This window comes from Nymphalis io, chromosome 28, assembly GCF_905147045.1.
Source record: "Nymphalis io chromosome 28, ilAglIoxx1.1, whole genome shotgun sequence".
In the NCBI taxonomy this organism is placed as follows: Eukaryota; Metazoa; Arthropoda; class Insecta; order Lepidoptera; family Nymphalidae; genus Nymphalis; species Nymphalis io.
In genome coordinates, this window is record NC_065915.1 from 6,880,208 (window position 1) to 6,984,476 (window position 104,269).

Consider the following 104,269-nt stretch of genomic DNA (forward strand, 5'->3'; position numbering starts at 1 on the left):
TAAAATAAAATAAGAGTCGTCAATAATTTTAACAAAGGTCTAATATATATAAAGAAAATAAACATAAAAAAAATTGAATCAAAGTTTTAAAAACCCAAATACAAATTAAGCAAATACTAAATTTTAATATTAAGTAGGTACATTTAAAACAAAATACTTTTAAAAGTTACTAATACATAAATTATCTTTCAGGTAAAATATAAGGTATTTGAGAGTTTTATTTGAAAATAAAAATGGCGACAATACTGTTTCGAAGTGTCTTGTTCGTGATTTTATCGATATATGTGTTTGGAGACGAAATCGAAATGGAAGTACAGAGCGGAGCGATCATGAAGATGTTAAGGGTGAGTTTTATTACTAGAATAAACCGCGGCCTCACCAGCGTGGAGTTCAATTCGTGACAAAAAATTTTTAAAATATTTAAATTAGGTTACAGCGGTAGTTTAAAATAAAATGGACGTTTTGATAACTCACAAATAGTCATATTAACTTAAATAGAGGTAGTTTTGAAATCAGATAAATACATCAATTTTATTTATTTGTGTTGATAAGCAGATACGATTTTTAGTGGTCAATTGAAAAGATAAAATTAAGTTTAAAACTATCAATTCGGAATGTAAATTTTACTCAGAAGAACCGGCAAGAAAATCATTATTTCCCGATTGTACCTATGAAATTAATAATATTTTTTTTATAAAGTGATGATGAATGGTTTCCCATCGCCTTTAGACTTTAACGCCGTAAGAAATAATAACCATCCCTTACATCACCAATACGCTACCAAACTTGGAATTGGGGGTTGGATATTATATCCCTCGTGTAGGTACACTGGCTCACTCACCCTTCAAGGACATATCACAAAGTAATATACTATTTATACTTTAACTTGTACGTTTTTGTTATGTTAATTTTGATGTAATAATAACTATACCGTTGGAACTTGAAAAACTCCTTTCGAAATAACAGCAGACACAACGGACAAACAGACAAATAAAAATAAGAGTACTTTTAGTTTTGGTAAATTGCAAAAACCCAAAATAACTTAAAACGAAGACAATTTTGAAATGTCACAGCCTGTAAATGTCACACTGCTGGGCTAAGGCCTCCTCTCTTTTTTTGAGGAGACGGCTTCTAAGCTTATTCTACCACGCTGCTCCAATGCGTCTTGGTGGAATACACATGTGGCAGAATTTCAGTGAAATTGGACACATGTAGGTTTCCTCACGATGTTTTCCTTCACAGTTAAGCACGAAATGAATTATAATTATAAATTAAGAACATGAAAATTTAGTGGTTTGAACACACGATCATCAGTAAGATTCACGCGTTCTAACCACTGGGCCAACTCAGCTCACTTTATTTATTTGTACTCTTGTAATATTATGGCAGTCAAAAGTGAATTATAAATTGATTTTATATCCGTAACTTAATTTATGTCTAATTACGTCTTACGAGAATATAAAATAGTGAGGATACCTGCCTGGAATAAATATCGTAATAGGAACGGAGCGTTGTAGTTGCGGTTTATTTTCCTATTCTTTAATGTCATTACATACCATTGATAGAAAAGTTTTCAAATAAGTATACTGGTGGTAGGGCTTTGTGCAGGCCCGTCTGGGTGAATCATCAGATATTCTGCCGCTAAGTAGCAATACTTAGTATTGTTGAGTTCCGGTTTGAAGGGGTGAGTGAGCCAGTATATCTACAGGCACAAGGGACATAACATCTCAGTTCCCAAGATTGACGCATTGACGATGTAAGGAATGTTTTATATTTCTTACATCGCCAATGTCCGCCTGCCTGCCCGTTTGTTTGTTTTTTATTTTAGTTTAAACATAAATTTGTTACCTATTTTCGTAATTGTGGTTGCGAATGGTGTGTTATCCTATAATTGGTAGTAAATATTTAATTGTAACTAAATGTAAAGCATGCGTTGGTTGTATGTTATGTACAACTGTTGGAGAATAAATAAATATTGGCTTCGTCTAAATAGAGACAATCAATCATTACATTGAATTGAGAAATTAAATATAGATTTCTTTCTAGGTTTTAATGTTTGAGTTTGTTACAGGAAATGGTTAACCAGACAGCTTCGGATTCATTAAATTTACCGGCGAACTCGACGTCTATCAGAGAAAATATTACTGACACATTTAGGTGATGTATTCAAATCTTTATTTAGTTTTATTATTTAAGGTTCCCTTGTTGTGTTCCGGCTTGAAGGGTGAAGTAACCATATTTGGGAACGGAATTTGGGCGCGTGGGTTGATATATTGCATCCAAGGACTTACCATTTGTAGTCCATTTGTCTATCCTATAATGATATATGTATAACAAACATTTCAATAAAAGTTTATATAGAGTTTCGTTGATAAAATAAATATGTTTGTCTTATTATTATAATTATATATGTATATGAACGAAGCATATATATAAATAATAATAGTAAATACAAGGGAGTACAGAGCGGTCACGGGGAGGCGACGTCATAAGAGTGTGTCATGTCGTCGCTCTTACTCCCGAAGTACGCCAATATTTATGATAGATTTTCCTTTACAGCTGCGAGAATCGAACCTACGGCTACTACGCTGATGTGGACAATGACTGTCAGATCTTCCACGTGTGTCTTCCGTCACAGACACCCTCTGGGCGCAACGTCACGTTTAAATGGAGTTTCATTTGTCCCAAGGAAACTGTTTTTAATCAGGTAAATATAATGTTTTAAAATAATGACGATGTTCTTTGCATCTACCAGCTGAAGGAAAATAGGAGTCTATTTTACCACGCTGTTCCGATGTAGATTGATATTAATGAGTGCGGGTTTCATCACAATTCTCTTCACCATCGAGCTTGATGATCATGTCATCCTGATTTCGGCCACGGTGGCAAGTCTCAAGAGAGATGACTGTGCAGGATATATATAGGGCACAAATGTGTGCAAAAACACAGATGTACTTTTTATTCCCTCACTCTCTCATTCCGTTGTCGGCTCAAGAGAGATTAGCCAACTGTGCAGGATATATATAGGACACAAATGTGTGCAAAAACACAGATGTACTTTTTATTCCCTCACTCTCTCATTCCGTTGGGGCGGCAATCCGACACGACTGGAAAGAGTTCACGCGCAGGATCAACGGCTTTACGTGCTTTCCGAGACACGGCAATGTACACACTTCCAACTTCCAGCCTCCGGTCTGCTATTGCGAATCTTCATCGAACATGGAAAAAATTATTATAACAAATTAAGAACTTAAATACCCAGTATTACAATTACGTGTTCTAACCACTAGGCTATTTCATTTAAAAATGAATTATATACAGCGAAAAGCTCAGCGGTTACTGACAACTGAGTTATATTTATGTATAAATAAAATATTTCCAAGATGTTCACGCAAAATAATGTTTTAAATTAAAATGCAACACATGTAACCAAGTTTATCTTTAAAGTATACAAGTTATGTGATTTAAATCAGATAAAAGACTATAAGAATGCTAAGAAAATATATCCATAGCTATTCTTTGAGAAAAAAATCACTCATCACGTGATCACGATTGTGAATTGTTGAAATGCGATATTGAATATAATAATAATTTTATCAAAAATTCCATATACAGCTAAGCAGTGTTTAGTATTGTTGTGTTTCGTTTTGCGAGTTAGTTCACAGGGTTGGTGGCGCCTATGCCTATAGGTGATTACTTACGATCAGGTAGCCCATTTGCTCGTCCACCTATAACATAAAACGAAACTTGAATATGATATAAATATAATCACATATTAAAAATTTGTGTCGCTAGTAATATATCCCTCGTGCTCGTAGGGGTAGGAACACAATAATACTGTGTATTACTATAGAATATCAGATGAGTGGGTGATACCTAACTAGATGGACGACCACAAAGCCCTACCACCAAGTTAAATATACCTACTAGGCATAAACATAACGAACCGCGTCTTAAATATAAAAACCTTGCATTAATTAATTATTTTCGCTTTAAGCCTTTCAATAATCCTGAACTAACAGTTGTCTCTCTTCTAATCTTTTCTAGGAAGTATTAGTTTGCACAAGAGAAAGAGATTCAATCCCATGTGAAGAATCACCAGATTTCTACGACCTGAACATGGAAATAGGTAAAATAGCTAATCCAGATATTATAAAAGAAGAAGAAGTTAAAAAGGAAACTGAAAACGTTCCAACAAAGAAAGAAAATCGACAACCGAGTCGTAAGAAGCAGAATATCATCATGCAAGCTTTATTAAAAGAAGCTGAACCAATCGAAGAGCTGATAGACGAAGTGCTAACTGATGAAACAACAGCTAAATCTGATATAGAACTGGATACAAACGAATCTAAGCCTCAGCTTGAAGAATTTAAGATTGAAATTGATGAGAACACAAGACTGGGGACTGAGAGAAGTCTGAAAAGAACGGGACGGAAAATTTCACGAGGAACAATGAAGTTCAGATCTGATATTTGAATTGATTTCATTAATTTCCATCATCATCATCATTTGACGTTATCCGCTGTCATGTAAATATACGATACATTTAGAGAAAATATAGAATGTAAAAGATAGATTTTATTATGGTGTTTTATTTATTAACAGCAACATCGGCTGCGCCTGCGCAACATCGGCTGTGGAATACTTTCAAAATCTGTGTTTAACGAACTTAATGCATGTTTGAATTTTATGATATAAATTAAAAAAAAAAATGTTTTGGTTTTGTTAACTTGCAAATATTAAATTAAAACGAGTCAGTTGTTTTGAAATTATACACTGACGTTTCAATTTAATTTTTTACTATATAAGCGTATAGTGGAGATCATAGATATGTACGTAAATTTTAAATTATTATAACTTTTGAGAGACTCAACCAATTTTGATGAAACAAGGACTTAATGGTCCCTAGGAATACTCTTTATAATATTGCTTGAAATTGGCATTTTTACTTTTAACCGTTTCGAAGGTTGCCTCGGACGAACAGACAAATAGATTAAAAAAATGATTGTTGTGTATTGTGATTATTTTAATATCACAGGCAGGCGATTCAATTTTATTTATTTGTATAGATATATAGATTATTTAAAATAAATAGATACTTATATACCAACTTACAGCGGATGTTTAATTTTGATTTTAAGTTTATGGCCTTTTGTAATAAACAGTTAACAGCCTGTGAATATCCCACTGCTGGGCTAAGGCCTCCTCTTCCTTTTTGAGAAGAAGGTTTGGAGCTTATTCCACCACGCTGCTCCAATGCGGGTTGGTCCAATACACACGTGGCAGAATTTCAGTGAAATTTAACATATGCAGGTTTCTTCACGATGTTTTCCTTCACCGTCAAACACGAGATGAATTATAATTACAAATTACGCACATGAAAATTCAGTGGCTTGAACCCACGGTCATTGGTTAAGATTAACGCGTTCTTACCACTTTTTGTAATAAACAAATGAATATAATACAATAACTTATGTAGCTGCAATAAATAAACAATAAGATTCCACAGGATACTTTATTATGTGAACAGATTTTGCAGTCAACAGCTTCAAAGTAGCAACTTTCATCACGAGATTAAATAGGACCTGGTTAAGAGATTTGGAATAATCATTTTTTAGTGCTCACCAAAATTTTTTTTCAAAATTTTTAATTCTATCAGATCTAACGTTTAAAGCTGTTTTTGATGTCAGTGAGTCATTTTAAAATTTTATTAAGTATATTATCCATCCTTTTTTGTTTAATATATATAAAAAACACAATGTACACAAACGAGAATAAATTAGTAATTTTTAAATATGTCGATACGACCACTATTAACATATTTAGGTTATTAGACCTTTAAATTTAATACTTTGATCAAATTATATTAATTGTGTAATGGCATGCATTAACATTAATTTTAAATTAATTTGAAAAAAATAGTAACAAGTCATTTTTTGAAATTAATTTTTGATTGATTTAATTAAATAGCTTTCAAACACATGCTAAGTAATACTTCTTATCAAAATGTGAAACAATTTTTTATTTTACGTTTGAAAATAAATTAAAAACTGAACGCTTGATTAACATTACAAATGGACTTTCAATCCATAAATTAGTTAGCTGAGTTATTTCAAAGCAGTAATATACTTAGAAATAATGACTTAGAATTAGCGAGCAAAAATGATGAGAATAATTTTAATCATATTCGTTTTCAAATGTGTATCCGGCGACGATGACAGTTACGAGAAATTTATCGATTCTTTACCAGAGGATGAAAAGCGGGAATTCCTGGATCGTATCGCGAGAAGGATTCTTGAAGATATAAATACTGATAATGTACCCGATAAGTCTCAAGTAGAAATCCCTGATGATCAACTTGAAGTACATGATGCGTACGTAAAGGATATACTTAAAGAAGAAACAGATCGCTTAAAAGATGAAAAGAAAACAGAAGATTCCGTGAGAATCGAGGAACCCAGTGATGATGGTGATAATGGTGACGGTAAAAGATATATAGATTTGACATTACGCAGTGGAAAGAGATCAAAGAGAAAAAATGTAGACCAAGATATACAATTGGAATCTACAAGTGTGCCTTTTAATGTTATTCCAGTTAAAACTAAATATAATAATGAAACACCCATTGAAGTTTCAAATGAAGAATTAAAAGACAATTCATCTATTACAAAACAAGATACAAATTTTACAAGCAACGATAATATAAATAATTCATCCCTTATTTCAGATCAAGATGATTTAATACAAACATCGTTAAATAAAAATCTACGAAAAATATTCCAAAACGATAACGTCCTGGAAACCATTTCATCAAATGATGCAAAATTCGATAACAATAGTTTAGAAAAAGAAGATTACAATATAAACAGTGAAACAATTACGCCATCATCTAAAGAACAAATGGTCAATACAACAAGTGAAGACATTAAAATTGATGAACTTAGTGCTAATGAAAAAGGTGATTTAGATGAAGATGTAAGAACAGATGTACCCACAATTGTTGTTAACAATATTTCAACTACAGTATCTACGATACATACTACTACTACTACAAATAATAGGACAAATGATCTTGATACTACAACAGTCCACCAAATGAAACCAGAAAATACTTCTGAAATCATCAATCATCCATTTCAAAGGAAAGGAGGCCTAAATATTAACAAAAACGTATCTAGTACCGTTGATACTAATACGACTGACATTAATGACCTGGAAATTGACAGTTTAATCCAATTAACTCCATCACCAATTGATATTTTGAAAGTAAATAATTCTGAGGATGGTACTAAATTTGTTGAAATTAAAAATGAAGATGAAAATCATGCTACAAATAGTATTTCAAATGCCACTGCAGTGAGAAAAAATGTTGATATTAAAAGTGTTGATATTGTAAATGAGAAGGATGATTCGAATGATAATAAGGAACCTAAGGCAAGTTTACGTTCAGTGTCAGATGATTTAGAATCAGAGGAGGACAATAAGGTATTGATCAAAACAGTACATAGTAAACCTGGACTAGAAAAAGAATATGAGGTATATGAAGTTGGTAAGTAGGCTTCATTTTAATAAATTTCTAAAAAGTTATAAAGTCATAAATAATATCGAATTAGTTTTGTATTAAAATGTTGTTACAGCTGCAGAAAAACCCCCATTTACATTGCAAAACAATATTAAGATAAATGAACAGCCACGCTATGTACCGATATATGATTACGCTCCTGAAAAAGCATATTTCAGACCGTATGATAGATTTGGACCGAATTTCGAAGAAGCTGAACCGGAATATTTACAAAATTATAATATTTTCGAAAATATAGAAGAAGATAATATGAATACAATCAATATACCAAATAAAAGAAGTAGATTTGGCAGTTATAAAAAGATTAATCAAGGAGAGTTTAAAATACAAAACAATAATTATCCAAATAATAAAGATACTTCGAAAATGTATGGTTTTATGAAACCTGTACATTTTGCGAATCAAAAAATGTATTATAATCCATACGATTACTTGGATATAGAATACAATAATCGTTATAATGATCGATCGTTTTTGAGACAGGGCAGCTATCGATCGAAATACAAACCATTTCCGAATTCAAATGAGCTGGATCATCCTTATAATGCAATACACAAAAGTAAAACACTAAAAGATCATGTCAGAGCTATCAGAAATATACTATATTTGCAGGAAGTTTTCGGTTACGTACCAGATATCGAGACTGAGAATCGAAAATTTGATCAAGAAACTAAGAAAAAGAAAGAAAATGTTTTAAAAAACCATCCAGAAGAGGATATTGGTATAGATTACTATTACGATCGAGTTAGTTCAAAAGAAGAATCAGAGAATCCAGTACGTGGAAATATATCTAAAGTGAAAAAACTACAAAATAAAGATGTAATTAGAAATTTGCCGCCAGGTTTAAATATAAGCAATCAAAAACAAACCTTGGGCTTAAGCAGTGATGAATTTTTAAACAAATTAAACGATATAATAGCTGATGATAAGAAATTCAGTTCATTTTTTGATGCAATGTTGAATGTAACAGCTGATAACATTAGGTTTAATAACGAGGCTTTAGAACATTATGATTGGTTAAAAACTTCAGTGAACATTCAGTCAGCTGTTAGGAAGTTGTTAACATTAGCGTAAGTAATAATACATATAAGTATAAGAACTTATTTTATGAAATAGGTAATCGGACTGGGGAACAATTCTAGTAACAAATTGTCACTTTATCGCAATCGAATCGACGCGTGATCGTTGCCGTTTTTCCGTTTTCCTATTGTTTGATTTAATTATCGACTATTGTTATAAGAGTTAAGAATTAAGTTTGGTTTTGACACAACGCTATATGTTAACACCATATTGGTTCGGTTCCGATTCGAATAAATACAGATGATTCAAAGTTGGATCGGAATTGAATCGGGAACGTGTCGTAATAAATTAGAAGAATTCGGCCCCTGGTGGGCCATAGACATGGTGATGTAAGAAATATTAACAATTTTTAGTCAGAACAATGACAGGACTATACATAATATAGATCTTATTGTAAAAATATTTATTTATTTACAAGAAATTTACATCGTATATACTTTTACTCGGCGGTAGGGCTCTGTGTCCATCTGTATGGGTATCATCCACTCAGCAGATATTCTACAGCCAAACAGCAATGCTTAGTATGGTTGGTTTCAAGGGAAAGTGAGCTGTGTGACTACAGGTATAAGAGACATAACATCTTAGTCCCAATGGTGGTGGCTCATTGGTTATGTACGCCAATTTCTATGGAAAGTATTGACCACTTACCATAAGGTGGCAATTTCCCGTCGGCTGCCTATAATTAAAAAAAAAATGTTGATGCCAGTCCAACAAGAAATACATTAAATATGATATGAACAGCAAAAGAAAAAATAATAAATGTCAGTTAAAAACTCTTTGATAATATTATCTTTCAGAGAAAGCCTACAAAATGGTGAAGACGTACATCCCAAAGATCTTGAACTGTTGAAATATAGCATCTACCAGTTTAAATCGTCACAAATGATGTTGAGAGATGGTCTTCGAGGTTTGAGTAGAAATGTTAAAATGAGAAAACAAAAGAAAGGTATCCTGCCTAAAAACAATAGAAATAGGAACAGAATCAAACAGCCATTGAAACTTTGGAAGGATTTCGCAAAGTATCTAAGAATTGTTAATTATGATGGTAGTGAACAAAAATTAACTCTATTGTATGACTTTGAAGATTTCTTACAAAATCTACTATTCTATTTGAACGAAGTAAGTTTTTTTTATATACATATACATATAAATAGCTCTCTTTCTCTATAAGTTATAGCTTTGACGGGTCGGTTAGCATGGTTGGTAGATACTTGCCTTTCACGACGAATGTTATGGGTTCGATTCCCACCCAGGACAGACATTTGTGTGCAAGAACATGTCTGTTTGTCCTGAGTCTGGGTGTAATTATCTATATAAGTAAGTATTTACAAAGAGAAAAGTAGTATATGTAGTATATCAGATGTCTGGTTTCCATAGTACAAGCTCTGCTTAGTTTGGGATCAGATGGCCGAGTGTGAATAATGTCCCAGGATATTATTTGATTCATCTCTCTCGTTTAACGAAATTTGATGTTCAAATTTTACTCTGAATTCTTGACCCACGAATATATTAACGAAAGCATGTCTATTTGTTATCTTATCCCTACTAAACCACTTACTAGTGACTTTTTAACAGAGTATCCTGAGTCCTAAATAAAAATATAGGCATATAGATTGCAGTATTTTTTATACAGACATTTACAATTGACTTGGTAAACTAACACAATAAATTGGGTTGTATAAATTTCGGTAACCAATCAGCACGGTTAAGCCACCACGATGTGATCGCTGTGCTTTTCCCCCTTTTTGCCCAGGGGTGGAATATTTCCAGATAATTGATAACCGTTTCAAATTTCAGTTCCATGATGCCGTAAAACACGTAGCGATGGTTACGAGATTTCGAGACCAAAAATGGTTCAATGACCTTAAGCAAATATTCTTTAGAAATGCTACGAAAAAGCAACTTGGACAAGTCGTTTTACATCTGTGTCTAGCTAATCTTCTCGATCGTGTCGAAGAAGACGCTATCAATGGGTCAGATGACAATTTTAGAGAATTCGTTGAGAATAATTCGGAAGCCGTCAAGAGCACTAAGAAGGAATTTGTATTCGTTTTGCGCATTTTAAATGAATTAAATAGATTATATGCTTAATATTAGCGGTGTGAGTTTGTATATATGTAGACCTCGCACATATTTACCATTTGAAAGGTACATTATTCCAGATGTAAATGATGGGTATATTGTGATGGCAACTAATCCGCAAAAATCGTGACATTGAAATCTTCCACCATGAGCGTTGCGTAAATAATTAATGTTGCATGAAAATAATGTATAGCTCAATTAATCCTTATGTAAATAAAAAAAGTCCAAGGTAGCATATAGCTATCATTTATATGTAGATAACTCGCTACACCCATTTTTATTATAAATAAAAGGATAGTAACATCACATACACTACCCGTCTCTCCCTTTTTTAAGAGAAGGTTTAGAGCTTATACCACCATGCTGCTCCAATGCGGGTTGGTGGAATACACATGTGGCATAATTTCAGTGAAATTAGATACATGCAGGTTTCCTCACAATGTTGTCTTTCACCGTCAAGCACGAGATGAATCATAAACACCAATTAAGTACATGAAAATTTAGTGGTGCTTGCGCGGATTTGAACCCACGATCATCGGTTAAGATACACGCGTTCCAACCACTGGGCCATCTCGGTCGTGGCCACATCACAACTGTAGTTTAGGTTAATTATCACGAATTGAAATCCTAATCGAAATAAATAACATGGTATTTTTAAACGATTCATGTTAATAAACATTGCTTTTCATAAAAAAATATAAAATTACTAAAACGATTTATTTAAATGAACGCATAAATAAATACGCAGGGCGTGTTGTACGATGTCTTAGCCCTTTAGCCGAATTCTATTAACTTATAATGATTGCGACACGTTCCCGATTCAATTCCGATCCAACTTTGAATCATCTGTATTTATTCGAATCGGAACCGAACCGATATGATGTTAACATATAGCGTTGTGTCAAAATCAAACGTAATTGTTAACTGTTATATCACCAGCCGAAAGACGTCCACTGCTGGACAAAGGCCTCCCCCAAGGATTTCCACGTTGGCCGATCTTGCGCTGCCCGCATCCAACGGCTTCCCGCGACTCGTTCTAAGTCGTCGGTCCACCTTGTAGGGGGCCTGCCCACGCTGCGTCTTCCGGTTCGTGGTCGCCACTCGAGAACCTTTCTGCCCCAGCGGCCGTCGGTTCTGCGAGCAATGTGCCCCGCCCACTGCCACTTCAATTTAGCAATTCTTCGGGCTATGTCGGTTACTTTGGTTCGCCTGCGGATTTCATCATTTCTGATTCGATCTCGCAGAGAAACTCCGAGCATAGCCCTCTCCATTGCCCTTTGAGTGACCTTGAGCCTTCTTATGAGGCCCATTGTGAGCGACCACGTCTCTGATCCATAAGTCATCACTGGCAACACACACTGGTCGAAGACTTTCGACTTGAGACACTGCGGTATTTGGGATGAGAAGATATCGTGTAGCTTCCCGAACGCTGCCCAGCCGAGTTGAATTCGACGATTGACCTCTTTCTCGAAGTTGGACCTACCTAGTTGGATGGTCTGACCTAGGTAGACATAGTTGTCTACAACTTCGAGTGCAGAATTTCCAACCTTGACTTGAGTGGGTGCAACATGGATGTTCGACATGATTTTCGTCTTGTCCATGTTCATTTTTAGACCCACTTGTTGGGAAACCCTGCTGAGGTCATCGAGCATAGTGCCGAGGTCTTCCAAGGTCTCAGCCATAATTACAATGTCATCGGCAAATCGAAGATGAGTGATGTACTCGCCGTTAATATTGATGCCAAGTCCGTTCCAGTCCAGAAGCTTGAAAACATCTTCCAATGCAGCGGTAAACAGTTTCGGAGATATCACGTCTCCCTGTCTTCGGTTAAGATTCACATTAAGACCCACGATCATCGGTTAAGATTCACATGTTCTTACCACTGGGCCATCTCAGCTCTTTAGTTTGTTTTAATAAAATATTAATGTTATTTTATTTATTATTACAGCACCACCTACCTCATATCCCATGAGTTATTTCTTACACCGTTGGTTGCCTGGAAGAGATCGCTATGTAGCGATAAGGTCGCCAAAATTGTTTTCTTATTTCAGAATGCTACCTGCCTAGTATTTAGAACACGTGGGTTCAAACTCGGGCAAGCACCACTGAATTTTCATGTGCTTAATTTGTATTTTTAATTCATCTCGTGCTTGGCGGTGAAGGAAATCGTCGTGAGGAAACCTGCATGTGTCTAATTTCCTTGAAATTATGCCACATGTGTATTCCACCAACCCGCATGGGCGCAGCGTGGTGGAATAAGCTCCAAACCTTATCCTCAAAAAGGGAGAGGAGGCCTTAGCCCAGCTTTGGAACATTTACAGGCTGTTACTGTACTCTTATTTAGGCTGTATCTATGTTTTGCATTTTTTTTCTTTTTGTGGTGTACAATAAAGTATAAAGTACACGCTTAGGTTGTTTCAGAAATTGAAATCTTGCACTTTTTTGGTGGTAAGGTTTATTGCAAGCCTGTCCATGTAGATACCATCCACCCGTCACATACAATACAAACCGTATGTATTCGGTACTCTGTATCGGGTGCGCCATCTAGTACCGAGTAACGAAACGTTACACACAAATACATTTCGTTACTCGCATTTTTCGTAGTATGGGTATCTGCATTGTTTCAGTTTACGCAAGTATGTTGATGTGTGTATAGAAACATTTGCTGATCGTATGTTTTACGCATGCGCGAGCATATTCGGTGAATTTAAAAACGTACGTTACAAAGAGCGATGTTTGTTTATGAAGTGAAGTGAATTTGGAAATACGTCGTCCAAGTTTTTTACTGTTTATTAAAGGTATTGTGTGTGTAGACAAAGTTTTAGATTAGAACAGAAACAAGGAAAGAAAGTATTTTTTACAAATTAGGAATATGTGCGTTTATGTTTTTTATTATCAGGTATTTTCACGGTTTTTTTGTTCTTATCCTAAAAGAGGTATTATAATAAAGCCGCTCTAATGAGATTAAATTAATTCTTGGTTAACAAAAGCTGTTAACTATCAAATATTGTTAGTTGTTTATTTTCGATTTATTATTATTTATACTTATAATTTTTTTCATTTTACAGTTCAATTTACTTGCTACAATGGACAAGAAAAGAAGTAAACTATGAGGTTTTTTTACGCAGACATAAGACAATAAGGCATAATGTGATCTTTGTCATTCGTTGTATTCAGTGAAAGGCGGCTCTACTACTAATTTGAAAAAGCATCTCATGAAAAAATACAGATCAACCTATGAAACCATCATTCCATGCTCCGTGTCAGATGCAGCATTTCTGGAAGCTCCTATACCATCAACTTCAGCAAGTACAGAATCTACTAATCCTGTAATTAAAACAAATGAAAAAAATTCGCAGCAGACTAAGTTGAGTGCAATTATTAAACGCTCAGTAGGTGTAGTAAGAGAAAAAAATAATAATGATTTAATTTTTAAAATGATAGTTAAAGACCTTCAGCCTTTTTCTGTAGTTGAAGACGCGGGTTTAAAAGATCTTATTAATTACTTAGAGGCAGGTTACAAAATGCCTTCATGGTACATATTAAGCAATACTTTATTGGATGCTCAATACTCAGAAGTTCAAAAAATAAAATAAAAGAAGAATTGGAGAGCGCAAAATATGTATCGATCACCACCGATGGCTGGACTTCGAGAGCAACAACTTCTTAACAAGCTGTAACAGCCTACTATTTATTAAATTGGGAGTTGAAGTCTGCTTTATAGCAGAAGCAGAATTACAGCGAACATGAAGGTGGCTGTACGATTAACAAATTATGAACATTTGCCGTGTATCGTTCACGCTGTTAATTTAGTCGTGCGTGCAGGACTCCAGGACTGTGGACTCGGGGAGCTGATAAAAAAAATAAAAGCCCTTGTGGAACATATCCGCAAAAGTCCAATAGCTACCAAAAAGTAATTGCAATGCAAGAGCAGCTGAGACTTAATCAAAAACCATTGAAGCTTAAAATGGACGCAGTGACCAGATGGAACAGTACCCTGGACAGGATTGAGAGGATTTGTTTACTTCAAGAACCTTTAGAAGCGTCTCTTGGGATCCTACATAATCCGGTAGAAAATCTTTCGGAAGGCGAATGGCAAACACTGCCAGAAATAATAAAAATTCTGAAGCCATTCAAGCAACTCACTGAAGAAAGTCTTCAGGAAAAAAGTGTCTGTTTCAATGGTCCTGGCTTCGACAGAAAGTATGATTAGAATTTTTCACAATTTAGATACAAATATTATATATTATGTAACAGATACCGGAAAGAAACTGGCAAATAAAATAATGACGGAATTTAAAAGTAGATTCAAGAATTTTTATAGGCACCCAGTGTTATCTAAAGCAGCACTGTTAGACCCGCGTTTTAACAAGCTGGCATTTAGGTTTGATGCATCAAGTTACGAGTCTGCCAAAGATGCATTGAAAACTGAGCTGCAAAATGAATTTAACTTTCATAAGCTGTCAATAGAACCTAACGAGAACGAATCGACGTTAGCTATATCTACTGGCGACGCCGACGCTGATAACGCCTTAATATGGAAATATTTTGACGCTTTGGCAATGTCAGCGTCGGCTTCGAACTCTATAGTTAGCAGCAGCATAATTACCATGAGGCAATATCTAGAAGAACGCATCATTCCTCGAAATGTCCTTTGAAATGGTGGCAGGCAATTCTATACCCTGAACTCTCAAACTCTCAAAAAATATTTATCAGTGATGGCTACCTCGGTACCATCTGAAAGGACTATTTCCAAATCGGAGCAAATTTTAAGTGAGAGGCGCAGCTCTATTCAATCAAAGCGAATAAAAAAGATTTTATTTTTGAATATGAACCAGAAATTCCTGCCATAAAATGTTTTTATTTAATAACCTAGAGTAGGTTCAATTTTATTCTAAAGAAAAAGGTTTTCTTTGTTGTGTTTGGTGTTTGGTTTTGTTTTAGTTTTGTTTAAAATATGTTTTTATTTTATTTTAAGAGCAAAAGATTTTTGTTGTTGTTCAAATTTTGCTTAAAACATGTTCTATTTCATTTTCATTCTAAGCAAATCAATTTTTATGTTCATTTATCGTGAGAATGCTATTTAAATATTACTATCAATAAATAATTTTCGACACCTATTTGTTGCTTTTTCATTATAATTGATGCACAATGGATTGCGATGTTACTCTGATATAACATAAGCTCACAGGTTAAATTTTCAAAATAGTAAATCCGAATTTTTCACGAGAAATAACGAGTAACGTAACGATACTATAGTAACGAAGTACTCGTTAAAAAGGGTAAGCTTTTTTTTCGTTACTTTTACACCTTTAACGAACAGTAATACTTAGTATGCAAGAAAACTATCTTGCAGCACCAATGTCTTCTTGACTTACTGTGTCGCCCTTTTGTCAGATCAACAACCTTTTAGATATAAAAATAATTTAAAAAAATATATAAATAAAATATTCTTTATTATTCTTAAAAACACTACTACTCAGATTATATACTTAAAAATGCAGTATTATAAATATATACATAATATTTTACAGGATTTTCTGTGTAAAACACTTTAAAATTATGTTTGAACGAAATCATTTGTGTATAAAATCGATTTTTGTATTGTATATAATTTCGTATATCTAAAGCAAAACTTATCTACTAGTTCCCTGGTTTGCAATGGGACTTTGATATTATATAAAAAAGTAACTCAATAAATACACACATATACATACGTTCATACATATGTATTTGATATAGACGCAAATAAAGTTAAAAACTAACGGCCTTAATTATAAAAGCTGGTTAGCGTGTGGTCAGTTAAGCCATGCTCTGTCTTCTTCTTTCTAATGTCAAATCAATAATGAAAGAAAGAGAGAAATCAGTGTGTAACTAAACGGTTAATCATGGTTAATACAAAGAAGGATTCTGGTATTCAATACGACATTATTTATACAAACAACATGATCTTTGGATTATATTTTACGGTGAAATTGTAAAGATCATTCGTTTTATAAAAAAAGATAGATTGTAAGCTCTCGAAAAATTGCGAATGGAGCATTCAATTTACAGTAAAAGAAAGAGAAAGAAAGATAGATAGAAAGAGAGGAATATATATTTTTTGGAGAATAATACTTATGTGTCTATTAATTCTTTAAATTAAAGCAGCACTGGTTATATATATGTCCTTAAAAGGGACAGGAAAGGTGTTTATAATTTGAATTAAATTATACAGTACAGTAACAGCATTTGAATGTCCTACTGCTGGGCTAAGGCCTCCTCTCCCTTATTTGAGGAGAAGGTATGGAGCTTATTCCACCACGCTGCTCCAATGCGGGTTGGTAGAATACACATGTGGCAGAATTTCAGTGAAATTAGACTCATGCAGGTTTCCTCACGATGTTTTCCTTCACCGCCAATCACGCAATGAACTATAATTACAAATTAAGCACATGAAAATTCAGTGGTGCTTGCCCGGGTTTAAACCCACGATCACCGATTAAGATTCACGCGTTCTTACCACTGGGCCATCTCGGCTACTTTATATAATTAAATACTCACAGCTCGACTTAGATTAGTGTGCTTTTAATTTAATTATATAAAATAGCCGAGATGGCCCAGTGGTAAGAACGCGTGAATCTTAGCCGATGATCGTGGGTTCAAACCCGGGCAAGTACCACTGAATTTTCATGTGCTTAATTTGTAATTATAATTCATCGCGTGCTTGAAGGTGAAGGAAAACATCGTGAGGAAACCTGCATGTGTCTAATTTCACTGAAATTCTGCCACATGTGTATTCCACCAACCCGCATTGGAGCAGCGTGGTGGAATGGTTTCATACCTTCTCAAATAAGGGAGAGGAGGCCTTAGCCCAGCAGTGGGACATTCACATGCTGTTACTGTACTGTATAATTTAATTCAAATTATAAACACGCTATATAAAAAACAACAAGGAGAGTTCATAATTGTTCGACAATTCACAATCTGGCTATTTATTATAAACTATCGATTCTTACAATTAACCATTGACATACGTATTAAACGGGGAGTCTTATAAAAATAATAAACAATAGTAAATAAGGCATTATAAATATTTACTTCTCTTAGATGGTTTCATTTTAAGCCTTTGGTTTTCTAGGATAGCGGTGACAATTTATATGTCTTATATATGAAAATGGACGAACTGCTCTATCTGTGTCTTTATGGTTACGCCATCTTGTTTCCATAGACAAAGCTAGAGTAACGGCATTCGATAGACGCTGTATAGCTATATTACTAAAACGCTATTCTTGACTATTTGAACTCTATGGGTATGCGTTTGTATTGAAAATAAATAATACGACAATTGTGTTAATAAGCAAAGATAATTCAGATTATTAAGTTTATAGTCCAAGCACCGATTGTAAAAATCCATACCACATGTACGATTTATCAATAATGCATTTGTACATAATCGCCGTTATATACACTTGTTTTGTAATGAAGTCATCAAAAGTTATCTAAAATATAGTTCTCTAATTTCTTATCTACATATTAAAATATTACCTTAAGCTTTTGAGTGATAAATGAAATTAAACTTATGTAAGGCAATTCTAATTCTAAGTCGAGATGGCCCAGTGGTAAGAACGCGTGAATCTTACCCGACGAATGTGGGTTCAAACACGGGCAAGCACCTCTGAATTTTCATGTGCTTAATTTCTGTTTATAACTCATCTCGTGCTTTTCGGTGAAGGAAAACATCGTGAGGAAACCTGCATGTGTCTAATTTCATCGAAATTCTGCCACATGTGTATTCCACCAAACCGCATTAGAGCAGCGTGGTGGAATAAGCTCCAAGCTTTTACTGGTGGTAGGGCTTTGTGCAAGCTCGTCTGGGTAGGTACCACCCACTCATCAGATATTCTACCGCAAAACAGCAATACTTGATATTGTTGTGTTCCGGTTTGAAGGGTGAGTGAGCCAGTGTAATTACAGGCACAAGGGACATAAAATCTTAGTTCCCAAGGTTGGTGGCGCATTGGCTATAAGCGATGGTTGACATTTCTTACAATGCCAATGTCTAAGAGCGTTTGGTGACCACTTACCATCAGGTGGTCCATATGCTCGTCCACCTTCCTATTCTATAAAAAAAAAAAAAACCTTCTCCCCAAAAAGGGAGAGGAGGACTTAGCCCAGCAGTGGGACATTAACAGGCTGTTACTGATACTGATACTGAAGGCAATTCTAAGCTGGCACGAGATGTCAGTAGAAATTTAATTGAATAGAAAATCTATATAATCTATGATGTCCTTTTTACAATATTTAAATAAATTATTGATTAAGTGATTATAAACTATAATTTGTTGTTAATTATTTGATTATCACTACAAGCATGATGTAAATCTTTAATAACTAATTTTGTACAATAATATTCATTTTCTATCCACACACTGTTTGTTTTTATCTGTATTTATAAATACAATAAATTAATCTTCAATTATTAAATAAATTAAAATTAAATAATACGTCTAAGTTACCACGATCACAATATTTTTTGTTTTGTGTTCTCTTGTTTTGTTTACGCTTCTGTTTCTAGATCGGCTTCTATTTCTTCCGGTGTTCTTAGGTCAATTGCAAAACGTTTCTTTAAGCTTGGAGGTCTTTCGTCTATTTCTGTAAATAAAGAAAAAACAAATATGTATCTTATTATATTAAATGATTTATTAATGCTATGGAAAAGTTTGACATGAGTAAATTGTAATACTATTACAGTTTTACCTATTTATCAACTAATCGCCTGCAGTTGTCTTCTTCTTTCGAATGTTATATCAATGATGACGGAAAGAGAGAAACCAGTGTTTAATGAAACACCCGATAAACAGCGTTTATGAGTTAGTTAGTGTTTTATGGATAGAAGGATCATTTCGAAATAAGCATTATCTTGAGTTTATTCTCTTTATTTATAATTATTTCGATTATTAAGACATTTTTACGTTAAATTTAATAAATTTCTTATTGTTTGTGCTATTTTGTGAATATGTTGATTATAGTTTATTATATAATATATTAAATTAATTGTGGTAGAATTTTTGTCCAGGTTTATTGAGGCAAGCGCTACACCAGTGAAATTACAGACACAAGACACTTAATGTATAGACAGTTTCGTCTGTTGACTGAAAATATACGTGAAAACAGAGTGTAATAAGACAAAACCTTGACTTGAAGGTTTTATTACACATAATAAGTAAATAAATGACATTAAAAAGAATAAAGACTAAATGAGGCTTAATATCACTACACAGAGATGGTACATATGATGTGAAATGATTATTATTTATATTCGAAATATATGGTAATATTTTTGAAGTATAATTTATGAAGAAATTATACTATTCTTTTATCCTGTCAAATGTTACGTATTGTCAGCTTATTATGTAAAATTCTTAAATTAATAAAAGCCAAGTTTTGTTTTGGTTTTGTCTTATATTATTGTATCAATTTTATTAACTTAAATTTTGTCGATACTACACATTCTTTTTCTTAAGCCACGATGTCTCGCAATCTTCGACCTGACAGATTTGATGTAGAACCGAGTTCTAAAAATTCTGATTTAAAATGGACGCATTGGTGGTATACGCTTACTAATTTTTTATCCAAAGAAATTACTATTAATACTCCTGATTTTATGAAGTTGATGCTATTGGTAAATCATTTAGCTCCAACTATTTTTTCATATATTTGAGATTGTAAATTTTACGAAGATGCAATAAAAATACTTGATAATATATACATAGAATCTAAAAATGAAATTCTAGCACGACACGTACTAATTTCTAGAAAACAGCGTCCGGAAGAATCTATTTCTGAATATTCAAGAGTATTGAAACTTTTGGCTTATGACTGTATCTTTCGAAATGTTACCGCCGAAGAACATGAACAGCAGACAATAAGAGGAGCATTTGTTGCTGGCATTACATCTCAGAAAATTCGAAAACGTCTTTTGGAGAACAATACAATTACTTTGAATGAGGCTTTAAATCAAGCTATATCACTGGAAACTGCAAAACGAAGCTCAGAAATAATACCTGGGAATACAAATTCATTACAACTAAATGCTTCCTTAAATAATGTGACTGATTTGAATCCAAATGTGGTTGTATCCACTTTACAGCGAAGACGCTGCTTATTTTGTGGTGGAAATATACACCAAAGAATAAAATGACCTGCCTTTAAAGTGACATGTCAAATGTGTTCTAAACAAGGTCATTCTGCTAAGGTCTGTCGAAGCAATAAACAACAAACTGCAAATGCTCTAACTACAGACCCGGAGATAAATTATACGCCATTCATCCCCTCTATCTTAAATGCATTGGGTTCGTATGAAAAATTTACCGTATTCGGTAAATGATATAAAGTCTGTTACACTGTCTTGCCCAATATGTGCCGAAGTCAAACCTCGGTTTGTGCAATCTAAAGGTCAACTAAAAACAAAAGCACCGTTTGAGCGATTAAACATTGACTTCAAAGGACGTATACCGTCGAATACTTCAAATTAGTACTTATTAACAATAATTAATTAATACAGTAGATTTCCTTTCGCATATGCCTGTAAGGAAATGACAATTTCAACTATTATAAGATGTTTAGAGATTTTTAAGTTCCTTGGGAATCGCTTGTAGCAGAACACCTTATAATCCACGTGGAAATGGTCAAATCGAGCGTCTCAATGCTACTTTGTGGAAAACTTTACAACTTGCTCTTCGCGCAAGAGAAATGCCAATTGAAAACTGGGAGCAAGGTTTGCCAATGTCATTACATGCAATTCGTTCACTTCTGTGTATACCAATCAATACAACTCCTCACGAACGGCTACTTAATCATCCTCGCAGATCATCTAATGGAGAATCGTTACCTTCTTGGTTAGTTCCTGGTACAATTCTTTAAGATAATAAAAGCCAAGTTTCCTTTTGGTTTTGTCTTTTATGTTAATAGTATTAATTTTATTTTAATAGTACATTCGTAGATGTTATTTTATATGATATTTTGTTTTAGGATAAATTTTGATTTAAATTTAAAGATATTGTGAAGTACAAACAATATAATTACAATGTTACCAAGGACGTTTTATATTTAAAAAAAAAACAATGATGAGAATTTATTTTTAAATAAAACCTTCTTGAAATATATTCTTCTTGTTGTAATTATTATTATTAAAAAAATGTTCAAATACGCGAATATATTATATTAAACAATTAATGTCATAAATGAAAAAAAAATTAAATATTTAACTCGGACAAATTTATATATACTACTATATTTACCTGCTGTTTGCATCTCTTTCACTCTTCTAGAATAATCTTGGAAAGCTGCTGCCAATGAATATGTCAGACGTCTAGCGGAATTTCTGTAAAGTAACACGATTTTTCTTTACTATTAAAATGCATTACAAGCTTATTGCTAAAGACTTATTAACAATATTTAAATTCAATATTCGTTTGCGTAATTAAAATACTATGTTTGATGAGAGTTACATCCAATGTCATTTGATATTTAAAAAAGATATATTAAAGAAACATAAGGTAAGCATTGTGAGACTTTGGAAAATTGAAACTGAAGTTTTGTTTTAGCATTATTTACTACCTAATTATTATAGAGAGTTAATTATTATATGGTTTTCCAATTAATGAATTTAACTTTAGGTTTTAAGCTTTTATCAGTAAGGTCATTTGTAAGAAATGTAAATTGTAATAAGTTAACATTTATTACATCACCAATGCGCCACCAACCTTGGGAACTAAGATGTTATGTCCCTTGTGCCTGTAATTACACTGTGAGCCAGTGACAGCCACTCACCCTTCAAACCGGAAACCAACAATAGTAAGTACTGCTGTTTTGCGGTAGAATATCTGATGAGTGAGTGGTACCCACCCAGACGAGCTTGCACAAAGCCCTACCACCAGTAAAACATATTACAGGTGAGTAATGAAGTGAGTTCTTACAGAATAACACGACAAATATGTAGATTTACGATCACCGCTCGGTCTATAATGACTATTCGTTTCAACGAAAATATATTATAAATCCGAATCAAAATGAACTAGGTTAAATAACAAAGCATTTTAATTTACCAAAAAAATATATATAACTCATTTCATCATATCAAAATAACAAGATAACAATCCGTGGGAAAATCGCGCAGATTTGGGTCAAGTGATAGTATATTTCGAAATATATATTTGATGCGAAAGATTTTTTATAATTCTTTGCCGACAGAAACTCAAATCTTAGAGATTTATTTACCGTACCGTTACAGTCTATGAATGTCCCACTGCTGGGCTAAAGGCCTCCTCTCCTCTTTTTGAGGAGAAGGTTTGGAGCTTATTCTACCACGCTGCTCCAATGCGGGTTGGAATACACATGTGGCAGAATTTCAGTGAAATTACACACATGCAGGTTTCCTCACGATGTTTATCTTCACCGTAAAGCACGAGATGAATTATAAACAGAAATTAAGCACAGGAAAATTCAGAGGTGCTTGCCCGGGCTTGAACCCACGTTCATCGGTTAAGATTCATGCGATCTTACCACTGGGCCATCTCGACTTTTCAGTTTAATTTAAATCATTTTAAATCGGTATTTTGTACTATTCTTATTAAACGACCAATCAAAGACATACAGACGACTTTAACATTGAAATGACGCGATATCATTGGTCGAGATTTTGAATATCTGTCAATATTCGCGCAAAAAAATCGTTTTGAATGTTTGTTTATGGCACTTTGGAAGAAAAATTAAAGGGAAATATAACCAGTTAATTGCAATAGTGTATTAAAATAAAGGTATATTAATTTTAACTGTTTGTAGTACATAATATAGCTGAGTTATTAGCAAATTGAATGGAATATGTAACTCCTCCAGACCGATTTCGGCCACGGCGGTCAATCTCAAGTAAGATTAGCCAACTGCGCAGAAGATATTATAGTGCAGGAGTGTGTGAGCAAACACAGGTGCACTTTCTATACCCTCATAATCCGATGGGACGGCAATCCGACACGACCGGAAAGAGTTCAGGCGCAGGACCAATGGCTTTACGTGCTTTTCGAGGCACGGGAGTGAACTCAATTCCAGACTCCGGGCTGCTACTGAGAATTTTTTGATAGAAAAATCCAATTACTTTTTATTGGCCCGACCTGAGAATCGAACCCATGACCTCCGGGTCTGCGGCCTTACATCAAGCCACTAGACCGACGAGGCAGTCGTTTTACTAAGGGAATGGCAAATGGGCCCCGTGATGGTAAGTGGTCACTATCTTACTTTAATATTGGCACTGTAATAATAACCATTCCTTACATCGCCAATGCGCCACCAACCTCAGGAACTAAGATGTTAAATTTGTCCAAAGCTACACGGGCTCTTTTCTCTTCAAACCGTAACACAACTATATTAAGTATTACAGTTCGGTATTAATATGATGATACCCAGATGTGCACAAAGCCAAGTTCTTACCTGGATTCACAGACAAATGCGTGACATTCAAACGGATTCAACCCCTTGACATCAGCGTTGTCCTTCACAATGATCATGGAGAACACCCTCGTGTAAACCAGGTCCTGGACGCCGTACGAAATGGACTCGATATTGAAGAACACCGCCATATGTTCGAATTCATTCTTGATATCCTGTTTTATTGTTTCCAAGTGTACTCCGTCCACTGTGATCGTCAATTTCACTAATGGTAACACTTGTCCTGTAAAAAATTACATTCTTATTTTAAATTTTAATTGATTTATAACATATTAATAACAGCTGTGTCATTACACTTATAATACTTTCTTATCTCTTTCTTCCTTTGCTCCTAATATAAACAGTAGGATTATTCTATAAGAACAAACTCGCTCACAGCAGGAAACGTTCAAACGTCAGAAAGTGACATGCGACATTGACCATAATAAGCATAAAATATCAAGACTACACGCATCAAAATAGTATATCAACATAAGTAGGTTGTCATTATTTCACGGGATGAAGTGAACTCTTATAGAGTCGCACAACTGGACTATATTCATAACCAAAAACTATTTCCGAAGAGAAAACTTTACTAGGCACGTTGCGCTGGTTTATCGTAGAGGATGCTTCACGGTAGCATGCGAAAGAGGTCCCGTGGCGCTCCTCGTTAAGACGGAAAGGGTACCGCTGGCTTTTTAGTGGGTATTCCGATGTTCGAGCCCACTCGGCGTCTTGGACACCGGCGAGCCGCACATACCCGCCCACTGTACCCGTGGGAGAAATGCGTAAGGCGTTCCTCCAGCGTTAAAAAAAATGGTTTATCGTAGAGGATAGACTTGTGGCTTCGCGTTACCGACATGCTTATGTTGAATTTTATATAAATACTAACAGTATATAAGTAATATAAGTTTATTTAACTAGTAATATAAGTTTATTTAACTAGTGTTTATTTAAATTAAGCTGTATTAATATTTTGTACCGAGTTAGCGCCATACGGCGTATTTTCTTGAATAAAAAGCTATATCATAACAATGGATAGAATTATTACTTGGAGTGCCAATAGATGTGGACATTGGACAAATATATTTAACAGTTTCAAGTTTTTACCTTCTATCGACAGTCCCTATGGCTGCCTGTTTTTATTTTTGTTTTATATTGTAAAAAAAACATACCTGGCGGTAAGGCTTTGGCTGCTGCTACCATCAAGTCCACGGGTTTCCTCGTGTGCTTGATACCCCATAAACCTCTTGCATCACTCTGACCTAAATATTTGACCTGAAAATGTATTATTTAAATACATTAAAATATAAAAAAATATATAAATGGCACCACAAAGTCGATACATATTTCGGCAATGTTTTCGATTACATAATATAATTACATAGAGACATGTCAAGTAGTACGTTTAAGGCCTAGATGCCTATGATATATTATAATAACCGAAGATATCCAGTTCTAACCCAAACGAGTAGTACTGAGTTTTCATGACCATAATTTGTAAAGCGTATTGAGAGTTTTAAATAAAATCTGACCTGTAATTGGTCGAATGCATCCGATGACGTAATCAGCAACCAATCAGCGTTAACTATTTATTAAGATTAGTTAATCAGACAATTATTTAAGAAAGTTGGGATTATATTTTGATTTTTATTCTTTATTCGGATATACATTTATTTATTATAAAACACCATATGAATATAATCTGGATCATTCCACCATGACTGTAATTGTATAAACGGAAGTGACGTCACGGAACCAATTAGTATGGTCCTCATTGTTACGTTCGTATTATGAATATATGAAGTGAAAGTTTGTTACCAAACAATACATATATACTACGGCGTCAAGTTTAAATAGAGAATGTACATATTTTATTTATATAACAACGAGATAATATCATAATTTTATTCTGAAAAAAAAAAGCATGAATTTACGTTACAAATAAAAACTTAACAATGTCTTAAAATAATCTACTGCCCACTCATCCGATATTCCACTGCTAAACAACAATATTTATTGTAATTATTGTTGTGTTCCGGTTTGAATGGTGATTGAACCAGTGTAACTACAGGCACAAGGCACATAACATCTTCGTTCCCAAGGTCGATGGCAATGTGTATGCGCTGCAGTGACTACCGTCAGGTGCCCCGTTTGCCCGTCCACCCTCCTTATTTCATAAAAAGAACATAACTAAGACAGTCATCATTTATAAATAGATAAAGAAACACCTCTTTCAACTTCATTTGGCAACTGATTGTCTTTTTTTTCTCATGTTGTTTTGTAACCATTAAGGAGATTTAGTATCAATAAAAAAAATTGGCAAATAAAAAAAATATCGAATATTTTTCAATAATGATTATTGGTCTTATTTCGACGTCTAAGCGAACACTAGATAACACTAATAAGGTACGCGAAAAACTCATTTAGCTGGATTCGAACTCGAGAACTTACGGTTACAATCCTTCTACGAAACATTCATTTGAATCGGCCATTGGAATTTAGTCAATATTTAAAAACGAAATAAAACACAAAACCTCTGTATAGTTTTTTGTATTCGAGTAAGCGTTTTAATGAATCGCATTAAGCACAAAGTCAAATGATTTGACCTCGCATTTGTAATTACGATCCGCTTGTTAACTTCTATTATTTAACCGACATCACAGAACTAGGGTATTGCTTTTAACGTATATTTTAATTAAAACAATGTTAATTAAGTTGAATCCGGTGAAGAGGGTGATAACTAATAATATACATGCGAAAGTAACTCAGTCTGTCTTTTATGCTTTCGCGCTAAAACACTGATTCAATTTTGATGAAGTACATAGGCAATTGTTTATATACCTAACACTTGACCCCCATGATACGCGGGCGAAAACTAGTGAAAATCAATTGTTTATTTATTAAGAAATGTTGTTATTTTTTATCAAATTCAGGTAAGTAATACTACTTTAACTTCGTAAGGAAACCTGCCTTGATTTCACTGAAGTTCTGCCACAAGTGTATCCCAATCCAATGGGAGTATAAGCTTCTAATAAGGTGAGGAGGCCTTGCCCATCCATGGGACATTCATGGGCTGTTATATTTTGTTTATATATAGTTTTTGTTCACACACAACTGTCTATGGACGCTTTATCTGTGACAGATTACATATAATTTATGTAAATATATATTCAAGTTTTGATATGATATGATTTTCTATTACCAAATAGCTATGCTTCTTTCGTAAGTTCCGCTACGCATGCGCAGACAACATTACAAAATATATCACTCGTTATTTACATATATACATTTCATAATCCATACAAATCGTAAATTACAAAGTTATCTATACTAATATATAAAGCTGAATTTGTCTGTATGACCGCGTTAATCTCAGAAACTACAAGTCCGATTTGAAAAAAAACTTTTTACGTTAGATAGTCCATTTATTGAGGAAGGTTTTATACTTATTAGCATCACGTTACCTTACATGGGGGGGAGCTGTAAGTGTGTATGTATGTGAAATAAATTTATCAAAAATCGAGTGTGGGCGATAAAGAAAGAATACCGTAACACGAAAATGTGAATTTTTTGTCCGTCTGTCTGTATGTACACGCTAATCTCCAAATAATGCTCAACGTTTATCTTGCGGTTTTAGCAAGTACATTAATCTCGGCTTGGAGCAACATTTGTTTCATTTAAATCGGATAACAGTGGAAAAAGTTATCCTTACTTGAAGATATCTTTAAATTCGTCTTCTATGAACATACAGAATCAAATAAAAGATTAGCAATTTTGCTTTATGCCCCATTTTAACGAATACGAAATACTGTCGAGTTTGTGATTTCGCTGTTACTAAATAAGTCAAAGCTGATAAAAAACGTATCCGATAAACCGGACCGCTGTATTTGTCGGATCGATATTTATTACTGGATTTAGAACACTGAGTTTGTGAATTTATTCGTACAAATTCATACACCAGCGAAAAAAAAAACCATTTACGATAAAAGGAACCACTGTATGTGCCTTAGTTTAGGTGTTCGGCCGTTATTGTTAGAAAAACAAATGCGTGTCAGGCAATTAATAATTTAATATTCCGTTACTAATTGAGTGGGACAAATATGCTATGCGATATAAATTTATGTTACAAATATTTTATAGTCACGAGAATTACAGATAAACTTATAACGCTTCAAATATATTGTTATACTTGGTAGACTTTGTGCCGTATTGAAATATTTGTATTGTTGTGTTCCGATTTGAAGGGTGTGTAAGTTAGTGTAAAAACAGGCACAAGAGACAATATCTTGGTTCCCAAGGTTGGTGGCGTATTGGCAATTTAAGGAATGGTTAATATTTCCTGTGAGCTGAGATGGCCCAGTGGTAAGAACGCGTGAATCTTAACCGATTATCGTGGGTTCAAACCCGGGCAAACACCATCGAATTTTCATGTGCCTAATTTATGATTATAATTCATCTCGTGCTAAACGGTGAAGGAAAACATCGTGAGGAAACCTACATGTGCCTAATTTCACTAAAATTCTGCCACATGTATATTCCAGCAATCCGCATTGGTGCAGCGTGGTGGAATAAGCTCCAAACCTTCTCCTCAAAAAGGGAGAGGAGGCCTTAGCCCAGCAGTGGGATATTCACAGGCTGTTACTTTAATATTTCTTACAGCGCCAATGTGTATGTGCGGTGGTGACCATTAACCATTAAGTGGCTTACTCGTCCGCCTATCTATTTTATATAAAAAAAATTATTATCAAGCTATTTTAAGATTAGAAAGATTTTCTTAACGTTCTAGAAAACATTTCATGTTATTTCAATTCCGTTAACGTTTCAACGAGTTATCTAAGTACTTAATGTCAGGAAACAAACAATAAAAAAACGTTATCGTTAGTAATGAATGCAATACAACAAAATAAAATATTGTTTAACAATCTTAACGTATGTGTAAAGTACCGTATATTACTACTCGGTAGCGATAGATGGCGTTGATTGAATCTGTCACTTTCCTGAATCGCGCTATCTAGATTCGCTACTGAATATATATAGTGTAGGAAGTGATTATCTTTAAATGATCAAATGCATATTTGATATGTGAACAGCTTTTCATTAGTTTAATTTACCGTTTTATCCCCGATATTACTTCGGAGTAAACAATGTTAAATTTGGTTATTGGAAAAAAAATTAATGTATTATGTTTGTTCACCGGAGTAGAATACCTTCTATGCTTTCTCCTCAAAAGACAGGTTATCATCGCCCAACGGTGGGACATTTAAAGGCTTTCCTTCACTTTTAATTACCTGGAATGTCATCGGGAGATCGTTGACCAATACTGGACCTTCGTTTTCCGCCATTTTGTTTTTAGAACTTCACATAATATTCACATAGACTGTTAAAATATTTTCTCTTGTCACTAAGAACTTAATTACCTGTAACAAGGAAATATACATTATTTATTATAATATTATATACTATATTAGAAATTGATACATCACAATAAGGCACACTAGAAATTAATTGATAAAAGTTGATACGCTGAGCAGTTCGTCTTGACCTCTTACAGTTAAATAAGATTTTTCTTTGTTAAAGAACTTTCCTGAAACCTGTTCACAGCGCATGTCCAATCTAAGCCATTCAGGAAGTACAGACGAAAAAAGAACATCAAAATCGGTCCACCCGTTTAGATGAGTTTAGTGACATACACGCGTACAGACGTATTACATACGTAAAGATAGTAAATTGAAATATTAAAAAAAACAGACGAGCATGAGATCATCTGTTTGTCCTTGCCATAGGCATAGACTGCAAAATAACAAGTCTCACAGCGTGAATGTACTTCCAAGTATTGGATCTAAAGTATTATGTCCCTTGGGTAATTATATTATCAAGGTATTTATTGACAATAGAATACGCGATATCCTCCTGACCTATTTCGACTGCGGCGTTCACCCTCAAGGTAGATAAGCCAACTGCGCAAGACATAATAATAATATCCTGGGACATTTTTCACACACGGCCATCTGATCCCAAATGAAGCTTGTACAAAGCATGTGCTATGGAAACCAGATAAATGATATACTACACATACTACTTTTCTTTTGTAAATACATACTTATATAGAAAATTACACCCAGACTCAGGACAAACAGACATGTTCATGCACACAAATGTCTGTCCTGAGTGAAAAGGCAAGTATCTACCAACCACGCCAACCGACTCGTCATAGTGTAGTCATATAATAGTGCATAAGTGTGTGCAAAAATACAGGTGCACTGTCCGTGCCTTACATAATCCTACAACTGGAAATAATTCAATACTAACAGCTTTAGGGTTTTTCTCGTTAGCAAAACCCATTATCTATTTATGAGCCCAATCTGGGTTTGAACCTACAGCCTCGATGTCAGCTGACTTATAAGATAGACAATGAGTCAGTTAGTAGAATACTTAATACAGGTAACACCCAAGAGTTTTACCACCAATGGTAAGATCAATCGTAATATAGTTTTCGCCTGCGGCTTTGCCTGCGTTTTAGGGGAGAGGGACAGGAGTTATGTATTAAAATGTAGCCTATAACCCTTCTTGAGGTTCAAGCTTGCTTCATATCAAATTACATCAAAATCGGTTAAGTAAAAGCCATGAAAGCATAACAGACAGCATTTTCGCGTTTATAATATTAATATAAATTGTCAACAATTTATAAAGTATATACATTGTTATATACTGTGTGTGATAAGGTGATAAGGAACAAATAATCGTGCAGTTTATTTTGTAGAGAGTTTCGTATTAATATTCACAATCTTAAAGTACTAAACTAAGAAGGCGTATTGCGAATTGAACTCTTTTTTTATAGTGTAACGTCACCAATCAAATGAAATCCAAATCTCTACTCAAGTAGGGTTTTATATGTTATTGTAATTGTGATTATTATGAGACTAGCTACCCGGCTTCACACTGGCGGAATAATGGTCTACATAAGATTTTTATATCGTATATATAACTAAAAGTTTACGCGACGCACGCCAGTAAAGCTTATAGCTAAGAATCGAAAGAAAAGTCTATTATTAACAAAGGAGTATTTAATGTCACGGAGATCACGCCATTGAGTTTAAGAAAAAAAAAATTGACACTTCTGCATCGCCGTCCGCTGTCAATGCAGACATTTTTAAAAATTTTTATTATTCCATATTTATTTTCTATATTGTTCGCGATTCAAGATTTAACTGTAATATTAAAATACATATAAGTTCGTTACGTCAAAAGAGTTTTACTTCTACGTACAAATTCGCGCAATCATCATCGAAATACATCAAGGCACATGTATGGAACATTGACGCCATAGTCTACAGTTGGCATTATTTTTTTCTAATATCTTCAATATTTATCGTCATATGTCTGTCAGTTTTCATTACACTTTAATTAATAATCGCTCTGTCCATTGGTGAAAGCCATTTGAAAATCCGATAGTTTTATTTATTACAGACAGACAAAATATTTTATATGTGTTAATTAAATTTAATGTTATTCGTTTCGCTATGTAAATCCGGAAAGAAAATTGATCTATAATTGAATTAAAAAATAATTAATTGATTTACATACTTGTAATATTTTAAATGTAGGTTAGAAGTTAGTTTTAATTATAAACGGACGTAAGTAATTTGATTTTAATAATTGACTGAAACGTATTGGAAATCAAATGATGCATTTCTAAGTGCTCGAGTGTGTGTCTATATATACGTCACTCTCTATTCCGTCACATACATAATACGATGGGAAGGCTTTCCAACGTGCTTTCCGAGGCACGGAACTGCAATAACTTCCAGACTTCGAACTGAGAATTTCCGACTTGCGGCTTGGAACAAGTTTTTTGGGGTCTGTAGCCTTATATCTAGTCACTAGACCTACGAAGCTGCATTAGTAATACACTAATAATACATAAGTATGATTATATTTCACGGTTGACATTTAAGGTTTCACCCTTATATTCAGTTCAATGATTTCGCAGTGAGAGGGTAGGTTGATTACTTTTTTTACCGACAGTGCACGCAAGCATGACTGGTATTACGTTATGGATCATCAATTTTTTATAGACTACTTAAGTGGACGGGTAAAAGTTAGCCACGTGATGGTAGGATGGTAGGATACACATTGGCGCTGTAAGAAATATTAACCATATCTTACATCGCTAATGCGCCACCAACCTTGGGAACTAAGCTGTTATGTATCTTATGCCTGTAATTACACTGGCATATTCACTCTTCAAATCGGAACACAACAATACTGAACATTGTTGCTTTGTGGCAGATTATGTGAGTTAGGTATCTAACCGAGATGGCCCAGTGGTAAGAACGCGTGATTCTTCACCGATGATCGTGGATTCAAATTCGGGCAAGCACCACTGAATTTTCATGTGCTTAATTTGTGATTATAATTCATCTCGTATTTGACGGCGAAGGAAAACATCGTAAGGAAACCCGCATGTGTCTAATTTCATTGAAATTCTGCCACATGTGTATTCCACCAAACCGCATTGGAGCAGCGTGGTAGAATAAGATCCATACCTTCGCCTCAAAAAGGGAGAGGAGGCCTTAGCCCAGCAGTGGGAAATTCACAGGCTGTTACTGCTAGGTACATAATCAATTGTATGTATATAATAAAATGTATTTAGTAACCATCATTTACACATACGTTAACATCTAATATTATAAATGCGGATGTAACTTTGTCTGTCCGTTACGCTTTCACGGGAACACTGAACCGATTTTGATGAAATTTTATGTAAAACTTGAACCACAAACACCAACATACATGCGGGTGAAGCCGCGGTCAAATAATAGTCCACTATATATATTTTGTCGTTACGTATAGCATTCATTAGGAGCCGTAGCCATTATTTAATATGGATTATATATTATCATCACACTCAACTATCGAATTGCTTGAAAATGTTAGCAAAGATTTCATACTAAACTCACACCTGTCCAAATATGTTTTGGGGTGGAACAGACAGACGGCAGAACCGTTAACAACAGGTGCTTAATGCAAAGCATATGTAAAAAACTTAGGCAAAGCGGGGTAACTTGAAGTAAACTTTAGGATACTTTTATATATATATCTATATAACAGGTAGGCGTATGGGTAAATGGTCCACCTAATTAAGTGGCCCCTACCGCCCATAGACATTGACATAGTAAGATATATTACCCATTCCTTATATTGCCAATGCGCTGCCAACATATATATAATAGGTAATTTCTTTATTTTGAAGGATTTTCATAAAAACTTTCATACCCTTATCACTTAGGGTTTACAGTAACAGCCTGTTAATGTCCCACTGCTGGGCTAAGGCTTTAGCTTATTCCACCACGCTGCTCCAATGCGGGTTGGTGGAATACACATGTGGCAGAATTTCAGTGAAATTAGACACATGCAGGTTTCCTCACGATATTTTCCTTCACCGTAAAGCACGAGATGAATTATAATCACAAATTAAGCACATGAAAATTCAGTGGTGCTTGCCTGGGTTTGAACCCACGATCATCGGTTAAGATTCACGCGTTCTTACCACTGGGCCATCTCGGCTTTTTGCTATTTATCGCTTATGGAATAGGCGAACAGGCAAATGTGCCATCTGATGCTAAGTGGTCACCACCGCTCATAGATATTGGAGCCGTGAGAAATACCAATCATTCCTTACATCGCCAATGTGACACCAACATTGGAGACTAAGTTACATCCCTTGTGCCTGAAGTTACACTGGCTCAATCACCCTTCTAACCGGAACAGAACAATACTAAGCAACGCTACTTTATATTACAATCATTGATCAGCTGTTGTAACCTGGGTAGGTAAAGCCACACAGCCCTACACAAATGTTTAATTAAACACAAACTTCTCTTTCTATCTTTAATGATTCGATATTCGAAAGCCGAAGGCAATATGTTTTTTACACATAATAGGCCAGCGTTTGTCCGTTGACTTGCCTGATGTTAAGCATGTATCTACCAATCACACAATACAACACATTAATAGGGCTAACCGTTAGTAATACGAGAAGAAGTCTGGTGCAAACATCAATTAACTCCTTCAACATGTAAATTATGTGATTAAAACTGTACCCATTTAATTAGCCCACAAACCCTTTATACTTTGGAGTGTCTATTTGCATATTGTTGTGTAGTGGACGTATTTATTTATTTGGATCTACAAACTTGTACATAACACACATTCAAAACATTTTTTACGTTAACTTAAAGCTATGCACAACCGATGACAGGAGAACACACCATTCCCAAACACAATTACAAAATATATAAATCAAAAATAAAATAAAAACAGAAAATAGAAATATTTAAATAAAGAACAAAAACAGAAATAAATGGTAGTAACTGATTAAATTTCTCGGATGTGTCTACTCGTGTATTGTTTACGTATTTTGTGTGTGTGTGTGCCTATATACACACCAATAACATACACACGTGTTATTGGTGTGTATATAGGTACGAATTTAACTTAGAAATATTATTTGTTCTAACTCAAATATCCAAAAGTCTGAGTCTGAAAGTTAGAAGTGACTTTTACGCCGTTTGACCGATCACTGACCGACACAGACTTTATTGTAACACTAGATAACTATAAATATATATTCTTTATTTCATTTCCTTTGTCTAGATTTGAACCTTTATCGTTTGGTTAGCTTAGATAACCACTGAGTCAATGCCATGCCATGCAATCTCGATATCATTGTTATCAATATAGTCAAGCTTATACAGTCATTATTTATGATTATATAAATAAATTTCGCAGAAAAATATGATAGACATTTTTACTTATATCGTTGAACAGATTATAAGAAGATTTGTGATATATGATCTATTGCAAACATTAAGAGTACTGTTAGATACTCGACTGCCTCGTTGGTCTAGTGGCTTGATGTAAGGCCGTAGACGCGGAGGTCCTAGGTTCAATTCCCAGGTCGGGCCAATAAAAAGTTATTGGGTTTTTCTGTCAGAAAATTCTCAGTAGCAACCCGGAGTCTGGAAGTTGGAAGTGTGGACATTCTCGTGCCTCGGAAAGCACGCAAAGCCGTTGGCCCTGCGCCTGAACTCTTTCCGGTCGTGTCGGATTGAGGTCCCATTGGATAATGAGAGTTAGGGAATAGAGAGTGCACCTGTGTTTGCGCACACACTTGTGCAATATAATATCTACTGCGTAGTTGGCTAATCTCTCTTGAGATTGGCCGCCGTGGCCGAAGTCGGTCTGGAGGACATTATTATTACTGTTAGATAAGTTTTTAATATTCATCCTAAGCGATAACTCCAAACTTCTTCCTGCCCTTATCTCGCTACGTGGGGTCGGCACAACATGTATTTTGCTTTTATTTTCCTTCCACTATTTTCTGTCACTCGTCATCTCAGCACTTACCCCTTTCAAACACATATCCTTTCTTACGCAATCCATCCACAATTTCTTCCAATTTATCCCTTCTCATCACATGTACCTAACAATAATATCAAAATAAAACGGACTCACGTATGAACGTTGCTTCGTGGCTGTTTAGTCAAACACTAATTACGCTCTTTTTTATTTGTAAGGCTTTACATGTAAATAATTATATACAGTTCATTATATATATATATATATAATGAACTGTATATATATATATATATATATATATATATATATACTGGTGGTAGGGCTTCTGGATACGATGGCTCACTCACCCTTCAAACCGGAACACAACAATACCAAATACTGCTGTTTTGCGGTAGAATATCTGATGAGTGGGTGGTACCTATCCAGACGAGCTTGCACAAAGCTCTACCACCAGTAGATTGGATTGGAGATATATATATATATATATATATATATAAGGTCTGGCTCGGCTCAAGCACCAGGTCGGGCCGATATATATGAATAAAGGGTTTTGTTACGATTAGATTATAACGCCAAATGACTATCATATAGATATATTAGATGTTACTTTAACATAAAAATAGTTGAGTTAACAAAACACCTTATCGTTATCATATGTTATCATAAGCCGCGTTCACTGATAAAACAATATCTCATGTGTAGAGGACTTATCATAGATAGCTTTGTTTAAATTTATTTACCAATTAATTAAAAAAAAAAACAATATTTTCTTTATACATATTACCTAACATTCATGGGATAATTATCATTACATGCGACGCGTCAACCAAAAACGGCAACTTTTGGAGACTTTCAAAAAGAAAAAAGTTGCATATCTCGGACACGTGCTTAGGCATGAAAGATACGAACTTTTGCAACTCATTATGATGGGAAAAGTTGCCGGAAGGAGAGCTGTTGGGCGCAGAAAAAAGTCTTGGCTGTGCAACATCCGAGAATGGACGGGAATCGCGTGTGCTGCCGAACTTTTTCGCTTCGCGAAGAACAAGGAGTATTCGAAGCTGACTGCCAACCTTCGCTAATCGGAGTGGCACTCAAAGAAGGAGAAGATCATTATATTATTATAATACAGTTAATAAACATAACTTATATTATAAATGCGAAAGTGAGTTTGTTAGTTCATTTGTTTGTTACGCTTTGATGTTATCTACTCAAGTTATTGTCATGAAATTTTGCATATATAGACGTTGTCAGAGGTGCAGAAATGGACATGAGGTAACCCACCCCTTTCATACTCGACTAAATCTGCGGGCGGATGCAAGTAGATAATATATTCAAAGAAATACACATACATAATTTAATTATAATGGTCATTTATAGCTTGGAAAATTTTCACTGCTGAGTAACAGCCTCGTCTGCTTGTTAGAAGCTTTGGATTTTATTCCACCATGTTGCTTTATTGCAGATTGGTGGATAAACATTTATTATGACAAATAATTAAATAAGCAACATCCGCTGAAGTTTACAAGTAAGGCTGTATGAGTTTAAACTTTTGCCACTACTGAATTTTCACTTACATATTTTTTTTAATACATCCCGTGATTATTTGAAAGAACTTGATCTCATCTTATAAATAAAATATCGATAAAAGTATCTCTTATATTATCGACAATCATAAAATATCTTTATAATATTTAACCTTAAAAGTGAATCAATTTCCCGCCATTAAGATCTGTCAATGTTCTTGTTGCCAGATCAAAAAAAAAAAAGTAGAATAAATAAAATTGCGGATAATCTTCAGTAATGTTTTATAATCATTCGTATTACATCTAATAATATGTATAATAATCAATTTGAGTGATAAAATGAATAAATCCAAGCTATAAATTCTATTGCGTTTTTATTCCACTTATAATACGATCAATTATAAATGTCACCGTGATAACATTAGTTGATGTTGTTTGTTTACCCATTACTCATGAGTCAGCCAGTGTAATTGCGATGAAGATATCGTTCTAATTCGAGTCACGATACACGTTACAAGGGATGCTTATTATATAATATAATTTAAAAAATTAACTCGAAGCTCCTTAAAATGTTCTATATACTATTTTATTATTATTATTTATTATTGTATATTGAAAATTATAACATATCAAGAATATACTCATCAAAATAGTATATCAGCATTAGTCGGTTAACATTTCACAAGCGAGTAATGAAGTGAGTTCTTACTGAATCGCAATTTTGCTTCTCAAACTTTTTGTTTTGTGTGCTAACGACGGACTTTAGTGTTCTTAATTAAAAACAATCGAAATATGAGTAGAAAAAAAAGTTAGTTGAAAATTCATGGACTAGTAAAATATAACAGTCCAATTAAAAACTCATAAATAAAACAGTTGTGCATACAATTATGCATGTTACGTCATTATTATGGCGCTTCTTATCAATTCAAATATGGAATACATCATACTTAAATGTTGATACGTTTTTAATTTAAACATATATTAAAGAAAACGTTTTTTGTCACCTCAAATTTAAGTACATTTCAATAAAATGTTAAAACACCAAGGGCGCGAGCAAAAAGATAGCTATTCATAAAATTTAAGATTGTTAACAAATAATCATAGTTAGTACTTACAAAATATTATCCAAAAAATCAAATTGCACAATGAAACCTCTTTGCACTAAAATAATAAAATTAAATATAAAAAAAATAAATAAAACACACGTCCACTATTCGCGCCAATTCAATTCGGAATACTCTGTTCCAAATACGAATATACTTAACCATATTATATTGATCCGTGTATAACAATATTGAAACCTTCTCTCCGTATTAATTTGTTTGATAGAGAAGGGTGAAGGAGTTCAAGTTATTATGGTCGTTGTTTATTACTTTACAATATTTTATTACGGATGTGCTGCTTAAAATGGCACTTATTTCTTATGTGTTAGGGTGCATTGTATGAGTAAAGATAAGGTTGTAGATTACGTACATGTTAAGGTAACCAAGTGATAAGGAATACAGCGTGCTTGGTACTAGTTTTACGTGCCAAAGTGTATTTGGCATTTGAAAATTTTTGTTCGATAAAATTTCTTCTCTTCTAGAAGACACGCTTTAGCTCAAAAATGGAATGTTTTACTGATACTTAATTAAAGGTTCTTAAAAATATGTCATATTCTGAAATATATTATTTTTAATTAAAGTTGTTAAGTTCAATGAAGTTTATTGTTAATTTGAATAATTGTTTATTTCAAATATATACATTTTGCATACTTTTTTCATATATAAAACCGAAACAATAAAAAAATTTAATATTAAATTAAGAAACATTTTGGAATCTTTTATAAGTAAAATAGTGATTTTCCTCTTAATGCACATTTGAAACAACCTGTATAGCCCATGCATGTGTGTGTGCTCACCTGTTGTGAATGTGCGTGGTGTGACGTATTTGTGAGGAATAAGTGATGCGTGACTGACGTGAAGTTTGCTCTACCAATGAGGTATTAGGAACCGAGTCTGTTTTTAAAATGCTAAATACAATTTTTTATAATATTTTTTTTAGCTACTTTCAGTATGGATACGCGTTAGGTAGTAAGAAAACAAGAATATTGTATACTTTTCTTGTTCAAAATTTCTAAAAAAATTAGTTTATAATAGAAAAAAAAACTGCTTTTTTGTTGAGATTTTTTCAGCATTCGTATTTTAATCACATTTAAATTTAAGAAAATAATGAACAGGTTTTATTTAGCCAAATGGCTTACATCTTACAATCTGTGCTCTCGATTAGTTTTTTTTTTTTATATTTCCTATTCCCTTGAGTCACATTTATTATTGTTTAAATATTTCGTCTACGGTTTGGACGGAGATGTAGTTTATATAACTATTAACTAAACAACAAAACTTCATATTATATTAATTGACGAAAAAAAAGCTACAATGCTGATGTTTTTTTTTTTTTATAGAATAGGAAGGCGGCGAGCTTATGGGCCACCTGTAAGTGGTCATCAACGCCCATAGACATTGGCATTGTAAGAAATGTTAACCATCGCTTACATCACCAATGCGCCACCAACCTTGGGGACTAAGATGTTATGTCCCTTGTGCCTGTAATTACACTGGCTCTCTCACTCTTCAAACCGAAACACAACAATAACAAGTACTGCTGTTTTGGGGTAGAATATCTGATGAGTAGGTGGTACATACCCAGACGAGCTTGCACAAAGCTCTACCACAACTACACAAGTAGCGCTACGCGTAATTACATTTAGGAATGTTGATTTTAAATTGCAATTAGCATTAATTAAATAAATAAATTCAAAATTTAAAAGAAAAACGAATAATAAATAACATGTAAAATAATATAGTTAAGACTAAAAATATATTTTTATAATGAGATAGAGCAACTTACCATTCGTGCGTCCCACACCGGTAGAGTCCACGGTTCAAGTAGCACGTGGTTCAGTGTTCGATCCCGGTCATGTAACATTATAATTGGGTGGTAGACGGTCGATGGGAATGTATTTTATGTTTTTGAACTTTATTTTAAACTATATTGTATATAATGTATTTCTTTTTAATCTTATATACATAAATATATAATTATGTATTTAGTCATAACGCTTGATCTTATACGAAAGTCACTCTGTATATTACGCTTTCACGACTAAGCTATTGAAGCGTTTTTGAGGATATTTTATATGAAGATAACAGCCAAGGGAAGCACATAGATTTTTATATCTAACCCCTAACCCCTAAAATTTGGGATAAAGCCGTGGCCGAAAGCTACTTACAATAACTATATATGTATAAGATCTTGGCGTTATTATATATTACCAGGTGGTGGGGCTTCGTTCGAGCCCATCTGGGTACCACCACTAATCAAATATTCTACTGCGAAAGAGCGAGCAGTAACTTTGTATTGTTGTGTTCCGGTTTCAAGAGTGAGTAAGCCAGTAACTACATGCAGAAGGGACATAAATGATCCTGATTTAAATATTTTATTGACTGAATAGTTTCGCCTTAGCTAGCAATGACAAAAGTATCATAATATATATAATATATGCCTGCCTCGTTCCTAGATATAAGCCTGCAGATCCTCAGTTCAAAGGTCGAGCCGTAGTAAATAAATTTGTAGGATATTCGGTCAAAAACATTTTCAATATGCATTCTTTTTACTATGGATCGAGCTGTGCTCGGAGTATCTTTGAAGGATAAGATCAGAAATGAGATTATCCGGAAAAGAACCGGAGTCAACGACGTAGCTTGCAAAATTAGCAGGCTGAAGTGGCAGTGGGCTGGTCACGTATGTCGTAGGACCGATGGCCGTTGGAGCAGACGAGTCCTGGAGTGGAGACCGCGAATCGGCAAGCGCAGCGTAGGGCGCCCTCCAGCCAGGTGGACCGACGACCTTAAGGTGGCGGGCACCAACTGGATGCGGAAGGCGGAGGACAGGGAGCTTTGGCGCACATTGGGAGAGGCCTATGTTCAGCAGTGGACAACGATTGGCTGTTGATTGATTTGATTGATTCTTTTTACGATTTTCGTCTAAAAGTTAAAAGTGCATCGGAAAGCTCGTAAAGCCGTTGGTCATGCACCTGAACTCTTTCCGGTCGTGTCGGATTGCCGTCCAAACGGATTCTGAGAGTGACTACAGCACCGATATCTTAAACAAAGAATATCCTACTTCCGCCGAGTAAATAGTTTTAATATACTATTCTGTACATAACAAATATATAGTATAATACAAGTATTATACATGTATTTTACTGTATATATATATATATATATATATATATATATATATATATATATATATATATATATATACATACAATAAATTAATAAAACATTAAGACATTAGTAAATTGCTTTAATTAAATCTGATAACGCCTGACTATAAAATATAGCAAAAATAATTTGCGTTGTTTTATTGCTATTTAAAGATATAAGATATTTGCTATTTTTGCAAATATTTTATAAGTTGCATATATTAGCTTAAGATAACTTCCCACTCACAAACTTCGAGTCGCTACTGAGGATTTAATGAAAAAAAAACTCAATACAATTTAACCCGACCTTAAACCTCTTAATCTACGACATAATGACCTAGCCATTATACGAACAAGATGGTTAGTTTTATGTCACTAAGCTGCAAAACCCTTAGATCTATTTTGATTACATTTTTTGGGTGTATTTAAGTGGCTCCCTGGATTAGATTGGACCCGGTAAAAGTTGCCGGCTAAAGCTGATTCTAATAAAGTGGTTGAGCGAGGCAGGGAATGCTTTAAAAATCGCACAGTTGTAAATTTCCAGACATAGAGATACCGCAACAGCCTGTGAATGTCCCACTGCTGGGCTAAAGGCCTCATCTCCTCTTTTTGAGGAGAAGGTTTGGATAGAGATAGTATGGATGGAATTTAGATTTCTACCGTTAAATTTAACTGTTGCAAACCAAGCGATTCCTCAGAGCATTCCCCATGATATACGCGATGGAAGATGCAGTCACCCAACATCTCACAGATCCAAAGGGCGAAAAGAACTCTTTTTGAAGATTAACTTACCAAACCATGTTAGGATGGGCAGCAAGTGTTTGAGTATATTTTGAAACAAATAAACGTTCCATAACAGCAATAATCATTAACTTAATAGCTGACTTGTGTCCTTTAATTATGATATTATTATATACAATTTACGATTATCTTTTGACATTTCACGATCAATTTACATCTCGATTTTTATTCCCACGGATGCTATTTGGACAGTTCTCACTTGGGACGTTTGCACTGGCAAGAAACTTACTAGTTACTCTTTTTAACCCGTATGAAATTTATCAATTAGTTTTATAATATCTGGACTTCAAAGATGGACATAGAAGAAGTAATGCTTCTAATAAAAAAAAATATTATTCTCATAGTTTATAAAGCAAAATTGTGTAATTTTTGATATATTTTTATATATATATATATAGACTTGGGATTTTAGAATAAAACACGCTTGGACTACATTTATCACGCATCGTTCATGATCGATGGCAACCATATAATCAATGGGATCCATTCAATGGCACACATCAATATATTATTGCTATCCAATATTGATGGAACCCTAGTAATCTTTAAGTTTGTGTATTACTAGTTTTCGCTTGCAGCTCCCCCCTCGTGATAAGGTAGGCGGTAGGTGTTAGGTAGAAAAAGCTTATGTCCATCCTTGGGGTTCAAGCTTACTTCATACAAAATTTCATCAAATTCGGTTCAGTGGTTTAGCCGTCAAAACGTAACATACAGACAGAGTTACTTTCGCATTTATAATATTAGTAAAGCTGTAAACGTGGGTTCAAATCCGGGCAAGCACCACTGAATTTTCATGTGCTAGATTTATGATTATAATACATCTCGTGCTTTACGGTGAAGGTAAACATCGTGAGGAAAGCATATGTCTAATTTCACTGAAATTCCGCCACATGTGTATTCCACCAAACCGCATTGGAGCAGCGCGGTGGAATAAGCTCCAAACCTTCTCCTCAAAAAGAGGAGAGGAGGCCTTTAGCCCAGCAGTGGGACATTCACAGGCTGTTACGGACGGATATATGTACATCTAAGTCGAAATAATCACAATATTATTACTGATAAATTGACTTTCCTTTTGCGATTCTTTTAATTAATAATTAATTTATATTATATATTATTTTTATTGATACGTTTGCTCGTAAAAAATAAGAAAAACGATGACTTTGTTTGTCGGCAAAAAAAATTTAACTTCCTAGTTCAAATCAACTTCTAATTAATGAATTATCTAGAACAGACCCTTCTATTTCAAAATAGATAAAAGATAAAGGTAGATACATAAGAGAAGTATCAAAATATCCCACGAAAGCTGGCAAGGTCACGCAATATCTAGTTCCCACAATAATTTGCTTGCAATCATTACGACGAGCGTGTAACGCGCGCGATTTTTCTTGATACTTTATAACATTTATGATATTTTTAAAGATAAAAGTGCTCCGTTTCTCATTTTTTATGCTACAGGTAGTTGGGCGGGCAAATGGTAAGTGGTCACTACCGTCCATAGACATTGGTGCCGTAAGACATATTAACAATTGTGTGCGCCACCTAACTCGGGAACTAAGATGTTACATCTCTTTGTTTTCAAGGTTCGTGGCGCGTTGATGATGCACGAAATGGTTAATGTCGTACATCGCCAATGTCTATAGGCGGTGGTGACCACTTACCAACAGGTGGCCCATTTGCCTGTCCAAATACCTAATAAAATAAGAAATCTTAATCGTGAAATGTTAAAAATGAGTTACCGTTATTGATGTTATCTGTTATATGTTAAAAAAAATACAAAACATGGATACAGCCTAAATAAAAGTAGCATCAATCTAATAAGTAAATGTAAATTAAACCTGCAGAAATTATACATCAATAAATAAATTATATTATCAATACATATATACTTATATATACTTTTAAGTATATACAATAAGAACGAATAAAAGCGGTAAGTCCTCAAATATAACAAAACAGAAAAAAAAAGAAAAATACAGAAAATAATAAAGATGTTAATATTTTAAACCTACGATTCAAATAGATATTATCTACCTACGTTAAAATTAGCAAATTTTGAAGGATGATAAACTGAATCCCACGCAGACGAAGCCGCAGGTTCTGCTAGTTATTATATAAAGATCATTATATATACAACTAGATCTCCTTTACAGAAATATATAGTAACTCTTAACGTAACGATATTGATGAAATTTGGTATGAAGCAAGCAAACCATAAGAAACGACATAGGCTTTTCATAGCTTAACAACAAGGCACACCCCAACAATCGAGCGAAGCCACAGGCGGAATCTAGCTTATCCTAAAAAATAAAAACAAATATAAAATATCAAAACCGTTTTTCAATAACATTGCACAACAATTCCATTACGTCACAGCTTATTAGACTTGCGACAGACTGACCGTCTTCATTTGATCGCCGTAGATAAATATAATATCGTATTCTAACATACAATTATTGTATAAATCCACACAAAGCTCTAGTTATTTGACTGGTGGTAGAGCTTTGTGCAAGCTCGTCTTGGTAGGTACCACCAACTCATCAGATATTCTACCGCAAAACAGCAGTACTTGGTATTGTTGTGTTCCGGTTTGAAGGGTGAATTAGCCAGTGTAATTACAGGCACAAGAGACATGACATCTTAGTTCCAAAGGTTGGTGGCGCATTGGTAATGCAAGCGATGATTAACATTTCTTACAATGCCAATGTCTATGGGCGTTGGTGACCACTTACCATCAGGTGGCCCATATGCTCCGCCTTCATATTCTATGTAAAAAATAGCTGCTTTTTCGTAAATGGATAGGCTTTCTACCTGTGTAAATGATTTAACTCTATTTATAAAAGAAAGAAGTATATAATCCAGTTCTTTGAAATCAAAATATACTTAATTCACCAACTTGTAGTATAGTCTACATATATAAAAGAATAACTGGCTGATTTACATAAGAACGCACAGCCCAAACTATTGGGGTTACCATCGTGAAAATTTGCATATTTTTACACTAAGTTAACACTAAGGAAGAATTTTTGAAAATTTAACCTCTGATGTAATGATAAAGGCGATAAAAGTTTTTATAAGAACCTTCATTTTTGAAGAAAGAACTATAGATTTTATATTTAGTTATTCTTGATTATGACGCAAGCGAAGCCGCGAGTGAAATGTCAAAGTTATTATTATATACTGCCACAAAGGCGATTGTCTATTTCCGGTGCTATCGATAGAATAATTACCAGTTCTAAAAATAATTTTTTATCTTTTTTTTCAAATTAAAACATGAATACTTATATTTTTCAGTTGTTTCAATTTACTTTGATATTCATTGAATAATTTATAACAATAATAATATGAATTAACAAGCATTTTAATTGATTGGAATCACTCGTCACATTATTAGACTTAAACAAATTACAAGAATTAAAAATCAATAATTTACAACTTATAATAGTTTCTCTTAATTTATTTAAAAAAAAAATACGTAAATAACTTTTGACAATCGCGTATTATAGAATTACGTGGCGATTGTTGACGTTTGCGTACGATTGCATTGTTTATGATGTCTAACTTGTATGCATCATGTATATCAACTTCGAGCTATGATAATAAGGATAATAATAAGGTCCTCCAGACCGAATTCGGCCACGGCGGCCATTCTCAAGAGAGATTAGCCAACTGCGCGTGAGATATTATAGTGCACAAGTGTGTGCGCAAACGCAGGTGCACTCTCTATTCCCTAGCTCTCATAATCCGATGGGACGGTATTACGTGCTTTCCGAGGCATCGGAGTGTATACACTTCCAACTTCCAGACTCTGGGCTGCTACTGAGAACTTTCTGACAGAAAAGCCCAATAGCTTTTTATCGGCCCGACCTAGGAATTGAACCCAGGGCCTACGGGTCAGCGGCCTTTTTCTAGTCACTAGACCAACGAGGCAGTCAAACTATGAAAAATGTATTATTTATTATTCCTAGATGAAAATCAACTGCATATTTTTTATATCATCTATTAATTATATTATGTTTATTTATTTATTACGGAAAAATACGATGAGATGACAATTATAGCAATAATATACAACCAGGAGACTCCTTGATCACTACAAAGGCGTTAAAAAAAAAAAAAACGCGCGCTAATATTAAACCGCCATTTTGTTGGTGGGCAGAAAGGTATTCATTATTTTCGCGATTTAAAATTTGTTGAATGTGTTCAATTTTTTTATTTGGATATTTATTCTATTGTTCTATTTTTTTAATCCAATTCGACGGTTATATAAACAGTTTCATATTATAGAATCAGTTTAAACTCAATCAGCTAAATATACAATAATACATCAGCTAGGTTTCCAATGACAATAAAATTTTAATTTGACAAAATCAATTAAACAATAGCGAAAGCTCGACTTGAAACTTATCGCAATGTTAAAGTCTATAAAAATCGATGCAATATTTGCGTAAAAATAAACACAAAACCCTGACCTACAAACACAAACAAGCCCTTCTTTTTTATTAGTAATTATTGATTAACTCGTACTTAAAAATAATATTAAATTTTTATTTGTTTTTATGTTCAGCGAAATTGAAAATATTTTATTTTATGAAATTCGACTTGATGGTAGGACTTATCCCGTCTGGGTAGGTACCAATCATTGGATAATGTAACAATAAAAAGCTATACGCATTTTAGCAAGAGACATATCTTAGTTCCCAAGGTTGGTGGTGGCGTATTGGTGATGTGAGGAATGGTTAATAGATCTTATGGCGCCAATGTCTGTGGCTGGTGGTATTTACCATCAGGTGGCATATCTGCCCGTCCTACCTATATTATAAACAAACCAATGGTTTTGTAACATTTTATATAATATTATAAGCAGAAGTTTTTCTAAGATTCAGCGTCACAGGCAAAAAAAAGACCGCACGTTGAATTTAAGGAAAATATTGTATTAAATTTTAAATTATAGTTAATTAAGAGTAGGTAGGTAATGAGTTTTAGAATTCTCGTGTGATGTTTATTAGTTAGCTTATTCAAGTTCCTTAAGTAAAGTCAAAACAAACGGATCCAAAAAATGGGTAATGATTATGATTATACTTCACACCTCGTTTGAAGGAACCCGGTAAGAGGAGGGGAACACGTGAGCTGGTAAGGAATTCCATTTTTTGGAAGTGCGATAAAGAAAGGAGTTGCCAAATTTCTTTGTTCGCGATGGAATTGATGTCACAGTTAGGCGGTGACATCGAGAACCAGCTCGCGTGGACTTAAGAAGGAAGGGGGAAGCAGGAATTAGAGAGAATAATTCCTCAGAGCACTCGCCGTGATACAGTCGATGGAAGCGCTCAGTGCTGCTATCTCACGACGCAATTATAAAGGTTCAAGGGTGTTTGTGACCTTTACGTCGCCAATAATGCGTACGGCACGTCGCTGCAACCGGTCCAAGGCCTCCAGTAGGTACTTAGCGGAGCCATCCCAAAGGTGCGAGCAATATTCCACGCAAGACCGTACCTGTGTTTTGTACAGCAGGCACAGTTGTTGTGGCGTGAAAAAACGCCGCACCTTGTTCAGAACTCCGAGTTTCCGTGAAGCTGTTTTTATAACAGCCTCGATGTAATCCCTTGGACTAAGGTCGCAGCGAACGTCAATCCCCAGCATGGCGATTTTGCTTCGCATCACCAACGGAGTACCACAGAGGGAGGGAAGAGGGGAAAATGTTGACTTTTTCGCCGTGAGAGCGCATACCTGTGTTTTCTTGGCATTAAACTCAACAAGATTATCAGAGCCCCATTTGGCGATGAGCTCTAACGTCCTATCGAGTTCAATGACAAGATCCTTCCGATGCCCCTGTGGAAATGGGATAAATACGTCCATTATTTACAAGTACATATATAATATTACCTTTTAAGCCTTAACTTACTAAGTATTGTTATTTGAGCTAGAATATATGACGTGGACGGTAGACGGTAGGTGGACAGCTAAAACTACAGAGTGGAGAGGCCCACAAGGGAAAAGAAGAGTAGGCAAACCGAGGAGAAGATGGGCTGATGACCTCGCAGAAATAGCAGAGAGCGACTGGCGGAAGGTAGCAGTTCACAAGGAAAGCCGAAAGAGACCTTCACCTGCCGCTTTTGGAGGGGCCCATACCACAAAGAAATACAAAAAAAAAAAAAACGTAACGTAGACGTAACATGACAGACGTTTGCAATCCCTCTTTATGTTTTCATACAAATAAACTTGTCTTAAATGTATTTTTTGTCCGTCTGCGAACGTGTCTCGGAAAATTTATTTTTACAATTAGTTGTTAATTAACTTTATCTAATCAAATCGAAATCATCTTTATTCAATGAGGGTTCTCATCCGATTCAAGATGAATTGCATTGCACTGAAAGGATACAAAAATATATGTATTTCGAGTATAAAATGTAGTGTTATACATACCATACATAGATATATACTTTTATAAGGCAATTCTTGAGGTCCTGGGTTCTAACCCCAGGTCGAGCCGATAAAAGGATATTGGGTTTAACTTAAAGAATCTCAGTAGCAGCCCGGAGTCTGGAAGTTAGAAGTGTGCACACTCCCGTGCCTCAGAAAGCACGTAAAGCCGTTGGTCCTGCGCCTGAACTATTTTCGGTCGTGTCGATTTGCCGTCCCATCGGAATATAAGAGTGAGGGAATGGAGATTGCACATGTGTTCGTGCACACACATGTGTACTATAATATGTTCCAGACAAAGATATGATAGTTCAGTATCTTTTTCTCGACCGTTTGTCAACCGATTTTCGTCTTTATTTTAAAGTAATTTGGCGTTGACGAGATTTATTGGTATCAATTAAAAAAATGAATAATAATATGGATGACACTAAACTCAATGCATTCAAAAGGAAAGCCTGACCTGATTCTTCACCCAGGATATCCTCCATATTAAGGAACCCCTCAATGGCCAACGATGCGTATTAAAACTCGTTGTCAACATTGTTTTTTCTAATTCATATTTTAATCAATGTTAAAATTTGAATTTATCTGATTTCTAGAACATTCCATTGTAATTTCAAGGTCTACCTAACACTGTTATTTTTTTATCAACTATCAAAACAATGCGATTGTCATACGAATTAGAATATTTGACCTGGTAAACGTCAGAGATAGACATCTAATGTTTTTAATCAAAAGCGTGAACCCCAAATATATATTTTATTGTATATAGGCTGTCCTTGTCTAAATCACATGTGAAAAGACCAATAATTCTACTAACATGTAACGGTTTTTTTATAGGTAGGTAGACGAGCATATAGGCCAACTGATGGCGGTCAACGGCCATAGACATTGGCATTGTAAGAAATGTTAGCCATCGCTTACATGGCCAATACGCCACCAACCTTGGGATCTAAGATGTTATGTCCCTTGTGCCTGTTACACTGGCTCACTTTAAAAGAATATAGATAGAGATAGACAAGATAAAAGAGCTTGGAGTTAGTATTAGTAGATGTTCATAAAGGATATATAAATATAAGTATATGATTAGTACATGTCAATTACTGATTGATAAAAAGACTATTTGAGTTTCTTCCAGTTCTTGATAGAATATACATTCCGAACCGGTAACTTTTTTTTTTCATTATCTTTATTATTAGATTCAAAAGTGCTTGTGATGTGATGAAACTATAATAATAATAATAAAAATATACTGGGAATGTCCCAGGATATTTTTATTATTATTATTATTGACACACGGCCATCTGATCCCAAACTAAGCAGAGCTTGTACTATGGAAACCAGACAACTGATATACTACATATACTACTTTTCTTTTGTAAATACATACTTATATAGATAATTACACCCAGACTTAGGATAAACAGACATGTTCAAGCACACAAATGTCTGTCCTGGGTGGGAATCGAACCCACAACCTTCGGCGTGAAAGGCGAGTATCTACCAGCCACGCCAACCGGCTCTTCAAAACTTTTACGATGTTACCATATACATAGAAATAACTAAACTTAATTGTAAACTGTTATGACATCAGTTAATTATATTCATTGGTTTATTTTATATTATAGTTAATATCGAAATTCAGTTATACATTTTGTTAACACACTGTTATACATATAAGTTTTTATGCCGAGATGGCCCAGTGGTTGGAAAGCGTGAATCTTAGCCGATTATTGTGGGTTCAAACCCGGGCAAGCACCACTGAGTTTTTCATGTGCTTTCTCACGATGTTTCCCTTCGGGAGGGAAACATCGTGAGAAAACCTGCATGTGTCTGTCTCAGTTTCAAATTTAAAATTCAATCTCAATTTCATTGAAATTCTGCCACATGTGTAGTCCACCAACCCGCATTGGAGCAGCGTGGTGGAATACGCTGCAAAACCTTCTCTTCAAAAGGGGAGAGGAGGTTTTAGCTCAGCAGTAAGACATTCACAGGCTGTTACTAAGTTAGCCTATTATTGGTGTATACTTTGTAACACTAATTATATATACATAGTTAGATAATAAATTTCTTAGTATAAAATTTTAATATCGATAAAGTGACAATTCAGTACTAGAATTTCTCACCTCAGTCCCGAAGTTCCGCAGTGAAATTTCGATGTCCCGTGACAGTTCACAATTGACATTCTCCCGTTTTTTTCGTTTTGTTTAATCGTTGATGACTGCTAGCCTTTACAGCGTCACCGAAGAGGAGAAGGGAGACAGCCACATCCGGACACTCGATACAATGTGTAAAACAACGCCTTATCACATGCATAATTGTTTACGTAAATTTCTAATTATTATATATTTAAAATCTAGATGTTGAAAACTGATTTTTGAAAAACTTGAAGTTGAAAACGAATTGGTCTCTATAAAAATAGAACACAAATCATACATATTGATGTAAATAGCTCACTCAATTACTCTTAAAAATCTAAATAAAACATTTGAACATATCACAAATCACAAGTCGCGCCAATAATGAATTAATCACTTTACCTTCCTATCCATTAACAAAATGGCGGCTTTAAATTAGCGCACGTCTTTTTTGATCAAGGTATCCTAATATAATTCCTAACTATACATTTCAAATAGCAATAACAGTTACATGTGTCTCTCTAGTTACTTTTTTAATATTTATATAATGAATTTGTACGTGCGTTTTTTTGATGTATCTTTAATTTAATTTGCCGCCATCTTTGTTACCAGATAGCATCACTATCTAAGTTTCAAGATTAAAAAATGAGAGAGACATCGATATATATACGACATTCACTTGCAATATAAATATTGGTTTGCATTAAACGTAGAGTTAGTTAAATATTAGTGAAGTATTTTAATTAGTAAAGTCTTAAAATCCTGGAGGGTATATGTATATGCACATCATTGTTAAACGAAAGAAATATTCATGTTTTTGATGAGTTTCATGCAGACTATATTACTAGACTATGATTTTGTTGTTATTGTTATAATAAATGAGTTATAGGAAAGTATATAAAGAAAAATTATATAAATCTAGCATTACATAATAAATTTAAAAAAAGTTTACATCTGCATGAAAGCGCTTCGGCTTATGACGTCAGAGTGGTGGCTCTTTGCGGATCGCGTGTTGTTGTTAATAATCAAGACTGCGCAAGCTCTCACTTACCAACCTCATGTACCAACAGAGCATTTGCTACCATTCAAGGTCGCTCAGCGTGCTTTTTTATAGAATAGGTAAGCGGACGAGAAAATAAGGCTATAGATATTGGCATTGAAAGAAATGTTAACCATCGCTTACATGATATTATGTCCCTTGTGCCTATAATTGCACTGGTTCACTCACCCTTCAAACTGGAACACAACAATACCAAGTACAGAGACGAGATCGCACAAAGCCCTACCACCTAACAGCTCTTTTTTGTCCGGATAATCTCAGATAAGATTATAAATAGTTGTTCATGACTATGAGGCATATATCTCCAGCGCAATTCAGCAAATCACATAACGCCATCTATGAATTACAAATCGAACTATTTGTTTTTACAATGAACAAATAAAACATTTCAATAGTAATAAATTACTGTTTATATGTATTTATGAACTTTGATAATAGCTTATATATCTGTTGACGTAACGCTTGGCCGTGGGAGACGAGTCGCCATTGTTTGAATTTACAAACCAGTGTTTAGTATTTTACAATCACGAAATGTTTAAGCTGTTACGGTGCTAGGGAAAAGCACCATCTGCAGATTCACTTGGTAATCTTTGAAGCTCGTCTCTATGGGTAGCAACCAGTAATACGACGTGTTGACTGCCTCGTTGGTCTTGTGGGGGAAGACACGTAAAGCCGTTGGTCCTGCGCCTGAACTCTTTCCGGTCGTGTCGGACTGCCGTCCCATCGGATTATGACAGTTAGGCAATAGAGAGTGCATCTGTGTTTGCACACACACTTGTGCACTATAATATTTCCTGCGTAGTTGGCTAATCTGTCTTGAGATTGGCCGCCGTGGCCGAAATCGGTCTGGAGGACATTATTATTACTACGTGTTTTGTTTTTGTTTGAAGAGTAAGTGAGATAGCGTAGGCAAGGGACTTAATATCTTAGTTCCCAAAGTTAGTGGTTGATAGTGTGCAGGATGTTTAATATTTCCTACATTGCAAACGTTTATGGATGGTGGTAACTTACCACCTACTTACTTGAAATGAAAAAAAAAAAACACAATTTGTGAATGTAGATTCTAAAAGCACATTAACTCAGTTATAAAAATTTCCTAACTTAAGTATGTTGTAAGTTAAACAAATGGTATGATAATAAAATATAATTACAATTTTATATTCTGCCTGGGAATCAAAAAATACTAGAACCGCGGTTTTTCATCCTTGTATGGGCAAAGTGAATCATTTTGGATGATTTATCTTATGCTAAAATTAAAATTATAGTTGGATTAACTACTCCAAAACTAACAAAAACAGGAAAAAAAGTGGTCTGTGGGATAGCCGTGGACAGAAGTAAATAGATTATTTGCTGGTGAGTTTTGTTTTGTCGTTTGAACACTTCCTGCTTCAAAATAAATTATACCTACGTGATATCTACTTAGATAGATAATAATTGTTCAACCCGGACGAAGTCGGGGTGGGCCGCTTGTAATATACTATAGAACATTACAAATTACATGACGGGTCGGTTGGCGTGGTTGGGAGATACTTGCCCTTCACGCAGAAGGTTGTGGGCTCGATTCCCACCCAGGACAGACATTTATGTGCATGAACATGTCTGTTTGTCCTGAGTCTTGGTGTAATTATCTATATAAGTATGTATTTACAAAAGAAAAGTAGTATATGTAGTATATCAGTTGTCTGGTTTCCATAGCACAAGCTTTGTACAAGCTTAATTTGGGATGAGATAGCCGTGTGTGAATAATGTCCCAGGAGATTATTAATTTCATAGAATTGGTTTTTGACGCGACTTCGCGTTTACGCTTCGAGGCGTTACCCGTTTGTGTCGGTTTTTACACCACAAAGGGAGTGAAGGTAACAGTTCGAGTGTATTGGGCCATATTATTAGGGTGTAGGCACCACGCGCGAATCTAAAGTTCGCGGCCGTGATTCTAGGACGAGTGTAGAGAGTGCTTTATAAAACAAAAGTTTTTAAAAATAAAATATTAATATTATTTAGATATTTTTTTTTTCAATATTAATAAATAAACTAATTTTTTATCTTTAAAATCTGTGTCCAAAAAACTTTTTTTTTAGTAATTTGTCGAAGTAAACATTACAAAAATTTTTTTTTTTTTTTGGAAACAATGTTACTATTTTAAATAGTATTAAACTAATACCGTGAGAAGCTACGGCGTGTAGCTAGTATGTTAAAAGCGTGTCCACACTATGTAATTGTAACGTATAAAATTCCTGACAAATAGCATTGTTGATTCAGTAGAGTGTGAATTTTCGTGGAGTGTGCGCGTTTTGTTCTTTAGCTAGGTATGTAAATTAATTTATTAAATACTAACATTTTAATTGTGATAATATAATTCATGGATCTTCGAGTATTTAAAAAAAAACAAAAATTAAAAAAAAAAATTTAAAAAAAACAAATCGAATGAAATTACTAAAATAATTCAAGTTACAGATATTTTTTTAATACTATTGTTTTAATTGTGAAAACATTCTAATTTTTTTTTTGCATCATCAGTACTATCTTGTTACACATTATTAAAAATCTAGAAAGTTTTTTTGTTTATGTATATAATATAGATACCGAATTCATTCAATTTATTTTTTAAATACTTTTTAGTACTGATTTTTTAATTGTGGCAGTATTTTTCATGGATATTGGGCTATATAAAATAAAATTCATATAAAAAAATTAAGGTCTTTGGAAACCCGATTTATTCTATTTACAGATTATTAATATTTTGTTTGTAATTTCTTTAATTTCAAATTTAATATCGATTCAATTAATTCAATTTCCGCTATATACCTATCGAATTATAATTTAAAAAATTACATAAGTGACATTATGCACAATTTAAATATAATTATATAAAATTTCGGACTTACATAATAACGAACAAATCATATTTTATATATTATAATATGATATTTTTAATATATTCAAATAATAGTATAAGTATTTGAACTTATATACAATATTATTTTTGTGGCGTTTTAAGCCTTAAACAGCTACCCTTATTCTACCCAAGATGGTAATTTCAATTTTTTTTTAGAAATGGCAATTCTAAAGTACTTCTGACAGATTACTTGATCATATTTGATTTTTTTATTTCAATTCTATTGGTTGAGTAAGCCAGTGTTATTACAGGCACATGGGACATAACATCTTAGTTTCCAAAGTTGGTGGCGCATTGGCGATGTAAGCGATGGTTAAGATTTCTTACAATACCAATGTTTATGGCATTGTCAGAAATGTTAACTATCGCCTACATCGCCAAATCGCAAATGCGTTGGTGACCACTTACCATTATGTATGTATATATTTAAACGATTTGACTGCTTACTCATCAATAATCGAATTAAAAAAATAATATAAATTAATTAATTATTTCCATGGTATATTAGTTAAGTTTGAAACTAAAAATTAACCTATTTTATATGAATACATTTAATAAGCAGACTTAATGCATGCATGCACAGTAAACGCGTGCGAATCCACCTTCCTGTATTGTTTCCTCGTTTTAACTACCAATCAACGTTATTAAGAACAATTGATCACTTTCATACAAATTAATTTCACGATAGTCCAGTGGCAAGAACACGTGAATAGAAGACCCTGGGTTCAAATCTGGATAAGGAATATTTCATTTTTAATCTTAATTTTTTTCATGTCGTGTTCGGCGTAGAATTAAAATATGTTGAAGCTTATTGGTCCCATGAGAATCTGCCACATGTAGTATAATAAGCTCCATACGAACTCGTTGAGAATAAGGGAAGGGAGGATTTTTTCAAGTAAAGGGACTGTTAATATATTATATATTAAATCATGAATTTATTAAAGTTGATGAAATTTTTATTGACCAATTATATTGTTAATAAACTGAACCGATTTTAATGAAAATTGGTATATATAGCTTGAACCCCAAGGAACGACATAGGGTACTTATACCTAACCCCTATCCCTTAAAACGTGAGCGAAACCACTTATGAAAACTAGTCATATATAAGCTCTAGTATCTTACAATAATTATAAAAAAATAGTTTTTTTATTTTGTGAATAAATGCATTTTTTCAGAAAATACATAGATATATACTTAAAAAAACCTTATCAAGATACATAATTTGAACCAAATCGTCCATCATTTGAGTCGTTTCCGGGATTAACGAAATTAATGAATGTATAAAGTATAAATTTACTTTTGTATTTATAGCTAATAATAAATCTAGGAAGTTAAATTTAATTAATTCTTTATTTCAAAGTAGGTTAAAATTAAGCAAACAACAAGTAAGTTAAGTTTTGTTTTAAATCAACTTGAAAAGAAGGTTAAGTATTCAAAACGTATATTTATGTATATACAATGTATATTTACATATTCTAAAACATGAATTGGCAGGAAATAACTCCGTTGTTATATATTGTAAGCAATATAACTTATCTGTACAGTACAGTAACAGCCTGTGAATGTCCCACTGCTGGGCTAAAGCGTCCTCTCCCGTTTTGAGGAGAAGGTTTGGAGCTTATTCCACGAAGCCTCAATGCGAGTGGGTGGAATACATATGTGGCAGATTTTCAGTGAAATTCGACACATGCAACCTGCACGATGTTTTCCTTCACCGTTAAGCACGAGAAAATAACAAATTAAGCACATGAAAATTCAGTGGTGCTTGACCGGGTTTGAGCCCACGATAATCGGTTAAGATTCACGCGTTCTTACCACGGGGCCATGTCGGCTAACTTATCTGTATTAGATAAATATTCCATCTTCCTCTGGTGAATTCTACTTACACTTGTTTACGTGGGGGAGAAGCGTAGACGCGTTTTTCCAGCGAGAAAAAAATCTGTTCACCACCACCCACAGCCATTGGCACTGTAAGAAATTCCATATAAATCAATGTTGGTAGGGCTTTGTGCAAGCTCGTCTGGGTAGGTACCACCCACTCATCAGATATTCTACCGCAAAACAGCAATACTTGATATTGTTGTGTTCCGGTTTGAAGGGTGAGTGAGCCAGTGTAATTACAGGCACAAGGGACATAAAATCTTAGTTCCCAAGGTTGCTGGCGCATTGGATATGTAAGCGATGGTTGACATTTCTTACAATGCCAATGTCTAAGAGCGTTGGTGACCACTTACCATCAGGTGGCCCATATGCTCGTCCGCCTTCCTTTACTACAAAAAAAAAAAAATGTGTCACCAACCTTTGGAACTAAGATGTTATTACCTCGTACCTGTAGTTACACTGGTTCACTCACCCTTCAAAGAAGACAAACTAAGTATTGCTCTTTATTAGACTTTATGATGAGTGTGTGATACCAGACGGGCTTGCACAAAGCCACCACCAAGTATAGAACGTTAGGGTACTAAGAAATATACCACTCTTTGAAAGGGTGGTGACTTGTTATTTGTCATAGAAAGCATCATTGGTTGAATTGAAGTTACACCAAAGTGTATGTATTAGTTAAGACAATAATTAAATATAATTACAGTCCATATATAACAAAAAAGTTACGTGCATGCGTAATTCGTTCCCAAACGACTTGACCTAGTTTGATGGATATTTTAATAATCATAAGGTTTTAAGCTACAGATGGCGGTACGGTCAAAATCCAGAATTAAACGCTCATAAACATTAGTCTTATTTCGTCGTGTACATTAGTTTTTATTTGCTCTTCTCAATATTTTTTATATCAATATATATTTTTTTTTATTTCGGTTATATATATTATGTTCAATGAAACGGTGGCATCTTTACTAATATTATATTTATAAAAGTAAGTTTGTTTATTTGTTACAATTTCACATCATCTCAACTAAACATCATGAAATTTTCCATACACGTTGTCAAAACAGATAAGTACATAAGGTGAAATACATCTCTCCCTCACACGCGGGTAAAGCCGCGAGCGTGAAATAGTAAAATATATATGCAAAATATATAGACATATAAACTAACATAAAAAAGCTTAAAACAATTACTTAACGTGGTTTTTTTTTTAAATTTATAATTACGACTGTCGAATCGCGATCTTATTGTTACGCGTGATATCTGAAACACACAGACCTACATTACACCGCAAATGTAAATTAATATGCTATTATTTAATTAAGGAAGTGAACACATGTTGTACAATTCAGGAAAATTGTGGTTTTTAGATTTCCTACATATAGCTAGGACATTAGGTCAAGCTTTAAATCTAGTTGTAACTTGAAGATAAAATTGTATTCGCATGAAGTTCTATCTAGACACTTAGGGGATAAAAGTTAGATGAGAGTTTCGTGTTTTGAAATCAGAAGATACTTTGAAGTGTTTTTACAAGCACTTTCAAAACATACTAGGTTGTAGGGCTTTGTAACAATTTGGGTAGGTAGCACCATAATTTATTCTACTAAACAGCAATAATTAGTATTGTTGTGTTCTAGTTTGAAAGATGAGTGAGCCAGTGTAAACATTCGTGTCCCAGAAGTGAGACAGTCACTTTACTTCCGGTATGGGTGTATTGCAGTATAGCCGTACGCCGTTCGCGTCCGCTGTATTCGTATTTTATAGTAATTAATAATAATAGATAAATGTGATAAATATTTTTATAATTTGAAGTTATTACTTTATTAAATTGAGTATATTATTTCAGACATGTTATTTATTTACAAATCAATTAAGTGTTCGTGTATTTCGTTCGGATGTATGTTTAAGACGTGTCAAGACAAACACGCCATTTTACTTTTTAAATGATAAATATGCGTGCGTGCCAAATGCACTCTAATAACAGCTGTCAAATATGTCAATATGGTTCTTTGTTGTGTAAGATATAATTATTATAAAAGTTTAATTTCAAACAGAAATCTAATATAATGTTTTTAAAGTGAATTATTTTTATATTTTGTTACGTTATGAGAGGGATTACACTTTTCCTTTTCTGTACTCTGTCTGACAAAGTGCATGGAAAGCTTCATAAGGATTGTTTGAGTTAAGCGTTATAAACAAACAAACTTAATTTCTCATTTATAATGTTAGTAAAGTTGTCATCATTACATTACATATCCGAAAAAAAAACGATTTAAATTTTTTTGAGAAGATTTGCGTATCTGCAAATAAAGACATATATTTGATAAAACGTGCTTTAAATACTGTATGCAACTGTAGCTAAAAACCATCCAGACTCTACAAAAAATTACATCAAAATCGGACAAGCCGTTTAGGAAATGAATTACGCACCCACACCGGACTTTTATATATTATATTTATAATATTAGCAACCTACATTGTTGTGACTCGTTACTTTATGGCGCTGCAATACAAAAACTTATAAACCGTTCAACCGATCGCTATGAAATTAAGTAGCAGTAAATAGGCATACTGGTTCACTCAACATCCAAAACGGAAATCGAGAGTATTAAGTATTGCTGTTTAGCGGTAGAATGTTTAATGAGTGAATGGTACCCAGACGGGTTTACACAAAGATAAAACAACGACACCACCGAAACCATTACATATTATCCCATCTAATGTGATCTGTTTTTTTTTAATATTATGCAATTAAGAAAAATTATACCTTACAGTACAGTAACAGCCTGTTAATGTCCCACTGCTGGGCTAAGGCCTCCTCTCCCTTTTGAGGAGAAGGTTTGGAGCTTATTCCACCACGCTGCTCCAATGCGGGTTGGTAGAATACACATGTGGCAGAATTTCAATGAAATTAGACACATGCAGGTTTTCACACGATGTTTTCCTTCACCGTTAAGCACGAGATGAATTATAAACACAAATTAAGCATATGAAAATTCAGTGTTGCTTGCCCGGGTTTGAACCCACGATCATCGGTTAAGATTCACGGGTTCTTACCACTAGGCCATCTCGGCTTTAATTATACCTAACACTTACTAATTAAAAAAGACGAGATGGCTCAATAGTTAGAACGCGTGAATTTTAATTGACGATCGTGGGTTCAAAGACACAAGCACGCACCACTGAATTTTCGTGTGCTTTATTTGTGTTTATAATTCATCTCATACTAGACGGTGAACGAAAACATCGTGAGGCAACCTGGATCTAATTTCACTGAACTTCTGCCACATGTGTATTCAACCAAGCCGCATTGAAGCAGCGTGGTATAAGACCCAAAACTTCTCCTCAAAAAAAAGAGAGGAGATCTTAGAACAGCTGTGGGGCATTCACAGCGTGATACTACACCTTAAACTCGTTTGAAACGATTGACTCATCCTTTAAAGTTTACGCCGAACACAAAACGAACATCTAATAATTGAGTGGTACCAGATTCGACTTACATCTCAACTGGCACTCATTATATTGTGACATTCAATATAATTAGGTAAATTACGTTCATTATTTCGTAAAGAGACAATTTTAAAACAAAATGTCCGTTTGCAGTTCGTGAGAAGTATTTGCGTAATATATTTTTATGGTTTTATTATAATTTAAGTTTATAATAATAATAATTAAACTAATTCGATATTTTTATAATGGGAAATAATTACGGACGAATTTTCCACCAGACTGTAAACGCCCATAGATGGCGTTGTAAAAAATATTTACTAATCATAGTATCACCAATGCGCCTAGGAATGTTATGTCCCTTGTGCCTGTTATACTGGACCTACACAACAATACTGAATATTGTTGTTCAGAGTATCAGATGAGTGGGTTCCCACCCAGTCAGGCACAAAGCTCTATCACAAAGTTAAATAATAATAAAAATAATAAAATAACTTTATTCACCAAAAAGAAACAAAGACAAAATTAAGGTACAAAACCATAAAAAAGAATTAACAATATTATATTTGATAATTTAGTGAAAAGTTCGTAGTATCAACTAGGCTGCTTTTCAGTCTACGCCTTGTACAAATAAATAGTACAAACAAGCTAGCAATTACAACACAAAAGACAAAAACAATTTTTAAAAAAACAGTGCAAACTGTTTTTTTTTAAATGGTATGTAAATTATACAGTTATACTAATTTTATCGGGTTATATTATATATAATAAAAAGACACGAGTTGCTAGTGAGTTAAAGTTCCTTTAATATTTTTAATGTGTTTACATCTAGTATATAAGTATAGTGTATAGTTCAAGCTTGACAAAGCGCCCCGCTATCACAGCTTACATGTTATATAAGATATTATGTCCCATGTGTTATGTAGTATGTAGTTACACTGGCTCACTGAGCCTTCAAACAGAACACAACCATATCAATTACTGCTGTTTTGCGGTAGAATGTCTGATGAGTGGGTGGTACCTACCCAGACGAGCTTGCAAAAAGCCCTGTTGTTTAGGTTGCCTATAAATTAATAAATTTAAATCTTATAAAAATACATTGATAGATAAGGTTAATACACATTCCAAGGATATTAAAAATGGATATAGTAAACTATATGGTAAAGCTCACCATCCGGAATGTCGAGTCTTGTGTACAAGAAATTCAGTAGTTGCTATTTTTATCAAATACTTAACTATATACATTCCAATTTATACATATTATAATAATAATGTCCTCCAGAACGATTTCGGCCACGGCGGCCAATCTCAAGAGAGATTAGCCAACTGCGCAGGAGATATTACAGTGCACAAGTGTGTGCGCAAACACAGGGGCACTCTCTATTCCCTAACTCTCATAATCCGATGGGACGGCAAACCGGAGTCTGGAAGTTGGAAGTGGCTACACTACCGGGCTGCTACTGAGAATTTTCTGACAGAAAAACCCAATAACTTTTATGAGCCCGACCTGAGAATTGAACCCAGGACCTCCGGGTCTGCGGCCTTATATATAGCCACTAGACCAACGAAGCAGTCGGTGGTTTATACATATTATACCCTGTATAGAAATCAATGAATACGAAGTCTACACTTTTTTATTATTAACTAGCAAAACCCGACAGCGTGGAATTCATTTTAATGAAATTCCTTCAACATCTACCATTTTAACGTACATAATATTTACCATAAAATATATTTATATTATTAGTAATAGCGGTTAAATAAAAATAAATATTATCTATAATTAGGTTTTGGCAGATAGCCATAATTTTTGTAGGAGAAGTTTTGGAGCAAATTCAATCTAGCTGCTACAAAGCACATTTGGAAAATATCTCCAAAAAAAAACACGATGCATTACAAGCCCAGATTTGAAACCGCATTCGGCAATTTCAGGATTTGTCCAGCCACTGGGCGATCAGCTCAATTATAAGTCATACATCCATTTTGTTCAACGGAAAATTTATAATGTTTACTAAATCACCATTTTGCGACATAATTGATTAGTATAATTATTACATTCACGACTCGAACAAATGATTTGCAATGACATACAAAAAGACAGACAAACGTGGAAGTATAACAGGCAATACAATTCGTGGGAACGCGTGTCAATAATGTGATCAAATCTTAATTATCCATAGATTATAGCATTGATTAGCTCGGTGGTCCAGTGGCTAGGTTAAAATTTTGCTAATCGCGATCCTAATTTTGGGTGTCGCTAATGAAAATTGGAGTTTTCTGACAAGAAATTCCTCGCTGCCCAGGTGTTCCAAAATCAGGACGTTGCCAATGTTTACTTATGTAAAGTTTATCTTGCACCTACACTCTTTCCGGTCGTGACAGATTCGCCGTTTCATTGGAATATGCGAGTGAGAGAATAGAGAGTAAACTTATTTGTGTACATTTTTTGTGCTATAATATGTGATGCACAGTTGGCTAGTTGAGTATGGCTGTTGTGGCCGGAATCGGTTAGGGGAACTTCCTAAGTTCCTATACAGATAAACTTTATCAGTTGTAGTTTTTTTCTGGTCATCATTTTCTATCACAAAAAGTATAGAATTTTGAGTGAAACAGTGTAATTAAACAAGAATTTAAATTCCTTTATTCAGTATATATGCTTTTTTTTATATATAATAGGAAGGCGGACGAGCATGTGGGCCACCTGATGGTAAGTGGTCACCCATAGACATTGGTATTGTAAAAAATGTTAACCATCGCTTACATCGCCAATGCGCCACCAACCTTGGGAACTATGATATTATGTTCCTTATGCCTGTAACTACACTGGCTCACTCACCCTTCAAACCGGAACACAACAATAACAAGTTTTGCTGTTTTGCGGTAGAATATCTGATGAGTGGGTGGTACCTACCCAGACGAGCTTGCACAAAGCGCTACCACCAGTAATTTTAAGATGAACAAAATAGTGTGAGCCACACTCACCGAAATAACAAAACTTACGCTTACTCGTCTGACGCTCGAAGTCTCAGTTAGGTACGTGTACCAAGCGCTAAGATGTTTACACGTCAGCAAAACCTTGCAACATCGTCGGACCTTATACGGGGTCCACGGGCGTCTTCTGGCTCTTGGTCGCCACTCGAGAACCGGGGCGGTTCAGCAACCGTCAGTTTTGCAAACGATGTGACCCCTTCGGGCTATGCCGGTTACTTCGGTTCGCCTGCACCGTCAACTCAATACTTACTACTTTTTAATCGACTTCAAATAAAAAAAAATTGGTGACGCCTTCTTCAGGCAGTTTTATAGTATAGAATAGAATATGCTTTATTTTACACCAAAAGTGTTAAAGAGTGTAAACCCAAATGATGATGAGATGATCAAGCAGTGTTCGTTATTCGTTTTTGAACCCGCAATATTTGGTTAAAGTTGACATATTTTAACCACCAGACTATCGCGGGTCTTGAATTTGTGAATGTATTGTTAACATATATAGACCTTCATGGTAATAAACAAATATTCATATGATTTCAAAGATGAGTACATATGTATGGATGTTGCAATAAAACCTTCATGTTTTTTTATTAACTTTGACCTAGATTATATAATACAAAAGTCAAACTATAAAGGAACGTAAAAATATTTTTGATATTTTTAAGTATTATAAGATCAGTTTGTTTTTTATATAGTATCAATTTCGATACTTTAATAATATATAAAACTTTATATTGTGTAATAATAAAAACCGGTGTTCGCTCAATGGTCCAAGACTGATGATAATCTTTATTGAATATGATTCTGTTCTTATTTAAAAAATGTCGACAAAAATAGAATTGTTGACAAACACATAAAAAAAGTTACTAAGCTGTTTTGTATTGATCTACCTATAAAAATATATACACTTTATTGTAGAGCGAGACAAAACATTTTCAAACAAATAAAAAAACTCGTCACAAATAATAATAATAATATTTTATTTACACCCAAAAGAATCATATACACAATTTGTTTGCAGTATTATCTAAATCTAGGGCATTTATAAATAGTGACTATCAATTAGGGATCTTTTGAAACCTTAGGGCTGAGGTGATGTTCTAGAATTCGCGTTCATATTCGTTGATTAGCATACAGGAAATATATTTAGTTGCAGTTAATTGAAAAAAAGAGCAACTCAATTTACTTTAATAAGCTTTGTGCAAGCCCGTCTAGGCAGGGACGTAACATCATCGTTCCCAAAGTTGGTGGTGCATTGGCGATATAAGTAATGGTTATGGTTAAAGAATTCTTACATCGCCAATGTCTATGGGTGGTGGTGACCACATCAGGTGGCCCATTTGCCTATCCTCCTACCATAATATAAAAAAACTTTCTTGACGGTTCTTCTCGTTGGAATCTAAAAAATATATAAAGAGTATTTTATATTGTTTAGATTTGCACAAAAAACAATGGACGAATTCCTAACATAATAGACAAAGACTGCTCTTATTTATGTACTTGTTAGGTTGTTACCCGTGTTAAGTTAGTAATGTTATAAGCTATCTCTGTTTCAAATTTCATCTAAATCGGTTTAGTAATTTTTGCGTGAAAGAGTAACAAAGATCCATCCTCACAAACTTTTTCGCTTATAATATAATTAGAATGAGACACATTTAATTAAATATTATTATTATAAACATTATATACGGCAAAGACTATTTCGTGATAAAAAAAACAAAGATCGCCTGCATGATTGATGATATTAATGAATGAAATTATTTTTTGACTGCCTCGTTGGTCTTGTGGCTAGATGGAAGGCCGCAGACCCGGAGGTCCTTGGTTCAAATCCCAGGTCAGGCCAATGAAAAGTATTGAGTTTTTCTGTCGAAAATTTTCAATAGCAGCCCGGAGTCTGGAAGTTGGGAACATACTCCCGTGCCTTGGAAAGCGCGTAAAGCTGTTGGTCCTGCGCCTGAATTCATGCCGGTCGTGTCGGATTGCCGTCCCATCGGACTATGAGAGTGAGGAAATAGAGAGTGCATCTGTATTTGCGCGCACACTATAACATGCCCTGCGCAGTTGGCTAATCTCTTTTGAGATTGGCCACCTTGGCCGGAATTGGTCTGAAGGAATATTATTACATTAATGAAATAAATAGTGTTTTTAATTTCCCAGATTATTCAGATATCGTTTGTAATTCGAAAAATATAACAATTCACAGATAAAGGCGGCGACCTCGAATTATAATATTCCTCTAGTATTCCAAAGCTATGAATAAACATAATTACATTACTAAACACGAGATAAAAATGATCGCGTGGAAAAAAAAACATGACTTTAAACAATTTTTCGCCTAATTATTATAAAAGCGGGTCAGTTGTAACACACTTAGATCGCATCAAAATCCCACGATGTGCACAAAACATTACAACATTCATTTCTTAGATCTATACTTGCATTATTAATGCGAAAGCAACTGTCCGTTTTTTACGCTCTGACGGCTGAACCACTGAACCGATTTTGATGAAATTTTGTATGAAGCAAACTTAAATCCTACTATATACTAGAATACTAGTTATTATATCCGTAATCCGTAACAGCCTGTGAATGTCCCACTGCTGGGCTAAAGGCCTCCTCTCCTCTTTTTGAGGAGAAGGTTTGGAGCTTATTCCACCACGCTGCTCCAATGCGGGTTGGTGGAATACACATGTGGCTGAATTTCAGTGAAATTAGACACATACAGGTTTCCTCACGATGTTTTCCTTCACCGTAAAGCACGAGATGAATTATAATCGCAAATTAAGCACATGAAAATTCAGTGGTGCTTGCCCGGGTTTGAACCCACGATCATCGGTTAGGATTCCCGCGTTCTTACCACTGGGCCATCTCGGCTATTTATAGTTATTATATATCATTTACTAATAAATTAATGTGTAAAAAAAGATAAATAAGACATATTAGTGTATACTCGATTATATAGATGATAAAAGAACTTTAAATTAGTATATGTAATTGTTTGTGATTATTTCATATTATGATTACTTAAATAAATTAACAAAAACATATTTAGAACATGTCTTCATAATAATATATAAACAGAAGTAAATAAAACCGAAAAAAATAGTAAATACAGCGATATATAACATCTTAGTTCCCAAGGTTGGTGGTGCATTGACGATGAAAGGTATTATTTATATTTCTCACAGGGCCAATGTCTATAGGCGATGGTGACCATCAGGTGGCCCATATGCACGTATCCCTTCGTATTTTATATTTAAACAAAAAAACTAAATCAGCAACGAAATAGGGCAGCCTAGGCGCCTTCACAATCCATACCCATAGGGCCTGTTGGCATGGTTGGTAGATACTTTCACACCGAAGGTTGTGGATTATATTCCCACCCGGAACAGAAATTTTTGTGCATGAACATGTCTGTTTGTCCTGAGTCTGGGTGTAATTATCTATATAAGTATGTATTTACAAAAGAAAAGTATTATGTATGTATTATATCAGTTGTCTGGTTTCCATTGTACGAGCTCTGCTTAGTTTGGGATCAGATGGCCGTGTGTGAATAATGTCCCAGGATATTTATTATTATTTTTTTTTATTATTATCTGCTACCTCTTAAATTGACTTTTCAAAAGAATGTGAAGGGCCAACTCAACACACAAGTACTATCAATGAATAATAATTATTAATATATATAATAATTAATAATTTAAAAAAGTATTTGTTATATTTAACAGGCCATTTGTTTGAGCCCGGGCCGCTAAATCTTAATATACTCTTCAATAGTCTTTATAACTACGCTGAATTGCAACATAGCTATATATAATGTATACATAGTATGATTAATACATAAATCTTGACAATGACATTTTTTATAGATTTTTAGTGTCATACAACTGATGAAAAAGCCCTTCATATAGAATCGTTTTCTTGTCCGCCTGTCTGTGTGTCACAGCCTATTTTCTCAGAATCTATTAGATGAAAAAGTTTAAAGGTTATACTTATATAACTGTGACCTTATCGAGTAATATATGATAAAGTTTTTTTTTTATGTATAATATGGCGTAACAACAATGTATATGTATATATATTCATATTCACACTTTGAAGTAGAACTCTTTTGTGTGTACAAAGTGACGCAACTACAAAACCCTATCACCGCGATTCAAACTCGCTCTTGACAAGATTTTTTGCCCTATTTCCGTTAGACAATGTCTGAATTAATTCATTGTTAATAAATTTACCACAATTCTGTTTAAACACTAACAACACGGAAAATTATTATAACGGTAATACATTACGATGATTATTATTGGTAATTTTACTTTTTTATAAAAAGTAGAGATTTAATTTTTATTTAATTTAACGAATTGCTTCCTCGTTTCTGATACGCGCCGCTAAGGTCTGGAATACCCTCCCGACCTCCGGTTTCCCCACCACCTACAATATGGGTATCTTCAAGTCAAGAGTGAATAGGCATCTTCTAGACAAGCGCGCTCCTGCATCTTGACTTTCCATCTGGTGTGATAACAGTCAAGCGCTAGCTTACATATTAAAAAAAATAAGAAAGACAGTAGAGTAAATAGGACACTTGATGGTAACTGGTCACCACCAAGACATAAATATACTGAAATTGTCAAATTATTTCTCAAAAATACGCCCACTCTCATATTAATGGGGAGAGTGAACAGCGCAAATGTTCAAATACTCCTTTGAAAATTCAACGCAAACGCAACTTAACCGTTAAATTATTTGTTCTTTAATGGTGTTTGAATAATTTCACCACTTGACTGTAAGTTTACACCGCAGCCCATAAACATTGGCACTACTTTACATTGCCAATGCGCCACCAACCTTTGGACCTAAGATTATGTCCCTTGTGCTTGTTAATAAAATTAATAATATATTGTTTCAGATTTGACTCCAAGTGACCGTAACAATGTCAGAGATAAGAATATGCGGGCTAAAGCTGGGCTCTGTGGGATTACTTGCTGTAATTCTTTACTTGATTGATACATCCATAGCTGTAAGTATTAATTCCACATCCTACATGCTTGCATATATATTTGGATGCTTGATACGCGATCACGCGAAAATTAAAATCTACTTTATATGTCCAGCCTTTTAAAGACGCCTTTAACATAAATGCCATCCATACGTTCGTCTTCTATCACTCATCAGATATTCTACCGCCAAACAGCAATTGGTATTGTGTTCCGGTTTGAGGGGTGAGTGCGCTAGTGTAACTAGAAGCGCAAGGGACATAACATAACCGAAGGTTGGAGCGTATTGGCGTTTCACTCCAAAGACTAATGGGCGGTGGTGACCTAAATGGTCACCTGGTAAACCATCAGCCGGCCCATTTACCCATCCGTTCTACAATATTATTATATGTCGAAGACTGTCTTTATGCAAATAGATTTTTATACTAACTGTCATCACAATAGCCGAGATGGCCTAGTTATCGATGATCGTGGGTTCAAACCCGGGCAAGCACCACTGAATTTTAATTTAAATTAAAATTTTAATTTGTGTTTATAATTCATCTCGTGCTTGATGGTGAAGGAAAACATCGCGAGGAAGCCTGCATTTGTCTAATTTCATTGAAATTCTGCCACATGTGTATTCTACCAACCCGCATTGGAGCAGCGTTGTGGAATAAGCTCCAAACCTCCTCAAAAGGGAGAGGAAGTCTTAGCCCAGCAGTGGGACATTAACAGGCTGTTACTAATGTCATCACAATTTAACTTTTTACAATATATAAAAAGATAAATAAAATACACATAAATCAGAAGATAAGACCTCACTTATCATAATTAAAGTAATTATTCGTACTTATATATAAGTAAGTACAATATAATGACTCAATAACAATAGACAGCAAAGACAAAAACAAATCAATCGAACACTTGCTGTCATCTCATTAAAAACGTGTCATCAAAAATGATTATCTTTTTAATTGATGAAGTTATATAACGTTTTGTTTTTTTTTTATAATTATTGAACCTTAAGTAATTGCAAAGAACAGCGTATACCATGAATTGGTTGCAATAACGCGTCACACGAAGTCTATACTAACCCGTGTCCTGAGTAAACTATTCTGACCGTGTCCTAAAAATTACGTCTTAGAATGCTAATTATCCCAGCGTCACGCCAAAGAAGAAGGAAAACTAATATTAAACCCGGAGCGGTGCCTCCGTTTAGGCGTAAGCCAGTCACCTGCGGCCAAACCAGCACCACACGTATTGACTCGTCATTCCTGCGGATCCTGCTGGGGAGGAGGAGAGGGTGGCATGGGTACTGGGCAAGCCCGTGTTGCCATAAAGTCGCCCGGCCCAGGCGTAGCAGCATCCACGGAGAGGACACTTCGCTCACCTGTCTTGCAGGTGGAAAACAACACGGAGAGTGGCAGTCACCGGTTATAAGTCAGCACGAATAGGCGTAAGTGCGGACGCCAGGGGCCACTCTTGACAGTAGGAGGATCCATCGTAGATCCATTGATCAGTTACCGCCTGCTTTAAGTCGGGCAGCCCCCGATCAATAAGGTACTGATCCGCCTCAGCGTTAACTTGTTCCGACTGGGTGAACGGAACACAAGCCTTACAGCTAGACGTTGACGCTGTGACATTAACCACCTGCTCAAAGAAACAAAAATCTCAAAACCCACACCAACGCTGCTTACATGCGCTTTGCGACATGGAATGTCCGAACGATGAGGACAGGCTTCCCAAACACCTACGGAAGCTCCAATTGCGCCCAAAAACTGCGCAAAACTTACAGTATCGACGTGGAGCTTAAAAGGCTCAATATCGATATTGTAGCCTTACAAGAGACCAGAACTGAAGACGAAGGGTCTTTGCGTGAAGCTAACTACACTTTTTACTGGAAGGGCAAGAGTTCCTTGGAAATACGAGAGCATGGTGTAGGTTTCGCGGTTCGAAACCATCTCATCAACGCCATAGATACACCTGTAGGCGTTTCCGAGCGGATTATGGTCTTGCGTCTAAACACAAAAAGCGGCTTTGTCACGCTAAATTCCGCTTACGCACCGACGCTTAGTTCAAAATCTGAGACCAAGGATCAATTCTACGGCCAGTTCGATGAGACAGTGCGCAGGGTGAATCCAACTGACAGACTGCATATTTTGGGTGACTTTAATGCCCGCGTCGGTCAGGGCACATCAGCCTGGCCTGAATGCCTCGGTGCACACGGCATAGGCAAGCTTAACGACAACGGACAACGACTGTTGGAGTTATGCTCAAGGCCACCAGCTGTGTGTTACCAGCACCTTTTTTAAAGGCAAAATGATGCGGAAAGTCTCGTGGATGCACCCTCGATCTAAACACTGGCACCAATTAGACCTTGCTCTTACAAGAAGGAGGGATCTACGGGAAACGCTCCACACGCGGGCGTTTCACAGTGCCGATTGCGACACCGATCACAGCCTCGTTGCTACTAAAGTCCGACTTGTCCCTAGAAGAGTCCATTCTTCCAAGCCACCCGGTCGAAAAAAGATAAATCTTTTCAAGACTCGTGACATGGAAGTAGTGGAGTCATTTGGGGAACTCGTCCGCGAAGAAGTTGCAACTTGGGATAGTACGGCATCAGCGCGAGTCGAATGGGAAAAGTCAAGTCTCTTCTCACTGACACTGCAGGCAAGATTTTTGGCTATCAAAAGGCAAAATCTTACGACTGGTTTCAAGAAAACGAGGTGCACTTACTTCCCTTGATTGACTCGAAATGCCAAGCCGCTTTAAATTTTCGCCTTAACCCTTGCGATGCGACGCGTAAAGATCTCACGAAGGCAAAAGCCTCACTCCAGCGTAGCTCGCGCTTCTTTGTAAATGGGTATTTGACAGAGCTTTGCCAAAGCATCCAAGCGTGCGCAAACGCGGGAGATATTGGCGGGGTGTACGCGGGCATCAAAAGAGCTCTTGGACCTACTCCAAAAAAGACGGCACCTCTCAAGGAAACCGACGGTTCTGTTATAACAGACAGCACCCGTCAGATGGCAAGATGGGTAGAATACTACAAGGGGCTCTACTCGTGCCCAGTGGATATTCAGCCAGAAGCAATGGAGCTTGTCCCGAATCTGGCAACTTGGCACGAGCCAGACCATGCACCCACAGTAGAGGAACTTTATCTGGCCGTCAAGAAGCTCAAATGCGGAAAGAGCCCCGGAAAAGACGATGTTGTCACCGAAGTCGTCAAGCTTGAGTACCTCTTGCCCATCCTTCATAACCACCTGGCTAAGTGCTGGGAAGAAAACTACGTCCCTCAGGATATGCGAGATGCTAACATCGTCACTCTTACTATAAAGGCAAAGACGATCGTGGCGACTGCAACTGTTACCGCGGAATATCTCTTCTTAGCATCGTCGGTAAAGCCTTTGCCAGGGCCATTTTAGGCAAACTACAAAGGCTCGCCGACCGCGTATACCCTGAGGCACAATGTGGTTTTAGGTCCCAACGGTCAACTGTCGACATGATATTTTCACTCAGACAGCTACAAGAAAAGTGTAGGGAGCAACATACCCCCCTAGTCATTGCATTTGTAGACCTAAATAAGGCTTTTGACTCCGTGAGCAGAGAGGGGTTGTACTCGGTTCTTGTCAGAATTGGATGCCCCCCAAAACTCCTAAGGATAGTGCAATCGTTCCACGAAGGTATGGAAGTCACCGTCCTGCACAATGGCAACGCACCCACGCAATTCGACGTACGCCGTGGTGTTCGTCAAGGTTGTGCACTAGCCCCCACCTTGTTCGGAATATTCTTCTTAGTGCTTCTGAAGGTTGCTTTTGGAGATGAACAGCAAGGCGTCCACTTACACACGCGAACCGATGGTAGGCTGTACAACATCTCAATGCTCAAGTCCAAACGCTACAGGGAGGACCTATTTGTAGATAGTCTCCTCTTCGCTGACGACGCTGCCTTCGTTGCTCATGACCAAGCTCAACTCCAGAGTCTAATGGACAAATTTGCCAGAGCGTGCGACCTCTTTTCAATGTCCATAAACTGCAAGAAGACCGTTATTTTAGCGCAAGGATGTTTAGAGCAACCAGTCATCTTGCTTAACGGCGCACCTTTACAGGTGGTTAACAAATTTTGCTACCTTGGTTCGCATTTGTCAAGCAATCTCTCGCTTGATGCAGAGATAGACTTCCGCATCGGCAAAGCAGCCTCTACGTTCGGGAGGCTCTGTTCAAGGGCTTGGGATAACAGACACCTTACGGTAAAAACGAAAATGCTTGTTTACCAATCATGTGTCCTAAGCACACTCTTGTATGGAGCAGAAACGTGAACAACGTACGCAAAACAAGAACGCCGACTAAACACATTTCACTTGCGCTGTCTTCGGAACATTCTGGGCATCACATGGCAGGATCGCGTGACAAACGAGTCTGTTCTAGGCGAGGCACAGCTGCCTAGCATCATGGCCTTTCTCAAAAAAAAAAACGGTTACGGTGGCTGGGACACGTGCATTGAATGGAGCAGACCCGTCTTCCAAGGCAAATACTAATGGGAGAGGTTGTGGATGCAAAGAGGTCTGTTGGGCGGCCTATGCTCCTTTACAAAGATTGCGCTAAGCGTGATATGGTTGCGTTTAACATCCCTAGCAATCGATGGGAGGAACTGGCAGAGGAACGTGCCAAGTGGCGACGCCTTATTTACGAAGGTCAATCAAAGCATGACAATGACTGGTTTAAACTACTAAAAGAAAAACGCACTAGGCGTCATGAGCGGGCTTCAAACCCCCGCCCATCTGGGGGCGCATACACTTGTCGGAAGTGCGGCCAGAGGATCCTCTCTCGCATTGGTCTTTTCATATGTATCATGGTCAGGCTGGAACATCTGGACCAGTCTAGGAATACAGATTCCTACTAAGACCAATTGACAACCCAAGAAATACATGACACACAAAGATAAACTAAATTTGTAATCTTAAAATGTTTGTGAATGATGACGGAAATGAAAGCACGCAAACGCCTGCGGCAAATCAAACTATCAAACAGAAAGATGCGCTTAAGGCACGAACAACACAAGCAGCGTATTTTAAGGTTTGTCACACTGGGCACAAAAAGTGTTCACTTCTTAAATTTAAGCAAAAAGAAGTATTACATTGTTTATTATTCATTAAATATTAATTATTGGTTAGTTAAAAGTAGGGAGTTTAGAAATACAAGACAAAATAAACTAATAATATAATAACAAAGACAGCTAAACCTAATTTTTTTAAATTTAGCAATACTTGGATGGTTTTAATTTGACACTAGCGGAATAAGTTTTGTTAACTGTTACAAGATGGCGCTGCCTGTTAATTTCCTGACTTTAAATATCAGTTTTTCATTATACGAGAGATGTAGATAATTTAATAACTTTCAATTCAAAGCATTTTTAATTTATTTAAACATTATAAAAACTTTCATTTTTCTATTTTTAACACCAATGGAGTTAAAATTAAACCAAAGCATTGCCTAACGTGACACTAGATGGCGCTGTACTATTTAATCGTAAAACTGAATCGCGCTGGCCAAATGTTCGCGCGAATAATGACACCGGCCCGTAACAGCAGTTCGAGTTAAGACCTTACTTCATAGGATCATTTCTATAGTAAGCTCTTCACGAGATCAACACACTACGTGTGATCGTACCAGTCGCGAAGATGAGATGTGGCGCGGCGTCCTGAGCGTGAGGCGGGCGACGGTCTCGGCCGTCAGCCCTCGATGATCGTTCACTCCTATCTCTTGGGATAAGAGCGTGGGGCGTTGTCGCTATCTGAGCGGCTGGATTTTTAAACCCTTTTATGTCTATATACTATTCTTTGAATTAATTCACTCTGCGCTTAAACGAGAGTCACATTACGAATTGGTACTCATTCAAAGCTATTTCTTAATATTTTTCAGGCTCTTGATGGTTACATCCCTGGCCAAGACTACCCGGATTTCGAGGAGGTGCCGAAGGGTTTGTCATTCTCATGCAATGATAAGATTCCTGGGTACTACGCTGATACGGAAACGATGTGTCAAGTAATATATACACTTTAGTAAAAATCATCAATGTATAATTAAATACAAAATTAACCACCATTTTGAATAACGCTTTTTGCAATCAAGATATTTTAATAAAGTTTTTAATTCGTAATTTTATAAGATTATTTAAACATAGCTACCACCACTTCTAAATGGTATGTACGCACTATGCGGATAGCCGGAATGCGGTCAACCGTCCGGTTAGTCGCAGGACGCGGTTGCAACTGCGGTTAACCGGGCGGCGGCTAGCCGTAACCGCAACCAGAAAGTGCGGATAGGATAACGGTGCGGTTTCATCGAACCATTTCGAAGATGGACGCTGAAGAAGTCGCAGCTATTTATTATATTTACTTGCGCTATATAAAGAAAAAGGTACTGGGTTCATCCTTATTTGCAAACTCTAACTTAAAAGAATAAACACAATACTCAGTAGTTACTCTTTAAAAACTGAGCAAATAAAAAATATAACGCCTGCTGCGTAAAATTAGCAAAGATGCCGAACTGAATATATACCAGTGTTGCTACTACTGATGGTCAAACCATGACCTGAAAACTGTCAGGAACTTGATAATACTAACCAAAGTATCGTGTTGTATCAATATTATCGGTGTTGTTGAAGTTTTATTAAATCGTTACTACCGAATGAATTCGTATCGTTAGTATTGCTATTATTAATAGTATTGCTCATGGTGAACTGTCGTTAATACCCATAGTATTCACACGTGACTAATTTAGATACTTTAACTATCGATAAACACTATCGATAAGCAACAATAATATATATTGTAATAGTTTATTTGTCTATTTTATTAGTAAGTCTACTGATAAAAAAAAACAAAAGCTCCGCTTATTCCTCAAAGAGATCTCTGAAGGACAGAATGGACTCGAATGAAATTAAAATTAACGATAAAAAAATGTATCATTATTGTAACATATGTGTCTCATCCCAAACAACGACGTATATTGTTTGCTTTGAGTAAATCGATTGCCCGAAGTTGAAGGAGCAATTGAAATTTTGCGGAATCTTTTCTAAGTGCGCCTCTGCATTAAAAAAACGAAATGTCATAAATATTTTAAGTCTCTCTAATAGTTTAAAATGTGCTTCAATATTATTCGATATAAATTTTAATATAATCTGTTAAACTGTTTAAAACTTTAATTAGTTACTACCTTTTGTTTCCGTTTTTGTGTTTGTTCTTTATTTAAATTTTACTGGTGGTAGAGCTTTGTGCAAGCTCGTCTGGGTAAGTACCATTCACGCATCAGACATTCTACCGCAAAACAGCGGTACTTGGTATTGTTGTGTTTCCGTATAAAGGGTGAGTGAGCCAGTATAATTACAGGTACAAGGGACATAACATCTAAGTTCCCAAGGTTGCGGGCGCATTGGTGATGTAAGCTATGATTAACATTTCTTACAATGGCAATGGGCGTTGGTGACTTACCATCAGGTAGCCTATATGCTCGTCCACCTACCTATACTATAAAAAAAGATAATATTCATTAATGAATTTGTAACCATGTAGTATTGTTTTGTTTCCAGGTCTGGCATTGGTGTGTTCCAAGTCTAGGAGGCAACATTATGTACTCATTCCTCTGCGCTCCAGGCACAGTGTTCAACCAGCAGTCCAGGGTCTGTGATTGGTTTTTCAAGGTACGTTGTTTGAAAGGCAATTTATTAATAAGGTTTTTTGAAGCATTGAAAATTATATTAGAAATAGATCATTTTATAAGGTATCTATAAACAAGGTCCGCTCTATTTGTTATGTTTAGAACTTTCTCTGAGAAATGTGCAATTCTTCACTTTAAATCTTCTATAGTTGAAATGTTATAAATTTAAATTATTTATATATTGATTTGAACATGATTTTTTTAAATATTTTAATAGATTAACTTAATAATTTATAACAAATTCTATAATTTCTATAAAATTTTATATCCTCAGGTCGATTGTCCCAATGCGCCAGCTTACTATGGTGTTAACGAGGATCTCTACAAAGATAATGCCGGAAATTATATTGCAGGAAAAAAGTAGAATAAATTTTAATTGTTCGTAGTATGTACCTATTATTAAGAACTTAAAAATACATACAATTTTAAAAAAGTTTTAGTCAAACTTTTCTGCGATCGAATGAATCGACTGTATAAAAAAATCGAATCACAAAATTAATTAATTTAGTAATTATACTATTTATTAATTGGTAACTTAAATGTAATTAATAATAATAAGTTATACATTCATCAAAAGGAACTTACATGAAAGTACCTGATCATAAAATATGGCAATGTTCGTTAAAAGTGTATATTGAAATAAAATAAGGCGTTCACGTCTTATAAGTAAATAAGATATATTTTTTTACAATTAGAATTCATGTCATAAATGAAAAATCGATCTATAATATATAATAAGAAAATGTCAATATAACGAAAATCATCATTTCATTACTTGATAAGAATAACGTACAAAACCAATTACCTTTCTCGTCTAGGTTTATTTATTTAATCTATCTTAAAGGGAAATGTTTTCTCTAAAATTATTCTACTGTAAAACACCCTACAAATGCATGCAAAACAAAAATATTGACAGACGAATGACAGTTAGGCAAGGACATTAAATAAATCAACTGAACGGACAAAGCGACAGATTGCAATGTACAATGACAATTAAAGAGGTACAATAATTATGAACAATATAACAATCACTGAAATTAGTGAAATATATATATGAGTAAGTTTTTATCGATTGTGACAATAAACGAAGCGTTTCCTCTGCTGTCACATACTGGTGTGTGATAAGTCTATCATCTAGTAGATATTTTGCATCTTCGTCTTTAGTTACAAATATATAAAAGAAAATAAGCATTATATTTTGTCTTTTAAGAGGTAATTTTTAGAAGGTAATTTCTTTGTATATTTAACATGTATAACTATTATTAATTCCAGTCGAGTAATGAGTATACTACACTATTCAACAGCAAGAGGAGTGCAATAAACAAAACATAGATTTATACTCTCCATGCGATTTGCTATATGATATTATGCACTACAAACAGTTGGTGATTAATATAAATTTATTTAGAATATAACACTATTCCACTTAACTGATTTTATCCTCTTTAATTTGTCTTCCAAAGTTCCGATAACAACTTCGTCGTCATTCAAACCGCGACTTATAATATTTTATATTTCGACCAATGATATCGCGTCAATACAAGGTCCAAGTTGCTTGTTTGTAAATGACACCTGTCATCGGAACCTTTAAGGGATATAAAGTCTGTTATCTGCTGCGTTCTTTGATAAATAACGTAAGTCACTACACTCCTCGACTCGTAACGTAATCAACGCCGGAATTGTTAGTAATGATAAAATTAAATTGTTAAATTAACGTTTCGTTCTGAAATCGATGCATAAAAAATCACTGTATTATTATCGCATTCTTATTTATTGTTTTGTAAAATATTCATCTGTTCATGGTCTTATACTATAATGTCAGATTTTTTTTTAACTGGTAACATCTCTGAATTTCTTCTTGTTAATTGGCATTTATTTGCCAAATTATTGGTCATCTTAATATAATATTTTTCCGTAGTTAAGACGAATTATTTGTTATTTTAAAACTGTAAATAAAAATCTTTTATATTTTTGTAATCGAGAAATAAATTAAATTAATATATTTTGTCTATTTATTCAACTTCTTTTGATTGTTTATAATCATCAATTGATTAAAAATATATAGGTATTTATGAAAACCTTACATCTCATTAAGAATACAATACATAACATGGGTAATCTTTAAAAATAATATTAAAAACGACAAACAAGTTAACGAAACATTAGCAAAGTACATAAGTAAACTGTAAAACATTCTTGGAAATAGCAAAGACTTCGTTATAGCGTAAATTTTTTATATAATAATGGAGCAATTTTTTTGAATGTTGTAATTAATTTTGATTCTTTGATATATCTTGGTAATTTATTATATAATTCTATGTTTTACATTTAAGTCTATCGTGAGCACTTTTAAGTCTTTTTATTAGATTGATTTGAAATAAAAGTGCCTTTGTTGTAGAATGTAGATTCTACCGAGAAAAAGAACGGAAATCAGTAATTACTCTTTCCCGACGATTACATTAATTGAGTTAAATACAATTGATAATAATAATAATGTCCGCCAGACCGATTTCAGCCACGGCGGCCAATCTCAAGAGAGATTAGCCAACTACGCAGGCGATATTATAGTGCACGAGTGTGTGCGCAAACACAGGTGCACTCTTTATACCCTAACTCTCATAATCCGATGGGACGGTAATCCGACACGATCAGAACGAGTTCAGGCGCAGGACAACAGCTTAACTGAGAATTTTCTGACAAAAAAACCTAACCACTGCTCATTGGCTCGAATTGGAATTGAACCTAAGAACTCCGGGTTTGCGACCTTACATCAAGCCACTTGATCAACGAGGCAGTCAATGTCAAAACAATTGATTATTGACTTATTAATAAACGAATAACTCTAACCCTTTTTCATAATTTATTGCATCGTAAAAAAGCCAAGATGGCCCTGTGGTAAGAACGCGTGAATCTTAACCGATGATCGTGGGTTCAAACCCGGGCAAGCACCACTGAATTTTTATGTGATTAATTTGTATTTATAATTCATCTCGTGCTTGACAGTGAAGGAAAACATCGTGAGGAAACCTGCATGCGTCTAATTTCATTGAAATTATGTCACATGTGTATTCTACCAACCCGCATTGGAGCAGCGTGGTGGAATAAGCTCTAAACCTTCTCCCCAAAAAGGGAGAGGAGGCCTTAGCCCAGCAGTGGGACATTAAGAGGCCGTTTCTGTCTGTTCTGAAAGTTTTTTCTGAATTTCATAATAGTATTGACAACGTCCCTTTTGCTATGAGAGTGAATGAGAGAGATAGAGGTACAGAAAGGGACAGATACAGAATTTACGTTTCCCCGCACTTGTGTACTATTATAACTGCGTGACTATTAAATCGCCATTGCCGAAATTCTGTCATCACAAAATAAATACTTATGTTAATATGTCTTAATGTTTTGAGGAAAACCACAATAATATTCACTGTTATATACCTACTGTTAATAAATACCATGTTGCGAGTAATACATGGAAAATATATATGAATAAATATATTTATATATTTGAAATGTCAAAGATAAGGATGACATTTAAAAATGTTTATTAATTTGTTACCAACGCGATCGTAGATAGACTTTTTTAATTCGCCATTTTGCTGATGTGAAGAGCCGATAGGGGTCACGCCTCTTCAATCAATTGCAAGAGTCATCTTCGTTTAAATGCCTTTTATTATTATTCAATCTTTAAGAAATACATTTACGAAATCTATACCAATATTATAAAGAGGTAAAGTTTGTGAGGCTGTGGGGGGTAATCTCTGGATCTACTGAAACGATTTTGAAATTATTTTACCAATAGAAGGCCACGCTATTTCTGAGTGTCATAGGCTATATATTATCACCAAAAATAAAGACTTGTTCGTGGTAGTCGTATGTCGTGGCCAACGCGACTTTTGTCAGGAGATAAATCATAGCACTCAGTGCTAAGCGATCCACAATCATAATTTCAGCACAAGTAAAAATGTTTACCGCCCAACGAAATGGGCACGGGTCAGCTAGTAAAAAATATGAATAAAAACTAAATATATATGATTTAAAAGGTTCGAGTTCTATAAGATTCGACATACGCATTCGACATGCTTATTGATCCTCTAAAGCCTACCGCCATTTTTGATAGAAATTCCACAGACCTTAGAAAAACCGGTGGAAGAAACTCAGCCTGTGTTACTGAAACAGTTTCCCCTCCACATTACCCTGGAACAAAAGCACTATTTGGTGGCAGTAGGTTTCAATAAGTGTCACCTATTGGGTTTCGATGTTAATGACTTTAAGAATGCAAGAATGGTAAGTGGTCACTTCAACCCAAGGTCATTGAGAGTAAAATTTGCCAAAAGGTTGCCAAACAAACGACCTAAAGTGTTGTAACATTACCTTGGGTCACTCGTTGTACTTTAACATACAAGACACTCGTTTGTCAAGTTTGGCGTTAGGAAACCAGACAAACAACATTGAAAGTTGGTTAACAGCTAGTTATACTTAAGGAACCGCAATGGTTCAATGGATAATAGTTTACTTGGTAGGGATTTGTGCACCCGTCTCGTTAGCTACCACCCATAAATACATATTCTGCCCCTAAACAGCAAAATTAAATCTTAGTTCTGACGGTTGGTGGCGCGTAAACGATGAAAGGCTGTCTTTTGGCGATGGTTACCATTTACCATCGGGTGGCCCATTCCAGTCTATCTATTTTTAATAAAAAAATAATTACGGTAAAACCCAAAAATGTGTTTTAAATTTTGTCACAATGTGTATTATCTGCTTTTGCCCAGCTTTGGGCAAATTACGGGCAGCATTAATAAATAAAAAAAAAATGACGGTGTTGGTCAATTAATTCAAAAGAAATTAGTAGACTTGTAATAAATACACCAGTAGTAAATTTTAATAATTTAAATAAAATTAAGTATTAATTTTATTATTTGTTAATTTTTAATATCTTTAATATAATAACTTATGAGATATTATAAATTTAATTAAAACAAAATATCATATATTTTTAATTTGATGACAATCGTTCAGTTCCCCTTTTTTATATATGCGCGGGAAAAACTATATTTGTAACTTTTTTACCAAACAACACCAATGACGTTCAGAAACCAATTATATTTTTATTAAATCAAATACAATACAGAAATATGTAATTATTAAATATATAAGTAATTAAAAGTTATAATATATAATATATTAAGCGCATAAATAAGTATTTCTGACTCTTGATAAAATGAATAAAAAACGTGACTTTTTTTTTAATTTATTACTTACTACGCTTATAGCAAGCGAGTTGTAAAAACAGCTGTCTTGTTACATAGCCGAGTCGCATCTCACTATTGTAAAGTCACGTTCATTCTGTAAATTTTGCACATAATACCGTGATCAGCCTGTGAATGTACGAGGAAAATATATAAAACTTATAACTTTAATAAAATTAGACACGTGCAGGTTCCTTATTGATATTTGGCCGCGCCAAGTACGAGATGAATTATAAACACGAATTAGGCACATGAAAATTGAGCACTGCTTGTTCCTATCATAGATCTCCCTATCATAGAGCCGAGATGGCCCAGCGGTAAGAACGCGTGAATCTTAACCGATGATCGTGAGTTCAAACCCGGGCAAGCACCACTAAATGTTTATGTGCTTAATTTGTGATTATAATTCATCTGGTGCTTTACGGTGAAGGAAAACATCGTGAGAAAACCCACCCACTAGTGGGACATTCACAGGCTGTTAGGGTTAGGGGGGTAGGTCATAGATCTCCATTTTTAAGTTTTTAAATATGATAAAAGCAACTGTCACTGTCCATGGTGGGATGCACCACCACTGCAACACTAGAAGGCTTGCAAGTGTGTTGCCGGCCTTTAGACGATTCACGCGTTCCACCATCTTACTTCATGTGTACTATATACCATGACAGTATTTACTAGATAATTACATTAAAATAAATAATATCGAAGATAAACATAACCTACACACTGAACACGCCTATTTTCAGGCAGGATGTATTTATATTTTATTTATATACTTATGTTATACCATGAAACGGAAGACGCAGCGTGAACAGGCCCCCTACAAGGTGGACTGACGACACAAAAAGAGTCGCGGAAAGCCGTTGGATGCGGGCAGCGCAAGACCGACCAACATGAAAATCCTTGATGATGATGATGATTACTTATGTTATTCACTCGGTAGAATCTATAGTATGATCCGAACTGGTATGTTTCTTTAATTTATCCTAGAAGAACTGTCAAAATTTTTTTTCTATACTAATAACCCAAAACGAAGAGAAATTCAAAATTATTATTAAACATAACAAAGGTCACATAAAATATTTACCAGCTTGAATACGACTTTACATCAACACTATCGCCCAGTACTGACAACTAGCAGTCAGTGAATCCACAGGCGCGGAGACGCTTGATCGCGTTACGTCACGCGTGTGAAATAAAAACTTTTTGCTATCAAATCTACCAGTGACATTTAGTGTCGTGTTGACATTTTAGTTTTTTTTTTTAATTTTACGGTAAATATATTATACAACCTAATTTTATTTCCGATAATATAATTATAGATTTATACATTAAATATAATTACATTAGAAATTTTATCGTTTATTATGTCTTTCTCTTAATTGCAAACGTTTTGCAGTTTTTTATTACAATTTCACTTATGAAATATAGATAAAAATGTGTTTTGAAGGATTTTTAAATATAAAATGGCTATTATAAAATACTTAAGCTATTATATTGTCAGTTTTAAAAGTATTATAGCTTTTGTATGTTGCATAATGCTTTTTTGTTTTTTTTTTGGTAGTGCAGTTATGAACCTGTTTTATTAACGGGGTCATTGGTTTTGCATTCATTTATGGATCTTATTGTTTGGAAGGGTCTTCGTTCGAATTTTAAATTATTTAAAAAGTTACTTGGAAATATAGTTTTTTATCGTTTGTGTTCTCGTTCGATATTTAAATTTAAGAACAGATTGTTGTCTGTTTTCTTTCGAATTGGAAGGTTGTCATTCGAATTTTAAATTACCTATTTAATTCCCGATAAGTGTGAATTTTTGTTTTTATTTTTTAATTCACTTAAACAGGCGGGTGTTCTCTATTCATCTGCACATACATATTATGTATTTTCAAGTTATAACTTGTAGTTTCAAGTTGGTACCTTTTTAATGTTATTAATATTGAACATTGTTGAGTTTTTATTTTAAGTGTATAATCAAGCGAATATTTGAAGTCGGTGATGTAATTTTTTTAATCTTATATTCTTAATGAAATTCTTTACTTCAATTCCGATGTATTTATTTTATTATGTAATAATAAAATATCTATTTACTTGGCTATTGAAAAGTACTTTTTTCTGTACCTGACAACGTGTATGGAAAATTTATGATGATCGATTATGTATTTAAGACGCGAAAGCACTGTCTGTAGATTTTATTATTGTGCTTTTTTTATATAAAATAAAACAGATAAAATGTTTTTTATTTAAAATTAATATACATTTTCTATCTTACATGACTGACATTCAAAGATACGCCGAAGGCATTTTCTCGTATAGGAATTGATATTTATCGGAAACTTTTTCTTAAATATATAATATACCAAAATGCAGACTTCCAGCACAAGAGAGAATTTCAATAGTCAAGTAGTACTTTACTATATATGTTATATTTACTTGGTGTTAAGGCTTTTTGCATTTGTCTGTATAAGTACCACCCACTCATCACGTATCCCCACCAAACACCAATAATAGTGTTGTTTTGTTCCGGTTTGAAGGGTGAACGAGTCAGTGTAACTAGCACAAGGGATGTATCATTAGTTCCCAAGGTTGGTGCATTGACGATGTAAGGAACAGTTAATATTAAAGAGCCAATGTATATGGGTGGCGACCATATACCATCAGATGGCCCATTTGCCCGTCCGCCTAATAAACATAATAATGTATTAAATGCAATGTTTTGGCTAACTGGCTAACCCACATTGCGTAAGAACTTGAAATTCGGGGGTGACCTTCTAATATTCACTTGAGTTTCCACGGAAACCTTCACGCGTTCATCAACAATTGGTCAGCGTCATTGGTGAACATATTCATTCCGAACCCGGAGTAGCTTTATGTATATACAAATAAATTAAATTGTAGTGTTTCTCTGTGATTTAAAAATAACTGCTTTCAAGTTAATACGACTGTTTGCGAGTTATAAAAACAAATTCTTTTGTCTGTTTATATTATGTCTGTTTGTCCGGGACAATCTTCAAAACGAGAAAATACAAATGCAAATAATCGAATTATTATATTAGAATTCTGGTATATTAATCGTTTTGTTATGTTTTTATGAAAAAACTCGGACATTTCTATATTTGTTTTATTCAAATGCTAATCATTGTTAAAATTATGGCGAAATTTTTAACTATTGCAGTATTTTATAACAACGCAGAATTATTACAAAACTTAATTATTAATTTTTGCAAGCATTTCGTTTCACAACAAATAATTTATTCATTTACTATTTACATAGTCTGAAATTGTTATATATATATACATTATGAAGCAGATTGTGTGCCTTATGCTTGTTCCAAAAAATATTTCACAATTTATATAAATATATTTGACATTTTTACAAACATACATTATCAAGTATATATTCAGAACCGATAATATTATCATTTATTTTATTGTTGTTAACGGGGTGATGTGTTAAGCAACGCTGTCTCTTTCATTCGAATGTTAAATCAATTATGACAGAAAGAGACGACCTGTTTTTTCTTTATATATGTTTTTTTCACTTTTAAGTGTTGTTAAGGAAGCGATGTGTTAAAAAATGCTGTCTTTTTCTTTCGACTGTCAAATCAATAATGAAAGAAAGAGAGAAATTATCCGCTTACGATTTCCTACTAGCTAGGAATGTTATCCTATTAATTATCATTATATATTACATATAATGATAATACTAATAATTTCTTTCTTTCTTTCATTAGTGATTTGACATTCGAAAGAAAAAGACAGACATATATACTTGTCAAATAAACTGTTAAATCATCTTTAAAGACGTTGATTTTGAATTTAATTGATTATATAATATATAAGGAGTGCCATGTTACATAAATCAACGTAATTATTCGCATTTTAATGCTACCATTTTAAAATGAATGATATATACAAACATTTATAACTATTTAAGAATCCAATAACATTGGACTGGTTGCGACCGGTATAAAATGAACCGTCGTTCGGTCGATTGTTGTTTCGCTGTAGGTCATGTTATTCTGGATATCATTTACTTTCACTATGGAAGGCCATTTGATATGTTTGCGGTAAAACAAATAGCTTCACGCTATGTTTTAAAATTGATAAAAAAATTAAACTTAAGTTTATTAATACTAAACATAATTCTAGATCTTTCGACATAATATCTTACTATGTAACTTTATATAAAGTGATTTTAATTAAAATTCTTGATTACGCCTCGTATCCGCCATATTGGGCTTATGGTGACGTAATGAATAGCTTTTGTTTATGTTTATACTTGACTTTAGAATAGACCAAGTCGAGATGGCCCAGTGGAAGAACGGGCAAGCACCACTGAATTTTCATGTTCTTAATTTGTGATTATAATTCATCTCGTGCTTTACGGTGAAGGAAAACATCGTGAGGAAACCTGCATGTGTATAATTTCACTGAAATTCTGCCACATGTGTATTCCTACCCGCACTGGAGCAGCGTGGTGGAATAAGCTGCAAACCTTCTCCTCAAAAAGGGAGCGGAGGCCATTAGCCCAGCAGTGGGACATTCATAGGTTGTTACGAATTAGAATAGACCGTCATAACTTCGTACCGGTCAAATAAAGATTTTATATATATTTGTTTAAGAATAATCTGGGAGCCGATCTTACCGGGTCCAAAATAAACCCACTCGAATACACAAAAATAAATCGAAATCGGTCTAGCCGTTTTTCAGTTCAGTAATATACACACGTAGAGATTTGAATATATAAAAATAATTAAAAGTGTATGTTTGTGATTTCAAAATATCTGTTGTATATCTTTAATATTTTTTTTAAGGCTAATTGTAAATAACTGAATTATTACCTATAAGGTGTATTCTGCTAAAATATTTAATAATTCATTTCAATATTTCAATAGTGATGTAATAAATAAACTATATAATATTTTTTTATACAGTATTCTTATATATATTTTTAGACAAAGAGTAGTAAGTTGTGCAGGAGTTTATTTATTTATTGAATAAGTACATGTTAAAGTGCCTATTTTATACAAACATATTACTTGATAACACACACATATAAACGATTTTCGATATATAGCACACTAACAATATACATATTACACGTACTCATAGAAATATAAACGATTTCTGTAATGATATATTACAATGCAAAGCATTTGCGCACAGGAGTGCTCTCTATAACTTAACTCTCATAATCCAACGGGCCAGCAATCCGACACAACCGGAAATAGTTCAGACGCAAGACCAACTGCATGACTCTCTCTGTGGTACGAGAGTGTAAACATTGCTAACATCGTAACAACTAGCGGCTACCAATAATTCCTTCGAACAAATGACGTAGGTATATAGTATGTGGTCAGACAGACAGTAACAGCCTGTGAATGTCCCACTGCTGGGCTATGGCCTCCTCTCCCTTTTGAGGAGAAGGTTTTAGATTGCACCACGCTGCTCCAATGCGGATTGGTGGAATACACATGTGGCAGAATTTCAGTGAAATAAGACACATGCAGGTTTCCTCACGATGTTTTCCTTCACCGTGAAGCACGAGATGTATTATAATCACAAATTAAGAACATGAAAATTCAGTGGTGCTTGCCCGGGCTTGAACCCACGATCATCGGTTAAGATTCACGCGTTCTTAACACTGGGTAAGCTATTTTTAGGTAGGTAGGTGATCATCAACCACCAACGCACATATGCTAGCGCTGTAAGAAATATTAACCATTTCTTATAATGCCAATTGCCACTACACCTTAGGAACTAAGATGTTATGTCTCTTGCGCCTAGTTTTTTTTTTTAATGTATAGGCTAGCGCTTGACTGTCATCACACCTGATGGAAAGTGAGATACAGTCTAAGATGGAGCGCGCTTGCCTAGAAGATGCCTAATCACTCTAGACTTGAAGGTACCAACATTAGGTGGTGGGGAAAACGGAGGTCGGGAGGGTATTCCAGACCTTGGCGGTGCGTATTAGAAACGAGTAAGCAAATCGTTTCGTACGTGTCTTAAATACGTCAACTGCGTACGACAACTATTATTTTATTATATTATTTTATTTTATTATTTTATTTTATTTTATTATTTTATTACTGGTCCACTCACTCTTCAAACCAACACAACAATACTAAGTATTACTGTTTGGTGGTAGAATATGTGATGAATGGGTGGCAACCACCCAAACGTGCTTGCACAATGTCCACAATGACCACAAAATTCTCTTAACACGAAAACCCCATAATTTGCTCCTAGGATATTGTATGATAGCACAAAAAATATACCGCGCTTTTTATACTGGACTAACCCAGGTTACTGAAATAGCCTAGCTAGGATAATCTCGATCAGTACGATTTTATATAAAACCTAGGTTAGTAATTAAGATTGTTTAATTTGTGAAATTATGAAACCATTAATATGGAAATGATTTTCACATTTCACTTGCTTTGACGCATTATGATTAGTTAATGCAATAACAAATTATATTTTTATATTATGTAAATAACTTCATATTTAAAATAGGTAATATATATTATATACTATTTAATGTATTTTACTTTAAATATATGTTAAAAGTATATTGTGTTTTTATAATTGTAAATATGTGTATTTCCACATAAATATCACAGTGCTGGGCAAATGCCTTCAAATCTCTCCTAGGAGAAAAGAGCTTATTCCACCATGCTCCAATACAGAATTTAACCTGACACATGCATGTTTTCACACGACGTCTTCACACACAAGGTGGGCTTTGTGCTCTCTGGATGGGTACCACCCATTCATCGGATATTCCGATGGGATGCGATGATTTTGTGTTCCGGTTTGAAGGATGAGTTAGCTAGTGTAGCTACAGGCACAAGGGACATAACATCTTCGTTCCCAAGATGGTGGCACATTGGTGATGTAAGGAGCGGTTGTTATTTCTTACATCGCCAACGGTTATGGGCGGTGGTGACCACTTAACATCAAGCGGTGAATTTGCCCGTCCACCACCGTCCAAATACAAACACAAGTTGAGCACATAAAAACTTAGTTGTGTGGCTTTGAATTCGCTGTCTTTCATTAAAATTCGGTTCTTTCACCACTGGGCCATCTCGACTTCAGATTCTCCGGCTTTTTAACGACTAAGGTCAACTAATTAACCCGAATAGTTATCAATATACTATAATATATGATTGCCTCGTAACTGACTGGTTTCGGAATTTCTATAACACCTACGATAGAGGTTTCTTAGTTATATTTACATAAGGATAATATTGTATAGTTATATATTATATTACATTTATGCAAGCTTATTTAATATACTTATATATATATTATACAAACAAGTAATAAGACTACAATTAGCTTAATAATAATAATTAAAACTATTTTTTTTTTCAGTTAGTCTGTCTATTTGTACTTGGTAATCTTTAAAACTGTATAACAATATACAATACATACAATAACTGATTTGAAAGATTTTGTTCATTAATTGAAATACACGCTGGCACAAAAAATTAGAATACACTAATTCAAATTAAAAGTTTTTTTTTTTAAATTAAATTAAGGGAATCGTTACGTTCGTTTACGTTAATAAATAACGTTATATATTATCTGTGCTTAGAATGAATGAAATGAACGAATGAATAATCATTTATTAATCACAACGCATACGATTCTTATACAGCAATGCTCTTGAGAGTATATGTCCTCTAATAGAGTGAAAACTTCGTTCAAATGCACACAGGTATAGGTTTAATCGAACGAAAGATCAGACAGATTCAGGATGTACTTCCGAAAAGCGTTTATATGCAATTGATTTTAGTTTTTTGATTGAACAAAAACAGAAAAATCACGGACGTCATAATTACAATATTTATCACTATTTAGAATCGTGACGTTATCGATATGAGGAAGGTATGTCAAAACGGCTTTTTTCATGTAATCATTTGAAAGAATTTTAATTTTGAAAATGTCGTCCTTCCGGTCCATGAAAGTAACAGCCTGTTAATGTCCCACTGCAGGGATAAGGCCTCCTATCCCTTTTGAGGAGAAGGCTTGGAGCTCATTCCACAACGCTGCTCAATGCTGGTTGATGCACATGTAGCAGAATTTCAGTAAAATTAGTCACATGTATGTTTCATCACGGTGCTTACCTTTACTGCGGAGCACGAGATGAATTATAAAAACAAATTAAGCACATGAAAATTCAGTGGCACCTAGGCAAGGTTTGAACCCACATTCATCGGTTGTTAACGCGTATTCACCGCTGATTTTGATTTATTTTCATAAAAGAATCGTTAAAGGACGTTTAACAGGGACATATGGCGAAGACTCGTAAGGCGAATAACATCTGCGCCATAACATAATACTTCATGGCGACCACGACCGCTCTGTCAAGTAATACTGTCACGACGAAGAAGAAGAAGAAGAAAGAACTGTGCTAAAGGATATTACAAAACTATTGACTTTAGATATTCGCAAACCTTAGAAATGAAACGATCGCCTCTAGGATAATTTCAAATAATATAATGAGATAAAAAATAAAAGATAAAAAGATAAAAAATCCTGTTGAGTTTCTAAAGCCTGTTCTTATCAGGTTGAATTCCGAACCGGTGATAGATTTTTGAAAATCAATTAGAAAGTGTAACGCTTCTATATTGAATAAAGATTATTAACATTTGATATTTACTTCTTAATTCATCTTGTGTGCATTGGAGCAGCATAATAGAAATAACTAAAATCAAATAAAAAATTTAAATAACACAGAGGTTAGTTGGTTAGTTGGTATATAACAAGTCTTGTCGTCAAAGGAATCGCAATTTCATTAATCGGACACGTTGGTTGGTTGGTTGGTGGTGAATCTTTAAGCGCCTCACAGATTTATAGCTTAGAATAATCATAATTTATAGCTAAGAATCATTTTGATTACATCAGGCTTGAAACAGGAAAAAACGGGGAGTATCGGCTTATTCGTTTGGGAGCTACGATGCCACAAACAGACGTCTCGATATAGATGCAGACGTTAAACATATCACCTCTTCTCTATAACGCAGGGGGTTAAAAACTGTAATACAAACTATCTCCTTAAGAGAAAAATTGGGTTTTTTATGGGATTTCGTTTTATTATAAATACTTACTTATAAATACTACTGTCTCGTCATATAGTATTTAATAACAATAAATATTTATAAAACTGATGTTACATAATTGATTTATTTTTATGTAATCAATTATAAAGATAAATACTTGATTATAAGTCGTTAGCAGCCCTTAATATAAACACAACCTGAATATCCCCCTACACATGCGCGCGCTACAAACCTGCTACCGATTTTCCATCTATTTACCTAGCTGTCAAAATGACATTAAGCATTTGACAGGCGCCATGATACAAGATTATTGGCATAGATTATCAAACCACAGATTATAAATAAGTTTTACACTTACGTAAGATACTTGTGTAATGAATTTTGAAATGCGTTCGTAACCGGTAACTCAAGGGCGTTACAATATCGTTTATTGGGTTAACCGGTATTGCCAAGCATTTAATACATTTTTATATAGGTAATTATTATCCGACAGAATGTGATAGTTTTTATTTCTTTGCTATTTTATATAAACTATACGTACCTTAATTTGATTCGGGTTAAATATCGTCCCCATAAAAACGATTACATGTTTTATGATTTAAATTATATTCAAAATTTTTTGAATATTTTTAATATTATTATTAGTGATTTATATTATTATTAGTCCTCCTGTAATCAAAGATCATAGGTTCAAACCCAGGAACCGCGATCGAATTTTCACTTTTTTTCGTACTGGCTCACTCAACCTTCAAACCGGACCACAACAATACTGTTTTAAGGATATCAGATATTCTAATATCTGGCGGGCGTGGTACCGAGCTCGCACAAAGCCCTAACACCAAGTGTGCTGTTACTTTACTTTTTATAGATAGCACTTAACGAAGGAAAAACTGTGAGGCACGTTAGTTTTCTTGATACAAAACACAAAAGTGTATAATTATTATAATTAATAAATTAAAACATTCATATGTGTTTATTCATATGTATTTATTCAAAATTCTCTTATTATTTTGTTGAATAGTTTTCCTTTAGTACTTGTAATCGATATAAATAAAAATGTATGTTTGTATGTATATGTTTGTACTCTATCCGTTGTAAAGCCATTCATCCGATTTTGATGAAACTTTGCCTCGTTTATAATAAAATTAAAATAAAACAGGATTCCGACTGAAAGAACTTTTATTTTTTATGCCCGTGCGAAGCCTGGACGGATAACTAGTATAAATATTAATAAAAACATCATATTGACTTTAATTACATAATTGAAAAATATTCCAAGAAATAAAACCTTGAAATGATCGTTTCTTACTGCAATATCTACGTCACAGAATTCACACATTACAAACGTGTAGCTTATCACGTTGCCTGTATAGGAAGGTAACCTGACGGGATGTTAGAAATATTTGTTGAGATACTTTTTTATAGTTTCCTCACGATGTTTTCCTTCACGAGATGAATTATAAACACAGATAAAATACATGTAAACTCACAGAAGCTTGGTGTGTGCAGAATCTAGAAACTTCGATTCGCGTAAGTCCATCGTTATTCAACAAGAACCAATTATTTTGTATTATTTTTTCAATTCGTTATCAATCAAACCATTTTATTCAATAAATCAAAGTTGATAGAGTTTCTTCATGCTTTGCTCGACTGATTATTTGTACCGGTATAAAATATCTTCCGTATTGAAATACGAATCTATTTTGATTTTGAAACGCCTCCGATATTTTGTAATTTAGACTTATTAATAGACTTTTGGTACCGGGGATTCGTCGCGTACCCTCTCCCTCTGTCGTAAGCGCTGTCGGGACTTTGTGGGTTTTATACCCCTAGAAATGGAGGCCAGCATAGTGGATCGCGGTAGATTGTGCAAGCGTCTCCGTGGCGCTTCCTAAATAGACGTAGGGCATTCCGATGCCCTAGGCGCACTTGGCCCTCACCGGCAATTATGGAGTGGAGAGTCCTCCTTACGTACTTACGTACTTTATGTGGGTGAAAAGTGTAATTGCGTTTTACGAGATGAAAAATCACAATGAGTTTCTTTCGCCGGTTCTTCTCAGGTCAGAACCGTACATTAAATATTTCATAACTTTTAATGGCATTGCATGTATGTGATTCTAATAAACGGTTACCTAACCTGCTTAAAAGTCATGGCCCAGTGGTTAGAACGCGTAAATCTTTACCGATGATCGCGGATTCAAACCTAGGCATCGCCACAAAATTTTCATGTACGTAATTTTTGTTCACACCTCGACACCTGGGAACCTGCGTGAGTCTAATTTCACTGAAATTCTGTCACACGTCCACCAAGCCGCATTGGAGTAGCGTTGTCGAAAAGGCTCTAAACTTCAAAAAGAGATGACTTACCCCACTATATTACAATTATTATCGCTCTTAGGTTTTCTCAATAATAATTTAATCACTTTTAAAATTAAGTCTCATAAATGTTATACTGCTTTCTCCTTTTTTTACTTTATAGTGTAATGGTAAAATAAAATTAAAACATTAATCTGTTCATTTCATGACATCTCGTGTTTTCTTTAGGATTATTTTATCTGTATCTCGCTTATTTATAATTTCTCGTCTGGTTTGACGTTAATTTGTAATGCCTTAAAGCGCCAAAGACTAACCAATCTTTACTAATGGTACACATTAAAGCGAAAGTGAGTTTGTTACACTTTTACATCCTAACCGATCATCATGAAATTTTGCATTAATATTGTCAGGATTACAGAAGGGGATAACTAACACCTAAAGAGTATATAACGCCCGTACCGTAATTATTATATACTTGTTATTTTAGTATGTATCTATAAAATAATTTGTTTGTTGATATATGTGTATTTTATATATAATAATTGCATGCAACTATCTCGTATCCTATGACTGGTTCCTTACACCGTTGGTTGCCTGGAAGAGATCGCTAAGTAGCGCCAAAGTTGTATGCCTTTTTTTATTGAAGGTAGGTGGACGAGCAAATGGACCAACTAATGATAAGTGGTCACCAACGCCCATAAACATTGGCTTTGTAAAAAATGTTCACCATCGCTTACACCGTCAATGCGCCACCAACTTTGGAAATCAAGATGTTGTTTTGCGGTAGAATTTATGATGAGTGAGTGTCACCTACCCAGACGAGCTTGTGCCCTACCACCAGTAAACTAAACTAATAATTACGTTGTATCCATGTGTTATGTATTTTTTTATACTTAGTGGTGTACAATAAAAGTATAAAGTAAGTGAAGTAACACCCATCACATGCGGACGAAACCGCGTGTAATAACAAGTATTATATATATTTATTATTTACAAATAAAAACACTTTAATTACGAATACTGCGAGTATTTGTATAGAAAATCAAATAATTACATAACCTTAACGACGTATGTGTATTTAAATCCATCATATAATACTCCAAACTGTAAATGACGTAATTACATTGCCAATAATAGACGCTTCAATATTTCACATATTTATTTAAAACCAGTTTCCCGTCCCGTCCAGTTTACGGGTAAATAAGGGTCTAAACTCTACATAAAACATTTTAATCGTAATATAACTCTATTTATTTACGCGGCGCACCTCGGTAAAGTTCCCAGTCGACAAGTTTCTTCCAACATCTTCACCAATGATCGTCATATTTCAACCAATTATTACAAACCATTAATGGTTGTATACTTCATCATGAATCAATCCGTCCATTGGTGAAAATTCGTTCGGTACTTTTTGAGTTTATATTTATCATTTAGTTTTTTTTGTGAAATAGTATATAGTTATGTTGCGATTAGAAGCTTCATATTTCATTGAATCTCGTTAAATTGTAACTCAAAAGGGCTATAAGCTACTTGAAGTGAAACTGAAAAAACTGAGGAATTATTCTCTCTAATTCCTGCTTCCCCTTTCCTTCTTAAGTCCACGCGAGCTGGTTCTCGATGTCACCGCCTAACTGAGACATCAATTCCATCGCGCACAAAGAAAATTTGCCAACTCCTTTCTTTGTCGCACTACCAAAAAATGGAATTCCTTACCAGCTCACGTGTTCCCCTCCTCTTACAACCCGGGTTCTTTCAAACGAGGCGTGAAGAGGCATCTTGCGGGCCGGCAAGGCGGGGACGGCTAGTACAGAACATTCTTCCCGACTGTACCGGCCGTCGTCGCGTTTGGACTCTACTACCACTTACCATCAGGTGGAGTAGAGTCATTTACCATCCCGGCGCATATAAAAAAAAAGTATATATTCTGTTTTCTTTCAAATTAAATTATTTAAAAGGTTTTTTTTTCAATAATTAAAATAAGAACATGTCTTGTTAAAAATGCTTACAGTTTTATAAACTTTGAAATAAGTTCACAATACTAATTGTTGAATAATAAATATTGTTTCATGTCATACTATCTCCGTGTCACCTAATGTCACACTTTGTCCTTATGCAGTCCCAGGGTAGTTCAATGACGATTATTGTTTATTATTAAGAGCGATTTCATCGTGATGGGATAATAAACATCCAGATTATTACAAAACATTTCAAGTAAAATACCACAAGATTATATCCATTAAGATATAAGTTATTTAACTAAAATTCTATTTACACAATGGCCATGGTTTTTAAGTTTTAACTTAAATTCAAATGAAACTCACTTTCACTAGTTACGCAAAAGTAAGGCAGGCTCGCAGTTCGCATGCTAAACACTTTGAAATCTAATAATATAACTATTGCTTACTGATCAGGTATGATCTAAGTCTAAAGAAATAACGGCCTTATTTATAAACGTTTTGTTTACTTGATCACTGATTTCTCTCTTTCTGCCATTGTCGATTTGACCTTTGAAAGAAGAAGACACACTGTTTAACTAATCAGCCGCTAAAAGTGAAGCTGTAAATTCAAAAGTATCACATTGAGAATGTTTATGTGTATTCTTTAAGGTTTAAAAAAACTTGACTGTTTTTTTTTGTCTAGTGGCTACACGTAAGGCCACAGACGCGGAGGTCATGGGTTCAAATCCCAGATAGGCTAATAAAAAAGGTATTGAGTTTTTCTGTCGAAAATTCTGAGTAGCCTACTACTAGCCAGCCCGGAGTCTGTAAGTTGAAAGTGCGTACACTTCCATGCCTCGGACAGCACGTAAAGCCGTTGGTCCTGCTCCTGAACTCTTTCCGTGTCGGATTGCCGTCCCATCGGATTATGAGAGTTAGGAAATAGAGAGTGCACCTGTGTTTGCACACATACTTGTGCACTATATTATCTCCTGCGCAGTTGGCTAATCTCCCTTGAGATAGGCCGCCGTGGCTGAAATCGGTCTGGAGGACTATTATTATCATTATTATTAAAGTTTATTGTTTTATTTAATTATCACTAGATGGCGTTAGTAGTTTAAATCGAGCTATTATTGTGTCACGCTTATAGCGTTTTTGTTTAGTAGGACCAGTTGTAGGGATTGTTCGTTTTTGTTTAATGTTGATAAATATATATGTAACTTTTTTATTAAGTGTAATTATTATTTACTTAAATAGCACAAAAGTACTTGGCGTAGAGCTATTTTTAAAGCTGTATAAGGTTCAACATAGCAAACTGGTAAGGATAAGATATACTTGGATATTAAATACCATAGTGTTCTGAGTTAAAAACTAAACTTAAAAAAAATATTATGTAAATGGTAGCATTTGATTTAGTTTGCAGCCAAAGTTGAAAATACTTTCATGGGAAATTGATCTGTATAGTCCTAAAAGTAAAGAGCACAATCGTATTTGCGAAAAAAATAATTTTGAGTATATGTATTTTTATTTTTTTAATATGATTTAGCACCTTATTTATATGACAATATGGATCGAATTCCTCTACAAATATTTTCAGTCCCGGTGCCAGTGGTGGTTCCAGATGTACCTGCGCTTTACTTACTTTGATACGTCAAAGTAAGGTCCTGATTTTAAAAACTTGTATAGTATATAAGTATCATATCTACATTTTAATAACTTGCTTTTACTACTTCTTTCGAATATGAAATTCCTGATGAAATAAAGAGAAAACAATAAGTAACTATTCACCCACGGCTATAGAAATATACTATAATTTTCTAGGTGGTAGGGATTTCTGCTAGTGCGTCTGCGTGGTACCCATTCATTAACATTCTAGCGTTAAGCAGCAAAACTTAGTATGGTTGCGTCCCGGTTTGAAATCTGAGTGTTATTACAGGCACAAGAGACCGAACATTTAGTTACCTATAATGGTGGTAGAGCTTTGTGCAAGCTCGTCTGGGTAGTTATCACCGACTCATCAGATATTCTACCGCAACACAGCAGTACTTGGTGTTGTTGTGTTCCGGTTTGAATGGTGAGTGAGCCAGTGTAATTACAGGCACAAAGGACATAACACCTTAGTTCCCAAGATTAGTATCGCATTGATGATGTAAGGAGTTATGTAATGTAATAATGTGTTAATATTTCTTACATCGCCAATGTGTATGAGTGGTGGTGACCCGTTCACCTACCTATAATATACAAAAAAAAACTAATATCCCATACTAAGCAGAGGTTATTCAACTCGTATACAATAACAATACAATTATAAACACAACACGATGTATAGACAAAAAAATATCTCAATTACAGTGTCTGCAAGTTTCATTCAATGCGTATGAATTAACCAGAAATAGGAAACATGCTTCCATTGTCCGTTAATCGCGACATATTCACTTGAACAATAAACTTTATAACGCCTTACGCATTCTATTACACAATTATATCGAATTATATAATGATATTTTATATATATTTCTGTATTATTATATAAAAGTATGTTTTTTTGGAGATAAAATATCTGTATGTATATTTTTATGACTGTTATTTATTGTGTTAGGGGTTAACTGAGATTTCGAGCGTCAGACAAGTAAGCGTAAGATTTCGAGCTTCAGATGACTTCAGCGTAAGATTTTTTATTGTAAGTGCGTTAATGTATGTGTGAGATCGGTACATCAGCATCACATGCTTACAAATCAATTCACGTGAGTACCTTGGCACTCACATCGTTTTTTACTGCTTATATAATTCAGACAAACATAAAACCCAAAAGCCATAAACAATATATAAATTATTGCTTATTAATATTCGTATTCTAAGCATAGCTATCGTTCATCCGATTGAGTTCTAACTTTCCTCTGTTATTGACGCTTGTGTTGTTCAGGTTTTTGTTGAAATATGTAACTGAAACCTACAGTAACTCAATTTCAGTAGGCTCTATATACTCTCATATAAACACTTTGGATCTTGATTTTACAAGACTTTTATGTCGAATAAGTGTTTTGAATTCAAAAATGCTTAATATATATCTTTAAATGAATAAATAGCGCTATAATTTCTCAATGTACTCTATCGTAATGAACTGTAAAGATTTCAGTTGTTTTGTTTAAAAACTATTAAATTACAATTATTTGTTTTAAAATTGAATGCATTCTTCATTTTGTCGAGCCAGTTGGCGTGGTTGGTGGATGCTTGCCTTTCACGCCGAAGGTTGTGGGTGGGTGGTGATGCCCACCCAGGACAGATATTTGTGTGCATGAACATGTCTGTTTCTCCTGAGTCTGAGTGTAATTATCTATATAAGTATGTATTTACAAAAGAAAAATAGTATATCAGTTGTCTAGTTTCCATAGTACAAGCTCTGTACAAGCTTAATTTGGGATCTTAAGATGGCCGTGTGTGAAAAATGTCCCAGGATATTATTATTATTATTTTAAAACAAACTGACTCGTTAGTCTTAATCTACAGGTTTTTAAGCTATATGTTCAAATTGAAATATAAATTATTAGGCTTTATTGTCTCAACAAGTCGCAGCAGCAATTGGACTGTAAGAATGGAGGAATACATGTTTTTGCGCACTCACTTAACTCATCAGATATTATACCGCAAAACAGCAGTACTTGATATTGTTATGTTCCGGTTTGAAGGGTGAGTGAGCCAGTGTAATTACAGGCACAATGGACATAAAATCTTAGTTCCCAAGGTTGGTGGCGCATTGGCTATGTAAGCGATGGTTGACATTCCTTACAATGCCAATGTCTAAGGGCGTTGGTGACTACTTACCATCAGATGGCCCATATGCTCGTCCACCTTCCTATTCTATAAAAAAACACAAACACATTAAACTATAACATCTCAATAGTCTAATATCTCAATAGTCTAGTACCTCAATAGTCTTAAGTCTCATAGTCGTAGCAGAAAATATTCAGAATCAAAATCATTATTTAATCAATTAATTAATACATTAAAAAAAACGTGCTACAAATTGCGTTCATAATGAATTTAATTAGCATAAGAAAGTTACAATGAAATGAGACCTTTAACAATGAACAATAAAACTTACAATGTTATTATATAATGAATTTAATTCATGTTAACATTTTTTAACGCTAGTCTTTCAAGGGTTTGAAGTGTACAGTCGGATATAATATTCGGCCTTGTAGAAGTTAATTATTCTACTCAGGATGAGTTTAAAAAAAGAGGTTATTATTTCGATATCTTTATACATATATTAGTATTGTTCCGGCTTCGCTCGGGTAGGTAAGAAGTAAAATGTAACTTTGATAGGATTTTCTTTCTTGGTTTGGAAGTTCTTAGTGAGCGTCTACGTCGGGGAAGGACAGTTTGTGACAGACTTCAAGTCAATCAGGCAGATAGTTTAGTCGATCTACGATAGATCAACTAAACTATATCTAAGATTGATAGGCAGACCGGTTGGCGTGGTTGGTGGATACTTGCCTTTAACGCCGAAGGATGTGGGTTCGATTCCTACCCAGGACAGATGTTTGTGTGCATGAACATGTCTGTTTGTCCTGAGTTTGGGTGTAATTATCTAAATAAGTATGTATTTACAAAAGAAAAGTAGTATATGTAATGTATCAGTTCTCTGGTTTCCATAGTACAAGCTCTGCTTAGTTTGGGATCAGATGGCCGAGGGTAACAAAAAAAATAATTAAGGAAATTACCCCGTATAGATGGAATTAGAGAACAAAATTAGTAGATTATTCACATGTATGCTTGCGTATTAATTAAATCTTCGCTGATTAGAAATGGATTGATTTTATTAAGAGAAAAAAATCATATTTATTTATTCATCGCTATTAGAAAAGCGTATTAAAGTTGCACTTATTTACGACTAAAAGTAAATAACCAAAATTGTAAAGAGGAAAGTAAACATTTCTTAAAAAAATTACTGATTATGTTATATATTATATTTAGCCACTATTTTTTTTTTTCATGACTTTTTTTTTTTTTTTTTTTTTCAGCCTTTTGCCGTCCACTGCTGGACGAAAGCCTCCCCCATAGAACGCCAACCATCCCGATCTTAGCGTCGGACTGTTTGCTATTTCATTATTAAAATATTTTTTATACAAAATATGACTGACGAAAGATACCGTTGAATTATATCGGGATTGAAATGATATAATTCAAATATACTTAATTGATATTTTTTTAGGTAATTTTTCTAATCTCCATGATATTTGAGAACCAAATTTCAAAAATACAATTGATAGTCAAGAGTACTTAGAACCGGTCTTTTTATATCATTACATATATCTATTAAGCATGTTAATATATAAAAACTATTTACTTGATTAGTTACCAGCTAAGTTTCTTTATATATATTAAGTTTATATAATATTTACTGGTGGTAGGGCTTTGTGCAAGCTCGTCTGGGTAGGTACCACCCACTCATCAGATATTCTACCGCAAAACAGCAGTACTTGGCATTGTTGTGTTCCGGTTTAAAGGGTGAATGAGCCAGTGTAATTACAGGCACAAGGGACATAAAATCTTAGTTCCCAAGGTTGGTGGCGCTTTGGATATGTAAGCGATGGTTGACATTTCTTACAATGCCAATGTCTAAGGGCGTTGGTGACCACTTACCATCAGGTGGTCCATATGATCGTCCGCCTTCCTATTCTATAAAAAAAAGTTATGATTTACACTAAGGTGTGCCTGTGAATTTAAGTTAAAAATATTATAAGAAATAAATATAAAATTATCAATAGAAAGACTTCAACGCGCACGCGGCACATACACAAAATAACTTTGATCATAATATAAGTTATTGAATAGATTTTAATAAGCTATTAACTAACGTCATCAGAACTGTATATTAATAAAAACACAGGTAAAAGCCAGTCCATTATAAGAAAAAAATAAAATGATGTGTCCATCTGTATGTCTGTAGAAAGTGCATCGCTCTACTGAGCACGATGGCTTCAGTCATGCTGTCACGCGATGTATTCGTATGTTTGTGTATGTTACAATCACTATCTTGATATGAGATATAGTTTTTTTTGGATCCCTTTTTCTGTATATATTGCATTTACTCTACGACTACTCATCTTGATTTATGAGGAACTGTCAGTTTAAATATAGTACATCTGTTCTGTGTGTTGTATGTTGTATGTGTGTGTGATTGCATTTACAAAATGTGGCAAATACTTATATCGCTATTAGTAACATAAGTTTCAAGAATTTGTCATTATCTGTATCAACTTAAACTTGAAACTATTAAAGTGGTTCTTATTTTAAATATATTCTATGTTAATAAGAATCATGGCCTGTTTAGGTTGAAATATTTGATTTTTTTTTCTGTTTTCTTATAGTTACTAATTTAGGGTATAAGCAATAAAATGAATTTCATTTAATTACCAATTGGGCCTGCATGTAAAGTAAAAATAAGGAAACCAAACTTCATGAAATCTCATTAAGTTAAGCACTTAAAGTTTATCTAAAATAAAAAAATATATTAATCTTAACATACACACTAAAACAACAGATAAATTATATCAAATGTATAATAAAATAACAATACAGAAAGACATTCGTGATACGAAAAGGAACTTGAAAAGTAGTTCCGTTTAATCAAGGAAACCCAGCAGGAACTTACTTATGTAAACTTATAATTAGTTAATACAGGAAATATATTTTCAACACGACATCATTAAGTGTGTTTATAGGTCAAGCTCTAATACACAAATACGCTCCAATGATCATGTCTATTTGGTTAATTCTATATACGAAACTTCCTGAATATACTTTACAATCAGCCTCAACTTTAAAAGGGTATAAAATAAGCTATAACTTTAAAAGTACTTCGATATTCGTCTTTCCCCACTAGTCTTAAGACTTTGAAGCGATAGGTTGTCCCTTGCAAAGATTTATAATTATATTATATTATAAATACTTCTTTTTAAGTTAATAAGGTTATTCGCGAGTTACATGTATAATTTAAATAGTCATTTTGTATGTTAAATTTAGATTTTGAAGGATTTTCGTAACATACTATTTACTGATGGTAGGGCTTTGTGCAAGCTCGTCTGGGTAGGTACCACCCACTCATCAGATATTCTACCGCAAAACAGCAATACTTGATATTGTTGTGTTCCGGTTTGAAGGGTGAGTGAGCCAGTGTAATTACAGGCACAAGGGACATAAAATCTTAGTTCCCAAGGTTGGTGGCGCATTGGATATGTAAGCGATGGTTGACATTTCTTACAATGCCAATGTCTAAGAGCGTTGGTGACCACTTACCATCAGGTGGCCCATATGCTCGTCCGCCTTCCTATTCTATAAAAAAAAAAAAATACTAAATCCCACACTGACGAAGCCGCGGATTTTGCTAGTACTAAATATAAATAGCATGTAAGAAGGACAATCCTTGAATGCCATTTATAGTAAGACCAATCCACGAAGAGGAGTCAAACTATTTTAGCTTACATTGCACTTGCATTGTAGCGAGTGGAAAAGAGTGGGGCGCTCAATCGTATATGTAATAATCGTAATATAAGTCGAGATGGCCCAGTGGTAAGAACGCGTGAATCTTAACCGATGAACGTGGGTTCAAACCCGGGCAAGCACCTCTGAACTTACATGTGCTTAATTTCTGTTTATAATTCATCTCGTGCTTTTCGGTGAAGGAAAACATCGCGAGGAAACCTGCATGTGTCTAATTTCATCGAAATTCTGCTACATGTGTATTCTACCAACCCGCACTGGAGCAGCGTGGTGGAATAAGCTCCAAACCTTCTTCTCAAAAAAGGAAGAGGAGGCCTTAGCCCAGCAGTGGGATATTAACAGGCTGTTACTGTACTGCGCTCAATCGTATATTACTAACTATACTTATTAGTATATTTCGTCTTAGCGTAGAAGAAAGAAGACAAAAATATAATAGAGATAAATATGTATTAACTAAGCCGAGACGGCCTAGTGGTCAGAACGCGTGAATCTTAACCGATGATCGTAGGTTCAAACCCGGGCAAGCACCACTGAATTTTCATTGTGTTTATAATTCGTCTTGTGCTTGACAGTAAAGGAAAACATCGTGAGGAAACCTGCATGTGTCTAATTTCAAAATTATGCCACATGTGTATTCTACCAACCCGCATTGGAGCAACGTGGTGGAAGCTCCAAACTTTCTCCTCAAAAAGGGAGAGGTGGCTTTAGCCCAGCAGTGGGACATTAACAGGCTTTTACTGTACTGTACTGTAAATATTAACTACGTAAAGTAAATAAGTGATTTCTTAAATTTAAAATGGTACATAATATTATGATAATCTATGGTTTGAATCATCATCAATCAGCAAAAAACGAAGCTATATTAAAATCCTGATGCAATTATAGACACAAGATATACATTACACGTTTATTGCATAGTTAATATTTTATAAGCATATCTATATGTAATATTTTTGTCATCGTCAATCTTCCTGAACACTTACTACTCACTACTAGATCCATTTGATTCTTGATACACTTTTCAAGCTGGAAACAGTCTCAAAGTTTCCGATTAAATATAAGTAAAATTCACATAAACAGCTAGCATGCCAAACAATTGACAACCAATCAGATTATCTATATAATTGAAAGTATTGGAATATTTAGTACAAATTATGCAATTACAAATAAACGCATGTATGCTTTGGTATTTGAAAAATAAATATTTCTCTGTATTTACTCGGTATCTATCGTATATAATATATATAAATTAAATGTATAAAAGTATTAAATGTATAAATGTATAAGGTATATAAAAGTAAATGTTCACGACCGTGAAAAGTCCCTTGAGGTACACCAGTGTTTCTTTATATACAAAAGATAATTATGTGGCTTTGTTTTATCATTAAATTTATTTCTGTCTAAAGCACGTAATAGATATTTAATTCGCTATTAACCGACTTATAAAAAGGTACTTATGTCTGTTTAATTTAGTCATTAATCACAAATATTTGCATACGTATAACCTTATATTTTAATATTTTAATCCAGGTTTTATCTCTGTTATATAACTATCATGTATTAACCGGTCTTATAAAATTTTTAAAGTGTGAATTATGAAAGAAGGCTTTCAAAAGTTCGATTTTGTTTTTACTTTTATAATGAGTTACATAAAACTAATGTATGTTCTTAGAACCAAATTTTACATATTATATATACAAATAGTAAGCTCTTTTATAAGGTACTTATTTAAAATAGAACTAAAGAAGGTTCTAGATAAAGAATCTTATAACATTAATTTTTTTTCATATTTAAAATCTGTAAAGAATAATTTCATAACATTCGTCTTTCAAATAAAACTCAATCGGGCGTCTTATTTATGTTAATGCAAGTTTCTTGCGCCTGCGCAACCAGCTGCATTGTCCGTCGCACGCAATCTTGTAGGATGTTCTCAATTTTTATATACCGCGGCCAGTCCCGTAGAACTTACGTCACAAGATAGAGAAAGTAGGTGTGATAAAACATTTGGTGAATAAATTTAAATTAAGAACTATTACATATTTAAATATATACTTAGCTATTTATTTCAATGAGATAATAATTGCCGAATCGATATCTACCATTAGTGAAGGTGATAACTGATAGATTTTTTTTTATAGAATAGGAAGGCGGACGAGCATATGGGCCACCTGATGGTAAGTGGTCACCAACGCCCTTAGAGTGTTTGGCATTGTAAGAAATGTCAACCATCGCTTACATAGCCAATGCGCCACCAACCTTGGGAACTAAGGTGTTATGTCCCTTGTGCCTGTAATTACACTGGCTCACTCCTTCAAACCGGAACACAACAATACCAAGTACTGTTGTTTTGCTGTAGAATATCTGATGAGTGGGTGGTACCTACCCAGACGAGCTTACACAAAGCTCTACCACCAGTAAATAGTAATTTATACATTTCATAACCGGTTTGATCTACTTCATTTATGTCTGCCTTATTATTTAAATTAAGAACACTTTTAAGGAACTGTAGCTCAGCAGGGATCTATTTACGTACAGA

The 104,269-nt window shown here is 34.5% G+C and overlaps 4 protein-coding genes and 1 non-coding gene across 7 annotated transcripts; 4 read left to right on the top strand and 1 right to left on the bottom strand.

Moving 5' to 3' along the window:
- The first annotated feature begins 233 nt into the window (after positions 1-233).
- LOC126779208 (uncharacterized) lies at positions 234-4,534 on the top strand. The gene is made up of 4 exons (XM_050503125.1): positions 234-344; positions 2,072-2,157; positions 2,560-2,707; positions 4,048-4,534. Exons 1-4 carry the CDS (start codon positions 234-236, stop codon positions 4,474-4,476), a joined length of 774 nt encoding a protein of 257 aa, XP_050359082.1. The 3' UTR covers positions 4,477-4,534.
- Positions 4,535-6,071: 1,537 nt separating this feature from the next.
- On the top strand, positions 6,072-10,758 carry LOC126779175 (putative uncharacterized protein DDB_G0282133). 2 transcript variants are annotated; one of them, XM_050503069.1, is made up of 5 exons: positions 6,073-6,484; positions 6,728-7,549; positions 7,638-8,652; positions 9,460-9,781; positions 10,460-10,758. In XM_050503069.1, the coding sequence occupies exons 1-5, from the start codon at positions 6,163-6,165 to the stop codon at positions 10,751-10,753; spliced, it is 2,775 nt and encodes a 924-aa protein (XP_050359026.1). In that variant the 5' UTR covers positions 6,073-6,162; the 3' UTR covers positions 10,754-10,758. The 2 variants fall into 2 exon arrangements, with proteins under 2 accessions (XP_050359025.1, XP_050359026.1); XM_050503068.1 differs by having other exon boundaries at positions 6,072-7,549.
- Positions 10,759-17,803: 7,045 nt separating this feature from the next.
- LOC126779220 (low density lipoprotein receptor adapter protein 1-A) lies at positions 17,804-38,341 on the bottom strand. 2 transcript variants are annotated; one of them, XM_050503142.1, is made up of 6 exons: positions 38,211-38,341; positions 29,500-29,628; positions 25,384-25,486; positions 24,212-24,452; positions 22,027-22,109; positions 17,804-19,378 (listed from the first exon to the last, which is right to left on the bottom strand). In XM_050503142.1, the coding sequence occupies exons 2-6, from the start codon at positions 29,551-29,553 to the stop codon at positions 19,284-19,286; spliced, it is 576 nt and encodes a 191-aa protein (XP_050359099.1). In that variant the 5' UTR covers positions 29,554-29,628; positions 38,211-38,341; the 3' UTR covers positions 17,804-19,283. The 2 variants fall into 2 exon arrangements, with proteins under 2 accessions (XP_050359099.1, XP_050359100.1); XM_050503143.1 differs by lacking the exon at positions 38,211-38,341 and adding an exon at positions 35,729-35,747.
- Positions 38,342-54,030: 15,689 nt separating this feature from the next.
- Positions 54,031-77,586, top strand: LOC126779241 (U-scoloptoxin(01)-Cw1a-like). The gene is made up of 5 exons (XM_050503167.1): positions 54,031-54,066; positions 67,885-67,995; positions 73,873-73,995; positions 75,542-75,652; positions 75,944-77,586. The coding sequence occupies exons 2-5, from the start codon at positions 67,909-67,911 to the stop codon at positions 76,031-76,033; spliced, it is 411 nt and encodes a 136-aa protein (XP_050359124.1). The 5' UTR covers positions 54,031-54,066; positions 67,885-67,908; the 3' UTR covers positions 76,034-77,586.
- On the top strand, positions 73,550-73,753 carry LOC126779316 (small nucleolar RNA U3). The gene has a single exon (XR_007670292.1). It is a non-coding gene; the product is annotated as a small nucleolar RNA U3 (small nucleolar RNA).
- Positions 77,587-104,269: the final 26,683 nt, after the last annotated feature.

Excerpts from the sequence above, each read along its gene's own strand:
- LOC126779220 (XM_050503142.1), bottom strand. The coding sequence starts at position 29,553 with ATGGCGGAAAACGAAGGTCCAGTATTGGTCAACGATCTCCCGATGACA. Across the intron at positions 25,487-29,499 it reads ATCTCCCGATGACATTCCAG|GTCAAATATTTAGGTCAGAG; the intron begins GTAATTAAAAGT and ends ATACATTTTCAG. Across the intron at positions 24,453-25,383 it reads AGCCAAAGCCTTACCGCCAG|GACAAGTGTTACCATTAGTG; the intron begins GTATGTTTTTTT and ends AATTTTTTACAG.
- LOC126779175 (XM_050503068.1), top strand. The coding sequence starts at position 6,163 with ATGATGAGAATAATTTTAATCATATTCGTTTTCAAATGTGTATCCGGC. Across the intron at positions 7,550-7,637 it reads ATATGAGGTATATGAAGTTG|CTGCAGAAAAACCCCCATTT; the intron begins GTAAGTAGGCTT and ends ATGTTGTTACAG. Across the intron at positions 8,653-9,459 it reads AGGAAGTTGTTAACATTAGC|AGAAAGCCTACAAAATGGTG; the intron begins GTAAGTAATAAT and ends ATTATCTTTCAG.
- LOC126779208 (XM_050503125.1), top strand. The coding sequence starts at position 234 with ATGGCGACAATACTGTTTCGAAGTGTCTTGTTCGTGATTTTATCGATA. Across the intron at positions 345-2,071 it reads CGATCATGAAGATGTTAAGG|GAAATGGTTAACCAGACAGC; the intron begins GTGAGTTTTATT and ends AGTTTGTTACAG. Across the intron at positions 2,708-4,047 it reads AGGAAACTGTTTTTAATCAG|GAAGTATTAGTTTGCACAAG; the intron begins GTAAATATAATG and ends AATCTTTTCTAG.
- LOC126779241 (XM_050503167.1), top strand. The coding sequence starts at position 67,909 with ATGTCAGAGATAAGAATATGCGGGCTAAAGCTGGGCTCTGTGGGATTA. Across the intron at positions 73,996-75,541 it reads ATACGGAAACGATGTGTCAA|GTCTGGCATTGGTGTGTTCC; the intron begins GTAATATATACA and ends TTTTGTTTCCAG. Across the intron at positions 75,653-75,943 it reads TCTGTGATTGGTTTTTCAAG|GTCGATTGTCCCAATGCGCC; the intron begins GTACGTTGTTTG and ends TTATATCCTCAG.